This window comes from Tenrec ecaudatus, chromosome 3, assembly GCF_050624435.1.
Source record: "Tenrec ecaudatus isolate mTenEca1 chromosome 3, mTenEca1.hap1, whole genome shotgun sequence".
Lineage (NCBI taxonomy): Eukaryota > Metazoa > Chordata > Mammalia > Afrosoricida > Tenrecidae > Tenrec > Tenrec ecaudatus.
Genome location: NC_134532.1, coordinates 155,382,717 through 155,522,287, shown reverse-complemented (window position 1 = coordinate 155,522,287; position 139,571 = coordinate 155,382,717). Strand labels below are relative to the sequence as shown.

Below are 139,571 nucleotides of genomic sequence, written 5' to 3'. Positions count from 1 at the left end.
TGGTTAAATTCACTTGTTAGAAATCTTTCAAAAATATTATCATGTAATCTATGCTGTAATGTGGCGGAAATTTTCACAATTTTTTGAGAAATAAAGTAATACCATTTTTATGTTTTCCCTTGTACCTTGTGACCAACAATAGTGCTGACCACACGGTATCAAGTATTGGCATATGTATTCACCTACCAAGGAGCTCAGGGAGCGCAGTGGTAAAGCACCACCTGCTAACTAAACTGGTTACTACATGGGAGAAAGATGTGGCAGTCTGCGTCCATGATGATGTACAGCCTTAGCAACCCTATGGAGAAGTTCTACTTTATCTCTATTAGTTAGAATCAATTCGATGGTCGTGACTTTATATTCATGCATAATTAACCATGAACTCCTCAACAGACTTGACTATGTTTGATGCTCCGCTTATCACCAGGATAGGGCCATATCAGGTGCTTGATAGAGTGTGGGAATTTTATAATCCACAAAAGGCAAGAATATAGTATAACAAAGGCAGAGATAGAGAGAGAGAGAGAGAGAGAGAGAGAGAGAGACTCGTTTGCTAGAGTCAAGAAGCTTAGGAATCCAGGAACAGGAATAACAATATTGGAAGGGAAGGGGGAAGGTGGGGAGTGGATGGACACATAACCAAACACCACTCCCTCCAGGGGTATGAACAACAGAAACTGTGGGGAACGGGAGACAGCAGTTGGTGTAATATATGAAAATAATAATAATTTATCAAGGGGTTAGGAGGGGAGGAAAAAGGGGAAAGAGGGGGAAAAGGAGCTGATACCAAGGGATCAATAAAAAGTAAATGTCTGGAAAAGAATGATAGAAACATATGTACAAATATACCTGATACAATGGATGAAAAGATTGTTAGAAGAGTTGTAAGAGCTCCCAATAAAATGATCTTTTAATAAAAAAAAGAAGAAGAAGAAGCTTAGAAAGGCCAGGTCTTCTAACTCATTCTAGTGCTACTTATTTGTAATTCACCATTTTGGTAAATATTATTTATTCCTTACATTGTAGTTTATCTGTTCCTATGTTTGTGTAGAGATATATTTCATATTTCCTTCATAGGTATCAATACAATATCCCGTGCAATGTATGCTTTTAATTGAGGTGGGTTGCTTTATGTGAATTCTTAAATATGAAAATATCTATGTTTTCCAAGACACTTCAAAATAAAAACAATCACAGAAGAAAGGAAATGTGAGGGCTTTCAACTACATGTCCCTTTCATAGCACGCATAGAGAGAGTAGATGACAGGAAGGTAACGCTCCCCTGGCCAACACACTCACAGCTTCACAGTGGTACAGAAGGAACTGTGAGAGCATAAGAAGAAGAATTATTAAAGCACCTTGAAGCCCCATTTCAATTGCCAAGGTGCTTGTGATAAAAAAAATACCATTACTTGAGTCAGGTGCACTTAAGTCCTCAAAGTGATGTCTTTGCTCTCTGATACTTTAACAGTTCTTGTGCAGCACAGTTGCCCAATGCAATCCATGTTTTTGCAACAAACACCATGGAGATAGCAAATCTGACGTGGGGTTCTGGTTTCCTTGTTGTCACAAGGCAGGGGTCAGAGTTACCTCCACTCTCCAGCCTTCTTTGCCTACTCTGATGCCAACTTGTTTCACCCAAGGTACTCTACTTCTCTGCTGGCTTTGATAATTTGTTGCGATGGCCACACAGATCTCACAGACCATATTCACAATTAATGGTGTGTGTGTGTGTGTGTGTGTGTGTGTGTGTATGTGTTTGTGTTATTAGGGAGGTTACCAACAGTGAAGATCATCAAAGCAATAAGGGTGCAGCCACAGGTCCACAGCAGCACCCCTCCTCAGGCAGCAGCTAGGTCTCTCTCTGGTCTTCCGTCTCTCATTCACTTTGTCCCTTGGCTCCTGACTCCATGAGCCAAAGACGCTGCCTGTCACTCTGTCTCACTGTGTCACAGTCTTGGTGCTGCTCGTCTTGCTCTATCCTGTAGGCTCCGTGGCACAGTCTCTACCATCTCTAGTCTCAATCTCTGCCACTTCAGAAAGAGATCTGGCACGTGGTCCTCAGATGGTCCTGGGGTTTCTCTCTGTCCAAGATGGCTCTTACTTACAGAAAAATTTCATTGATGGAGGTGTGCTTTTTGTCTTTAGCTGAGCATACCCCCAAGGAAGGTGAAGGATGGTGTTTTAAATCACACCCTCTAGGAAAGCAGAGTCTAAAGATGGCCCCAGGGAAACCAAGGGTGTGCCATGGTTCACACTCTACTCAAGTCAGGACTTAACCCAATTTGAGTCCTGCCCATTAGTATAGCAGAGAGCTCCCTCCAAAATGGGATTATATCCATAAGCATATAATCCATAATTACAATACATCATGTAATGAATTATGGCTACATCATTTATTGACTACATCCCACTTTTAATTTCTTGATTGTTGCTTCCATGAACTTGGATTATGTATTTAAGCACAATGAAATCCTTTCCAACTTTAATCCTTTATACATTTATCATTGTCTAGCTATGAAGATATTTTTTTAACACTGAGTTGCAATCCATATTGAAGACTTCAGTCTTTGACATTCACTAGCAAGTCTTTCAAGTCTTCCCTACTTTCAGCAAGGTAAGTTCTATCAGCTACATATCAAAGGTTGTTAATAAGTTTTCCTCTAATCCTAATGTTACATTCCTCCTCTTGTAGTATGTTTTCACAAATTATTTATTCATGACACACTCTCTTCCTGGTTTTAAACCACTCAACATTCTCTTGTTCTGTTCACTGCCTCTTGGTCTATGTACAAGTTCCACATGAGCACAATGATGTGTTCAGGAATTTTCATTCTTCAAAAATGTACCCATAGTTTCTTATGATCCTCACAATTTTAAGCCTTGGCATCATCAACAAAACACAGACAGACATCTCTCTGGGGTTCTCAGATTTCAGTTAAGTTCCACCTGCCATTAGCTTATTTTATGTCCTTTTGTGAATCCTGTTTGAATTTCAGCCTGCTGTAAGAGTTGTTGAATGAACTTTAGTAAAGTTTTACATGCATATGACATTAATGATATTCCTAAATAATGTACTCATTCTGTTAATTCACCTTTCATTGGACTGGGTGGAAATATAGATCTCTTCTTGTCAGTTGATCAGGTAGCTTTCAATTTTTTAGCTACATTGGTGAGTTATTCAAGTATTTCATAAACTTATCAAAACATTTCTCTTAATATTCTGTCAATTTTTGGAGTTTTGTTTTTTCTCATACCTTCAGGACAGCTTGCACTTCTTCCTTTAATACCACTGGTTCTTTATCATTCACTACTTTTGAAATGGTTGAATGTCGACCAATTTTGTTACAGTGTCTCTGTATATTCCTTCCAGCATACTTTGATGTTTTCTGCCTTCTTCAGAATTTTCCCATCACTGCCATCAAGTCGATTACAACTTACTCTATACTACAGAGTAGAACTTACCCTTTGGGCTTCTGAAACAATAAATCTCTACACAAGAATATTTAGTTCTTACATCATAGCCCTGATCAATACCTTCAGGAAGGTACAAATATGGGCGCTGTTGCATAGTGTGGTGAAGATATTAGATGGTACCCAGCTATCAGATAGAATGTTATCTGGGCTCTTAAAAACTTGTTGCCAAAAAACCAGCCATCAAAGTGAGATGTCAACTAGATCCACATGGAAGAAGCACACCAACATCAGTGATCCAAAAATTGTAAGCATACAATCTGAAGCCGAAGGAGGTAATAATATCAGAACTTAAATTGTGAGATTCTGGTTTGCAGAACACTCTAGATGACAGTGGAAGCCCAAAATACATTTATGAGATCGCATAGGAAATAAACCTATGGTGATTTCCGTCTAACCATAATGGAGGGATGGGGATAAACTGTTTACCAAATAGTGTGCATTGGCGAATTGACTATAGAAGATCAAAACGATAAATCTGACTGAACTGTTAAAACCTTGTCACCTGATTCACCCTACTGATACACATTGAGCTTGATCTGGTTTTTAACATTTTCTGGGGTTTTTTGGGTTTTGTTTTCTTCTCATATTGGGGTTTATCTCTGATGCATTTTGTCATTGGGTAGCCATCTTGAATTTTCATTCCATGTTTTTCTGGGTTTGGGTATATGAAATTCAGGATTGATGCACCTATAGAGACCATAAGCAGAATGATGGTTCCTGAGTAACTAGGGAAGGAAGGTAAAGAGAAGGTTACATCAAGAAGTTCAACACATGTACACGTGTGCTTGATACAACTGATTTATGGATTGTTATAAGAGCTGGAATAGCCCCCCATGAAATGATTTATTTAAAGAAAGAAAGAAGATGGTTAAGAAGGAAGGGAATGTTTTGAAACTGTGTTGACAATTGTACAATGCCTCCTGATGTGATTGAACTATGGAATGATCGGATTATGTGTTAACGCCCAATAAAATGATTTTGAAAAAAAATCTGTACAGGAGCAGAAAGCCTCATCTTTCTCCCACAGAAGGTCTGTGGAACATGGGGTTAGCAGCACAATGCATAACCCACTACACCACCAGGGTTCCTGTATTGTAGAATTATTATGAGAATTTAATAAGCTAATATGGCATATGGCACATGATGAATTTGTTGAAAATTAACCAAAAGTGATATATAACTGATAACTCATACAAGGCTTTATGCTCAGTATCTAGTAGACATCATTTTTGCTAATTTGATTTTAACAGTGATACACTTTGTGAATATATTTGGGAATCACTTGACAAATCAATAAATTGTTTGGAACAAGTCCAAATTGAAAATAAAATGTAAAATGCAAAAGTTTGAAAAAAAACTTGAAAAGACTACCTTTTGCTTCTAAGCATGATAATTTAAGAGAAAAGTCTAATTTTCGCATTCAATAAGCAATGCTGAAAATTATGAGCCACAGGAAAATGGATAGTCCAGATTTCAGGTTAACATTTTCAGTAAATAATCTTAGATGAAGAAGTCATTTAATCTGTTATAGGGAGAATAATCAGCCAAATACTAAATATATAAGATAAACTAAAATTATCAAAATGAAAGCATATGACTACCAAAAGAAATTGCAAATGGATTTTCACAGCGATTGCAGAATGCTAGAAACATTTCTGAAATGTAGAGAAGAGGATTGTGAAACTCCAAAGGTACTGAAGGTTTGTTAAGCAGAAACAAAAAAGCTATGGAAGAATAATAAAGGCACAGTAATGATAAAAAATGACTGTGGAATATATTGTGGAATTAATGTCAGTGAGGCATAAGGTGTCATAATAATTTATAATCATTTCCTTTGCCTCTATCATTAATCACGTCTGTTAGGGTGACCTGACCCCACCAGAAAACTCTTCAAATTCTGGATTAATGTTCCATAAATTTAGTTAAAAGAAACCATCATTTTTCATATTTCCCCCTGAATCTTCTGTGTTCTCTTCACCAAGTGATATGATGAATATCCAAAACAATAGCATTGGCCCCAGTATTACTTCTATATTTTACATTTCTTAAATTTAAACACTTCCATAAATATAGATATGTTTATTAGTAAAAGAGAGGTTTAGTGTCTATAATTATGAGACTTGGCATTTTGAGAAGAATCATTTTGAGAATGTGATATATGAAAGGTTGAAATCATTGCTTTTAAATATTATAATTTCCTTAATCAGTTCTTTTGAAAATCATAGCCATGTGCATTTTCAAGTGTAATGAGTTTTAACTAGTAGAAGATTAATGCTAGATATTTTAAAAATTTCATTCATTTGTTCATTGAGTTTTAGGGTGTGTCAAGAATGTGTGAAGCATAGCAACAATTCTGTCTGAGGCTCTCAAAAGAAATAGTTCAGGTTCTCGCAAAACAACGGACAAACATTTCTTTTATGAGTGGGGGAGAAAACTCAGGTTCACCAACACAGAGGCAGTTTTAATATAACAGTCCACCACCAAAATTCCTGGTTGTCATATTTGTTACGTAGAGAGACTATAGTAGTTCAGTTGACAAGCTGGACTCTCATTGGTTGTGGATTACAGCTAGGATTCTGCCATCTGACCCGTCTGTAGACCCAGACAAATTCCTTAGATTCTCTTTCCCTTAATTCCTCACGTCAAAAGGGGGCCTAATGATATCAGTTTTACTGAACTCACAAGGTTGTCTTGACTATCAAATAACATGTGAAAATGACACAAATCTAAACAATGGTGAATTATTCTTCACATAAAACCACAATTTTAATGTGTAAAAATAAATGCCCCAATTTTAGTTCATCTGTTCTTGATAAATCCCATTTTGAGAAGAAAAATCTTGAAATCATTTCCCCCAATATTTACAAGGAACTCTTTCAGCAGGTACTAATGTTTTGTAACGTTTAATCTCCTGTTTCCCCTTCCTTTCGTCTTCCACCAAATCGTGGATTGTTTAAAGTGATGACAGGTGTCTCTTCTGTTACTGAGCCCCCAAACTGCGTTAGCCCATGACTATAAGGTACAACAAACAAGCAGAAATATAGGATGGCCGAAAGAAAGTTTGTCTTATACACAGGACTACCACCATGACCACCCCAAACATTAAAGAAGCACATTAGAATCCACCAGAACAGAACACAGGCTTTCATTAACTTCTAATATTCCCACTACTCAATGTGACATGATGACTTTTATATAAAACCTTAACACTAAATGGAGATTAATTCATTCAATTTGCTCTAATAACTTCAGACTTCTCACAAGAGCCTATGCAGATTGATTCTGTTAAGGACACCTCATCAGATGTCCCCCGACACATCAAGAATCTAGCCACTAACAGTCAATACATTAAAGAAGCCATTACAAACAAAACTGAACTTACCGATACATTCTCTCCTGGAGGAAGAAATGGTTTTGTGGGTCTGTACCCACTGAACTAAACTTTCTAATCAACTACATGGCATCTCTGGACAGCTATATGGCATGAAATAAGGAAACTAACTATAAGTGGTTGGAACTAGTTTGACAAGTCTGGACAGAGAAGTCTCAACTCATTGAATAGCTCGAAGGGGGAAAAACAAAAGCCAAAAGACAGCATAATCCCAACAAGAAGTACTTTTTTCAGTATTGACCTTTTTCTTTAAAGAACTAATTGGTTTCAGGAATTTAAATGAGTAATAACTTTAGGAATGTAATAAGATTAAGTTTAAAGAAGATTATTGATAGAAATAAATATTCTTTTAAAGAAGCCATTACATACATTTTCTAGTAAAAAATATTCTTAAAATGCCGATTCACAAAAACAAAAACAAAATACTTCTTATTTTTTCAAAAATGACTATCTCCACAGATTATATATTGAATTTATTAAAATATGGCTTTAATTTTTAAAATACCGAGAGTATATTATATACATGAAATCCTAGTGGACCCTGGGGGCGGAATGCTTATGTGTTTGGCTGTGATATGTGTGGCTGGCAGTGTGAAGCCATGGGAGACAGACTGGGCTTTCTACTCAAATAAGCACTTACGAGTCTCAGAAACCCACAGAGGGTTCACTAAGCGTCAGAGTTGACTCTATGGCAGTGAATTGGGTTTGACTTGGCAATGTTTTGTATAGTTAATCTTTGTAATGTAGGAGTCTTGGTGCTGTAGTAGGTTAAGTGGTGGAATACCAACATCAAGGTCAGTAATTTGAAGACCCCAGCCACTCCTGAGGAGACCGGTGAAATTTTCCACTTTCTTTAGGATTTATAGTCTCAGAACCCCCCAGGGCAGTTTCAATCTCATCTCCAGGGTTGCTTTGACTTGGAATTGACTAAGTGGCAGTGAGATTTGGGGTTTGGATGAGTAGAAGTCGACTAAGAGCACACACAACGTATAGAGGCATACATATACATCTGTACACACAGAAGCTGTCTTTCTATGTACCTGTCATACATGTATGACACAGGTATTCATCAGAATAAGACCTCTTGGTATGGTGAGTTACACTTTGGCTGCTAACTTCAACACCACAAGACTGTAGAGAGTTACAGTCACAAAAACCCACGGAGGCAGTGTACCTTGTCCTATGGGGCCCCTCAGGGTGGTTATGGGTTGCAATTGACTTTATGGCACAGGGTTTGGAGAGCTTTTGGAGAATAATAGAGAAAAATAAGGCTAACAATTAGAAAATCAGTATATGACTATAGGCTTTTTGTGAATATTGAAACATTAGAAATGAAGCTAAAGCCTTGTTTAAATAAAGCTCCATTATCTTCTTCTCAGAAGATGATTGGTGTCCATTTGTCTTCAAATGTTCTAAATATGATAAACACAACCATAAACATATATGCAGATTAATTAATTAACCATGTGAAGAAATGGCATGGAAGCCACATCTCACTTCTTCTATCTACAAAATGTGGAACTAGCCATTGCTGAACAAACAGTGAAGAAGTATCTTTTTCATTTGAAGGAGCGTCCAGCTTCATATCTTCCCAATGATGATTCCTATGAGGCAGAAGGCAGGCATGCTTTTCCCGCCGTCCTTCTTTATCCTATTCTGATAACAACTTTCCCTTCCATGGCATTCTCTGCTGGGTTCCAAAATTAATTACCATTGCCAGGCAGAACTCATAAACAGTGCGCACAATAGTGGGTTTATTAGGTATGCTAGCAAGTTACCTCAAGTCAGGGTCAAAGGAATGTAAAGATACAGTCCTATGGTCCAAAGTCAAGCCAGTAGGCATGTCTCTCTCTGACCCGCGTCCTCTCAACTGTACAGTTCCTTGGCCTCTTCCCTGCTCAGACTGAAGCTCCTCTTAAAGACCACCCTGTAAGACAGGGTAAAACTGCCCCTGTTCCTCCCAGGACTAGAACTCTTTCCAGGATTGGGAAACTGGTGCTTTCTAACTGCTGACCTTGTGGTTTGCAGCCCAGTCCATTATGCCACCAGGACATCTCCGTGCTGATAAATGTTCAAAGGTCCCCCTGCTCTGCAAGCCTGCCTCCTACCTGAAGACAAGCAGCTTTACTCATTCTGTGTGCTGAGAAACTGCCGTTTTGTCTTCTCTGGGGAATAGCTTCTGGTGTCTTTGTTGCTAATGTCACTTCACACAGGAACCTCGATTGTGCTCCCCTGGTGGTTCTTCTCTCTCTCTCTTTTAAAATTTATTTAATTGGGGTCTCTTACAACTCTTCTCACAGTCCATTGTGTCAAAAACATCTGTACATATGTTGTCAACATCTTTTTCAAAACATTTTCTTTCTCCTTGAGCCCCTGGCATCAGCTCCTCATTTTCCCTCCCTCCTTTACCTTCCCTCCCCCACTTCCCTTGATAATTTATAAATTCTTCTTGTTTGCCCTCCCCGCCATGTCTTACACTGACCACTGTCTCATTTCACCCACTTTTTACTGTCCGTCCCCCTGGGAAGGGGTCCATATGTCAATTATTGTGATTGGCTCCCCCTCACTCCCTCCCCGCTTCCCTTCCCCTCCTGGTATCGCTGCTCCCCTTGTTGGTCCTGCGGGGTTTATCTGTTCTGGATTCCCTGTGTTGCGAGCTCTTATCTGGACCAGTGTACATGTCCTGGTCTAGCCAGATTTGTGAGATAGAACTGGGCTCATGATAGTGGGGTGGAGGGGCATGAAAGAACTAGAGGAAGGTTGTGTGTTTCATTGGTGCCATTCTGCACCCTGATTAGTTTGTCTCTTTCTTGTGGCCCTTCTGACAGGGGGTATCCAATTGACTACTGATGGGCTTTGTGTCTCCACTCTGCCCTACTCCTCAGTCCCAGTGTATGATTTTGTTTGTTTGTTTGTTTTCTTTGGGGTCTTTGATGCTTGATACCTGGTTGATGTCACCACAGTTTGAGTTCATTGCACAGATAATGCAATTATGGGATTTATGATGGAAGCTAAATGCTTACAAAATGTTACTTTGCTCACAGAGCCTCTTCTCAACCATGCTGGCAGGCATAGCTCTCTCTGGTCCTTGGCCTCTCAGTGACATGGAACCTTTATCTCTACCTCATTCGGTTCTGCCAGGAAGCCTGCCCACCATTCTACCTCATGACCTTGGTGCTGCTCCTCTGCTTTACCCTCTGTGGTCAGAAGGACCTGTTTCTTGTGGTCACTAAGAATTCCTCCTGCTGTCCAACAACTAGCTAACATGTTGGGTTGCTAACCACAAGCTCAGCATTTCAAACCCGCCAATGGTTCAATGAGAGGAAAGAGGTATCCTGATCCTACAAAGATTTATAGCCTTTTAAACTCCTTTAAACTTCCTGCTCCTTCTAAACTTCCTGCTCCTAAAAGATTTATAGCCTTCTAAACTCAAAGTGACAGTTCTACCCTGCCCTTTAGGGTCTCTATAAGTTGAAGTTCACTCAGTGGCAGTGAGTGTTTCTGAGGCCCGAGTACAGATTCCCACTTTAGATGAGGAACTCTGACAGTCCAGTGCTCTGCTGGTAGTCCAAAAGTTGGTGGTTCGAACTCATCTACCACTGCATGAGAGAAAGATGTGGCACTCTGCTCTCTAAGAATTATGGGAAACTCTATGGGGCATTCTACTTTGTCTTGTAGGGTCCTGTATGCTGGGATTGACTGAATGGCAATAGGGTTGATTTGAGTATTTTATCACTTATCAATAACCCTATTGGAGAGATCCCAGGAGACATCTTGGCTTTTCTGATCGCTCGACCAACATCCAATCCTTAGAAAGTACACATCTAAGACTAGCAGTGTGTTTCTGGCCTTGATGACTCATAGAGGGTCCATGTATCTCCCTCCCTAGCACAGGAGTTAGACTTGGGGTATGGTACTGGCAGGCTTTCCAAATCAGGTGTTAAATATAACCATAGGTGTCCCTCAACTTCCAGGAACTCAATCATATGTCATAGATCTCTGAGGAAATTCCTTGGAGTCCTAGGCACAGAATTAGAAGGTTGTGGTCTCATCCAGCCTTTCCAGAGACAAGGCATATCAACTTGCATATAAGACAATAGAAAAGAGCAGGGTCAGGTGCACCTTACTCTTCACAGTGACATCAACACTTTTTAACAGTTTAAAGAAGTCTTGTGCAGAAGATTTGCCCAATGCAATACATCTTTTGATTTCTTAAATGTTGCTTCTATGAACATTGACTGCAAATCAAAGTAAAGTTAAATACTTGACAGCTACAATCTTTTATCTGTTTTTCAACGTGTCGTCTATTGTGCCAGATGTGAGGATTTGGGTTGTCTTTACATTGAGTTGCAGCCCATACTGAAGGCTATAGTCCTTGTTCTTCATCAATAAGTGATTTAAGTCCTCTTTAGTTCATCTTGAAAGTTGACATCATCTACATATCACAGCCACCACTCAACTGCCAGTTTACTGTTCTTTGGGGGCTGGTGTGTTTCTGGGATGCTAGAAGGTGTGTCACTGTTATTTTAAATGCCAGCAGGATCACCCAAAGTGAACAGGTTTCAGCTGAACTTTCAGACTAAGAATAGACTATGAAGAGGAAATAGGTTGCCTACTGTCAAGGAAGGAGCCATGAAAGCTTCACGTATCACTTTGAAACACTGTCAGATAATGAGGGGCAAATGAATGGAAGCAGAGTATTGTGATAGAGTTTCAGGGAATGGGCCCTCAGTCGGAAGGCACTGGAAATGTGACTGAAGAGGAGCTGATTTCTCAAAGTAGGGTCGACCGTGGTAGTCACTAAAATGAAATAAAGCATGTAGGAATAAAGCCTTTGAAATCTTTATATACTGATGGGCACAACTGAAGATGAGAAGAAACAGCTGTAAACATCTACTACTAATAAGGAGTTGGACTATGTGAAGGAGGAGTCTAGGAAAAATAGAAGTTATTGAAACTAAAATGGAAAGCAGAAAGCTCAATATCCTGGGTATTAGTGTGCTGAAATGGACTAATATTGGTCATCAGAATCAGAAAATCATATGGTTTACTATGCCAACAACAGCATAAAGAGGAAGGGAATTTCATTCATTTTCAAAAAGGACACTTCACGATGTATCTTAAAGTACAATGTGTCTATGATAGAATTATATCTATCTGCCTTCATGGAAATCCAATTGATAAAATTATAATTGACATTCATACACAAAAGCAAGTGATATAGAAATTAAAGAATTGTGCTGATGTCTTCAGTTGTAAATTGCAAACATGTAATCAAGATGCACTGATAATTATTAGAGATTAGAATGCAAAAATTGGAAATAAAATGGAAAAAGCAGTAGTTGGAAAATAAGGTATTAATGATAGAACAAAGCTGGAGATACACAAGAGAATATTGCTAGACCAACAACTTGTTCATAGCAGATAACCTTCCTCAACAACATAAAAAGCGGCTGTCCACATGGACTTCTTCAGTTGAAATACACAGAAACCCAATTCATCTCTGGGAAGATACAATGGAGAAACTTAGTATCACCAGCTCAAACCAGGCCATGGGCTGAGGGTGGGACAGACCATCAAATGCAAGTTCAGGATAAAGCTGAAGAAAATTAAAACAAGTCCTTGAAGCTATCTCAACTGAATTTTGAGAACATCTCAAGAACAGATAGAACACATTGAACGCTAATGACAGAAGACTTGATGATCTGTGGGAGGATGTCAAGCTCATCTTCATGAAGAAAGCAACAGGTCATTAAAATGACAGGAGGGAAAGAAAACATCAGAGTGGAGGTGAGAAGAGACTGAAACTTGTTCTTGATTCTATTCTTTTTCTGAACAGAAAATTTCAAAGGGCAATATGAGAAGATAAAAAGTAAAATATTAGAATCAAATGTTCACAGTCCTAGAGTTAGAAAAACCAAAAAGGAAGAGCTCTCTTAATATGTCTGAAGCTGAAAAAACTCAAAAAAAAATTCAAGCCTTGAATAAAAATAGTAGTAGATTCTATGGGCAAAATATTGGATATTGTACTAAGCTATGAAAGAGATGGGAAGCACCAGATAGGGCAAGATTTGACAAAATAATAATTTATAAATTATCAAGGGCTCATGAGGGAGGGGGAGCGGGGAGTGAGGGGAAAAAAAGAGGAGTTGATACAAAGGGCTTAAGTGGAGAGCAAATGCTTTGAAAATGATGAGGGCAAAGAATGTACAGATGTGCTTTATACAATTGATGTATGTATGGATTGTGTTAAGAGTTGTATGAGTCCCTAATAAAATGTTAAAAAAGAAAAGATGGGAAGAGCACATAGAGTCATTGTAACAAAAAGAACTAGTAAACATCCCACCATTTCGGGAGGTAGTACATAAGCAAAAACCAGTGTTTGGTACTGAAGGAAGAAGTTTAAGCTGCACTGAAAACATTAAGCAAATACAAGACTCCAGGAATTGATGGACTACCAATTGAAATGTTTCAACAAGCTGAGGAAGGACTGTAAAGATTTACTCATCTATGCCAGGAATTTGGAAGACAGCTACTTGGCCAACTGACTGGAAAAGATCATTTAAAGACCTTGTTTTTTGTATTGACCTTTCAATTTTTCCTTTCTTATTTAGGTCTGTTGTTAACTCTTGTGTTCGGCAGGGTTCTCTAGAGAAAGAAAACCAGGACACTTGACACACACACACACACACACACACAGACACACACACACACTCACAGTGAGAAGGAATATAACAGATAATTAGTCCACACGGTTGTACAGAGGGTTCAGTTCAACTCACTTCTGTGGAACAGTTAATGTACTGGAAGTCCTTCAGCTCATGTGGGCTGTCGGATCCAAAGTCGAGGAAGCAGACAGCAGAGTCGTCCTTCAGTCAAGGCCAGCAGAGTCTGCCCACAGGTAGCAAACCGCAGGGTGGGTCAGCAACAGTCAGTAGCCTGGGAGCTTAGCAAAGCAGGCCCAGATGGGATATTGAATGCAAGCGGCACAAGACAACAAGATCCACCAGTCTCAAGTTCAAGGGTATACACCCAAGCAGTATGTCAAAGCAGGTCTCAAAGGAGCCTCAAACCCTAGCAACAGGATCCATGTGTTGGCTTGGCCCACAGGTGGTGCAGCTCCCAACTTGAGGCAGAGAACTAGCTAAATCAGCAGCATGCTCCAGTACACTCCAATCACCAGAGAGCAAGAGAGAAGTAGGCGAGCCTTGAAGAGCCATTTATCTCTTTGCCCTCCAATAGAACTGTGATCTGATTAATCCCACATGCCCCTATTGGCCAGGTTGGCACAATAAACCTAACAATCAAGCTTCTGGAATCTGCCTTTCTGTGTAGTTTATGCAGGGGTCTGTGGTGGTGGTGGCTGCCGAAGTGGACCTGCAGATCTCTTGCTATTGACATTCAATTCACAACTGGCCCTAGCTGATATTCTCTAAATCCATCACTATATTCACATACTATCCTTTCCGTATGCTTCTCCCAGCTTCTGACTAAACTCAGAAGAGGTGTTAAGGTAGGCCAGTACCTGAAAGCTATTAAGGAAAGACTGCTGCTTGTCTTGAGGACTATACTACCAGGTGAGACTTTCCACCTTCAGTTATTCTTCGTATCCCTCTATGACACAGGTGTCAGAGCTGCACTTCAGAGTATGAAGGCTACCCCTGATTCCTCCAGCTAACATTGCAGATCCCTCCAGAAATTAGGGCTGATAAATCCCTGCATCTCACACCCTGTCTGCAGGTTTCTGTAGAGTGTTCTTTAAGCAGTCTGAAGAAATTTAGGACTGAGTAACTCACTTCATTGCCTGTTGAGCTAAGAAGATGCCAACCCAGCTAGTATGTGGGCACAGATAATCTATGTCATAAAGTGGCAGCTGAATAGCTGAAGATGTCTCTAGTGGAAATCTTCCAATAAGGAAAGCTTATTGGTTGAGGCAACACCGCTACAGGTGTGATGCATCATGTATTTGAAAGACAACCTAGGAACTACCTGTAAAGACAGTGGCATTGTGTGGTTACTGCTACACTGGATTGCTGTCCACATAGAGAGGAGAAACAGGGGTTCATCATCTTTGGTAAAAGCCGAAGTAGGAAAGTCAGTAATAATGAGGACCTTATTCCACACAGAGGAAAGGTAGAACTAGTTAAGCACAAGGTTAAAATTCTAATGGGTTGATTAACAGTTCCCTGGATGTTTGAATGCTGACCAGATATTTGAACATTGCTTTGAATGAATCAGGGAAATTCTGGAAAGCTACTGAGCCATGTTTGGGAACTGGGATGTTGGTGCATAAGGTGAAGGGGAATTCATGGGTGCCTTTAATGATGTTGGCTCTGGAGCCCTCCCTGAGATTTCAGAGTTTGTGGAAATTGACCTCCTCTCATTGTACGAGCCAGGTCTTCTGTTGTGCTGAATAATGCTTCAATTTCCCTGTATGTCACAAAGGCCCTGTATATTTTCATCTTCTCAACCATCATGCAGGTCAATGAAACCAAAAGGAATGTGTTAGCCTATCTAGGAGAGAGGGAACCTGTGTACGAATTAACCAATGCACATTGCTAGAGGAATCCTCCTCTCTCTAAAATTGGTGGTCTGAAGCTTGTTAATCAAGCGTCTGAAATGCAAGATCAGCTAAGGAAGAATCCACTGACTCCGGAGCACTTGGAATTCAACACCTTAGCAATGAATCATAGAAATAAAGAAAACTTGCTTCTAGAATGGTGTTTGGAAGCCTGCAGGAAATTATAGCCAAAGTTTAATGAAATGGAAATGCCAATTTCTCTGGAAGACAGTGAAGGAAGAAATGAAGTGCCTGAGTAAAGTGAGTATCTTGGAATGGCTATATTGAATTTGGCCTGAATAGTCACCAGAAGAGTATATTCAATATTAGGGCCCCAGAAGGCCCAACTTTCACCAAAGTCATTACAAATGAATTGATGAAAGGGCTTGAACATCATTAAAATATTTCATAGTGACTCTTCTCTGAAGGTCGTGTCTTACAATAAGAGAAGCAGTCACAGATACCATTGAGGTTTGATCATAAGGTTGATGGAAGCATGGACTACTAGATGTGAAAGGACCACAATAACTGGTAAGGACTACTTCCGCTGGCGACATTCCGCCAGTCAACTTCTCTAAAGGGAGTCTCACCAATAGACCTTACGGTGAAGCAGCACTGGAAGGAAGTACGAAAGCATCAAAATATTAAACTTACAGCTTTTCTCCCACCCATTTCCTCATTCCACATTACCTGCCGACTTTTCCTACACTCAAACCACCCCTGCCTCCCAGTCTCTTGTTCTTTATTGTATGTTTCTGCCCTGAAGTCCAAGTTTTCCTTTCTTCTACAGCGTATTTAGGATTGATATGAAGGCGGGAGCCAGTAGTCTGCGCTGGTTCAGCATCTTCGTGGAAACTAAAAGCATATTCGGGTGTTGTTCCAAAGCACTGCTTCTCTGCCCGTGAGAAGGAGCCAGGGAAGTCGCACCGAGGGCCATTTCTCCACGTCACAGCAATGCCCCTGCTCCTCCTTGAGGGTGGCAATGGCTGAAGCACAACCCTACTGCCCTGATCTTGCCCCTTCAACTTTGCTTCCCAAACCTGAAGAACAGGAAACGTGAACGATTTGAGTCTCTTGAGGATTTCAAACTGCCTTTTGACATCCAACCAAACTCACTGCCATCAGGTCGCTGTGCACTTATAACAACCTCACAGGACAGGGTAGAATAACCCCTGTGAGTTTCTGAGACTGTAACTCTTTAGGAGAGCAGGCATGTTTCTCCCTTGGAGGAGTTGGTAGTTCAAAACTGCTGCCTTTATATGCAGTTAGCAGCTCAATGTAGAACCACTGTGCCACCAGGTCTCCTTTTTTGACAGTATAAATCAAATAACAGAGATTCTTCAGAGAAGAGACCATTAGAGAGATAAACCACCACCTTCAGAAGTGTATAGGGCCAGATGAAGGCTATGCAGGGAAAGAATAACATCACATTGAACAGTTTTGTTTATTAATGTTTGTATGATTGTTGTACCAATGCTTTTTTACGTGTCCTCATGTTTGTTTGGTAAAGCGGAGTGTCAGGAAGAAAGAAGACCCTCAATGCGATGGCTTGGCAGCAAGTACAAAGATGGGCTCAGACATAGCAACAATAATGGGGATGGCGTAGAACCGAGCAGCATTTTGTTCTGTTGTAAAGGGTTTCTATGATTTACAACTGACTCAATGTCATCTAACAGTAACATGTATATGTTTTAGATTAAATTGTCTCTTGGGGATAGGTGCTACTCGGCTATGTATGTGTGTGAATATTTAATGATGCATTTTTAATAGAGATATTTTTTTACAAGTGAATAGATACTGGCTTATGTTTGCATGGACAAAGAGTACAATGTGAAGGTATATACAAAGCGTTATACTTAGATTAGCTTAGAAAACAATTTGGGGTGAACTTCAAGGTTTTTTTGCACTATTCTGTGCTAGACTAGAGGTGCCTGGTGGCATAGTAAGCTTCGTGATTGTCTGCTAATTGTTAGGTCAGCAGTTTAAATCCACCAGCTTCACCATGGGAAGAAAAAAAGTGGTTTTCTACTTCCGGAAAGAATTAAAGGCTTGGAAATTCACAGAGAAATTTTCTACTCTACCTTATAGGGTTGCTATGAGTCAGAGTTCACTTACTGCAGTGAGGTTTTATGTGGATAGTGTTTGTGCAAGTAATTAAGAAATGGTAGTCAAATAGATATGTAAAATAACTTAGACCAGGAGATGGCAGTACAGTAACACATTTGGTTCTTTGTTTCTTACTCTCAGTGTTTTAATGAACATGGATGTGAGCAACAGTAACCTGTTGCTTTCACATTTCTGAGATTAAATTGGCAATAAATAGACATTGCCATATTGCACAATTCAACACTTGTTTTATTTTTTGTTGACTGCTTGTTTAAAATGTCATCTGATATTTTTAATTGGAGACTAAATCATTCCGATGCACCTCCATTAGTTGGTACTGCTTTGCCTAGTCATACATTTTTTCTCACTGATATGAAATTCTCTTTTAATTAGAAGAAGAAAACTACAACACTTAACAAAAAATGTTTATTTAGGGTTTCCTTAAGAGTTCCTTCTTGAACATGGCAACCTGGTACAATCACCTGCGGGGGTGCTCCTGTTGTTGGAGCAGAAAATTAAGAGGTAAGGAGGACAATATTGGGAGGCTGGGTGCTAAAAATAGATTCAATGTGCTAGGTTCTGGTTCACACACTCCCACCCCCACCCCTTGAAAGTTTTATCCATGGAACAATCCAAAAACTTGCTGAAATGCTCCAAATTCAGCGTGTTTTCCATGGGCTCTGGTAATCCCTCATCAGATCGCCAGATACGGTAGGACGGTGTCTGCCATCCCTTCTTATGCTCAAGATACAAGACTCACAGGATGCACTAATTTCCACAGGCTGCTGTCTAAAGGTGGTCATAATCCTAGTCTCATGGGGAACCTCCAAGCATCAGCCTTAAGACCGCACACCGGACTACCCCTCTTTGCTATCCCCTCAGCTCGTGCATTCTCAGGCTTTGCTTCCTCCCTCCCCAGCCAGGAACACAGTAACGACTTAAGTCAACTGCTTTCACTGTCTCCCAAGACCCTTGCCTGCCAGCATGGGTAATGATAGATAGTTAGACACAAATTTGCAGCCATTGAAGCCCCTGGGATACTTACCTTTGAAGTGGCTGTGCAAGAAGGAGCCGGGAGTGACATAGGAATGGAGCTGGCAGAGAATTCAGATCCAGTCAGCCCCCAAACCACTTGGCTAAGCTTGTCTCCCATCCCTGGGGGACAGTGGATGATAGTCAGATTATCCAAATCAAGGAAATAGAGAAAATGTTAAGAGCAGCAAGAGAAATGCGGTCACATACAATGGTGCTCATGTAAGAATGAAACAATGAAGAGAAAGAGAGAGTGGAGTAACAATTTCAAAAAACAGAAAGATTAAAACTACCAACTAGAGAATGCTCTACCTGGCCAAACTAGCTATTAAGAAAGATGGTGAGGTAAGACTCTTCTTGGGCAAGGAAGAACACAAAGAATATGCCATAATACAACCAACCTTGTGGAAAATCCTTGCAGACTGACTGTGGTCAGAATACCAACACCCACCCAGTACAAACAGGAGACCATCATATAAAGAAACTCCATCCAGAAGTCTTTGAGCCCAAAACAATGACCAAGATAACATTACCGAAGAGAAAACAGAATGCAAGAATGAAACCCCACACATAAACACAGGACACTGATATGAAGGGGGATAGGAAAACACCAGACACACCAGTTACTAGATGACAGCAATGAATCCACAGATGGCGGTAATAACTCTGAATGTCAACAGCATCAGCTCACCTATTAAAAGATAACCGTTAGCAGACTAGTTCAGAAAACATAACCCATCAGTCTGTTGCCTGAAAGAGACATATATTAAGCTTGGAGACACAAATAGACTAAGAATACAAGGCAGGTGGGAAATACACCAGGCAAATGGCAATTTAAATAAAGCAGGGATTGCAATCCGAATCTCCGACAAAATTGACCCCAAGGTGCAATCCAGAATAAGAGGCAAGGATGGGCACATGCCTAATGAAAACCCATGAAATTCATCAAGAGTGAAACTCATAGACTCAACAATCAGAGTAGGTAACTTTAATACACCTCTATCAGAGAAAGATAGATCACTGGGAAAGAAGCTCAGAAAGGAGGTTACAGAGCTAAACACTGCCATTAGATCACTGGATCTGATAGACATTTATAGAACACTCCATCCAACTGCAAAAAAAAAAATTCACATTCTTTTCAAATGCACATAGCTCATTTTCAAAAATAGGCCACATGTTGGGACACAAGTCGAGCCTGAATAAATTCGACACATAGAGATCACTGAGATGTCCCTCTCGGACCACTATGCCATAAAAGCTGGAGATCAACAAAAGATGACCAGAAGAACAAGGGCAAATGACTGGAGGATGAATAACGATCTTCTGCAACACAAATGGGCACTTTCCCAGATTGGAGTGGAAATTAGGAAGTTTCTAGAAACGAATGAGAATGAGACTACAATATACCAAAATCTATGGGATACAGCAAAAGCAGTGATCAGAGGAAGTTTGATAGCAATTAATGCATATATGAAAAAGGAAGAGCGACTTATGACTAATACACTATCACAAATCCTCCAGCAGCTATAACAGAGTCAAGAGAACAACCCCTCCAATATCAAAAGAAATAATAAAAATCAGAGCAGAGTTGAACGAGTGGGAAGACAAGAGTAAAATACAAAAACAAACAACCAAAAACAAAAACCAATCACCAAAAAGCTGGTTCTCTGAAAGAACCAACAGAATCAGCAGACTGCTGGTAAACCTAACCAAGGAAAGGAAGGCGCAAACACCAATAGCCAGGAATGAGGGATGAAACTTGGGAAATCAACAGACACCAAAAAGATTAAAAGGATAATCACAAATTACTATAGAAGTCTGTATTCTCATGAATTCAACAACATGGAAGACATGGACAAATACCTGGAAAAACAATCCCTCCTTAGATTGCCTCACCTAGAGGTCAAGAATCTCTACAGACCCATAGAAAAAGAAGAAATAGATATGGTTATCAAGAAACTATCAATGAAAAGAGCTCCTGGGCCAGATAGCGTCACAGGAAAATTCTACCAAGCGTTCAGGGAAGAGCTGACACCAATCCTCTACAAATTATTCTAGAGCACAGAAGAAGATGACAAACTTCAAAACTCTTTCTACAAAGCCAGTATAACTCTGATATCCAAACAGGGCAAAGATCCCACAGAAAGAGAGAACTATCGACAGATATCTTTAATGAACATAGATGGAAAAATCCTTAACAAAATATTGGCCAATGGAATACAAAACTATATAAAACATATCATTCATTATGATCAGGTAGGATCCATTCCAGGGATGCAGAGATAGTTTAACATCCAAAAATCCATCAAAGTTTTTTGCCACATTGATAAGAAAAAGGATAAGAATCACATGATATCGATGGATGCAATAAAAGCATGTGACAACATCCAACACACATTCCTAATGAAGACATTCAAGAAGATAGAAATGGAATAAAAATTCCATAAGTTAATACAAGCTATTTATGGAAATCCAACAGCCAGCATCAAAGTCAACAGAGAAATGATGAAAACAATCCTACTGAAAAAGGGGACCAGACAAGGATGGCCCTTGTCCCCATTTCTTTTCAATATTGTACTGGAGGTCCTAGCTAACAATGTAAGGCAGTGGAAGGACATTAAATGTACCTGTCTGGGAGAGGAAGAGGTGAAACTATTGCTATTTTCCGACAACATGATTCTATACACTGAACACTCAAATAGCTCCACAACAGTAGTACTCGCAGTGATAGAGAAATACAGAAGAGTGGCAGGAGGCAATATCAACAGTGTCTATTGGTTTGATATATACATTGGACAAGACCACGGGCAAGGAGATCAAGAAGCAGTAACCTTCACAATAACCATGAACAAACTGAAATATCTAGGGATATATCTAACCAAAAAACTAAAAGATTTATACAAGGAAAATTATAGGACCTTACTACAGGAAACCAAAAGCTACCTCCACAAATGAAAGAATATCTCATGCTAATGGATCAGAAGACTCAATATAGTAAAGATGTAAATCTTACACAAGGGTAAATTTAATGCTATCCCAATACAAATATCAACAACTTCTTCAAAGAATTGGAAAAACTGACCACTGGTTTCATATGGAGAGGGAAGAAGCACAGAATTAGCAAAGAACACCTCCAGAAGAAGGACAGAGTGGGAGGGCTTGCCTTACCTGACTTTAACATCTACTATACAGCCACAGTGGTCAAAACGGCATGGTACTGGAATAATGACAGATAATTAAACCAACAGAAAAGAACAGAAAACGTAGAAATAAAAGCATCAGTATATAGACAACTGATCTTTGACAAAAGCCCCAAAAGCATCAAGTGGGAGGTGGATGCCCTCTTTAACTAGTGGAGCTGAAAACAATGGATATCCACCTATAGAAAAATTAAATAAGACCCTTACCTTACCCCATGTATAAGAACATACTCAAGGTGGATCCTAGACCTAGAAGTAAAACCCCCAAACTATTAGGACCATCAAAGAGGGAATTAGGACAAACTTAAGAACCATGTATCAGGAATACATAGGATAGCTGTAATAGAAAAGGGTACCAAAACAGATGAATCTGAAATCAACAAATGGGATATACTAAGAAAAAAACACCTGTGTGCATGAAAAGACTTCAGCAAGAGAGTAACAAGAGATCTCACAGACTGGGAGAAGATTTTTAGCAATGACACAACAGACAGAGGCTTATTACTAAAATCTACAATACCCTCATAGTCTGCAAAACATAAGAAAACAGTTAACCCCCTGAGGAAGTGGGCTACCTTTGAAGGTAGCCCAAATCAGAAAATAACAAATGTTGGAGGGGATGTGGTGAGATAGGAACTCTCCTCCACTGCTGGCGGTGTAGACACATCCATTTGCTTTAAAAATCACCAGATGGCTTTTGCCAGTGGCTGTATGTGTTAGGTGGAATCTCATAGTTATTTTAATTTGCATTTCTCTGATGGCTAAAGATCGGAAGCATTTTATCATATGTTTATTGGCCATTCGGGTCCTTTCCTCTCTCCTAGTGAAGCTTCTGTTCACATCTTTTGCCCACTTCTACAGGGGTGGCCCCCATCAGAGCCAAACTGATCCCCCGCCACCCCAGAAGTATGTGCTACAGAGGACAACACCAAACCTACAGGTTGGGGAGAGGGCTGTCCTGCCATGCCCACACAGAAGCAAACCAAGGAAAAAGAGACAGTGAGGGATTAGACCCCATTCTGGCTCACCAAGCCCTGAGGATGACGTTCCTGCATGGAGCTGCTAAGGCACAGAGAGGACGGAAGGGCCAACAACAGCTCAAGTCATGATGTCCCCTCGTTGGAGCATTTGGAGATAGAGGACAATACTGGGGACACATGACTGGAGTGAGTCCAGTCTGACCACCCCACAGTGGCGTTATGCTAGTCTGGGTAGACTAGAGAATAAAGTGACCAGATGTCCTGCTTTTGGCAGGACAGTCCAGATTTTTAACAATATTTCCCGCTTCCTGTGGCATTTTTAAAAAGTTCCGATTTTTGGAAAGAATGCACGACAAGCTAGGGTATATGGTTTTCGGCTGCCATGTGGCTTTTTCGCGAGGATATGAGTTTTATCAATGGTGTCCCGCTGGTGTCCCACTTTACCAATGTTAAAATCTGGTCACCTTACTAGAGAATCAAATCCAGGATAATTCATATGTGTATAAGAAAGAGGTTTATATCTAAGAGCAGTTGAATATTGAAGAAACATCCCAGCCCAGTCCAGTCTAAGCCCGAGTCTGATACTAATCTATAAAGTCCTCTTCAGACTCATGAAACACATGCAATGACGCCAAATGCAGGACAATCACAGGCCAGTGGGTGGAAAGTCTGGATCCAGTGGCTGTTGTCAGCATCTCAGCACTGGCAGGGGTCTCTATATGGCTTCTCCAGTTTCCAGGACTGCATTCGGGTAGGTCCATGAGGCTTCTCCTCAGGGATGTCTCGCAGGGAGTCAGCCTTCTCAAAAGAGTGTTTCCAAGGAGTGAACAGAGAGAGAGAAGTGTCTCCCACCTCCACGGAGGAAAACAGGAACTCCCAGGATCCTTAGGGGAAGGCCATGCCCACACAAAAGCCTCATTGGCTGTATCCTGATTGACATTCTAGACTCCACCCCTACACTCTTCATCCTTAAATTGAAAAATGATTATATAACCACTACAGGATATAACAGATCAGCAAATGGAGCAAAGCCAAGCCACAAACCCCCCAAAATAGACTTCCGAGTAGGATGGGCAGTTCCTGGAACCCTCTCAAGACCAGTGAGGAGATAGTCAAAAAGGTCAGCCAACAGACCTGGAAATATGTATGCTTTTTCGAGGTTTTTTTTACTAGTTTCTTTTTATTTTTTTATTCTATGTTCTGTTTTCTTTTTGTTTTGTCTCTGTTATTGTTGTTTTGCTTACCTATATAAGATAGGCATGGGAAGCAAGCCTGAGGAGAAAGCAAGGAGACCAACAGTTTTGGAGGAACTTGGGGTGGAGAAGGTGTGGGGTGGCGGGAGGAGCAATGAGCAGAGAACACTATAGATAGGGTAACAACTAGGGAATTAAAATCAACAAGGAGGATGTAGAGATTGTGGTGGTGTTGGAGTAACAGCAATCTAGAATCATGCAAAGACTGTAGTAGAGGGTTGAGAAATGTTTGTTAGATGAATAAGTGACCATGTAAGAGACTACATAAAATGCCCCAGTCAATGATGATCAATAATGTCCAATAGAACTGTTTGTTCTACATCTGGGTTGCTTGCCCAGAATGTCCATCACAGGCCATATCTGGCTATTTTATACTTTGAGTTTGGCTACTATGATTGAGAAAAGGAAACTTAAATTTAATTAACATAAATCTAAGTAGCTTTGTCTGGCTAAAGTCTGCCAAATTGGATGGGTAACTTTTAGTGATTAGCGATGCTATCCAATTTTCTATATTCCATGATAGGAGATTTTGTCTCACATGCTTTGGATGTGTTATCAGGAGAAATCAATCCCTGGGACAGGAAGTCATGCGTTGGATAAGAGAGGGTCACTTAGAAAGAAGTCCTTCAACACAATGGATTGACATAGTGGTAGAAATAAGGGTAAGGATGGCGGGGCGGGAGTGAGTGGTGTTTTGTTCTGTGGTACTATGGTTGCTGAGTTGGAATTCACTTAACAGCTGCTAACAACAACTGTTAGTGGGTGAGAGATTGGGCTATTCTGCCTCCACCAAAGATAGAAACACCTTCTAAGATAATAAATGCAATGTATTCTAAGGATATTAATGTATGTGGTAAAATTATTTAGGATTTAGATATTTGAACAATAACTCATTTGTGTGTATGTGTGAGTGTGTATGAATTATTTGCCCAGGGTAGCTTTGCCTTCAAACCCTCTCCTCCTTCCAACTGAGTCCAGTCCCCAAAGATCTTAATGTGATTAGCATTGTGTAGTTATAAATGTGGTCCTAATAGATAAGATTTTTGGTAAATCAGCATTATAAAAATGAGAAAAAAAGGTATTTTAAAATGCATGTAAGAAAAATGACGAGTTGATTAATTTTTAACAGTGAACGATTTCCCCCCTGCAACTATTGATCCCATTGCAGTGGTTCTCAGTTGTGGTTATGTTACCTCACACTCCCACACTAGGGATATTTGGCAATGATGACAGATGATTCCAGTTGTCTAATTTGACATTCAATATGTCGAGGAAAGGCCATGTTGTTGAATGTTATACAATGTACAGTAGAACCCGGTACTCAACAGCACCAGTACTTGACATAATCAGATTTTGGTGTGAAATGTCAAGAAAATTTTGCATCAGGGAGCTCGAATAAAACATCAGAATCTGACCCCATGCATGTGATTTGTGTAAACAAAAGCTGTTTGTGTTTTGGAAACTCGGCGTTGGCGTTGTTAGTGTGCATTGTTTAAACCTTTTGTGGCTGTGTTCCAAGCGCTTTGCTATAATTTTGCTATTTTTGTGATTTTTGCTACTGTTTTTAGATAAAAAACCTGGATACTAAGAAAGAGCTTTTGAAAAGAATCATCATAAGGAACTGGTTAACTGTGTTATGGATATTGTTGGTGATAATTTAGTAAACCCTTTTAGAAAGCGGTTACGGAAACGCCAACAGCAGACCACATTAGACAGACTTTTTTTTTAAGAGAAAACCAGCCAGGTTCTAGTGATATAAAGGCAAAGAAGGAAAAAAAAAACAACTCCTGACAAGTAGCTGCCAGTTGATTTTATGGGAATTCCCCTTCCAAACAATGACTCTCTCTCCATCCCTCCTCTCCACATCCGTGCCACAGATCCAGATCTCATCCATCTCAAGGTATGGGCCTTACTATAGTTGTTAAAAACTTTTAATGTTGTGTTTCTTATTTAAATTATATTATTTAACTCTGAACTTAGTTACTTTGAAATTTCTGTGTAATGTTTTGTATAAAAAGGCAAGGTTAGGGTAAAAACTTGGTGATCGAGAATGGATTAATGATTTTCGTTATTTCTTATGGGAACAATTGATTCGGAACTTGACTGAATTGCATCTCGACACTCTTCTAGAATGGATTAGCATTGAGGTCTGGGATTCTAATGCATTTGAAAGACCCTGTACAGCAAATAAATCCTGTACCAAAATGTCCACAGTGCCCAGGATGAGAAATTCTGTATTTTGTGATGATTCATAAGGATGAATTTTGGTTTATTAGCATAAGCATATTTTAGTGTATTTAATATAATATTATATGGAGCAAGGAAGAACTTGATATAAAACATGAAACAATATCTTATTGCAATGGTTATTCCATTAACTAAATGGGAGGGGGTGCAGCAAATAAAGGCTAATATACATAGAATCAGACAGAACAAGTTTGGTCCTTGTTGATTGGTAGTCCACAGTCAATGTAAGTTCCACAAAATATACATTTAAATACAGATAAAAATGACCATTTTATCACAATGATTATGCCATTCCAAATATGAGGACATTTGTAGAATTTAGTGGTAGAATTAATGTTATTTTTTTTTTGGTGGTGGGGAGACCTGGGGTCAATTCTAAGAGAGTGACCTTCATACATAGCCATCACACATCTGTCACTGAATTTCCTGATGCCAATACGTTGCGCAGGTTTCAGCAGAGCTTTTAGATTGAGCTGCGTTAACTGGTGACCTGCTTCTGAAAATCAACCTGTGAAAATCCTATTAATGGAAATGGTATGCTGGTCCCTCGTCAGGAAGATGGCAGTGGACCGGACAGCATTTCACTCTGTTGTATACAGGTTTACCACAAGTTAGGTGCAGAATGACAACAGCTAACGACAACAAAAGGAAACCCTTACAAAAATGCTTTCATGGCTATCTAAAAATTTTGTATAAGCACTATTGTGGATAAATACCTGGTATTCATTTACATTAAATCTACATAGTTACAGTATGTCTTTGCCAGTTATGTAAATTGTTTATCAGACACTTCTACCAAATGTTCATTAATGTCTAATTTATATTAAGCTGTGTTGAATATATAATTTATATGAGCTTCCCATTCTTTGGATCTCTTCAGTGTTCTAAGATTTGTTGAAAATAACTGCTTAGAAAATAAAATGTGTTCAAACAAACCTGTACCTTTCAATGGAGTCTCTGGGTGGTTCAAATGGTTAACAAGCTCAATTGCAACAAAAAGGATGGAGATTTGAATCCACCCAGAGACACTTTACAAAAAGGCCGAGATGTACTTGAGATATACCTGCCACTGGAAACTTCGTATATTTCTACTCTCACACAGATGTGCTCACGATCAACTTGATGGCAAGGGATATTGCTTTCAAAATTCACTTATGATGAAACAAATGAAAGGCAATTTACTTATGCACCAGAATGAAGTTTCTCCCACTTTTAAAGCTGATGCCGAAAGAGCTCCTTACCGCTGGGTCCTTGACCTTTCTCACTTCCTCTTAATGAAAAATCCAAGGAATCTTGCCTTTAATTTCTAATTATTAAAAGGCATTTTTCCATAGTGTAGAGCTGACTCTTATGGTAAGTACTCTATCTGGTTTCCTGATGACTGATACAGAGATTTAGTCATTTCCCTGGAATAAACATCACTATCATTGTTTTAAAAGCTTAATTCTGAACAATTGAGTATAAATATAAATGTCAACTATTTTCAAGTTTCAAGTGGAGAACACACCTAAAGGCGGAGGGGGTAATACTCTCAGTCGTGTCTCTTTGATGTCGTAGCTTCATGCCTAGTGTCCACGGTCATTTGCATGACCACTGGATGAAACGAATGACCATGGTTTGTCGCATAGTGTATCTTTTCATTTTTAACAAAGATTATTTGACGAGGAATACAGAAACCAGAAAGCCACCCATGTAAAGCAGTAGACTGTGTCAGGGAAAGTACAGAGATTGCTTAACCAGTTGATGCTCGTGAACCTGTGGGACTGTGCTAAATCGAGTAGTGGATGGTAGGGACAGAAAGATGAGCAAGCAAGTAACCAGAGACACCCATCAGCAGTAGCTGATCTTTTCAGTTAAGGCATTCACTTTTTTTATTTTTTAGAATATAGTCTACATCTGTGATTAAAAAAGTTTTAAATAAACTTAAGACATTTAGAAAAACAGTGGAACCCTTCATCATTCTCCGCAGATTCCGGATAGAAGCTCAGTTGGTTCCATTCTGAGGCCTTTGTGGATTTGACAGTCCCTCCTCTGTTCACAGCAAGCAAAGTCCTTCAGACAAGAGGAAAGAACTTTTGCCTTCTTCGTGTTTAAGGGCAGAGGTGGCAGTGGACACGTATTTGCATCTTGAACGTGACAATAATAATAAACAAGGCAACAATAGAAAACAATGTTTTAGGTCCCCACACACGAGGGTTGCATTAGATGTTTGTTTGATATTTAATCCAGTCCCGGTAGCTAGTCACCTTCGTATAAAGCCCAGGCTTGTTTGGCTTTCCACAGTCTATCCCCCAGCTCACTATTCCAATAAGATACCAGATGTTTCTATCACGTGCCGTAACAAGAGGTCCTCCAGAATCACCCTGTGGGGGGAAATAGATAGTCAATGTGATTAGAGTAACTTGCAGCCAGTGAGTCAGTACTAGCTCATCGTGACCCTCGGACAGAGCAGAACTGTCCCCTGTGAGTTTCCAAGACTGGCTGCTTATGGGAATAGAAAACCCCATCTTCAACCAAGTTGCTGCTGGTGGTTTCAAACTGGGAGGCTTCAGGGTTTCAGCTCAGTGTGTGACCACTATGCCACTGGGGCTCCTCGTGATAACAATAGAGGGTCAGAAATGAACATTAATCGGCTGAAAGTTTATTAAGTTAATACTTTGTATTGAAATATGCTTTCATGTTATTATTTCACTTTGCATTAGTGTTATTGTTGTTAGGTGCCGTCAAGTTGGTTCTGACTCGTAGTGACTCTCTATACAGCATCACCCGGTCCTCACCATCTGCAGGAATTTTCTTATGTTTGAGCCCCTTTTTGCAGCCACGTAGTTTTTCTTCCACGATCTTATAGTCATATTTTCATGTCTTTTCCTGGTTTTAATACCACGGTTAAGCTTGCTTCATTGAATGAATTTAAGAGTATTCTATCTTTTTATGTGTTTTGGAATAGTTTGAGTAATGGTTTCCTTCTTTCTCTGAATGTGTAGTAGAACTGTTTCTAGTGAAGCAGCCTGGGTTAGAGATTTTAGAGAGTGAGCTGGGATGAGGAGCAGTTCTCTTTTTATAACACTATTTTCCTACATTTTAATTTCACAGAGTCACATGAAGTAACTTTGGACTATGTTCATTAAGGCAGGTCTACCTAGCGGAGTCATTTGTGTGTGTGTGGAGTTGAGTCTATTCTTACCTCACAGGCATCTTGTCCTCCAGCCAAGTATCCAGCACATATCATTCCTGATGATACAGCACCGCCATAAACAGAAACACGGTTACATACATCATTGCTTATAATCTCTACTTGAGCTTCTCGCAAAGTATTTGGAAAGTGACCTAACGAAGGAAAAAAATGAGTAGACTAAGAATTTCCAGATTATAAGAATTAATTGTTGAGTCTTGCATATTTTAAACTAGTGAGAAAACATTCATCATGAAATCTCAGAACTCTGGCTGAATCATTATACTCAGATTCATTTTGTGCAGATTTAATTTACAGTTCTTGGGTGCCTTACATATATTCAGGGCCATGTTTAGTAATTTTACTCTCACCATCTTATTTAGTTCTTATAGCAATTTCTGAAAAATGGATCTGAATGTTCTTTTCCAGATGAGAATCACCTGAAAGCATCTATCTATTTTACTCACCTATCAAAAAAGAAAATAATACATATCTCATATGTGCTTCTAAGGTTTGAAAAAGAATCTATCTAACTACGTATGACAGTACTTCACCCCTTATGACATGCTTCACCTTACATTCTTAATAAATGGAGGGGATAACAATGAACCATAGGATTCCATATTTAAAACTCACATGTACCAGTTGATGCCCAGTATCTGAAAGCTGCCGTTCAATGTTGTGAAGGAACGGTGAGAATGTTCAAGCTTTTAGAAGACAGTTAGTTTGGTGAGATTTTATCATTCAGTGTAAACTTAATTCTCTGAGTTAAAACTAGTATATTAACTTACTCAAGGTTAACCATTTTGCTGAAAACAAATTGTCTCTTCTCTCTATCCATAATTCTGTACCCAGTCAATTTTTCTATACAAATTTTTGCTTCCTTGAATATTCTGATAGTGAGTCTAACAATATCTGATTATAAAACTTGCTACCAGACAACTTGAAATCCACAATTTTACTCCCTCATAAATTATCCTCTGAATAAATAAAATAGCTCCATATGGCGTTAAGTAGTTAAATTAGGCTTTCTGTTGTTGAAATTAAAGAATTGTAGCATTTAAGATTACAACTAATCATCCTCGACAAAGTACCTAAAATGACTGGACGACTGACAACAGCACGCGTCATGTTGTCCCTTTACTGGAGCAGACTGAGACAGAGGACATCGCTGGGGTCACATGGTGGGGAGGCAGTGCGGTCCGAACTCCCCAAAGTGGAGTGAACCAAGAAGGGAGCAGAGCAGACCCGCAGCTGGAGCAAAGCAGAGCTACGAAGCCTCTGAGGAGCCCCCAAGGTGGGGCTCCAGGCCCAGAGGGGCAGCTCCTGGACAGTCTTGAAGGCCGGTGAACAGACTCAGGATTTTTGTATATTTCTTCTCTCTCTCTTTTGAATTTTTATTTTTTTCTTATTTATTTACTATTTTCATTTAAAAAAATCAGTTTGGGCTATATCATAGTCAGTGTGCCTACCTATATAGGATAGGCACAGGAGGCATGATCAAGGAGAGAGCAGTGGGAAAAACCTGGGGTGTAGGAGTCAATAACGAGGAGGAGATAAGGATCTGAGGCAGGTGTGGGGTGGGGAGGGTATGTCAGAACAACAGCAAACTAGCTCAGAGGAAGTACCCAGAGGCAGAAATAAAGGGAAAGAGAGAGTGGAAAGGAAGGAAGGTAAAAGGAAACAGAGGAAAGACCAAGGAAGCAAAGCAATGGATAGAGGTATAAACATAGCGGTGTACATTTGTAAATACATTAATCCACAAAAAATAGAGATATTGGCCCATGTACATATATTTACATGGTAATACACTGAGGTAGGGGATGGACTTTGGGTCTCTGCTCAGACCCTCCCTCAATACAAGAACACTTTGTTCTAACAAATCGGCAGGCTGAGATGTTTCCCCTCCCAACACAATGGCTGAAGACAAAACTGGTGCATAAGCAAATGTATTGAAGAAGATGGATGGTGTCCAGCTATTAAAATACATAGCGTCTGGTATCCACAGGGAATCCAGGACAGGTGACCCCTTCAGGACCAGTGGTGAGAGTGGCGATGCCTGGAGGGTGGAGGGAATGTGGGTTGGAAAGGGGGAACCAATTACAAGAATCTATGTATAGTCTCCTTCCTGGGGGATAGACAACAGAGAAGTGGACAAGGGGAGTGTTAGACAGTGTAACATATGACAAAATAATAATAATTTATGAATTATTAAGGGTTCATGAGAGAGGGGGAAGGGAAGAGGGGGAGGGAAAAATGAGGAGCCGATATTAAGGGCTCAAGTAGAAGGCAAATGTTTTGAGAATGATGATGGCAACACATGTACGAATACGCATGACACAATGGATATTATGTATGGATTGTTATAAGTTGTACGAGCCCCCAATAAAATGATTAATATAAAAAATAGGCTTGAAGTTACTCAAGCTGCCATTCAGCTGTGAAGCAACAAGTCCGTATGGAAAAAGCACACCGTGATCATGAGGAGTCATAGGGACTGGGTAACAGGCATCAGCAGACACATAACAAACAAAAACATATTGTTGAGAATGAGGGTGGCTGGAGCAGAGATCCAAGGGCCATCTGTACACAGTGGGACAATCTCCCCACAGAGGGGCCACAGGGAAGGGATAGGTTACGAGGGTGCAGTAAAGGATCAATGAAACACACTATAGTCCTCTGGTTCCTTGAGGCTTCCTCACCCACATTACCATGATCCTAGTGCTGCTTCTCAGTTCAGACTAGACCGGTACATGTCCACAGGTAGAGATAAGAGATGGGAGCTCATGACACACAGAATCCAGGGACAGTAGTGGGGATAGTGATACCAGAAAGGTAGGGGGAAGAGGGGGAGAGGAAGGGAGAAAGGGGAACCGATCGCAATGGCACATAACCATACACCCCTCTCCAGGGGGAAGAACAACAGAAAACATTGGGGGAAGGGAGACAGCGGTCAGTGTGAGAGATGAAAATAACAACAATGTACAATCTATCAGTGGGTTATGAGGGTGGGGGAGAGAATGGGGAGTAAAAAAGAGCTGATACCAAGGGCCCAATAGAAACTAAATGTCAAGAAAAGAATAAAGGCAACATATGTAAAAACATGCCTGATTCAGTTGCTGAATGGATTGTGCTAAAAGTTGTATGAGCCCCCAATAAAATGATTTAAAAAATGAAATTACTTGATATTGACTTAGTGGATAAAAGCTATACTATGGAGAAGCACATAAAGATCAACTGCTAGAATCAGGGACCAAGTCAAGACGCAGAGTTGGGAAAATATTACCTTAGGTAAAATCTTCATCTAAAATACATACTTCGGGCAGAACTGGACCTTCATATTATGACAAAAAGATCCGTATATATATATTTATTGTGTATTATTGTGGTTGTGGGTGTCCTTGATTTGATTCTGAATGATAGCGACTCGTGTGACACAATAGGGGTCCCCATAATGTGCTCTAGGACTCGATACCTGTGGGTGCACTCAGCCTTTCTCCTGCGTTGCTGCAGAGGGGGTTGAATGGCCAACCATTCGTTTAGCAGATGAGAACTTTATTATTGTGTGTCCAGTGCTCCTTGTATATTAGTTCCATGTGGTAAAATGTCAAATTTGTCCCTCATAAATCCACAGGCTAAACTATACCACAGACACTCTTTAATTGTCAGCAATATGCATAATCAGAATATTCATTACATAATTGTATGAATAGTATTGAGTATCAGGTAAGAAATAGCCCCTTCGTATTGTTTGCTTGTGGCTATTTCTGTTGAATTTTCTTTTTTTTTTTTTTTGAATTTTCATAATTCATTACATCTGACTCTCTTCTTTGTTGTTTTGGTCATATGTGTCAGGGACTATGTTGGTTGAATCTGTTATTTTGATTTATATCTTATTGCCTAGCTCTTCTCCAATGAAGAGCGCATCTGCTTTGCTCTGTGTGATCGTTTGTGCTGAGATACTCACCATCCTTCGTCAAGGCTCCCCATCCAGTCACGAATGCTGGAGTCTTGGGCACGATGGGAAAGTCGGCATCAGGGAGGCACACTCTGTGCACATCATCAGAAAAGATGACGGGCGCTGAAAGCTTCAGCACCGCGATGTCGTCTTCATGCTTATGGGCAGCATAGTTCTCATGAACGACGATTGACTGTACGTTTCTTTGCATCAGCGAAGGGCTCAGGGTTGTTCCAAAACTAACCATCCACAGTTTGGGGTTTTTGTAGCTGATCATAGATTAAAAGGATTATAGTTGGTTCATTTCTGATCTAAAGTTGCCGGGAATTCTACACGAGCACAGGGCATAAGGGTGGGAGAAGGGCAAATTTTGAAGTCATGATTAATGGGGACCCTCCCACAATATTCGAAACTTCCCTTAAGACAGTTTTGCTTTCTTCGAGCTAATAACAAAACTTTTTGCTAAAAGAGCTTAAATTCCTCTCTCTGGCAGGCCAGTTGGCAATTTAAAAAAAAAATGTGTTATATAAAAGTAATGTAGCTCAGTTAAAGAAAATATTCAGAAATAAATTTGCTATGTATACTCATCTATTTATGCAGGCCCTATATGCACTCATACCATGCACTTCTTTAGATGCACATATTGCTTTGTAGGCAGATGGTAGATAGAATAAGTGAAGGAAAGATAGATACACTGGAGCTATATTTCATATGTCACTTTCTTCCTATTTTACTTAGAATTTTATCTAGAATAGTTTCCCATTTTAAATAAATATCAATATTATTGTAACATTTTATTATTTCTGAATGGCTTATATGTTAAATCTTTGAAAAGTATATGCTACCTCCAAAAAGCACAATGCCCAAAACATTCATGTTAGATAGCCAGGTACATTTTTTATAAGTAGGAATAGTATTCACAGAGTTACAAAAATGTGCAATATATCTCAAGATAATTAGTGAGTATGTTCAAATTTTGATAGTGGTGGCTTATTTTAATGTAAAATTTAGAAGGTTTGGGAATATAGTTTTGGTTAGAACTGAAGATACTCTAATTCTTTCTACTACTGCTCATTAACTGTTGCTTCCTCCTAAGCCTACTGAGGAGTCAGAAATGATTGGGGAGGCTTAAGACGTTCTTGAAGACCCCTGGAAGCACAAGGGTAAAAGACTTTGGCTACTAACTGAAAGATTTGATATTTTGAACTCACCTAGCAGCTCTGGAGGAGAAAAGACTTGCCCATCTGCTTCCATACAGTTGGGTGATTCTACTCTGTCACATGGATCAATATGAACTGTAATCTACTAAAGGGCACACAGAAAACAGCAAGAAGCTACACGTGGGAGTCCCTGAGTGGTGCAATAGTTAACATGCAAGGTTGCTAAAACTGTGCTTAGTTGCTAAATACAAGCCCACACAGAGATGCCTCAGAATAAAGACCTGGTGATCTACTTCTAACCACTAACAACCCTGGGGAGCAAAGTTCTACTCTGATACACAGAATCAACTCTACAGTACCCGGTTCAGACATTTATGAAGGAAATAAAGAGAAGGCAAGAATGACAGGATGTGAAGCTGAAAGACAGGAGTGGAATCAGCAGTCTTTTTAGTGGACTTACGTGTCAAAGCAATGAGCGGCAGATAGGAGCCACTCCTTGCTGATCAAAGTTGCTCCACAGATATGAATCCCACCTATTTGCAGGCTGGCCTGCCATGGCCAGGCGGCCTTGTCTGCTTCATACCCAGGGTAAATCCTCTCCATGGAGGAGGATGGGGACTCCCTCCCAACACCGCAGCCTGTCAGGAGGTAGAATGGCCAGTTTTAGAGACATCTCATGAGGGGTGTATCGATAAGCTTGGGATGAAATTAGGAACACAGCCTCGAGAAAGGTTAATTTCCTGGATTGTTAATTTTGGTGAACTACAGCAATGGCTATTTACACTGAAAAAGACAAACATTATTTTAAGACACAAATGTTTATTAAGCATCTTCCCTGATGATGCATTTAATGCAATTTCATGTGAACTTCCCCACCCCCATATTTTTCTGGGACAGCATTTATGTCCATTTTGCAAATATTAAAGTTGGTGGGCATATGTTAATTTTAAGAACAATTTTCTAAGTTCAGAAATAAGAAAAAGAAATTGTGAAAGAAGTCATCTGCAATGCTTTAAGGGAAATTATTAAGAATTTCCAACAAATCCTTAAACATACTGCCAATTATTAGTATAATTTATTTCCCTTGAGAAGAATTAAATCACTCATTTATTTAGCGATATTATGTACTTTTGAAAAATATTAAATGTGAGGATAAAGTCTAAAAAGAGCGTGCTTTGCTGATGGTGCCCGACTATAAAAAGGGATAGTTACTGGGGTCTTAAAGGCTTGAAGATAAACAAGCGGCCATCTAGCTCAGAAGCAACAAAGTCCACATGGAAGAACACACCAGCCTGTGTGATCGAGTGGTCCCAAAGGGATCAGTTACCAGGCATCAAAGAACAAAAAATCATATCATTGACTGCACACCTCCATGATAGGATCGCTGAAGACAAATGGGTGCATAAGCAAATGTGGTGAAGAAAGCTGATGGTGCCCGGCTATCAAAAGAGATAGTGTCTGGGGTCTTAAAGGCTTGAAGGTGAACAAGCGGCCATGTAGCTCAGAAGCAAAAAAGCCCACATGGAAGAAGCACACCGGCCAGTGCGATCACGAGGTGCCAAGGGACCAGGTATAAGGCATCATGCAAAAAAAAAAAAGATATAAGTGTGTGTATGTATGTGTATATGTGTGTATATGTATATATGTATATATATATACCATATTAAATGAAGGGGGAAGTGCAGAGTGGAGACCCAAGGCTCAAGTGTCGGCCAATGGAGATCCCCTCATAGAGGGGTTTAGGAGAGGAGATGGGTTAATTAGGGTGCGAGGTAGTACCGATGAAGAACACAGCTTTCCCCCAGATCCTGGATGCTTCCTCCCCCCAACTACCATGATCCGAATTCTACCTTGCAGGGCTGGATAGGGCAGAGGCTGTACACTGGTACATATGAGGGCTGGAGACACAGGGAATCCAGGGTGGATGATACCTTCAGGACCAAGGGTGTGAGGGACGATGCTGGGAGAGTGGAGGGTGAGTAGGTTGGAAAGGGGGAACTGATTACAAGGATCCACATGTGACCTCTTCCCTGGGAGAGGGACAGCAGAGAAGGGGGGAAGGGAGACTCCGGATAGGGCAAGATATGACAAAATAACGATGTATAAATTACCAAGGGCACATGAGGGAGGGGGGAAAGGGGAGGGAGGGGAAAAAAAAAGAGGACCTGATGCAAGGGGATTAAGTGGAGAGCAAATGCCTTGAGAATGATTGGGGCAGAGAATGTATGGATGTGCTTTATACAATTGATGTATGTATATGTATGAACTGTGATAAGAATTGTATGAGCCCCAATAAATTGTTAAAAAAAGAACATTTCTAAACACATATTTAGGTTCTTAATAATAACTTTTGTAATTCCACTTAAAAAAAAAGAGCGTGCTTTGAATTTTCTTCTTGATTTCTAAGCATCTCAGTAATATTCTTAGACTTACCGCTGTTCAGAACGTGCTCTGCTTGGACTTTATTCATCTCTAGGGGAAAAAATATGATTTTTCAGCAAAGAAACGTCTGATTTAAAATGTTATACATACATTGATGCTTCTTATTGGGGGGAATTGAACTCATCAGGAAAATCTTACTTTAAAGACAGAATAAACTTCTACATACAAGATAGCCATCCATCTAAAGCAAACTCTTCTTTCAAATGGTTTTTGGACTCGACGGGGATCCTGGTTCATGATGAGAAAAGCATTGACCCAGAGACTGGCTTTGCTTGCATTGGGGGAGAACTGTATCTAGTCATTGAAGTGCCACATTACTCGATGGGAATATAACTTAAAACAGAGGGACATGTAGGACCAGTTTTACATAAGAGCTCGTATATATTTGGAGATGGTTTACTTTTGACTTCATTTTTACAGTGTTGCTATGACAATGACTTCGAAGAAAATCTTGAAATCCTGGCTTCTAGACTTGGTCGCCACGTGGTCCCTGTGGAACGGAATGGAAGACCACTACTGGAATTGACATTCTCAAGCTGTGCTACCCTTGGCCGTGTCTCTATAGTTAAAGTCAGGAAAGCGTGCTCAGTGGTTGTTCCTCAAAATCATTCGAATCTTGCCTAAGGGTAGATAATATATTCAGCAATCTACATGCAAATGTGTTAACATGAAAGTGTTGGATATTTTCCAATCCTGCAAATTAAATAATTACTTAATTTAAGTCATACTCTATGTTTCGGGTGTAAGAGAATATATTCTTTAGAATTAGGCTTCACCAATAAGAATAGAAATCTTCTAATGGCTTCCTTGACTTTTGAAACAATGCAAAATTTTTTTCTAGTTCTAGTGACCTGGTTTTATTTATGTCTTTGATGTATTTGAAACTTCTCTTCTTATCTAGTACTTGATAGTCACTAGGTTTGTGGTCTTTGCCATAGCTCAGCCCTCTGCCAGCACTGTTCCTCCACTGGTCTTTGCAAGGTTGGTCATTCAGAGCTCAGTTTTAAACCTCTTTGCTCAGAGAGGCCGTCTCTGTCAACTTAATTAAATTAGCCCCGCTATCCATTCTCCTCCTTGATCTCATAGTGTCTCCACAAGACCCTTTGTCTAGCCTCATACTCAACGATGAAGTGGGAGGGCTCTCCCCTCCGATCAAGAACATGGCAAGAAGGTCCACTGTCGCCACTCAAGTTTAAAATAGGACTGCAAGATCCAGTCAGCGCAATAAGACAGGGAAAAATAAATAAAATGCCTATAGATCAAAAAGAAAGAAGTAAAATGGTCTCTATTTACAGAGATAATTGTCTACATAGAAAACAAGGAATCTATGACACCAACACACAATAATTAATCCATTTTCTATATATTAGTATTATACATGCGGAAGCCAAGACTTAACAAACTGAACTGATCATCATAATCGCTCCCAATGAGATTAATTATATAAATTAATGCTATAAAATGTACAGGTTTTGTACCCTGAAAATTTAAAAATGTTGATAAAAGAAATCAAGGAATCATAAGTGATGAAAGAAATCATAAGTAAGTGAAGATACATATTAGGTTTGTGGCTTGAAAAATTCAATATTGTAAAGATGCCGATTATCTCCAAACTGATCTACAGGTTTATGGCAATCCCAATAAAGAATAAAAAGGAATGTTAAGGATTATGCTATAGCTGCAGAAAGATAATGTGTTACTACAAGAGAGACATACATCAATGGAATAGAACAGAAAGATCATAAGTAGACCCTCAACAGCATGTTAAACCATTTTTTATCAAGCACATGAGTAATATAATAGTACTGGATCCATTGAACATTCACTCAAAAAAAAATTCTAAACTCCCTGCCATCAATGTCCACTCACAGTGACGGCTAACTTCATAGCGTGGAAATCTTTTCTCCCATAGAACTGCTGGTGGTTTGGAATTGCGGACCTTGCAGTTAACAGCTCAAAGCATAACCACTCTGCTACCAGGGCTCCTTGAACATCACTATTTTGGCAGCAGGGTGGAGGAAAGAGGGGAGCAAGGCTTGAATCATCTACCCAATTCTCACGCTTTATATAAAAATTAACTCAAAGTGAATCACAGGCCCAAATGTTGTCATTAGGTACCATTGAGTCAGTTCAGACCCATTGTGGCCCTAGGCACAGCAGAAGGAAACACTTCTCCTTCCTGCACCAACCTCACAATTGTTCCTATGCTTGAGCCCATTGTTGCAGCCACTGTGTCCATCCGTCCCCTTGGGGGCCTTCCTCTTTTTCATGCTTCCTCTGCCGTACCAAGCATGATGTTCTGCTACAGGGGCTGGTCTCTTCTGACATGTCCAAAGTATATTACAAAGTCTCCCAATCTTTGCCTCTAAGGAACATTCTGGTTGTATTTCCTCCAAGACAGAATTTTTATTTTTGACCTTTTAGTAGTCCATGTTTTTAAAATATATATTCTACATCAACACCACAGTTCAAATGCATCAATTCTTCTTCTGTCTTATTTGTTCAATGTCCAATGTCAGATGAGGAAGTTGAAAATACCTTGTGTCAGGCACACCTTAGTTCTCCAAGTAACATCCTGATTTTCCATACTCTAAAGAGGTCTTGTGATTTACCCAATGCAACAGGTCTTTTGATCTCTTGACTGATGCTTCTATGAGCATTGAGTGTGGAGGGTAACTGTGAACCCAAGCAAGATGAAATCCCCGACAACTTCAATCTTTTCTCCATTTAACATGGAACGCCGCTGCAACCTGTTCACTCTGCATGACTGTGCTGGATTTTGAAATTCCAATGACATAACCTCCAGCGTCAGATCAGCACAAGGCCTCCACATTAGGTCAGACCGAAGGACAAGTAATGGGTGCTCTTAAATGTACAGACTTAAGTGATATGACTAGTGGAGTATATGTGAGGGAATAATGGAGACCTAGCATGGGACAAAGACTTCTACGCACCCCAAAACATACTGTAACAGAAAATATTGCTTAGTTGGGTCTCATCACATTCAGCTCTCCTGGTAAAGACATTCAAAACTCTTACTTGCATGTTATAGGAAGTCGGTTGTAAAATTAGCGTGTTGTGTTGGGTCACCTTTCTTTGCAGAAGTATGGATCGCTCCAGTCCGTCAGGTAGCTATGATTCTATTTTCTAGGCATAGAAGGGTGAGTGACTTCAGTGCTTCATCAACTTGTTGAAATACTTCACTTAGTATTCTGTCAATTCCTCATAGTAAGTAGTGGAAAATGCCAGGTCTCTTTCTACGTGACCCGGAATCATATTTGTGTCCCATGTATTGTGCGTCTTATGTCAATCGTCTTTCCACATTTTGAATTCAGACTGGGACACTTTGATAGGAAAGAAGGAAATGTTTGGTAAAGCAAGGAAAAAATGAGTGTGTTCTGGAATGAAATTAATAAATGTATAAATTGTAACACTGTACTCAAGCATACTAATGATCACATTGCTGGCATGAGACGGGGCAATGTTTTAGTGTTATAACTAAGACTGCTGTGAGCTGGTGACAACTCTACAGCGGTTAACAACATTGCAGGATGAAGATGGGAGTCAGTCCCAGCCCACAGTGACCGCACGCACAAGAGAACAAAATACTGCCCCGTCTTACCCCACGTTCACAGTACTTCCTATGCTTGAACCCAGTGTTGCAGCCACCGTGTCAGTCCGTCTCATTGGGGGCCTTCCTATTTTGCTCTGCCACTGTACTTGCAAGCATAATGTCCTTCTCCATGAATTTGAAAGCATAATGTCCTTCTCCATGAACTCCATCCTTCCTTCGAAGGATCTTACTGGCTATCCTTCTTCCAAGACAGATTTGTTTGTTCATTTGTCAGTCCATGGTACTTTCAATATTTTTCACCAGAATCATAATTCAAATGTGTCAATTCTTCTTCAATCTCCAATCTTTAATCAATGTCCAACTTTCCCATGCACATAAGGCGATTGGAAATCCTATAGTTTGGGTTAGGTAAACATTTGTCCTCAAAGGAAACTCCAAGGTTTTCAACACTCTAAAGAAGTTTTGTGTAGCAGATTTACCCAATGCATTTTGATCTCTTGACTGGAACTTCCATGAACATTGATTGCAGATAGAAGCATAACAAATTCCTTGACTACTTTCATCTTTCCTCCATTTATCATGATGCTAGCTATGGTCCAGGTTTGAGAATTTGGTCTTTTTTTTTACACTGAATTTCAATCCATAATGAAGGCTACAACCATTGATCTTCCTCAGCAAATGACTCAAGTCCCTCTCATTGTCAACAAGCCAGACTGTGTCATCCGCATATTGCAGGTTTTTAATAAGCCTTCCTCAAATCCTGATACCACATTATTCCTATTCACATAACTCACTTCTTTGATTATTTGCTTAGCATACATATTGAATAAGTATGGTGAGAAGACATAATCCTGATGCACACCTTTCTTGATCTTAAATCATGCAGTATTCCCTGGTTCTGTTGGAAGAACTGCCTCTTGATCCATCTACAGGTTCCACATGAGCACAATGAAGAATTCTCTAAGTCCTATTCTCGTAGTTTGTTGTGATCCACGCTATCAAATCCCTGCATAGTCAATAAACCACAAGTAAACAACTCTATGGCATTTTCGGCTTGTAGCTGAACTTGTGGTTAGCAGCTTAATACTTAACTCACTATAACACCAGAACCCCTTAAAAATGTAACAATGGAGAAAAATAATATGTCTTGCCTCTCAAATATGGTAACGAAGTATCTATCTTTAAGAAGCTTTCATCTGATTTCATCTTCTGATCCAAAATATAACCAACTTGCTCTTTTATTGTGCCTGGATTATTAGAAGGAAACTGAAATTTAAGCAATACATCTGTTTTTAAACCATCATTGCTTGACCTGAAAAACAAAATATGAGTGTCAATGAGTTCATAGCTTCAGTAATTATAATTTTAGTTATAGAAGGTATTGCTCAAATATGAGTTATATCTTGAAGAACTGTAACAAAAATGGTTCATAAACTTTAATATAATGATATTCCCCTTCATATATTTAGCAAGAAGCAACTGAAAATTTAAAAAAATTTTACAGGGGTTAAAGGGATAGAGTGTTCAGTGGTAGCTGCTAACCAAAAGGTCTGTACAGGTTTACACACTTGGGAACCCTATGGGGAAATTTTACCGTGTCATATACACTCTGTATGTATTAGAATCAACTAGGCAGGGAGTGAATTGATTCATGAGTTTTTAAATCATATGAATGTAAGTAAAAGTATGCTGCTACACAAGAGGAATTACCGAAACCCAAATGAAGGCCGCACATGATAGTGTGACAAGAGGAAAGTGAAAGGAACTGGAGGAAAGAACTAGGAGGCAAAGGACATTTATAGAGGTCTAAACACAGGCATGTGCATATGTAAATATATTTATATATAACGACAGGAAATAGATCTATGTGCTTTTAATATTATGTTAAGTATTAAGGCAGCAGATAGACATTGGGCCTCCACTCAATGCAAGAACACTTTGTTCTAATAACCCAGCATTCTGTGACCCAGCATTGTTCTAATAACCCAGCATTCACCTGCCCTGACAGATTCACTGAAGACAAAATGGGTGCATAAGCAAATGTGGTGAAGAAAGCTGATGGTGCCAGGCTGTCCTAAGATATAATGACTGGGGTCTTAAAAGCTTGAAGATAAACTAGCAGCCATCTAGCTGAGAAGCAACAAAGACCACATGGAAGAAGCACACTAGCCTATGTGATCATGAAGTGTTGATGGGATCAGGTCTCAGCATCAAAGACCCAGAACAAAAAATTGTACTGATATGAATTGATGGAGAGGGCAGAGTGGAGACCTACAGCCTATCTGTAGACAATTGGACATCCCCTTACAAATGGGTCACAAGGAAGAGACGAGCCAGTCAGTGTGTAGTATAGCACTGAAGAAACATACAAATTTCTTCTAGTTCTTTAATGCTTCTCACACCCCCACCCTCCAACTATCATGATCCCAATTCTACCTTACAAATCCAGCTAGACCAGAGCTTGTACACTGGTACAGATAAGAGCCCACAACACAGGGAATCCAGGACAGATAACCCCCTCAGGAGCAATTATGAGCGTAGCGAAAGTGTGGGTAGAAAGGGGGAACCGATCCCAAGTGGGTGAAGGGAGACAGTCGTCGATATAAGACATGAGCAAAACAATAATTAAAAAATTATCAAGTGTTCATGAGGGAGGGTATGGGGGATGAGCTGATACCAAGGACTCAAGTAGAAAGAAAATATTTTGAAAATGATGATGACAACATATGTACAAATCTGTTTGACACAGTGGATGTGTATATCGATTATGATAAGATCTGTAAGAGCCCCCAATAAAATGATGTAAAATGTATTGCAAAAGAAAAGATGTATTGCTACAAAGTCATAGAAACCTTTACTTAAAAAATATATCAAATATGACACTATTATTTTTTAAGAGCTACCTATACATCAACATCACTTTTTATCAGTTTGTTGAACCGTGTGTAGCTTGTGTGTTGCTGTTATGCAGGAAGCTATGGCAGGAGGGTCACACATAGTAAACAGATTTCAGCAGGGCCTCCAGACCAAGAATAGCCTATGAAGAGGGGATTGCCTGACTCGGACCATTTTAGAGGAAGCAGTAGCTGAAAACCTTAATCCTAGCCTGGAAACATTGTCAAGCAGTGAAGGCCTAATAACTGGAAGTGGATCATTGTCCCAGTGAGTGCTGGAGGATAGGCCTCTAGGGTCTGAAGGGACCAGTAATGTGACTGAGGAATACAGTTCACTGTGGTGACTTGACTTGATTAGGCTATGCTAGTGCAGGCTTTGGGATCATCAAATGCTGATGAAGGGCATGACTCAATGAGAAAAACAGCTGCAAAACTCTACAAATAATCTGACATGTATATAGGAAGTATGAATCTAAGAAAATTAGAAGTCATCAAAAATGAAATGAAAAACATAAAGCCTGATATCATTAAAATGGACTAGCACTGGCCATTTTGAATCAGAAAATCACATGGCTTACTATACAAGGGATGACACAATCAAGCGGAATTCATATTTTTGCATTCATCATCAAAAAGGACATTTCAAGATCTGTCTTGAAATATAATACTATTTGTGTTCGGATTATGTCTATCCACCTTCAAGGAAATTCAATCAATACAATAATTACTCAAATGTGTATACCAACCACGAAAGCTAGTGATGAAAAAAAAGCTGAAGAATTCTACTAGCATTTTCAGTCTGAAATTGATTTAACATGCATGCAGATGCATTGATAATTATTGACAATTGGAATGGAAAAGTTGGAAACAAAGAGGAAGAGACATAGTTGGAAATTATGATTTGGGTGGTAATGATGCGTCATGGGGAACTTGTATAGGAATCAAAAGGCAGTTGCACAAACCATAAAAACATATAAGGTAATATTGCATGGCTAAAACTCAAGACAGGCTGAGCCAATGTCGTATCCTCTCATCATGCTTATTCAATCTGCATGAAAAGCAGCTAATCAGAGAAACCAGATTATATGAAGAAAAATGAAGAATCTGCATTGGAGGAAGGCTTGCTATTAATTCTACTGCCATGGGATTCAGTTGAAAATCATTGTAACTGTCTGGTTTCTGGCAAAAATCTTTATGGGAACTGATAGTTTAAATTTCCACTGCAGAGTGTGGGTTTGAACCATAGACCTTGTGGATAGCAGTCCAACACTTACCAACAACTCCACCATGACTTCTTAATATTTAAAAAGGTGCTTATTATAAGGCATACATAAGTAAAAAAATACAAAGATTCTTAATGGTTGTAAGAATCTTTAACTGAAATGCAAAAGTCTTAAAAAGCAACCAACAAATATACTTCATCTCCATCCCAGTTAAGCAATACTCCCTATAGGTGCTTTATAAAGAAGTAATAGCAATTGAATGTAATTATTTTAAATGATATTTTCTCTTAGTATATATAAGATTTTTAGAGCTGTTCCAAAAATAAATAATTGTTGAATAACTAAATAACATAAACTTGCCTTTTTAGCATACAAATTAAGTAGTTGTGATTACCTAAGGTTGACAACTTGAGACTTGATGTAGTGATGACTTAAACTGGATCTTTGAAATATACTGTCTATCTGAGAAAAGAAAAAAGAATAGGAATTTAAAAAATATTAACTTCACATCTTAAACGAATAAATAAATAAATCACAATAAAAAGATTTTTAAAAAGTTTTCTTACATAAAACTTGTGATTTGAATATCAATTATGATATTTGATTTTTAATCTTAGAAGCACATTTGGGCATAATCTTGTTTCCATAAAGATTATTTCTGTAATTTGTTGTTGAACAAGTCACATAGTCAAAATGATTGATATAAAAGTGACATGAATCAGAGATTTCAAATAGCCATGCGAGCTTGCACACCCTGCTTGATGTCACTTGGCTACTGAGCATTTTGAAAGCTCAGTAGGAACGGGTTGAGCACTCACTTGTCAGCCACTTTCATTCTAGTTCCACATTTTCATCCTCATGGAGGTGATTGTCTAATCAGATTTTTAGACTTTAAGTAAAACTTTTAAGCCAAATTTTGATACCAGTGTAAATGTGGGAGAGAAAGAGAATATATTGTTTTAGCACTTCTTCAAAGAATACTCATTTCAAAAATATATATGAAATGATTACTTATCATAGGCTAGGATTATGAATTCCACTTGCTTGTCATTTTAAACTTTCTGAGTAGATAATTTCTCTGTGGGATAAATTCCTAGGACAAATTATTTCTTATTAATACTGCAGTTGTTTTCAGAATCTGTCAGGTCTGCTTTTGATCACTGACTCATCACACTGGCTTGTCAAGAGAAAGGAATGAATCCTATGTGAGCCTGAGTCTCAGCTTAGTCCCCTAATTCAGAAGAGATGAGCTGCCAAATTCAGAAACTGGGCTAGGCTGCTTAAGTGCTTGTAACTGCATTGATTACATTTATGAAGTTTCCTTTGGTGAAATGTCCTGTAATAATACATTACGTAGGTTGCTGAGTAGAAGTTCATTGAGAAATAACTTGTTACTATTCAAAATGCCCATACTTTACCCTTTATTAAAAAAACATTTTAATAGGGGCTCATACAGCTCTTATCACAATCCATACATACATCAATTGTGTAAATGACATTTGTACATTCATTGCCCTCATCATTCTCAAAACATTTGCTCTCCACCTAAGGCCCTGGCATCAGCTCCTCATTTTTTCCTTCCCTCCCTGCTCCCTCTCCCCTCATTTACCCTTTAAATCAGAAGAGTAAATTTTAAAAAATGCTATGTGATATTTACATATGATAATATGATGGTATAATAATGAATACATATTCATTGCAAAAAAACCCAAAATATCCTAACACTATTAAAATCATTCCTAAATCACTGTCTAGAAAAAATTACTATTAAGATTTTTAGTACATATACTTCTAGATTTTAGAGTCTAGAATTGGCATGCTTCTTCCAATACCTTTTTAATTCCACGACTATTGCTCATATTTCCCTGTAAATTACAGCTTGTGAACAATATACTTTCCATGGTAAGTGAGCACATAAATGTGGATAAAGAAATTCTATAGGTAATCTCAACTCCATTACAGAAATGTTGCTGCAATTGTAATAGATAGCCTAAATAGGGGTGAGAAAATGAGGACCCATGGGGCAAATCTGGCCTGATGCTTGTTCTTTAGTTCACAGTCTTAAGAATTATTTTTACATTTTAAATAGTTGACAAAAGGAACCATATTTTTGTCACATGAAAGTCATATGAACTTCAAATTTCAGTGACCATAAATAAAGCTTTATTGGAATACAGTGGCCCTTGTTTATATTTCTCTAAGATTGCTTTGGGTTAACAATGACAAATAGGAGTAATTACACATTAAATATATGGCCCAAAAATACACAAATTATTTGGTATCTGTCCCTTTCTTGAAAACAAATGGTTTATCCCTAATTCAATATTTGTATCTTCTCTCTTTTGTTTTTGCTGTCTACGCTTGTTCTCAAGGGCACAGGACTGATACTAGGAAAATGGTCATTAATAGGGATACACCAGTTTTTTTAAGCACATACAACCCTAAGCATCCAATAATTCACCAATCAAGAATATATGTGGACATAGAAAAGCAATGTAACAGGCTGGTAAATGTCAAGGAGGTATGGAAAAAGTTCTCTGAGAACACAGAGAAACGAAGGTTAACATTTAATCAAACACTAATTTTTCATACCCTGTCTTCACTCCATCAATTGCATTGCAGAATAACTCTGGAAGGTGAATAAAATTGCTCCTATGTTGTAGTTGAAACAAGCAAATCAGCTTTGGAAGAAGTCTGGCCAGAGAGGTCATCACCAGCAAGGCTGGCTACTCTTCCTCCGAAGCCCCGCAGGGGGATGAGGGGCGCAGTGACTGCGTCAATGGACTCCGTCAGGGAACAATTGCAGGGCTGGCGCTGTGCAGAGCAGTGCTTCCTGCGGCCCTGCTTAGGGTCACTATGCGTCAGAACTGAGTCGATGGCCTGTTGACCTGTTGCTATGTGCCATCGAGTCTGTTCCGACCCATAGTGGCCCTACGCAGAGCAGAACACAACAGCGTTCCTAGGCCTAACCAAGTGCCGTCTTTGTCTTGGTTCTTTGGAAAGGAAGGTTCAGGGATTTCCCCTCCAAGCCCAGTGAGGTTGTCTTTGCCTAAATTTTCTGTCCCAGAGGAGGTTTAACTATTGAGTTGACATTTCCTCGGTCTGGTCCTGGAAACCCTGTATGCACTTACAGGTTCGTTCAATTACCTATGCACATCAGGTGAGTACTAGCTTACTATGAAAAAGAAGTGCCTATGGCTCACTGTGATGGAATTGGTCAGCTAGAGGCCCCACAGGGAGAGGGTGCTTCTTGAAATTGACAGGGAGGTAGTGTGTGTGTGTGTGTGTGTGTGTGTGTGTGTGTGTGTGTGTGTGTGTGTAAAGAGAGAGAGAGAATACATATACATGTATACGTTTATATTTTATGTTAACTTGATGCTCCTGTGTGACGGAATGGGTAGAGTCCAATCTCTCAATCAGGGCACAGCTTATTGACATCTCAGGGGTGCGGCTTATTTTATGAGATTTTCTGTAGAAAACTCTTTCTTGTGCTCCTGTTGGTCTTCCTGCTTGCCTGAGTGCTATGTTCTATGTCTGGGGTTTGACCCATGTGGCCTCTGTACCCTGGGAGCTGGGGCATTCTGTCATGTTCCTTATGATTTTATACTACCTGACTGCACTCAGCAGCCCATGATGTCCTCAACTCCCTTTGCCTTCAGCTTCATCAGCTTGCAGTGTGAGACGGATCAAGCTAGCATCTGACATTTAGACCTGAATTGGACTAGGCTAGGCTACTACCTTGGTATAAATTTCTTCTTGATAAAAAGTTATTTCTTATACATATATGAATGCACTTGTTCTTGTTTCTTTAGCGAATCCAGTCTAATACAAAAACACAAGGAGATTTCAAAAAGTTTATAGGAATAGAATAAAAAGATAATGAAAACTTTATTTTAAAAATGTTTAGAAATCCAAGATAGATGAACTCTTCAGGGCCAGTGGTGAGAGTGGCGATGCCTGGAGGGTGGAGGGAATGTGGGGTGGAAAGGGGGAACCGATTACAAGAATCTACATATAATCTCCTCCCTGGGGGATGGACAACAGAGAAGTGGGTGAGGGGAGATGTCAGACAGTGTAAGAAATGGCAAAATAATTTATGAATTATGAAATGTTAATGAGGGAGGGGGATGAAGAGGAAGGGAGGGGATGAGGAGCTGATATCAAGGGCTCAAGTAGAAGGCAAATGTTTTGAGAATGATGATGGCAACAAATGTAAAAATGTGCTGACACAGTGGGTGTATGTGTGGATTGTGATAAGAATTGTACGAGCCCCCAATAAAATGATTTTTTTAAAAAAGAAAAGAATTATACCTTATAGGGATCAGTTTGGGGCTAATCTTTGTCATTAACTCTCCTAAATTTAGACAAGCTCAGACAATGCTATTATCACAACCAACGTTTCACAAGTAACTTGCAATTTTATTAGCTGACAGAAGATAGAATTAGGATATGAATATAAATATTTCTAACTTAAAAGTGTAGCTACTCTGTAATTATATTTTTTTAACTAAAATTTCTTTGTTGTGTTTTGTTTACATTTTGATCAATTTGGAGGTAACACAATATTGTCCATTTCTGTCATATGCAATGTACAATTCACTAATATTAATTTTGCTTTTCATGTATTTCAGCCATCATAAAAATTCCAATTAGTCTGTTGAATCCTTCAACAGACTTTATCACCTACAGTTTTCCCTGCTTTGGCTGAAGAAACACTTCTCATCCTGACAGGAATAATCTGATATTTTTGACTTATAAATGCTGGGTTCAATTGAGGCTGTATACAAACATTTAACAGCCCTCAGACCATTATAACCTATCCTGACAAAATAACTAAATCCTGAGTATTTCTTACCTGAATTATAACTTGTCAACTTCCATGATAAACCCTGTAGTCATGAGCATTGTCTGTGGGTTCAATGTGGTCTTTGCAATGAATTAAAGCCCCCAGAATATTAAAAGTAGAGTGTTGCAGAAGGCAGAACACCAGTTAGATCTTGATTTCACATAAACATAAGTATTGCTTTTGTATAATCATATGTCACTCTTGTTTAAGGCATATTTTAAAAATAATGGAAAATTCAAATTGAACTGAGCAGAGTGTACTGTACCTGGGAACTCTGATGTGAATGCACTTAGAAATGTACTCACCTTGCCTTTAGCACCCACTTAACCCTCACAATAGCGTTGTCAGTGTCGTGACGATGCCCAGAAAGCGCAGACTTACCTCACTAGTGATTTTTTGTTTCAGGTCAAGCTCACTTTTCGAGTGTTCTACTGAAAAATCAGGATTGTATTCAATACTGGGGATTTGGAAGGAAGCCTGGTAATAGTAAAACTTCTGATCTGGATTGGAGAACACAAGGAGATGGTTGCGTTTAGTGATAAGTTTAGGGGATGAGACACTCTGAAAATGTTACAGACGCGGCAAACTCTGGGAATTAAACAGTCAATAGCTTCTGGTTGATACATCCTTCTAGCCATTTCTTGAGACCACACATAGTCACTGTTGTCATCAGTTATGTCTTCAGACAATGACCACCTGTTAGTGGTAACTGGTTATTTTAAGACAGTAATTGAATAGTGATGGAATGAAACATATTCTCAAATGTTGGCCTCAAAGTTACAATTGCTTCTACACTAATTTTATTCAGTTTACTAAATATTGTTAAACCACAAAATAGTATGTTATGTGAATCTATTAATTGATATAAGAACTTATAATGCTTAAGAGATATTATAGTGAACTAATCCAAATTTGTAATGCTGGAAGTAATTTTTATTTATAAAGAATAATTTTCAAAAAAAAAGGAAGAATTTTCCAAATGTACCAAAATTTACTTGAATAAAAATTGCATTTGAATATACTAGAATATATCATGGTGTTGAAATAAATTGAGTAGGCTTTCAAATTCTCAATAAAATATAGTGAACTAGAAACTTACTATATGCCAAGAAATAAACAAGGAGACCGATGATTATTGACAGAACCAACACAACGGCTGCAATGATAAGGGCAATCATCCAGGGTCTGAGAGAGCTTGTTCTTCTGCCCAAGATTGCTGGCCTTTGGAGAGAGTTGAATATTAAAAAGAGATAGGGCTTTAACATCATAATCAATATATCATGCTTTTGTGTGTGTGTGTGTGTGTGTGTGTGTGTGAGGTGGTGGTGGTTATAGATCAATGGTTTTAGAATTCCTGTTCAACTTCTCTTGTTTTTGATAATATTTTAACATATTTCCCTATAACGATAAAACCAATAATAGAAATAACAATATATTTGATAAAAGAAAGAAAATGTACTGAACATGATGATGGCAGCAATTTTGCAATATAGTTGATCTAATAGAAATTGGTTTGTAATATTATCTGTAAGAGCTCCTAATAAAATAAAGGGAAAAAACCAAAACAATATATTAGATATCTAACATTTTTATTTTGATTAGAAAGTATGTGTGATACTACAATTGACTAGTGAACATGCAGGTTCATGTATTTCCAGTCCATTAAGTCCTCAAGTGTTCTTTTTTCTTTCTAAATGAACTAATACCATATATTAACTCATTTGGTTAAAATTACAATAAGCCTCAGAAAACTGGGGGATTTGGTTGCTCTTCCCATTCAAGGGTGAAAATAAAGAGTCACATATGCTTAGTGGAGCCTCAAAGTTGGATACCGGAAGAATCTGATGCAGCCTTTAGTCTGTTGGGGCCTTTTCACATCTCTCTACTTAAATACATCACCCACATTTACAGGCCAAGTAAATTGTAAAGGATATGAAAGACAGCTAAAATGTGGTGCGCTGAAAAATAATTTTTTGTGCATCAGAAATGTGGAAAAAAACGTGGTGAACTGAAAAAAAAAAGGAATGGGAAAAAAAGAATCATAAGGAAAGAGTGGCTAGCCAAGACCAAAGAGATCATTAATGAACAAATAAAAACGGACAATTAAGGACAATGAACTTCGGGATTCTGTGGCATGAGACCCTCTGGTGGTATATGATGAGTATCTATTTCATAGGTTATAAGAGTTTCAAATTCAAAGTTTTTTTTAATTTATAAACTTGCATAGGATGAGCCTATATTTATTGAGAAGTGAGTTAATTAAAGAAAAATATTAAAATAATAGTTGAGGCGATATGCAGATGTAGCAAAGGGCATGAAGTGGCATGTAGGGAGGAAAATATAAAAATCATCCCATTGTGGATGCAAGGACATATGTCATCGCTCTGTCCCCATCTCAGGGGCAATGCCCACACTCTCAGCATCACATCTGAGCATTTATAGTGCTGAGGTAGGATAGAATGAGATTAAATTGCCACTGTTTTGGGGGGAAGTAATCATTTTAGTTATTTTAAGCTAAAGAAAAACCGTCCTTACTAAAGTGCTAAGTGAGCAAAAGGTCAGAAGGATGCCTGGCATGGGCTCCACACAAGCTCCTGCACCAAGTCCTGCATGTGATCACATGCTCTTTCTCAGGGATCAGGTCTCTCCCCAAAACACGCCTTCAGTGCCTCTTGGGCTTCATCCTTCAGAAATCTCAGTTCTTGATCATATACCACCTCTTGAAATAGTGAAATGTTGACTAGCTATTTTGGGTACAGTAATTTTGTTTATTCTTTTCAACCATTTTGATACTTCTAGCATTGTTTAATCTTTCCCCCACAGAATCTCTCCATATTGCAGCTCGAGGCCTGACCTTTTCTGAATTTTTTTCGTTGTGTAATAGACCGAGGTTGTTCTTGTTTGGTTTTCTAATTATGGGTCTTTGCACATTAATTACCACACTTGCTCTTCTCAGGCTGCCCTTGAAAATTTTCTGTTCACCTCTTTTACTTCATCATTTATTACATTTTTGTTAGCTACTCCAGGGTGAAGCTCAAGTCTCAAAGTCTCTTCTGACATCCTCTTTAGTCTTTTCTTACTTTCCTGTCTTTCTAATGACCCTTTGCTGTGCTGTCACCCCACAGCTCATCAGAGGAAGAACTAGGGTGGGCTGGCTCCATTTTCAAGCACAGTGCAGACCTATGTAAGAGGCCAACTTTCAAAAACCAAAACTCACTGCCATTGAGTCGATTCTCACTCACAGAGAGCCCATGGGACAGGGTGGAACTGCCCTTGTGAGTTTCTGAGACAGTCACTGTTAACAGGAGTAGAAAGCCTCGGCCTACTCTGGAGGAAGAGCTTGTGGTTTCTGCCCTTATGGTTTCATCCCAATGCATTGGGGCTCCATTTAAGAGGTTATGAGCCCTTAAAATCAGAAATTTCTGTATTATTCATCAGGCATTCATATTGAATATCAAAAACAGATGGTCCACTAAGAAATTCGAAAGGCCCCAGGAAAGTGGATCGATGCACAGCTGAGGGAGCTACACAGAGAGAAAGGCCCTGAAGAGGAAGGTTAAAGGTGGTGATGTTGAAGGCAGATGGCAGATGACACGACCACAAGAAGAGGAGCTCTTATCATCCAGCTTGTTTATTTTTTTAAGGAATTAGCTCCTTGTGAGACAGACTGAATGATGAGCTACTTGGATTTTAAAAGAAGGTCAGGGAGGTATAAAAAATGATACTTTCAACAAATGTTTTGACTCTTCGTGGAAGGTGTTTTAGACTGGCCAGTTTCAGCAATAACTGCAGTCACTGCCCATCTTGGCAGGAGTAGCTCGGGGATGAAGCTGCGCAGACTCTCCGTTTGCTTGAATACCAGTGGTTTCTCTGTGGCTGGATGTTCCAGCACTACAATGAGCCTGTTTAGATGTCTCACTGGCATGGTCTAATCAAAGTTAAATTCTTTATATTAAAAGATGAAGTGGAGAAGAGAAGGGAAAAAGGAGAGGGATGAAGAAGAGAATTGTCCTTCAGTGATATTGGACTATAAAATTCATAATTATACTTTGATTCCCAATGAATGTTTCACTTCTCCTCTTGCCATAAGTGATTATCTCTAGCAAAATCCTCACGGACATAGTTTTTGTGTTGTAAATGGTTTGGCTTGTCTATTCCCGTGCGCCCCCATATCTTCTTTCATCAACAAATATTCATCAAGTACCTGTGAGATGAACTTGAGAAAAAATTCAAGATCCAAGTTCTAAAATTGAAGCTTCAATCAGCGAAACATGGAATGACCCAGGAAGCATCCAAAGTAGAGAGAGGGAAAATACGGCCACTATCCCTCTCCCCACTCGGTAAAAAAACACTAAACCAGATCCGCAGGTAGTATATGATGAAGAACGGATAATATTGAAGAAGTCCAAGATGCACCGAGGGCACTGATGTAGGGACACCAACCGCTGCTTCCAAATGGCTGTACTTCAGCGAAGTAGGCATTTCCACTGTTTTTCCTGGCCCAACCAGAGTACACCTTCCCCACAGATGGCCAGAGAAGACCCAAACCAGGTTCCTTCACCCTCCCCTTATCAAAATGATATACAATAGTAGCAACCTAACAATCAGTCTCAGGTAGCTTACGTCATGGTGCTAATAGTTTTGTAGTCAACATCAGGCAAAGTTGTTAATTAACTTGTATAAAAGGATCATCACATCCCTGTAGTAGATCCTTTCCTGTACAGCTGTCCCCCCTGGAGGCAGTCCTGCTGTCTTGATCTAGAAGCCACCAAATATAAATAAACTTTGTCTCTCAGATTGATTCCAGATCAGTTTATTGTTGTCTTGGTCTTGACCTACAGAGAGTCTCTCCCTCTTTTGGGCTTAAGCCTGAAGGGTTGGAAATAAACAAGGATCTAGTGAATACCAACCGAAAAGTTTTTTAAAAAAAACGGATGCAGTCCTGGAATCATTAACTAACCCAGGCCAAGAAATTTTGAAGACAGCTTTCTGCTCAAATCACTGGAAGATATCAATTCCAAATAAAGGTGATCCAACGTAATTGAGGAATTATTGAACAAGCTCATTGATGAGAGGAAGGCTGTCCAGGGGTGGATGACAAAGCAACTGCAATAACAGGCTCGGATATAGCAATTGTGAGCATGGCACAGGCCAGGACGTGCTTCATCCTGTTGTACACAGTCACTACAAGTTGGAAGCAACTTGGCAACAACAACAACAGTAACATTAGTAAATTCATATGTAACATTTTATTCAAGATTATTAAAACATGGCTGTAGTATTTACAGGGAACTGCAAGAAATTCAAGCTAGATTCACGAGAAGAATAAAGTATCTGATTGCTTCTCTCAGGTGAACCTTGGCTGAGAGTCTTGAATATCAGAAATATATTTGCCTGTCTTGTACTAGCTCACAAAGGCATTTTCCTGTGTGGATCATAATAAATTCTGGATATTGTGAAAAACAGGATTTCCAAAACACTTAAATATGCTCATAAGGAAAGTGTACATATGGAGAGGTGGCTGGGATATGGCGTGATTTACAATCAGTAATGATGTGATCAAGGTTGTATTCATTACCATATTTATTTACTCTGTTTGCAGTAAGAAATCTAAGAAGCTACATCAAGGACACATAATCAGGCTTATAGGAAGACTCATTAACCCCCTGTGATAAGCAGATGACACAATCTTAATGAAAGCAAAAAGGATGAGGAGCATATTTGGCCATACTTCTAGTAGTTTTGTGTAATTATTGCTACAACTCTTTTTGAATAATATTCAAGAAAATGTTACATGTTTATATTGTTAATATTATTATAGCTGTTGCTGAGTTGCTTCTGTCTGATAGTAACGAGACATATAACAACACGCAAACCATAGTCTTCAATATAGATCATAGCTCAACATAAAGAAAACAAAGCATACAACTGGACCAAGAGACAACATCATGATAGATTGAGAGGAGATTGAAGTTGTCAGGGATTTCACTGTACATACATAATACATGCATACATAATCAATACTCATGGAAGCAGTATTTAGGCAGTCATATGATGTATAGCCTACGGCAAATACACTGCAAAAAAACCTTTTAAAAATACTCAGAAGTTAAGATGTCATGTTGACGACTAAGGTGCACCTGAACACAAGCCATGATATTTTCAATCGTCTCATCTGCATGTGAAATATGAAGACTAAAATAAAGAAGACCAGTAAAGACTATATGCTTTTGAATTATGGTGTTGACGAAGAATATTGAATATATCATGGATTGGTAGAAGAACAAACACATCTTCCTTGAAGAAATACAGCCAGAATGCTCCTAGGAAACGATGATAGTGAAAGACTGTCTCATGTACTTTGGACATGATACCAGGAGGAATCAGTCCCTGAAAAATGACATCACACTTGGTATAGCAGAGGGTTAGTTAAAGAGAGGCCCTCCTTGAGATAGATTGGCAAAATGACTGCAACAATAGGCTCAAAAGTAGCAAGGACTGTTAAAAGGATGCAGGATTGGGCATTGTTTGGTTAGGTTCTCCATGGGGTTCTCTATGGGTAGGAACTGACTTAAAACCTGACAGCAATGGCAATGCATAAACAAGTTTGCTTTCACAAGGCCTCTTTGAATAGTTAAAAAGCAAGAATGCCCTTGAGGACTAAAGCGCTCCTGAGGTAAGCCACAGTATATCCAGTCACCTTCTACATATGCAAAAACAGGGAAATAAATAAGGAAGACTGTCGAAGAAGAGATCCATTTGAATTATGGTTTTGGCAAAGAATATTGAAAATGTATCATGGGCTGCCAGAGGAAGGAAGAAATCAGTCTTTTAAGAAGTACATCCAAATGCTACTTAGAAGCAAGGATGTACCACGTTAAACATGGGAAGGATATAATATAATTTAGTGGAGTCCTGTATTTTCTGAGTCTAACCTACCTTTAAAATCATAAATACAATATTTTCCTTCATATGCACTATCGCATTGCCTACATTCACCCTCCCCTGTATTTCCCTCAGTTTTTTCTGCCTAAAATGCCCTCTCTTTATCTGTATTTCTGTTTTTTTAATCACCCATTCTTCTAGTTCACTGCCCTAATGTATTATTATCTAAGACTATTATAACCTTATCTCTGTAATGTTTGCCATCTCTCCTAACATCCTCACGGTCTGCCCCCAGCTAGCGTACCTCCAATGGTTCTTTATTCGTTTGATTTCCCAGTACACATCATCAACTTTGTGATCCTGGCATTTTGTCATAGTCACCTAGAAAAACTCGTGTTGGCTAAACAGGCAAAATTCATCCACAAATGTGCCTGCCTAGGATAAAATGTGCTAATGGATATCATTTGAATTTCAGGACTACTAATTTCAAGTAAGATATTAGCATTTCTTGTTTTTGTTGTCGTTAAGTGCAGTGTGTTGGTGCTGATTCAGCAACATCAGGTACAACAGAATGAAAGGCTGTCCTGTCCTGTACCACTCTGAACATCTTTGTTTTGTTTAAGCCCATCATTGCAACCAATGTGCCAGCTCGCCTTCTTGGTATTTTTCCTTTTGCATTGGCCTCTACTTACAAAGAAAATGGTCTTTTTCCAGGGACTGGTCAATGATGATGTAGAGTCCAAGTACATGATAAAGTCTCACCATCCTTCCTTCCAAGGGGCAGTCTGGCTGCTCTTCTTCAAAGGTCTATTTCCTCTGTTGGCAGTACATGGCACTTTCAGCATTACTCACCAACACATAATTCTGATGAATCAATTCTCCTTCTGTCGTCTGTATTGATTGCTTCACTTTCACATGCATATGAAGCGATTGAAATGCCATGTCTTCTACCAGATGCACCTTGGACCTCAAAGTGGCATCCTTGAACTTCACCACTTTGAAGATATCTCGTGCAGCAGATTAGTCCAACAGAAGAAGTGGCTTCCTTTCTTGACTGCTGCTTCCATAAGCATTGCTGGTGGGTCTAAAGCAAAATGAAATCCCTGGAAACTTCAAACTAGTCTCTCTTTATCGGGATGCTATCAGTTGGTCCAGTTGTGAGGATTTGGGCCTTCTTTATACCGAGTTGTAATTCGCACTGAAGGCTGATGTCCTTGATGCTCATCCGCAAGTGCTTCAAATCATCCTCACTTTGATCAAGCAAGGTTGTGTCAGCTGCCTGTCATATGTTGTTAATAAACCTTCCTTCAATTCTCATACCATGTTCTTCATAAAGTCCGTCTTCTCATTTATTTGCTCAGTATGCATAATAAATAAGTGTGAGAAAAGGATACAACCCCGACACACGCTTTCTTAATTTTAAAACATTCAGTTTACCCTTGTTCTGTTCATATGACTACCTCTTGTTTGATGTCCTGGTTCTGCATGAGCACAATGAAGTGTTCTAGAATCCCATTCTTCTCAGTGCTACCCACAGTGTGTTATCACCTGTACAGTTAATGCCTTTTCACAGTCAATAAAATACAAATCTACATTTTTTGGTATTCTCACCTTTCTGCCAGATCTATCTGATGGCAGCAATGATATCCCTTGTTCTTTTCCGAATCTGCCCTGAACCTCTGACAGCTCCCCGTGAAGGTACTGCTACCAGCATTGTTGGATGTTCTTCAGAAAAATTTTACTTTTGTGTGATAACAATCATATTGTTTAATAATTTCCACATTCTTTGGGTCTCCTTTCTTTAGAATGAGCACAAATATGGATCTCTCCAAATTGGTTGGCCAAGCAGCTGTCTTCGAAATGTCTTGGCATAGATCAGTGGTTCTCAATGCCATGATCCTTTAATATAGTTTCTCATGTTGTGATGACCCCAACCATAAAATTATTTTTGCTGCTATTTCATAACTGTAATTTTGCTACTGTTATGAATCATCATGTAAATATCTGATATTCAGGATGTATTTTCATTGTAAAAATTGAACATAATTAAAGAATAGTAATTAATCAAAAAATATGTAATTGTATATTGTGAAATATAGATTTCTAATTAAAAATAAATAAAACCTTGTCTTAAAGCATGGTGTAGCATGGATAACAAGTGTTCACACTGGGTACTCAGCGTGTCTGCAGGTTGGTGGACCTATCTGGAGGAGTAGTGTTTTGGTTTCTAAGACCATCAGAAATATGTTTTCCAGTGGTCTTAGGAGACCCCTGTGAAAGGGTCGTTTGACCCCCAAAGAGGTCATGACCCACAGGTTGAAAACCACTGGCATAGATAAATGAATGCTTCCAGTAGTTTATCAGCTTGCTGAAACATTTCAGTTGGCATTCTATTCATTTGAGTCTTTTTTTAATCACTAAAGCCTTCAATGTAGCTTCAGCTTCTTCCTTCAGTATCACTTGTCCTTGAAATGTACTCCCTAGACATCATAATTTGTATTTTTTGTATTTTTCCTAGTGTAAGGAGTAGAAAAATATCTTATTATCTCTAATACACCCTCTTCCATCTTTAACCTCAGTTGAAAGCCTTTAGTTGATTTTACAGAGGAAAATATAAATAATCAGAAGACAACAGCCACAAGTTGTCATTAAAACACATGCCAATCAGGGTGCAGCACAGCATCGATGAAACACACAACTTCCTCTAGTTCTTTGGTCCTTCCTTCACCCCACTATCATGACCTCAATTCCACCTTGCAGATCAAATTAGACCAGAGCGTACACCCTCCTACAGATAAGAACCCACAACATAGGGAATCCAGGATAGATAAACCCCTCAGGGTCAACAAGGAGAGTAGAGAAAACAGGAGGATTAGGGGAGGGTGGAGGGAGAAAGGGGGAATCATCGCAAGAATCAGCCTAGAACTCCCTCCCAAGGGGGTGAATAGTGGAAAAGTGGGTGATGGGCAACAGAGGACAATGTAAAACATGGAAAAAATAATCTATAACTTATCAAGGGTTCGTGAGGGAGGGAGTGGGAAGAAATGGGGAGCTGATATCAGGGGCTCAAGGGGGAAGAGAATGCTTTGAAAATGAAGATGGCGGCATATGTGTAAATGTGCTTAACACATTGGAGGAATGTAAGGAATGTATGGATTGTGATAAGAGATTAAGAGTCCCCAATAAAAGTACTTAAAACAAAAATAAATCACCTGCTACCTGTGATGCGTTTTTCTTACATTTTACATCTGTGCCCATGTTCTCTATCTTTCTCCTTGTTACTATTGTTTAAGTACTCGCCCCAATAAAATCAAGTTGACCCAGAGTTAGAAAACCAGAAAGGAAGAAACATACTCAGCGTATCTTAAAATGAAAAAGCTATCTAAAAGATTTCAGTCTCAAGTTGCAATATTGAGAGATTCTACAGGCAAAATAGTGAAAGTTGTAGGAATCATCAAAATATGGAAAGCATATAAGACCACTCTACCAGAAATAACTAGCTCATATCCAGTTCTTTCAGGTGGTAGCATATGTGAAGAGCCAATGGTACTGTAGGAAGTAGTGCAGGCTTCAATTAAAGAGTTGGCCAAAAACAAGGCTCTCAGAGTTGATGACATACCAATTGAATGCTTCGACAGACGTATAAAGTACCTGAAACACTTATTCATCTATGCCAGGAAAGTTGGAAGACCACTACCTGGGCAACCGATATAGAGAGATCCATTTTTGTGCTCATTCAAAGGAAAGGAGACCCAGTAGAATTTAGAAAGTAGTGAACAATACCCTTGCTATCACATGGAAGTAAAATTTTGCTGAAGAAAATTCAATAATGCTTGCAGAAATACATCCATGGGGCTGCCATAGGTTCAGGCCAGATTCAGAAGATAATGTGGAACAAGGGATACCCTTACTGACATGAAATAAATCTTGATAGAAAGGCGAGAACACATGAAATAGGTTTATTTAGGTTTTATTGACTAGGCCAAGGCATTTGACCATGCAGATCATAACAAACGATGGATAGACTTGAGAAGAATGGGAATTCCGAAACACTTCATTGTGATCATATGTAACTTGTTCATGGATCTAGAGGGAGTTTTACAAACAAAACCAGAACATACTGCATGGTTTAAAATCAGAAAAAGTGCATCAGACGTGTATCCTCTCACCATATTATTAATCTGAAGCAAATAATCAGAGAAATGGATTATATGAAGAAGGTTGTGCATCAAGATTGTAAGGAGATTTATTAACCAGCCACATGCGTATGGCACAAAGTTGCTTGCTGAAAGTAAGGGAGACTTGAAGCACTATTTATGAAGATCACGGATTGTAGCCTTCAGTAAGAGTTACAACTAATTCAATGTAGAGAAGATCAAAATCCTCACAACTGGACCAAAAGGTAACATCATGATAAATGGAGAAAAGGTTGAAGTTGTAAAGGATTTTGTCTTGCTTGGAGCCACAATTAATGTTCTTGGAAGTAGTAGCCAAGGAATCAAAAGATGAATTGCAAATCTCCTGTATGAAGCCTCTTCAGAGATTGAAAAGAAAGGACTTGACTTTGAGGACTAAGGTGTGCCTAATCCTGGCCGTAGTGTTTTCAATCGCCTCATATGCATGTGACAGCTGGACATTGAATAAGGAAGGTCAAAGAAGAACGGATACCTGTGAATTGTAGTGTGGGAAGATAGTATTGAAAGTACCATGGACTCCCCAAAAGACAAAAACAATCTGATTTGAAAGAAGTATTCTCCTTACAGGCAAGGATGGGAAGACTTTGTCTCACATACCAAGGACATGGTGTCAGGAGAGACTAGTTTCTTGAGGACATCAGACTTGGTCCGTTGGAAAGAGAGCCAAAAAGAGGCAAGCCTTCCAGGAGATGAGTTGACACAGTGGCTGCAGCAGTGGGCTCAAGGGTAGGCACAATGGTGGGACTGGCCCAGGACGGGACAGTGCTTTCTTCTCCTGTGCTTGGGGTTGCTGTGAGTGCAAAAATCTCATTGCCTCCAAGCAACCACCACAATCTACTAAACTGACGTCGCTCTGTTTTCTGTAGTGATAATACATTTTAACTGAAGACAGATGGGTAGGGTGTAAAAAGATGTATTATTTCACAATTGATAAAGACAATATTTATATAATTAACGGAAAAATCGCTCTTATTTTCTGAATTATCCAGATATTTTCTTCAATATCCCATCGGAGTCTACTTTTATATGGTATGTGTGTGACTGTTGAGAAAACTCTCCAGGTTAATGTCTCATGAACTAAAAGGAGGCTGATAAGTGCCCATTTTCTGTGTCTGATGGTATCTCAATGCAACTATTGAGACCTACTGTGAGCATGACACTTCTGCAGATGCTTGAAGACAATGCAGTGATGTATGATGGATTTAAAGGATTCAATTGGTTTAAAGGAAAACAAGCTGGTTTTTTTTTAAATTATGACATTCTACTTCTTTTAACCAATTCTATGAACCACACTTAATCCTAAAAAATAAGCAGTTTCTCCCTAATACTTTCTTCTGAAGAGAATATGTTGGTCACTGTGTCATCACTAGTCTCTGAAGAGAGGTTATATAGGGGATGGAAAGAGTCTGAGTCGTTTTTCAGAAAGAATGTCTTGGCACTCTCTCATCATATGACCTATGGCAAGTTATTTCACAAATTGGAGACTGACTTTATCTGTAAATTGGGGAAAATCTCTATAAAAGTATAATGGAAAGAGATAGCAAGTGCTTAGACGAAGTTAGCTATCATCGACTTGATTAAAGAAGTAGTTGTCACTCGTTATCTATTCTGAAAAGATTAGATGGTTTTAAAAGTGTCAAAAGTTCATAAGTGCTCAGATCAAGGGAGTTAAGTCACTGTGTAGAAACCACTCTCATGTGGGGAATTCCTGTCAACATGATAATGAAGGGCTCTCTATCTCTACAGATGTCTCTTCCCTATTATTTTTATTGTGGTGGTAGAATATTTGTCAGAGGGTAAACATATTACTTCAGTTAAGTACACATGGCACACATATATATCCCCTAAGATATTCCTACTGGCTGGTGATCATTTTATGTTGATAAATATACAAAGTAGAAACATAGATCCATAAGGATACGTTTAGAGAGTTTACAGTAACCTCTGAAGAATTAGGGAGTAGTCTTTCACTGAACATTGCCCCACCTTATTCTAAACAGGTTTGGGAGAACAAAGGGTGAGGTGTAAGGTGAGGCACAGTTCACTCTAGCAATAATAATAACTATGATAATTAGTGCCTTTCGTTTATATGGAAACTTACAGTTTGTGAATGGCTTGAACATACCCTGTCACACTTGATCCACCCAGCGTCAATATACGGTTCATAGGACAAAAAGCATTACATCCATTTTTTAATGGAAAATCCTAAGGCTAAGAGGATTTCTCCAAGATTACCAAAGTACCAATTAGTTTAACCCACCTCAATCCCCTGCCTGCTACTTCTGAGTATTTCCCACCGTACAACAGAGATCCTAATCCAAATTGGCCATAGCAATGACCAATGCACCATAAATGGCGAGGGCAACGAATGTATAAGGGCGCTTTGCTCAATTGATGTATGTATGGATTGTGATAAGAGTTGTATGAGCCCCAATAAAAAGATTTATTAATTAAACAACAACAAAAACACAGATGCTGGAGAACAGAGAGATATGTTTGTTCTTGTTATCTGCTGTCAAGTTGGTTCTAACTCATAGTGATCCTATGAATTTGGACACGGAATGAAACACTGCCTGGTCCCGTGCCATTTTCGCGATAGTTGTCCTGTTTGAGCCATTGTTACGGCCACTGTGTCAGTCCATCTCACTGAGGGTCTTCCTCTTTTCACTAACCCTCTGCTAAACATGATGTCCTTTAGCAAAGACTGGCATCTCCTGATCAGAGTATGGGAGCTGATCCTTGCCATTCTTGCTTCTACAGATATGTGTTTGAGAAGAATTGCACTAAAAAAGAAATTTATTGTTTTACTCAAGATCCAGGGAGTCTGGAAGGGCTCCCCAAACTCACAGGGTAAAGGACAGTGGTGGTCAAGGGTTTCTCACACTATGTGGAGTCATTATGACACCAAAGCCTTCAAGAAATGCTAGCATACCACAAAGGAGAGGTATGCCTGCATCACATAATGTGTTTTTTTTTTTTGTTTCAGAAAACGACATAAGAAGCTAGCTGGGCTGCGACTTTTAGGATACTTCCTAAAAGGTTGAAGCCAGGAAATTATTATTCTTATTGAAGAGATCTAAACTCATTTGATAAGTGATGCTAACTATTTAGCTTACAAGAATGTATGTCATTTCTGTCTTTTCTATGAATAAGGATCCCTTTTGGGCTGCTAACCACAAGGTCATCAGATCAAATCCACCAGCCACCCAATGGGAGAAAGATGAGGCTTTCTGCTCTTATAAAGATTGACAGCCTTGGAAACGGATAAGGCTAGTTTTGTTGCCCTACAGAGTCACTATGAGTCAGTATTGACTTAATGGCACTGAGTTGGATATTTTTCATTTTCTTGGAATTGTTAGGAACACAAATCAAATATAATAAAACCCTAGAATGCAACCTTGGATGTATTAAAATTAAGCTAAATGAGATCATGTCAGTCACAAAAGGACAAATATATGATCCTACTTACAGGAAACCTATTGAATTGTCAAATGTATAGGGACCACAAATTATTATTGGTAACCAAGATCTGGCACAAAGGAGAGAGACAGGTCGACCAGGTAACACAAATGGTAACATTCTTAACTGCGAGTCAAACAGTTGGCAGTTAGAACCACCCAGGAAGACAGGTCTTGGGATGTTCTATAAAGTTACATCTTTGAAAATCCGGCAGAGCAATTCTATTTTGCACACAGGCAGTTTCCATAAGAGTGAGTCAACTCAACAGCATCTGACATCATAGCTTCAGGCACACTAAGCTTCAATTTGGAATACTCATTATTGTCATTCAATTGTATATGGAAAAATGTCAACATGGCAAATGTTTTGTTATGCATCAAAAACCTGGGAAAAAGAAAATCTAGCAATAAACGATATTAATTAAAAAAAAAACCTGGGAAAAACACGTGGCTATTTGTTCCAGAAGTGTCTTTGGCACATGGCTCATGATAACATCCTCTTTTAATATGTTAACCTTCATTCGCATGCCCTTAGGGAACTTCATTGGATACAATAGTAATGAAAACGGCCTACATGGGGAATTCTTTGTAGTCTCCATGATGTTTAGTTAAGGCATCATGAACGGATACAGTAACAGGCTAATGACGTCTGGAATGTGCCGCGTGGACTCACGGCTTAAAACCAGGTGGCCTACTTCCAAAGCCAGTGTATCTGTCATGCTGTTTGCTTTTATGGGGCACTTATAATATAATAAGAGCTAATAGGCAATTAAGACTTCAATATTAATTTGTTATAAAAATAGAGAACTTTTAGAGGAATATGAGTGTGCTGACAGAAATTTGGTATTTGAGGTTGAATTGAAGGACTTATAAAGGATTCCGTTTGTAAAGATACCAGAGAGACTTGGAAATTCAGATAAAAGCCAAACCTAACTTGTCATCAAGTACATTCTGACGCACAGTGAGCCTGTAGAACAGTCGAATTGCCTCCTGTGTGGTTCTGAGGGTTTCCACCAGTATTCCCCAAATGGGCGATACCACCCCCTGGGGAAGCTGGGATGATCCAAGGGGCTGCAAAAGCAGATCCCTACAATTGACCCTGGATTATGGAAAAAGTACACGTGTCTACAATAGGCAATAACTGTTTTATAAATATCTTTCTAGATTTTATATCCATCAGGGTGACCCTGAGCAATTATTTTTTAATGACTAGGTGACAGTCGATCAAATAAGTTTGGAAGCCTATGCGAGCTTTGCAGTCATAGAAACCGCCCTCTCTCTCCCGAGGAGCAGCTGGTCAGGTAGAACCCTGACCTTGCATTTAACAGTCCAAATAATAACCCACTAGACCACCAGGGCTCCAATGACTCGGACAGTCACTGTTCCAATAACTCAGAAATACAGTATTTAATTGTCGTAATTTTATATACAAAGTAAGCCTTCTCCCTTCCCTGTGGGTGACATGTACTTGTACAAATGCATCAAAAAAGAGGGAGACCTTCAACGAGGTAGATGCGCATGGTGGATGCACAAATGGGGTCACGATCCCAATTCCAGGGATGGGCAGGACCAAGCAGTTTCATTTCATTGTACAGTGGGTTGCCATGAGTAGGAACTGACTTGATAGCATCTAACGATATCATATTTATGAATAAAAAACTGATCTCCGAAAGATAAAAGATAGAAGTAACAATAAGGAGAATATGAAATAATTTGACTACTTAAAAAAATCGTGACAATTTCAACCTACTGTTTATCACATTTAAAAAAATTTTTTGTTTATCACATTTTTATAAATCAAGTGAAATCAAATGGGAAGCTGAAAGTTTAGCGTTACTGGAAGTTTCGCAGCGTGAACAAAATGCTCTGAAATATCAGTTCCATTTATTTTATTTGACATTTCAGAAAATGATTACTGCGTTTGTAGTAATGGCTGATACTGCTAGCTACTAAATACAGTATCAAATTAATCCCTGAGTTTTGAGTACCTGAAATAAAGTAGATGCTCCTCAGCTGCTAAGAGGCACGTGGTTTGAGTCAAAGTGTGTGGCAGTCGGCTTCCCTAAGGATTTACAGCCCATGACTACTCTGGCCTCTAGAATTTTTATAAGATGCAGTGGGTTTCGTCTTGTTTTTGTTTTGACAGGGTATGTTAAGTGGTTGAAAAAGACACGGTTTACTATTCAGGGAATGGACATCCCAGAAATTGTGAGAGGGTTCATGCAGAAGAGGAATTATCCTTTATTATTTTATTATTAGGGAGTTAATCCATATATAATATCATTCCATAGTTCAATCAAGGAAGAAAGTGTCAAGGGATCTGTGTCAAAAAAAAGTTTGGAAACTGATTGTGACAGCAACTGTACATTCTCCTTGATGTGACTGAAACTTAGAATGATATGATATGTGTATTAAATCCCAATTAATAGTTTTAAAAGATTTTCACTTTATTTGTATGCACAATAAACACTCAAAAGAACAGCAGTCATTGGGCAAATATCCAAGAGGAGACCTCCTCCAAGTGTTGAAGAGCAAAGGGGTCAGTTTGCGGGCTAAGGTGGCCCTTAGCCACGCCCAGGGTCTTTTCAGTCACCTCATATGCATTTGAAAGCTGGGCACTGAATAAGGAAATGCTCAGAAGAATTCGTGCATTTGCACGATGGTGTCGTGGAGACCATTGAAAGTACCATGGACTGCCAGAAGAACAAACAAATATGCTTGGAAGAATTACAACCGATGCTCCTTAGAATCAAAGCGGAACAGACTGTGTTGCACATACTTTGAACATGCTATCAGGAGACATCAGTGCCTGGGAAAGAACAGCCTATTTGGTAAAGGACAGGTCAGCAAAGAAAAAGGCCATCAGAGAGACGGCTGACAAGACGGCTGCAGCAATGGATTCAAGGATAGCAAGGTGTGTGAGGATGGAGCAGGACCAGGTAGGGTTCTGTTTTGTATGAGGTTGGATTACCTGATGGCCTCCAACGCCACAACATCTATCTATATCATCTATACCTGTCTCTCTCTAGATCTCTATACACACTATGAATATAATAAATGAATTAGTAATTAAATTTTGTCAGGAAGTATATATGTAGCAGTTTGGAACCAGTAACTGGCCCAGGGGACACAGGTGGGGCTGTCTACTCCCATCCAGTTACAGTCTCAGCAACACCCTGGGGGCAGTACCGCTCTGTCCTATATGGGCGCTGTGAGGCAGCATTCTCACTAATGGCAGTGAGTTTTGTTTGTTGGTTTCTGAATGTATGTATACATATGTACAAGTATTAGATAGATATATAGAAAGTACAAGTTTAAATTAATTTTTAAAAATATTCTGAGATTACAATACTTCAGAAATCTTAGTTTCTCTTATTCAGTTTACTGTCTTCTCTCAATTTTTTCATCTAGTCCTGGTCTTTTATTGAAAGAGTTGAACTTGTGAGTTTCAGACACTATCATAGAAAATAAGGATGTTTTGAGAATGATGAGGGCAATGAATGTACAAATGTGCTTTACACAATTGATGTATGTATGGATTGTGATAAGTGTTGTATGAGCCCCTAATAAAATGATTAAAAACAAGCAAAAAGAATTAATTTGGTTTTCAAATTATATGCTAGACCTTGCTCTCTACATGTATATACTTTCACTTGACAAAATCTCCTAATCCCGACTGGACTCTACAACGGATGCAGGCGATATCCTAAAGATCCCTTGATGGGTTTTCCTACATAAAAATGGACTTAGGTCTTCCTGTGTGACGCAAAGAACATGTATAGCTATTGAGAACATCAGAGTAGCAAAGAGATACTCCAAATATTCCATTGTCACTATATTTTAGGAAAGAAAGCATCGATTAATATTTTAATTTTATTCACATCTGTATGCACATCACATATGGCCTACTAGAAAAGTAAGCAAAATATCTCTGTACCAAAAGTCCTTCAAATGCTATAAAGTCCAGGTGAGTCCAGCAGCACTCAATGAATTTTAGGTTGGATATGAGTTGATGACAAATAAATGTGAAGAGCGATTAAATAGTTAAATAGGCATTCAATTGGGTATTAGCATGTATTACACAGAATAAGATCAGTGTTCTATTCACGTTACTCAGAAGTACCTAAGACTTATAGAAGTCTGCTTTGAGTATTCTAAGTGAGGAAACATTTGATAGTTCATAAGATATTGATTATCAATGGGAATAGCAGGGATGGCTGGTCAACAACACCTCGGCACCAACTGTCCTTATGAGAAAAAAAAAAAAGCCCAATTCAGCAAAAATATATAAATAAGCAGAATGGCTCATCTGAAAAGATAAATAGATTATAAATAGACTATGAACTTTCAAGGTGTTTGGATCTGAAAGGGATAAACTGAAACCCTTATAAATGGAAAGAAACAAAATTGGCTGAGGTACATACCCTCCTGACCACACGTAGATGCTGCCTTTCCCAAGCTTTAATTTCGCTCTGTTCCTCCTGCCTCTCTCCTTTTGTCACTTTCATTCTGTTTGCCTTTCTGATGGATTTATTTTGCCTTTGTCTTTAACCACAAATAAGACAGAATTGACATTTATATAATATTTGAAATGAAGTTAATAAAAGTGTATGTTTGTTTACTACTGCCCCTGACACCAAAATTGTACCTGGTGCATAGTAATTTTTGAAAATATTCTTGAGGATTATGCATATCTACAAAGAAGAAGAACAACAGCAATTAAGAAATAAGTAAATTGAATTATTTTAGTGGCATGTCTACAGATTGGGATAGTTTTAAATTAAATCATATAATAGTAATTAATGGTGTTTCTTTTACAGCCTGTTTCAAAATAAATCAACGTATGACTACCAGTTTTACAACTATTATGAAACAAGTGTAAAAAGTTTGCTTTTGTTTTGCTTTATTTTTTAACAACTTAACCCTGAATTTGGCCCTCTAAAGTTAGGAGACGGAAAGGGGCATATTTTGAATGTGTGTAAGGAAATGATTTAGTTAGGGCAGTTGTGGTCTTGAACCTATTGAATTTAGTTTTATATATAAGTATCCAAATACAACCAGAGAAGAAAAAGCTTAACTCTGGACAAAACACCATTAGAAAATACATTTATAATTTTCTCATGAACTTTAGTAATTTGTATTAATTATCATCATCTTTATACAGGAAGGATTAATGTTCAAAAGTGACTCGCTGCTCTCATTTGCAATAAGCTAGAAAATTATAGAAAGGATCAGAAAGGGAGCTAAAAAGCTGGCTAATTTTCTACCAAGTTGAAGTATTCTCAAATATTAGGACCATTTGTTTGCTTCTTACATTTAATATTCTTATGTATAGATTGTTATGTTATTCTTTACTTTTTATTTTAAAAGACAATCATAGGATATTAAAAATCCTTACTATTAGAGGAAAATATGTTTATATTTATCAATTTCACAATGGATTTAAGATCTAATATTCTACACAACATAGTTATCTCCTTTGCCAATGTAGCAATTAAAAGTCATAATTTAGAAAGTTCACAGTATATTCTGAACTGAGGGTGAGAAACACTCTCTTCCACGCTCTATTCTTCCACCTCAACGAATTGACTCAAACAATTTCTCCTCAGGCTCTTTGTTTTTCCCTCTTCTCTGCAATTATGCCAGTCACACATTATGAATATACCTTTCAATTAAAATCCAAAGATTTACACTTTTCCATTTCTTAATATAAAATCCACATCCCTGTTTTCTGAGTGTACTAGCATGACTGTTATTATTTTCTTAAACAAAAATAGAGAAAGGAAAACTCTTAAACTCACACTTCAGAATAACTTTCTGAATTGGAATCCACAGCTCTGAAACAAATTTTTCAAAGATGAAAATAAAATTAAACTTACTGATACATCGTTCCTTGCTGAGAACACAAATCCCTTAGGCTCTGGGCTGCTTTGTGACTTTGAGTAAAGTGATTGCATCTTGGCCCTTCTTTCGGCTTTGTAAGCTGACTGCAGTCAGAATACTTAGGGACTTAGAATAAACTTGTTTTGCAAGTTGGGATGGGTAAACTTGAGCCAATAGTATGGTTTGAGGTGAAGAATCACTTGATATGTCTTGTTTCAGGAAGTAAGAATTTCCTCGTTCTGGTTAACTAACATTAAGTGAGAAACAGTATCAGCCCCAAACCTAAGCAACGCCCTTTGATGTTCTGGGATGTTTTTTATTTGTTTTTCTGGAAGTGGCAGTTTGTTCTGAGTCAGTACAAATCTGTTCTTCTGTCCTGTCATTCATGTTTTTCAGAGGCAAACCTGAAAGCCAATCATAAGTCTTCATAAAACTCTTAACAGCCCCGAACTTGTTTTTCTTAATGCAAATGGCTGGTCCACTAATTGCTTTGTGTCCACTCTGAAGATAGATCTGGGTTTCACATGGAGAAATAAAAGAGGAAATTCTTTTCGCATCAACTTCTGTTTTCTCTAGCGGCTCTTCTCTCTATTATATGCACTTCTTCTCGGCGGTAGGGTGGTCACATGCTGTGACTTGGGTAAACCTCCTTTTCTGTCAATCCAAGTATTCTTTCCCCACGGACTCTGCCACACATTCCTAAAATATATTTCCTTTCTTTATATTGCTTCACTAAATTAAAAACTGGCTTCGATTTTAAGATAAAGCTCCTTTCAAAGAAACATGAACAAGACCCCAGACTTAAAGTCTATAAAGTAAGCTAACAAACTAACTAAGAGTGACCGGAGAGGTAGTTCTTAGCCGTGAGGGTTGGTGTTTGGTTTGGTTTCATGTAACAACGAACCGCAAACTAAGTGGCTTAAAACAATACGCATTATTTCCCAGTTCAGTGTGTGAGACCTGTGGCAAGCTTGGTTAGATGCTCTACATGGGAAGGACAGATTCTTCCCCAGAGCCTGAGGAAAAAATCCTTTCTAAGCTCAGTACCCCTTGACTGTAGGACTGAGGTTCCCCTTTACTGCTTGTCTGTCAGCCAGGGTCCAGCTCAGCTTCTAGATCTAGAGACTACCCACATTTTTGACATGGGGCCCCTTCTATTGTCAATAAGAGTACCCGAAATCTCACAATTGAATCTCTCTGACTTCTGTTGCTGCCGTAACTCACTACTAGCTAGTCTATTCTGACTCACAGAAGCCTGTGGGCAGGCTAGAACAGCCCCTGTGGGTTTCTGAGACCATACCTCTTTAAGGGAGGAAAAACCGTTCTTTCTCGCACAGACCGGCTGACTTGGAAGAAACAGCCCAACCTGCAACCACTGGGTATCCAGGGCTCCCTTTCAATGGCAGAGGAAAGTCTACGCTGTCAAAGAGCTCCTGTGAGTAGCCTCAGAGAGTTTTCCTTTCGATTATCTCAAAATCACCTAATGAGTAACCGTAATTACACCTTCAAAATCCCTTTTGTCACCTAAAGTAACATAATCATGGGCATGATAACCCCCTGATACAGTTTGGGAATTAGGGCAGGAAATGAGTCAGTGGATCATTTTAGAAGCCCATAACACGAAAGCAAGATACTATTTCCTGTCGTTTATGCTTCATGACTTACTAAGTTGGTGGCTTTAGAAAACAAACTTGCTAAAGGCAGTAAGGAGTGAAGAGAATCTATGCTAAGGGGTGGAATTATATTTTAGACATCAAGCTGCATTAAGAACACCAAGCATACTTTTTTAAAAACTGGAAGCCAGAATAATAACAAAGATCTCCTATAGGAAGCAATGGGGCTCTGCCTTACCCTGAAAGTTAACGGGTGCTGCTCTCTTCCGATGGCAGGCCCATGGGCATCTTTGGCAGCCTGGTGGACATACGGGCCTGTTTGCCCAGTAAGAGTTTCAGAGGAATAAAGTAGGATACAGAAAATTGCAAAGACTGCATCAATATGTATAAATACTGATCAAAATAGTTTCAAATTTGTGTACTAATGTACAAAATAACATTACTACTAAACAAGCATGTACTAACATGCACTCGTAAACAAGCTGCTTCTGGTGGCACCGCAGGGCGAGCATTGGACTGCTCTCACCTCATGGTGGTGGATCGAACCGACCAGCCACTCCTCGGGAGGAAAAGAAAGGCCTACAACCTCAGATAGCCAATATAAGGTCTTAATGAGTCAGATCGACTTGATGGCAGTGGTTTGGGGTGGACTAGCTATGAACACATTAAATAAAAGGTCTAGAAGTGGTAAAAAGCAGTGGGGAGAAAGGTGCAAGTTCAGGGAATATTTCATTCTGCTGTGTATAGTGTCAATATGCATCAAAACCTCTGGACATGCCAAACAAGGGTGGTGTATTAAAAATTGTAAATATGTTACAATGTATCTATAACAACCATTAAATTAAATGGAAATATCTGTAATCTCTCAGTGACAAGTTATTGGTATCACTTATATGCCTGGGTTCTTTTCACCTATAACACAAGGAAATACAAAATTTTTGTTAAAAGTAATGGAAAATGAAGATGAAATAATCTTACTTATCCCAGTTGCTGGTCTCTAGATTAAGCAGGAGATGGGAAAAAAATGAAGAGGTTTGAAAGAGTGGTACAGAAGAGTGGCTTGAAGGGTAGTGAGAAGAAGAGATAGAAGATAGATTTTAGAAAGTTCCAACAGCAAAGGGCTCATTACTAAAATCTACAACACCATCTTGACCTGCAAAAAGAGGAAAACAACCCCCTAAGGAAGTGGGCAAAAGAACTGAAAAGAACTTTCACTAAGGAGGGGATTCATAAGGCCAATAAGCATATGAGAAAGTGTTCCAGGTCCTTTAGTCATAAGAGAAATGCAAATCAAAACAACCATGAGATACCACCTCACACCCCTGAGGCTAGCCCAGATCAGCAAATCAGAGGGCAACAACTGTAGGAGGGGCTGTGGTGAAATAGGAACCCTCCTACACTGCTGGTGGTCGTGTAGATTTGTACAGCCACTGTGGAAAGCAATCTGGAGATACTTAAAGAAAATGGAAATTGATCTACCTTATGACCCAGCCATCCCTCTACTGGGCATATACCTGCTAGAAGCAGCAAATAAAACACGGCCAGTCATCTGCGCTCCAGTGTTTATTGCAGCACAATTCACAATCACAAAGACTTGGAAACAGCCTAAGTTTCCATCAAGAGATGAGTGGACTAGTAAACTCTGGCACATACACACAATGTGTACTATGCAGCACTGAAAAGCACGGACAATCACATGAAACACATTGTTTCGTGGGAAGAGCTGGAAGGAATCATGTTAAGCGAGGTAAGCCAAACTCAACAGGACAGGTATAACATGAGTCCCGTGAGGTAAGTACAATCAGCATGCCAGGGATAGAATAAACATCCATCTCGCAATAAATGGGTGGAAGCACAGATAGTTGGAGGGAGGGCAGGCCACACCTAGGGAGGTCCATGAGAGTCTAACATAAAGAAGGGGAAGGGAGGCAGGTGGAGGGAGAAGCGGGGCAGGAGAAACTGAGTTGATGGCACGGCGGGGAGGTGGGGGTAACAGGACACTAACCCACCCAGGGGGAGAGTATTGGTTGTGTCCCACAGAACTGGAACATGCTTACGGATCCCACCATGACACACCAAACCAGGAGGGCAACGTTAAGTGCGGAGGAATCCACAAAGAGACTGGACCATATACCGGCCCCAACCAGAATTAGCCCGACCCCCACCATCGAAGGAAGGACCACAGAAAATGAAAAGGAACTGACCTACCACACCACACCCAGAAGGAAGCTGAAGCAAAGGAAGGAGGAAGAACGGAGCAGAGCACACCTGGGCCACCAAGCTCAGAGGACGATAGCCCGGCTCGAAGGGCCCAATGTACAAAGAGGACCATATAGCCTTCCCCACGGCGAGATGCGACATCTGAACTGACCCATGGACCTACAGAGGACAACACCTGAGACACAGTGGGGGATGTGTGACTGAGCTGACCCCACCACAATGAAGCAAAACACTGGGGGTTTGCAATGGAGCAGCAGGAGAAGCAGAACAAGGAGGTCCCGAAGGAGTATAAAGAATGGACTCTGGGGCCAGGATGTAGCACCCCATCAGACTCGTCCAGAAAACACTCCTAAAGATCAACAAACAGACCTTGAATTCCTAAAAAGCTTTTTTAAAATTTTTGCTGTCCTTTTTTTTAACTTTTTTTCTCTTCTTTTACATTTTGTATGTCAGTGGCTTTTTTGTTTGTCAGCGTGTGGGTGTTGCTGCTGTCGACGCCATGTTCTTATGTGCCACTTTGGTGCTGTCAAAGCTATCCGTGTTTTTATGCACATATTAATATATCTCCAGGTCCACCTAGATAAGATAGGCTGGACAAACAATATTAGAAGAAAATAATGGGACCAACGGTTCCAGAGGGACATGAGAGTGTGGGAGGTAGGGGAAGGGAGGAAGAATTGGCCAACCCAGGGACAAGGGAACAACGCGTCATTCAAAACCAATGGCGGGGGGGGGGGGGGGATGGGAGGACTTGTAGGGAGTGACCAAGGGCAAGGTAACTGAGAGGAATTACTGAAACCAGAATGAAGGCTGATCATGGTAGTGGGACAGGAGGAAAGCATAGGAAATAGAGGAAAGGAGTAGGAGGCAAAGGGTATACATAAAAGCCTAAATACAGACATATACATATGTAAATACATTTATGATTAAGGGGGAAATATACCTATGTGCATATATTTATAGGTTCAGTAGTAGGGTAGCAGGTGGACATTGGGCCTCCTCATGTGCATTCCCTCAATACAAGAGCATGTTGCTGAGCTAAACGGTCATTTTATGATACCCACCTTCCCGACATGATCGCTGAAGACAGATGTGTGCATAAGCAAACGTGGTGAAGAAAGGTGATGGTGCCCAACTATCTAAAGATATAGTGACTGGGGTCTTAAAGGCTTGAAGGCAAACAAGTGGCCATCTAGCTCAGAAGCAACAAAGCCCACAGAGAAGAAGCACACAAGCCTGTGTGAACACGAGGTGTTGAAGGGATCACGTAGCAGACTCTAAAGAACAAAAACCATCATTGTGTGATCACACAATAAACACTGAAGGCTAATTGTGCATAAGTAAGTGCAGTGAAGAAGTCTGATGGTGCCCAGCTATCGAGAGATATAGTGTCTGGGGACTTAAAGGCTTGAAAGTAAACAAGCAGCCATCTAGCCCAGAAGCAACAAAGCCCACATGGAAGCAGCACACCAACATGTGTGCTCATGAAGGGCCGAGGGGACCAGGTTTTAAGCAACAAAGGTGGGGAGGGGGCGGGAATCATATCATCGTGAATGAGGGGAGTGCATGATGGGGACCCAATGCCCATCTGTAGACAACTGGACATCCCTTGCAGAGTGGTAGTGAGGAAGTGATGAGTCACTCAGGGTTCAGTGTAGAAATCATGAAACTCAACCTTCCTCTAGTTCTTAAATGCTTCCTCCCCTCAACTATCATGATCCCAATTCTACCTTGCAAACCTGGTTAGACCAGAGGTTTCACAGTGGTACAGATGGGATCTGGATACACAGGGAGTCTAGGACAGATAAACCCCTCAGGACCAAGGGTGAGAGTGGCGATACTGGGAGGGAAAGGCGGGGGGGGGGCGGTAGAAAGGGGGAACTGATCTCAGGGATTTACATATAACCTCTCTGGGGGATGGGCAACAGGAATGTGGGAAGGGAGATGCCAGATAGTGTAAGATAAGATAAAATAATAATTTATAAATTATTAAGGGTTCATGAGGGAGCGGGGAGCAAAAAGGAAAATGAGGAGCTGATTCCAGGAACCCAAGTGGAAGGCGAATTTTGAGAATGATGAGGGCAATGAATGTATGTGTTCTTTACACAATTGGTGTATTTATGGATTGTGATAAGAGTTGTATGAGCCCCAATAAAATGACTTAAATAATAAAAAAAGAAAGTTCCAACAGTCCAATGAAGATGATCAGAGTCTAAAGAGGACAGTAACAGCAGAGAGAGATCAGAGGGAAATGTGCAAGAAGGGTTAATAACAGAATATAGTTGCTGTTGTCAGGTGCCATGGAGTTGCTTCCGATCATAGCGACCCTATGCACCACAGAATGAAAATGCACAGGACTACACAATCCTCAAAATTGCTCCTATGCCTGAACCCATGTTGTAGCCACTTTGTGAACCCATCTTGTTGAGGGCCTTCCTTTATTCTCTGCCCCTCTACTTTACCAATGATTGTGCATTCTCCAGACTCGTCTTTCCTGACAACATGTCCAAAGAATGTAAAGTGAAGTTTTACTATTCTTGCCTCCAAGGTGCATGGTAACTGTCCTTCTTCCAAGACAGATCAGTCCATGGTACTTTCAATATTCTTCTCCAGCACCACAATTCCAATGCGCCGAGTGCTCTTCCATGTTACTTATTCAATGTCAATTTTTCACATGCAGATGAGGTGATGGAAAATACCATGACTTGGGTCAGGTCCACCTTAGTCCTCAAAATAACATCCTTATTTTTCAGTATTCTAAAGAGGTCTTCTGCAGCAAATTTACCTAAGCAATATGTCTTTTGAGTCCTTGACTGCTACTTTCGAGAGCATTGTGGATCCAGGCAAGAAAAAAAATCCTTCAAATCTTCAGTCTGTTCTCCATGTATTATGATGTTACCTATTGGTCCAGTTGTGAAGATTTTAGTCTTCTGAGCATTGAGTTGTAATTCATATTGAAGGCTGAAGCCCTCGAGTAATATAATAGCAATCTAGACTAACTTAAATTTCATAGTGTGCTGTTTAAAGGGACAGATTCTTAAAATACTATCTTCTTCCCTCCCTCTTGTGTAGCTTCCTCCAGCCTGTCTTTCCTTCCTTTGATTTTTTCCTCCTCCCTCACTTCCTTCCTTATTTTCTCTTATAGAATATTTAGAACCTGACTGGAAGCAACTAGCATAGATGGCAAGAAACTACTAGGTAGATAGGAGACTGGTGAATCAGGATCTAGGGCCAAATGGGCCAAATACAAGAAAATAATTATAACAAGTTGGATAAAATGGAGATTCTGATCATAACTGTCATTATCATCTCCTGATAAGACAGAAAAGAAGGAACCAAATGATTATCAAAATATTCATTAATGCTGATGTGACTCTAGGAATTTTAGGTGTCTTCCGGGTTCATTTGTTTGTTTGCTTATTGTTTTGATAAGGTTTTAACAAAGGAAAATAGGAAGAACCTCAAATAACTTTAGGTCATAAGGGAATTTTCACATGTTGGAACAACTACTGAAGAGCTGAGAAGAGAATGTTTCTCAAAAGAGAAGTAAAAGAATTGTCAAGTAGTATTAGTGATACAATTATGACAAGAAAGCACAAATTTCTAGTGGTATTAATATATATGGTTGAGTAAAATTCCAGTCATGGGAGAAGAACCACTGATCTAGGCTTTGGAGTTTGGTCACTTGATAGGCTGCAAGCTAAAGACTAACTAGAAACTATCAATAAGGAGAAATCAGTTTACACTGTCTACAACAAAGTCAAATCAGTGTGTATTGAAAGAACTGTGGTCTTTATAGGGTTAATATGCTGTGATAATTTGGAGACTTGGAGAAATTTAATAAAACAGACCATCATATTTTAGGGTGCAATGCATGTTCAGATCATTTAGACAAACAAGTTCAAAAGAATTGAGGTAACAAACACTGTGGGTTATCCACTTGGATGTTGAAATTAACCATAATTAAGACAAGAGTTGGGTGGAGATGTCTGTTCTGAGCCAAGTGCCTAGTAGCTCAATAAATGTGGGGAGTGATCAAGAGGTTGGTAGTAATTAGGAGGGGCAAAGGGTGGCATAGCCCAAGAAATGAGCCTCAAATAAACATATTTTTATATTAGTGAGCAAAAGTAATTATTAATAGAGTACACACATATTTGCAATGTTTTACTTGAGAGTTGAAAGAATCCTGGGAAGTATTAAAGCTAGAGAAAAAGAGGAATAACTGGAGCGAACTGCAAGTATGTTTTAGATAGCAGCATCCACCTTTTAATAAGATATTGAAGGAGAATTCCATGAAGAAGTTGAAGGCATAAGGACATTTCAGATAAAGAGAAGAAAACGGATTCAGTGCAAATAGTCGGAAAAGAAGGAAGCAGAGACATGCCAAATCAGTATGGAAGAGGGAAGAAATCACATACATCTTCATTTAATCCCGCGCTAGAGGATTCATGGAGTAAGGGACAGGAGAATGCCATCATTTTTAGTTCCTAATCCTGGAATAAAGTTTAGTTGATAGATTAATATTGTAGGCATCATATCTGTGGTGTAACTGTTTGACATTACTTGATGAATGGACTCAGTGGTAGCCATTAAAAATAAAAACTATGCCCACCACAGGGTCATGCAAGGATTAAATTTAGAAGATATATAATTTAGTTGTATTAAGGGAGTAAAATTGTATGTTTCCACCCCATCGCCTATCGCCCGCCCCTGCATTCCATAACACCTTGTATTAGTTTTGATCATTAGACCTCCACTCCCCCTGCGGTTCACAGCTGAGAAACCTTACAGAAAAAACAAATCACACCAGGGTAGTAAGGATGAGATCATATTAGAGTGCTGCTTCCATAAGCATTGCTCAAATATTAAGTCCATATAGAATCGCTCACCACTAACTGTTACTTTGGCAGATTGCGATGGCTTGTGTGTTATTGTGATGATGGGGGCTAGGTTACTGGTGTTTGAAATGTGAACAGGATCCCCCCCAATGAATAGGTTTCGGCCGAACTTCCAGACTAAGAACAGACTATGAAGACGACTGGCTGCCCACTTCAGAGGAAGTATCCATGGACAACCGTATGCGTAGCTGTGAACATTGTCAGATACTGAACAGCTATTGAATTGAAGTGGAACATTATGGGCGACAGAGCCAGAAGTTTCTCCCCACAGTCTGGAAGGCACTCAAATATGACTGAGGTGGAGTCGCTTCCCAAAATGGAGCTCTTGGATCATGGTGAGGTGAATCAATTGAAGTGCATGGGAGTGAAGTCTTCTAAATCTTCATTTTCTTTTGAGGCACAACTCAAAATGTGAAGAAACAGCTTCAAAACGGGCTAATATTCAGAACATTGAATCGATGAAATTTGAATCTAGGAAAATTGAAAATGGAAAATCGAAACAAAACAGAACTCATAAAAATACCTATTCTTGATGTTAGTGAGCTGAAATGGACTGGTATTGGCCATTTGGAATCAGAAATGCATATGCCTTACTAGCTTGGGAATGGTGTTATCAAGAATGATATTTCATTCATTATCAAAAAGAACATTTGAAAATATATCTTGAAGTACCATGCTGTCTGTGATAGGATAATATCTATCCACCTTCAAGGAAGTTCGATCAATACAACTATTATCCAAATTTATGCACCAAACTAGCAAGCTAGTGATAAACAATTCTACCAGTATCTTTATTCTGAAATTTATCAAACATGCAATCAAGATACATTGATAATTATTGGTGATTGGAATACAAAAGTTGGAAACAAAGAAGGAATGGTGATTGGAAAATATAGACTTGGAGCTAGAAATGAAGCTGGAGATGACATGATGGAATTTTCTAAGTCTAAACTTGTTCATAGAAAATACCTGAACGAGTTGGTGATGAAGATAAAGGATTACAGCCTTCAGTTTGAATTACAATCAATTAAAGAATACCCAAATACTCTTCACAGGTTACATTGTGATAAATGGAGAAAAATTTGGAAATGGTATCTTAAGTTTTCTCATATGCATGTGAAATTTTGGCATTAAATAAAAAACTGAAGAAGAATTGACACACTTAAGTTGTGATACTGGCAAAGAATGCGAAAAGGACTGTGGACTGCCAAAAGAGCAAACAAATCTATATTGGAAAAGTAAAACCAGACTGCTCCTTTGAGGCAAGGACGGTGAGAATGTGTGGTAAAGGACATGATACTTAGTAAAGGAGGGGCAGCGAAAAAGAGGAAAGCCCTCAAGGAGATGGGTTGCCACGGTGCCTGCATCAATGGGCAAAGCACAAGAACAATCGTGAGGATGGTGCAGGACTGGGTAAGGTTTCTTTCTTTTGTTCATAGGCTTGCTATGGGTCAAAACCAACTTGATGGCACTGAACAACCAACTACAAAGAAACTGAGTTAAATGAAATCCTTCACAGCGTCAATTTTTCTCCATTTATAATAATGTTATCTATTGGTTCCAAAATTATGATTTTGTTAACATAGAGTTACCATTCATACTGAGAACTTCAGTCTTTGATTTTTTTCAACAAATGCTTCAAGTCCTCTGGGTTTACAGCAAGTTTGTACCATCTGCATATTGCAGATTGTTAATAAGCTTCCTTAAATCCTGATGTCACATTCTTCTTCATCTAGTTCAGTTTCTCAGATGATTTTCTCAGAATACAGATTGAATAAGTATGGTGAGAAGATACAAGTTTACAATAACAAGAAGCTGGAAACAGCTCAAGTGTCCATCAGTAGAAGAATGGATAAAGAAACTCTGGTACATACACACAACGAAATAAAAACCAGTGATGGCACCAGCCTGCCCTGACACGATCGCTGAAGATAAAGCAGGTGCATAAGCAAATGTGGTGATGAAAGCTAATGGTGCCTGGCTATCCAAAGATATAGTGTCTGGGGTCTCAAAGGCTTGAAGATAAACAGACGGACATCTAGCTCAGAAACAACAAAGCCCACATGGAAGAAGCACAGCCGCCTGTGAGATCACCAGGCATCGAAGGTATCAGGAATCAGGCACTGAAGACCAAAAAAATCATAGCTTTGTGAATGAGAGGGAGTGCAGAGTGGGGACCCAGGGCCCATTTGTGGGCAATTGGAATTCCCCTTGCAGAAGGGTCACGGGAAGATGAGCCAGCCACGGTGCCGTGTAGCAATGATGAAACATACAGTTTTCCTCTAGTTTTTGAATGCTTCCTCCCCCACAGTATCATGATCCCAATTCTACCTAACAAAAGAATTGAGATCATGACAGTTGGGGAGAGGAAGCTTTTAAGAACTAGAGGAAAGTTGTATGTTTCATCATTGCTACTTATATAGATTCCAATGGGAGAATATTCCTGTTATTATGTGTTCTTAATCGGACACTTAATATTTTTAATTTTTATTTAATTTAATTTTTTTCCTTTAAAAATCATTTTATTGGGGGGCTCGAACAGCTATTATCACAATCCATGCATCCATCTATTGGGTCAAGCACATTTGTACATTTGTTGCCATCATCATTCTCAAAACATTTGCTTTCTTCTTGAGCCTTTGGTATCAGCTCCTCATTTTTTCACCTCCCTCCCCGCATCCTCTTCCTCATGAACCCTTGATAATTTATAAATTATTCTTATTTGTCATGTCTTATAGGGTCCAATGTCTCCCTTCACCCACTTTTCTGCTCTCCCTCACCCAGGGAGGGGGTTATATGTAGATTCTTGTGATTGGTTCCCCCTTTCTACCTTCCTTTCCCTCCACCCTCCGGTATTGCCACTCTTAGCATTGGTCCTGAATGGATTATCTGTCCTAAATTCCCTGTGCTTCCAGTTCCTATCTGTACCAGTTTTGTAAAATAGAATTGGGATCATGATAATGTTGGCGGGTGGTGGTGGTTGAGGAAGCATTTAAGAACTAGAAGAAAATTGTATGTTTCATCATTGCTACACTGCACCCTGACTGGCTCATCTTCTCCCCACGACCCTTCTGTAAGGGGATGTCCAATTACCTACAGATGGCCTTTGGGTCCCCACACCTCACTCCCCCTCATTCCCAATGATATGCTTTTTGTTCTTTGATGCCTGATACATGATGCCTTTGACACCTCATGATCACACAGGCTGCTGTGCTTCTTCCATGTGGGCTTCATTGCTTCTGAGCTAGATGGCCGCTTGTTTATCTTCAAGCCTTTTAGACCCCAGATGCTATATCTTTTGATAGCCGAGCACCATCAGCTTTCTTCACCACATTTGCTTATGCACCCATTTGTCTTCAGCAATTGTGCTGGGAAGGTAGGCATCATGGAATGCCAGTTTAATAAAACAAAGTGTCCTTGCATTGAGGGAATACTTTAGTGGAGGCCCAAAGTTAATCAGACACTTTTGACAAAGATTCTATTGAACGCTTTGTGACCAAGGCTGAGTGCTCTAGACAAGCAGGATTTAGATGTTATCCTAGGAGACACCAGAAGGAACCAATCTGGAAACATCAGTAAGCCAAATGACTTTAGTTTAAACATATCTGTAGAAGATTAAAGGAATTTAAATATTCCCTTGGACTTAGGGCTGAGACACCTAGTTTGAGAAGAAGCAAATGACTACTATCCAAAGGTTATGGATCTTCACGTCTGGACTTTGGTTCAAATCTTCTTGGTTGCAGTTGCCTGATAAATGGTAACTTTAGTCTAGGAGGCATAGTTCTGCCTTTTCAAATGAGCATCATTGATATTTGTGTCCTGTCTCCAACCCTCATTTCTTGTATAAATAGTGTCTTCTCACTACGTTTTAAATCTGTATGATTCCATTAGTCTAAAAGGTTATCGTAGACATTTATACGTCTTTTTCACAACAATATTTAAATTTATATACTATTTGCTTTTAGACATTCCACCCATGGTGATGAAGGCAGAAATTCAAACTGCACTGAAAGCATTTGTCAAAAACAAGGCTCCAGGAATTGATGGAATACCAACTGAAATGTTACAGAAAGTTGGAAGCACTTACCTGTCTAAGCCAGTAAATCTAGTACACAGCTACTTGGTCAACTTACCCTAAGAGATTCATATTTGTACCCATTCCTAAGAAAGGTAACCCAACAGATGCTCAAAATATAGAACAATATCATTGATATCACATGCAAGTAAAATTTTGCTGAAGATCCTCCAACAGTTTCAGCAATACATTGACAGGGAGCTGCCAGAGGTTCAGGCTGGATTCAGAAGGGGATGTGGAGCAAGGATTATATGTGCTGATGTCTGATGGGTATTGACTGAAAGTAGAGAATACCAGAAAGATGTTTACTTGTGGTATGCTTACTATGCAAAGGGATTCACCAATGTGGATCATAACAAACTATGGATAGCCTTGAGAAGAATGGGAATTCCCAAACACCTCATTGTGTTAAACATTACCCACCTGCATGTGGATCAAGAGGCAATTGTGAGAACAGAACAAGGGTATCCTGCATGGTTTAAAATCAGGATAGATGTGCGTTAGAATTGGATCCTCTCCACCATATTTATACAACCTGTATCCTCAGAAAATAGTCAGATGAACTGACTTATATAAATAAAAATAAGGCATCAGGATTGGAGGAGGGCTTATTAACAACCTTCACTATAGGCAAATGACAGAACATTGCTTACAGAAAATAAGAAGGAATTGAAACACTTGCTTTTGAAGATTATTGCAGTCTTTGATAAGGATTACAACTCAATGTAAAGAAGAACGAAAACCTCACAACTGGATCAATTATAATGAATAGAGGAAAGATTGAAGCTGTGAAGGATTTTTCTTACTTGGATCCACAATCAATTCTCATGGAAGCAGCAGTCAAGAGATCAAAAGACATTTTGCACATTTCTTTGAAGAATAAAGTGCACCTCACCAAAGCCATCGCATTTTCAAATGCTCCAGATGGGAGTGGAAGTTGGACAGGGAGTAAGGAAGAAAGAAGAAGAATGGATACATTTGAACTGTAGAGCTAGAGAAGAACATTGAAAGTACCATGGGCTGCTAAAAGGACAAACTGATTTGTCTTGGAAGAAGTATGGCCAGACTGCTCCTTAGAGGATAGGCTGGTGAGGCCTCATTTTACATACTTTGCGCATATACTGTCAAGAGAGACCAATCCCTGGAGAATGGCATCATGTTTGCAAAATAGAGGATCCAAAGAGAAGGGGAAGATCGTCAACGGGATTGACACAGTAGTTGCAACAATGGGCTCAAGAGTAGCAACAATTTTGAGGATGGTGCAGGGTGTGTGTACCATTTTGCTGTGCATAGAATCACTATGGGCATGAACCGACTTGATAGCATCCAACAACAACAACATACATTGGCTAAATTAATAATATGATGAGAAACCCTGGTGGCATAGTGGTTGCAAATGGGCTTTGAACCTCAAGGTCAGCAGTTAAACCACCAGCTGCTCTACAGGAGAAAGACAAGATTTTCTTTATAAGTGTTTCAGTCTAAGAAACTCACAGAGGCATTTCTGTCCTATCCTATAGGGTCTCTATGAATCAGAATTGTCGCAATATCAGTGAGTTTTGAATTCAATAAAATTATTTTATGCCCCATGGGGATGATTTATAATGTTCTTCAATAAAATTGTAATGGTGTCTCTAAACTTGAATATGGGCATAGATATGTCAATGAATTTTAAATCCAAATTTAATCACAGCCTTAATCTAAGAAAAATTAGTTTTCATGATGTGACCTTCATTGCTACTTGCCCTCATAAAAAGGTCACTGAAGATATGGTGCTACAGCAAAGTGTGGTGAAGAAATTGGATGGTGCACCGCCATCAGAAAGAATAGGGCCTGGGGCCTTAAAGGCTAGTCTCAAAACAAGCAGCCATCTAAATGAGGTTTCAGCTAAGTCCACACAATAGAAGCACACCAGTCTGGGGGGCCAAGGACTGTAAATAGCAAAATATAAGATCAGAGCGGGGAATTCTATTAGAGCTTTCATTCAGAGCATCCAGTATGCAGAAAGATATGCATGACAGTGAAAGCCCAAAATCCATTTATGAGGTTTGCATATAGAGTAAGCCTCTTGATAATCTCTAACCATTGAGCAGGGATGTGAATAGCCATGCCCAATGACAGAATACCTTGGAAAGGGGATCAATGAGCATGTAGTTCAGCTTAATATTTGAGACCTTACCATTTGTTCTCCCTTTTGACCTACTTAAATTTTTCTCCTGATTTTTATTTATTTTCTACTCTTCTGGATTGAAGTTTTTTTCCCCCTCTATTTTCTTTTTGTCTGTGTGTGTATATGTGGTTTTATTTATATGAAATTCAAAAGAGGCCAATACTTAGAGAAAATAACTGGATTAAGAGACTTTTTAGGGCTATGAAAGAGGAAGTTCATGGAAAATTTGAAGTATAATTTTATGAGTATAAAATGAAGAAAATTTTCTAAAATTGATTCTGTTGGTGATTGTACTGCTCTATAAATTTGTAAACCATTGAATTGTATAAGTGAATTGATAAGTGAATGTATAAGTGAATTGATAAATGGATTATATGTCAATCACACAGTTATAATTAAACAGTTATAATTAAAAACCTAATACTTAAATTTATAATTAAATTTACATCAAATTCTGAGATATGAAAATTTAAAAATAAAGATTGTTGGAAACATTCAAATGACAAGATACAAGATTAACATGCAAAAATCAATCAGATTCCTTTATATTTTATTTCTTATTTTATCAATTTTAGACTGAAAAGTTGATAGAATTCATAATTTTTTCATCACTTTAGTGGCTGGTATGTAAATTTGAGTAATAATTCATTAACTAGATTTCCTTGTAGGCATACAGATATTACCCTATCGTCGATAAAATCACTGTTTAAGAGTGATCTTAAGATATTATTTTTGATGATGAATGAGATACCATCCCCTCAAAATATGAAATTTCCAGCATTGTTACACATATGGCTGTAAACCTCAAAATGGCCAATCTTAGTACAAATCAGCTCACTAATACCTAGGAGATTGATCTTTATGTGTTCCATTTCATTTTTTATAATTTCCAAGTTTCTTAAATCCATGCTTCAGTACATTCTACCTCATTCATAAATGCTTTCATTTGTTTCTTCTCAATGTAAGTCATTCCCCATCAGCAAATGAAGGTTCAAAAAGCTTTGCTCTATTCATGACATTGTTGACTACTTTGAAGAGGCAGCTCTTCCTGAGTTGTATTTTGAGCGCCTGCCTTCCAAGCTAAGAGGATAAGCTCCCTGCACCATATCTCACAGTGCTCTGTTGTTATTCGTAAGGTTTTCAGGAGTTAATCCTTCAGAAGTGGACAGTTTACTCCTTCTTCCCGTCTGTTTTCAGTCTGTAAACTCTACTAAGACATTCCCCTTGATTGACCCTGCTAGTGTGTGAAAGACAAGTGGGATAGCGTCAGCATCACAGCAACACATAAGCCACCATATTATGACAAATTTGCCGATGTATGGATAATCTTGTGGTTTCTTCTCAGTGAGATAAGGCTTTGAGGCATAGAAAACATCAAAATATATAAAAGAGTATTTATTGGAACATTTACAAAAGCGGGTGTTTATTTATAAAAATATTTTTGCTAATGAGTAATCAAAAAGCAAAGAGAAATAAACAAACATTTGATGTTTTAACAGGCTTGCTACTTCTTATTTTAATGATGATATGTATCTATCTTTATATCGTGTCAATGAGTACTAAGTTGCATAATTATAAACCCCAGGTGATAGGTGAGAAAATATGTGAAATGCTGGTGGTAGTCTCACCTGGAATATTCTGACCTTTCACGTTAACTAGCTTAGCAGCTATACTTCACGTTAAAATCATCCTGCATTGCCTTAGGTTTAGCTGGTCAGAGTTTCAAATGATATTTCGATACTAAATTTGAAACTGGCTTTGTTCAATGACACATTTTGTGAAATATCAGGTAAACTTAATTTACCTCACTTTTTTTGTCAATCAAAAATCCTTTTGGTCATAATTGTTTAATTCCAGTGATGCACAGACTCACAATGTTCCTGACTACTGAGGTTGCACAGTTGAGACAAGGGTAGTAAAAAGGACTAGACACGAGTCAAGGGCTTCTGAGTTCCGTTAAGGCACTGGCCATCGCTGTTGCCTCAGCCACAGCCTTGGGAAACCTCCTCTTTGCCGCGATTTCATGCCAGTTTTAAAAGGAGGCCGGTGTCAACAATCTCTTCACTTTCTCCTGAATGTGACTTTGATTTCAATTATTATAAGGTTATTTTTCATTTCAACAATTGTATGAAGGATTGTCTGCATATACCCCCTCTCTATCAATAAATATATTAAAAAGCAATAGGTATGCAGAGTTGAAAAGGGTAGATTGCTAATAGTAACAACCATTGTTATCTTTCTTGAAGCATGAAGTTTTCATGAGGAGATGGTTAAACACTGGCAAGAATTATGGTCCATTATTGTTCTAGTATAACTAACACTTTAGTTCTCACAGAACTCAAAATCTATCAAGATTTACATCAGGATTGTGTGCTATATGGCGAACTAACAGCTGAATAAGTTTGACCTGTCTCTTAAAACAATGAATCAGGCAAGTTGTAGGCTTCTTCTGCGAAGCGATGTAAACATTAAAATAACATTTACAATATGCAGCAGATCTCATATTTTAATCACAAATATCTTTTTCACAACACACAAAGTAATACTACTGTTAAATAAAAATGCTAACAGTGTAAAAAAACAACAACAAAACAAACAACTTCATTGCAATCAATGCATGTACAGCATCACTTTGAACTGATAATCAGTTTACAATACACTTTTCACCTCTGGTGAGTCCAATAATGCATTTTGATGAGCTTTGTGGAGCTGATGATGAAGAAGAGGAAGTAACCAGGAAATGGCATGTGAGAAGGAACTGTGTTCAAGGAGAGAGAAGATCTCTGGCCGGGGCACCTGCCAACGAGGCCGATGGGCAGCAGAGCACAGGAATGAGTGTGCACATGTGGGTGTGATGACGTTGGAGAAATGCGGAGAGGTAGTACCTGTGGACCTCAGTGGGCTGTGTGTAGATTTTGTGTTTTGTAAAAGTCCTGTATAAAAATCTCTTGAATATTCTTCTTGGCCTTGATTCCATGCCAGTCAAAAAAAAAAGTTTGTTACAAATAATTTTTTAAGTTTCCGCAACGATTCTAATGTTAACTTCACTAAATTATCAAAAGGGTATTTCTCATTTCAATAGTTACATGAAGGACTGTCTCCCATACATCGTCTCTGCCAATAAACTTATTTAAAAGCCATTGGTTTAGTCAGTTGTCTATGGAGCCGCGCTGCTCTGTACACACGGTGTCATCCTGCGTCTGAATCGACTCCGTGGCAACCAAGTGGAGACACGGAGCGCCTATTTTGTACACATACTCATCAAAGTGCTTTACTTCTGGTCATGCAGATAATCCTTGGAACAGTCACAGGAGGTAGATAATATCGTTTATCTCCATTGCAGAGACAAAGAGCTAATACATAGGGAGATTAAGTACTTGAGGGCAAGGACACGTAGTTTATAGGTGGCAGAGGCAAATTTCAAACTCAGACAGGTCTGTATTTCCACCACTACAATCATCATTCTTTAGACTCCATGCTGTATTTGGGCTCCAAAATCGTGAACTTATTTGACAAAATGATAGTTCATTTATCATTTTAGACAAAGCTTACGTCTTATCATTAAAAAGGATCTTCCTTTCCAATATATTAACATGTATAAATGCCAAGCATTGTCATAAATGCTTTTTAAATATCAGTTATTTCAATCTGATATTCTGACATATATCTGGCCTATAACGAACTAGTTACTATCCACCAATGTAATGTGTTTAAATAATAATTGGATACCTAGTTCCACCAAAAGTCTAGAAAGGGAGAGTCTGTCCTGTTAAAACCATTTCTCTCCTAGCTTTGGTCCCATCCAATCATCATTATATTCATGGAAAATTGCCCCCCAATGTTTTTTTTCTTGTTTTCTGGCCTGAACTCCAATTTACGTATGTTCTAAAAGCACAAGATGCTGTTGAATAAATTAGAAATACTTCTAACAATGAACTTCCTGAAGTTAGTGCTTGTATGTATAGCCCAATGTGAAAAGCAAGTTCACACACATTGAAAAACACGTTTTAAAAGAGTGCCTTGTGTACCGCAATGATTGTGTTCTGCTTCATCAGGGAGTTACCCAGGTTAGAGATCGAGCTATAGAGAAAAACCTTTGTTTCTCCATTCTAGCCCTGGGAAGGTTCAGTAAAGCACCAGCCCTAGAACCTCGAAGGCCAGGATCTCCAGTCAAGATTTCGATGTGGTTTTTCGCTAGAAGAATCCCAGGTGCTCCAGATGCTAGATGAGGTAAAGTTTTGACAACACAGGTAGCTCTTCATCTCTGTTTGATGATGATGTTCCCCCACTTCCACTGAGGGGAAGCCATAGCAGTATCAGGAACAAGTTTTTCTCTGTGCGAGAATGAAGAGTCAGCGCTATCGGTCATTCACTGTGTTTGCTTCCCTGGTGGTAAGAGACAGCTGGGTCATATAAACATAAAGGCCATCACGTCATGATTTCACATTGTTTTGAGTCAGAAGAGCTTCTTGATGCCCAGCAGAGGCACTGATGGTAACCCCATGAACATCAATAGCACATGGAGGAGTTTCAGCATGGTGTGGCATGGTTGTACGTCATAGAAACTCCACACTAGATGCCAGTCTTTGAGGCAATCCAATCTCGATACTTAGTCACTCTTGTGTAGACTCCAGGTTTTTTGGGAAGAGCACATGATTGTCCCCAACTTACTATACCAACAAGGTACCAGATGTCACGTTTATCAGGATAAACCAGAGGTCCTCCAGAATCTCCCTGTAGAAAAACAAATATGTATTTGAAATATTAACTTGGATTTAATTAATTTCTTTTCCACAGAAAAAAAAGGAAATTAGCACATAGATTATAAAGTCAGATGGTGGATCTTTTCTTGGTTGAGTTAAAATTTCGTGCTAAGCTTTAAAGTGCTTTGCTTTTTAATAAGCCATTAATATAAGATAGTTACATTATTTCTGGCTTATAATCCTTACATTTTTTCTTGTTTGAGTAAATATACTATGCATGATTTAGTAAGCATTCAGTTTATCAATGATAAATATGTCATTAGTATTTATGGATCTAAAGTGTAGAGTTCAATGATTTCTTTTGAATGTTACTGTTAGCTTGGTTGCAGTTCAGATGTCATTTTCCTTCTCTGTTAGGTAACATCTATGGTAGAAATAGTTCAAGGAAACGGACATGAAAATTTTCTGTAAGAGTATTGACATTTACTTTGGACCTACCTTACAAGCATCTATTTTTCCTTCCATGAACCCTGCACACAACATGCCTGGAGTTATCATCCCATCATACACATCCTTTCTGTTACACACTTCAGTGCTTATGGTTTCTACTCTGGCTTGTCGAAGTTTATTTTGTGTAGGTCCTGTTTAAAAAAAAGTTTTTCAAATAAAACTGCATATAAGACATACATTCCTACGAGCAAAAACAAAGTTGATTTTATGAACATTAAATGATAATTACCAGAAATTTACTCTCCATGTCATAAATGTCTCTGTGCAAGGAAAGATAAGCCTATATGCGCCAGCATTGACTCATATGTCTAGATCTTCATAGGACATTGGATTCCATAAAACTACATGCAAAATTTCATGTGAATACATATGCATGAACTTTTTTATGAGGAGAGAGTTCTATTAAATTCACAAGCAAACTATTCACTAGATCTTATTTTGTTCAACTGCAATGTTTTTATATAAAGAAATTACTGAGGATGGTTCATTCATTACCCAACAGGTATTTGAGTATAAATCAGGACACAAGCCCATGCAAACTAAAGTGTAATCTGCTATTTGGAGGTATTTCATAGGGAAACAGATACTAGATATATACCAGCCATCTAATGACGTATAGGGCCAAAAAGGGAGAAGATGAATCCAGCATATGGGAGATTTGATAAGGAAAGAAAGTTAGATACAGAGCACAAGGAAGGAGGCGGCTAACGTTTCCGTCTCGTTGCTACCTGCAAACCTGAAGTCAAGGGGTAGGAAAAGAAAGTCAAATTGCGATTCAGGGAGTATTTGGAATTTTTAAATTGTAAGACTGTTCTCTTAAACAAAAAACATGATTAAGGAATATTGGAATTTATCTTCGAATTGATGAAACCAAAAAAAATTATTTCTCACCTTAAATTTTCAAACATACTATTTATCTTTTGAAGTGAACTCATATCTAGAAATCTAAAGTTGCTAAATTTCATATAATTGATATTTTTAACACCCTTGGGAGATAAGATGAAGGAAACAAATACAGATTCTATTAACAAACCAAAATAAAAATTCACAAAATATTCACAAAGCCTTTTCATATTATGACCCTCACATATCCTTACTAATATTAGAAAGAATTTAAGTAAAACAAACAAAATAACTGTTATTATGATTATGGCTTAAAATATATGCTAACCAATTATATTCATATCTCAGAGTATATAATTTTAAATTATTTACTCCCTTGTTTTGCCATAGATTTATATCCGTCCTTATACCACCTTGCCCAATCAATTCTTTTCTTCTATATTAGTTTCTTTCATTTCTCACACTTGCTCCAATTAACTATGAACAGTTCCTTTTATATTTTAATCCATAGCCCCGATCCTGTCCTGCCTCATATACACTGGAAATATAAACATCATCTTTTTAAAAGTATCAACTACTTTGTAAGACATCTTGTTAGATCTCAAGATTAAATTGTGTTAAGTAAGTGAAATTGCAAGTACTCACCATCATCTACAATGGATCCAAATCCTGTAACGAATACACTTGATTTAGCTGGTAACTTGATAGTTGATTCTGGAAGACAAACTCTCTGGACTATATTGGAAAACTCAACTCTAGTAGCAAGCTGGGCCAAGGCAATGTCATTTTCGTTTGTTTCTTTGTGGTAATTTTCGTGAATGATAATTTTTTTCACATTCCGTTTAACTTCAGGTGGTGTTATAGTTATACCAAATGTAACAACCCATTGACTTGGGTCTTTATTTCTGCAATAAATAATTAAATGAATATAATTTTTCATGATTAATTTTATGTTATAAAAATAATTGAGACTGTATTTATTCCCAGCTAGTGTAGGGAGCCTAGGTGGCATTGTCAAGTAAGTGTTAGAGTCAGTGGTTTTCAACCTTCCTGATGCCTCAACCCTATAATACAGCTCTTCTTGTTGTGGGGAACCCCAAACCATAAAATTATTTATGTTGCTATTTCATCATTGTAATTTTGCTACTGTTATGAATCAGGCAACCCCTGTGAAAGTGTCATTCGGCCCCAAAGGGGTCATGACCCACAGTTTGAGAACCACTGTGCTAGATGCTTGATCAAAAAAGACTGGTAGTTCAAACCTAATAGCAGCTCCTTGTGAAAAAGTTGAGGCTCCCTTCCCGATTAGAGATGTACAGCTTTTGAAATCCTATATAAAATTGAAATGAGTCACAATTGAGTCAATGGCCTCACAATCGAGTCAATGGTCTACCGGCTTGGGCTTTCAAGGTGGATAAATAAAACACAAGTAAAAGTCCTCACAACAGAGCCAGTTAACAACATCCTGATAAACAGAGAAAATACTAAAGTTGCCAAAGCTTTTATTTTACTTGATCCATAATCAACAGTCATGGAACCAGCAGATAAGAAGTCAAAAGATGTATTACATTGGGCAAATCTACTGTAAAAGACTTTTAAATTGATAATGAGCAAGTATATCACTCTGAGGACTAAACTATAGTATTTCCAATGGTTTCATATGCATGTGGAAGCTAGACAATGGATAAGAAAGGCAGAATAAATTATGTATCTGAATTATGGTGTTACAGAAGAATATTGAAATTAGCACAGACTGTCAGAAGAACAAACTAATCTGTCTTGGAAGAAGTGCAGTCAGAACGCTCCTTAGAAGAGAGAATAGTGACTTTGTCTCACATACTTAGGACATGTTATCAGGAGAGAGAAACCCCTTAAAAAGGACATCATGCTTGGTAGAGTGGAGAGTTAGCAAGAAAACTAATATATAAAATGGAAGACCATGCAAGAGATGATTGACATAGTGACCAACGCAACGACCTCAGCACAACAATCGTGAGAATGGGGTAGGTCCATCTCCCGTCCCCTTTGACGTAGGGCCACTGTGAATTGGAGCCTATGGTGGGGCACGTGCTATTGGATAGTCATAGAATGACAAATCACATGGATGGTGATTCTAACCCACCAGCTGTTCTTTGTGAGAAATAGGGAGGTGTCTGCTCCAGTAAAAAATTGCAGGCTGGGAAACCGTGTATAAACTCCCTATCCTTTGGAATCAACTCAATAGCAGGGGGTTTTAATACTGTTGTGGATATGCTCCTCAGAAATCCCTGTGGTGAGATCATTTGCAGCTAATGACCTTTGAGAAAAAGATAAAAAACAATGATAAGGCAAATGAGCATGTAAAGGACCTCCAAAATTCTCCGAAGTTAATAAAACAGCTGGCCACGAAATGGAATCTTAGGTCTTTATTTATTTGGGGTAATGGTCATAGTAGGTACTACACAATTTCCAGAGTTCGTATTCCTTGAATGTTAGAAACTCCATCTTCTTTTATTCCTATAACTCAGTGAAACGTGCAGAACTTCATGTTTACTTCTTTTGCATAATCTGCACTCTGATAGGCATTTTCCTTCTGTGTCACATCTTTGAGTCATTATCCTTTTATGATTCACTCATTGGCTGTTTACTAGATAGGCCTTACTGCGTGTGCATTTTGTCTACTCCAGGGCCACTTCTGTGTACTCAGGGTTGCTTCTCCACCCTACACACCCTTCCCTCTCTGATACACAACTCTAAGATGACATCATGCTCTTAGAGCTTTGACCGCCCTTTCATCTCATCTGGTTGGTTTCTTATTAGACTGCTGACTTTTCCTTTACACAGATTTTTTTCTCCTTCACAAAGTTGTATCACAGCTAAGTATATCAAGTCCTGACATCTCTTTACTTCTCTTTCTTCCCCGGTGACCAATTCTTTCTTTTCATAACTCTCCCTATTTAAAAAGTGATTTAAAATATAAAGAAACTTGAATTTCTCTGTGTGCAATGAAATTACGTAGAAGGAAATTAGACAGAGAATAATCCCAAAAAGGGGATTTCCTCTTACATGAGGGATTACTGTGGCAGTGAATCATGTCCTTTTAAGAGCAATAAGAACCTGAAAGATTGGTAGTATTCCACTGTAGGTCCATCTGCACAGAGAAGCTACAGTGGGGGTGCTGAAACAGGTATTTCAACTATCATTGGTGACATTCTACAGTAATAATTGGCAGTCTGTTGTTGATCTCAATCTACATAAACAGAGATGTTGTAAACTAAAGTGGATGATGTTTTCACCAAAACAGTGATACACCAAAACAAAGGATTGTTTGAACGCCTCTAAGGAATGGGGTGTTATTTTGGGATTGTAAATATATATAGAGAGAGAAAGAGGCCATGGGGGTTCATTCAGCTGCTAACTGAAAGAAAAACAAACAAGTAGAAACAACTAAAGTTTCTCCTTGAGTTGAGGGAAGAGATTCAACTTGTTATGCGGATGACAGTAGGTCTTTACACAAACATAACTCATGCTGCAGTCAGAAACATAAGAGCACAGTAAGATCCTGAAAATGCCAAGAAATAGAGGTGATAACCACGAGAGACATATATACCAAGAACGATAGCCATTGAGAAGGAGGCCAGAAGAATGTGATCAGAAATATATTAAAAGCATAACCTACTTAGGGGACCGGGGGAGGTGAACTTACTTTCGGAAGCAATGGGCGGCAGTGAGGAGCCAGGTGTTACTGATGAGGCTGGCCCCACACTGATGGCCTGCCCCAATGAGCTGGAGGCTGGCTTGCCACGGCCACTCCCCGTCGATGGCCGTTTCTCTGCCATGAACAATTCTTTCCGTAGAAGAGGACGATGGTATTGGCATGTGCAAGTTTGTCATCCTTATCCCACAGCCTGTCAGAGAAATTCATGTGAGCTTGTTTTTGTAAAGAAGGGAGAAGAAAGCATATCTTGAATTGCCTGGGTGGAGATACTTAGGGTTTCCAACCATTGCCACTGCTAATCTTGAACACATGTCTGGCTCTTATTATGAGTAACCCTTGTTCCCAAACTCACTGCAATTGAATCCATTCTGACTCAGGTGACTCTGGTAAGTGTCAGGGAAAAAAAATGTTTACTAACATTTCAAGGAAGCCAATCCAAGTAGTAACGTCTTCCTTTTTTTAGGAAACATATATAGGCAGATATTTATTAGGCATCAAAACTACCTAGATTATCTGAGAAATTGATAGGTAATTTTCCCTAGCAAAATATTTTTCAGATTAGAAAACTAAACTTTGGATAACCAAAAACCAAACCTACTCCCATTGAGTTGATGTCAACTCATAACAACCTTATTCAAAGTTTCTGCGGTTTTCTAAATCTGAATGGAGGCAGACAGCTTCATCTTCCATAAGAACAGTTGGTGGGTCTGAAAGACTGAATTTGCAGTTAGCAGCTCACACTGGCCAGGCAACACCATAACAGCAGATAAATTGATGGAAATCACCCACTGGTATTTGGCAAAGTAAAATATAAAATTAAGAGAATTTGACTAAACAAACCTGTGTTCATACTACCAAATAATCTAAATACTAAATCTAAGTACTGTGTATAGGCCACAATTCACCCTTGGCATGACTATAGGTAGCCTATAAATTATACTGCAATGCCTTACACTTTAATAATCTTAAAGAATAATATCCTTTTTTTAGTTCTTCTAAAATTTGAAAGATTAGTTAACAAAGACTAATAATGACAAATCATATCTCCTGGTAGCAAATCCTTCATTGATTAGAGACTAAAAACCAACTTTAAATAAGATTTGAAAGGAAATTAGTCTAGTTTATTGAGGTACTTTTTACTTATTATATTTGTTAGAAACGTAGGTAGTTGTTTTGGGTTTTTGGTTCTGCAAAATGGGAATAAGTGTTGTTACTGTTGTCATGAGTTGATTCTGACCCATAGCAACCACATGTAAATAGAGTAAAACAACTCCATAGTGTTTTCAAGAGCTAAATTTTCAGAAGTAGGTCCTTAGGCCATTGTTGAAGTACCTCTGGGTGAATTTGAACCTTTCAGTTGACAGCTGAACCTTTTAACTATTTGCACTGTCCAAGGGCATATTGCAGGTTTGTAATGCCCACTACTTCATGTCTCAGCACTTCCTTAAAATATGCAGGAATATAATGCTAATATAAATAAAATAGCTGCTGCTTATGAGTTAAGGTATCCTGGGGGCACAATGGGTTAAACCTTGGCTGCTACTTCAGAAGTTGGCTGTTCAAAACCATAGGTGGAGGCTATCTGCTTACATAAAGATTTATATTCTCACAGACCCTATGGAGAAGCTCTGCTTTGTCTTACAGGTCAATATGAGTCATAATTGACTTGATGGTGGTAGAGCTTTTTGGGTTAGTTAAGAGCCAGGCCTTGGGCATGATATTATATGTATTTTTTCTAGTTTCCAGAACAACCTAAATGTTAGGCATTATTGTCTCTATATTACAGAAAAAATGAGTGTATGGTTTTGCATATGCACAAAAGGAAAAAATACCCCCCAAATTAGAGAGAGGTAAAAATAGAAATATAAAAAATTCAGTAACTGCAATGTCCAATGGGTTGAGTTGGAAAGCATGTTGTTGAAAAGACCAAGCTTCAGCCTCTGAACGAGAACTGTGTGGTGAGCGCCCAGAAGGATGGAAAAGCCATGGCTCTGCACTCCTGTCATCTCCCAGTTCAGAACAGACACCTTTACTCCAGCGCCTAGCCAAGCAGAAAGCATATTCTGAAGCATTCCATTACGTGATACTTCATCGTCTCTTCTCTTCAATTGTAAAATCTGAATCCATCATTCCCAGACCACTCTATTGGGGGACAGAGGGGAGGTGAGAAGTACTAGGAGAAATGCAGTTACGTAACAAAAAGCTGCCTAAACAAGGCCAGGAAGAGCACTGCCATCAGTGAGTGCGGGAATCGCAAAGTGGGGATTGATGTCGTTTCCATGGCTGCGCTTGTACGATGAGAGCACACGTCTGTGTCTAACACATAGCATAGTCCACTCCTCAAGAAATAGATTTCTTACGGATCCATTAATAAATATTGACTAAACGTCTTATGAGTGATAGTGACCAATCTGGGTTATAGAGTCACCAGTAACAAGTAGTACTTATGCTCTTTAAATCTAAATTTCCAATGAAATAAAATAAAGTACTGTGCATTCTGAGCCTCGTAAATGGGAAAAGAATGGAATAAATTAATCAAAGTTTCAATTCTTGATTGCAGAGGTGGACCTGTCAGCCCTCAAGAGAGAGGGGCTACAAAGACTTCACACGTGGTCTATTGGGAAAAGCTAACTCTGTATTTATATTTTCAAATCCAAAAATAAATACCTCAGTAAAACTCAACACTTTAGCCAGATGTTTATGAAAGGGTGCCTGGGAGGAAAATATATTCCTAAAGATTATTTTTTTACAGAACAGCAATTTTAGAAAACATGTACAAATATGTGCATGAAAATATATGCAATATATATATATGGCCTCAATATAATAAAAACAGAAAACTACAACCTAAAAATGCTACGATAGGAATGCATACAACAGTGGTTTATGATATTACACTAAATTGGAATGTGAAAAGATAAAAATAACGCACTTCTACTGAGTCTATGATAACCCAGTGACCATACAGGACAAATTTGAACCGCTCTCGAGGGTTCCTAGACTGGGAATCTTCGCCAGACCTTTCTTCCATGAGCTATGAGTGGATTCAAACCTCGGACCCTTCACTTAGCAGCTGATCACGTAAGCACTGTATCACCAGAACGCCTTATGGAATGCTACATTGTTGTTATTAGGTGCCCTCCAGCCAGAACTTAGGCAGCCACCCTAAGTAAAAAAGAACAAAATAATCCCCAGTTGTACACCATCCTCGCAGTATCTTGAGCCCCTTGTTGGCGGCGACTGTGTCAACCCGTCTCCTGGAAGGGCTTTTGTTGTTGCTTTTGTGGATCCTTTGCTGTACCAAACCAGGGGCTTCTCTTTCCTGACAACACATCCGAAGGATGTGAAACAAATTCACGCCACCCCGCTTTTTAAGAAGCATCTGGCTATACTTCTTCCAAGACATTTGTCTGTTCTTCCGGCAGTCCATGGTAGTTTCAATATTGTTTGATACCATCATACTTCAAACACATGAATTCTTTTTGGGCCTTCCTTATTTGTTTCCTGGTTTTCACACACACACACACACACACACACACACACACACACACACACACACACACACACACGAGGCTACTGAAAACACCATGGCTTGGGTTGGGTGCACCTCAGTCCTGAAAGTAGCAGTTTAGCCTCGTTTGCATTTTAAAGAGGTCTTTTTAAGCTGATTTACCCACTGCAGTAAGCCATGTGTTTTCTTGTCTGCTGTTTCCATGAACTTTGACGGTGGATCAAAGTAGAATGAAATCCTTGGCAACTTCAATCTTTTCTCCATTTCTCATAATGGTATCTGCTGGACTAGTTGCCGAATGTCAGGTTGCTAGACGTCATCAAGGCAATGGTAACTCATAGCGACCCTGAGTGGAGCCGAATGAAAGGTCTCCTTGGCCCTGCACTACCCTCACAACTGTTGCTGTCTTTGGGTCCACTGTTGCAGCCACTGTCAATCTGTCTCATCAAGAGTCTTCCTCTTTGTCACTGCCCTTTGACTTTCCCAAGCATCCCGTCCTTCTCCAGGGATTAATCTGTCCTGATAATGTGTCCAAAATACCCGAGACACCTTCTTATGACCTCTCTTCTAAGGAGCACCCTGGCTGTCCTTCCTCCACAATAAATCTGTCCGTCCTTTCGGCAGTCCACAGAACTCTCAATATTCCTCATCAAATGACCATTAAATGTATAGACTCTTCCTTTCTTCCTTATTCAATGTCCAACTTTCACAGGCAAATGAACTCACAATACTATTGCTTGGGGCAGATCCACCTTAATCTGCAAAGTGACGTCCTTGATCTTAAACACTCTAACAAAATCTTGTGCAAACTGCACCTTTCCTCGGCAATGATTATACATCCAAACAAGATAAAATCCTTGACAGCTTCATTTTTTTCTCCACTTATCATGATGTGACCTATTTGCTCATTGGTGAGGATTTTGGTTTCCTTTACAATGAGTTGTTGACCCTCATCAGCAACTGCTTCAACTCCTTCTCAAGCAAGGTGGTGTCATATGCATAGCTCAGATTATTAATAAGCCTTCCTCCAATCTTGAAGCCAACTTCTTCCTCATACAGTCCAGCTTCTTTGCTCAGTATACAGATTGAATAAGTATGGTGAAAAATAATCTCTGATACACATCTTTCATGATTTTAAATCATGTAGCAGTCCCTTGCTCTGTTTAAATGACTGCCTCTTGATCCATGTACAGATTCCACATGAGTACAATTAAGTGTTCTGGAATTGATTCTTCTCAAAGCTGTCCATAGTTTGATATGATCCACACAGTTGAATTGCTTTGCCTAGTCAATAAAACATAAGTATTCTCCTGTTCTAATTCCTCTTCTGAATCCAGCCTGAATGTCTGTCAGCTCCTTGTCAATGTACTGCCACAAATGCTGTCAAATGATCTCAAAATTTTGCTTGCATGTGAAATTAATGATATAATAAAGACACCACCTTTCTTTTGAATAGTTACAAATATGAATCTTTTCCAATCAGTTGACCAAGTAGATTACATCTAGATTTCTTGCAATTGTTGTTGGATGATCTTCAGAAAAGTTTTACTTGCATGTGATATCAATGATGCTGTTCTATAATTGGAGAATTCTGTTGGGTTACCTTTCTTTGGAAAGGGCACAAATATGGATCACTTCCAATGAGTTGGCCAATTACTTGTCTTCCAAATTTCCTGGAATAGACAAGTGGGTGCTTCCAGTGCTTCATCAGCTTGCTGAAACATTTCAATTGGTGTTCCATCACATCCTGGAGCCTTGTTTTTGGCTAATTATTTTAGTCCAGCTTGAAATTCTTCCTTGAGCAGCATTGGTTCTCGAAAGGATTGAATGTTGACTAGCCCTTTTTAGTATGATGAGTCTGTGTATTCTTTCCATCTAGTGATGCTGCCTGCATCATTCGATATGTTTGCCACAGAATCTTTCAATATCACAATTAGAGGCCTAAATTTGTTCTTTAATTCTTTCCCTTTAAGATAAGCTGAGTGTGTGCTTCATTTTTGATTTCCTAACTCTAGGTCTTTGGACATTCCATTGTATTACTTGACTTTGTCTTCTCAAGCTTCCTTTTGAAATTCTACATTCAACACTTTGTCAGCATCATTTCTTCCATTTTTTATTACATGTTGGGCTGCTAGCCACAAAGTCAGCAGTTTGAAACCACCAGCCACTCCAAGGGAAAAAGATTAGGTTTTCTACTTCTGTAAAGCGTTACAGTCTCAGAAACCCATGGGGTGGGGGGTGGGAGGGATTCTATTATATCATGTAGGGTCAGTAGGAGTCTTGATGATAGGGGGTTGGATTTTGTGTCAATTTACAATTAAGGGTAAGTTTCTGAGTCTCTTTTGACATCCACCATGATCTAGTCTATCTTTCCTGTCTTTTCAATGGCTTTTTGCTTTCTTCGTGTAGGACGTTCTTGATGTTACCCCTCAGCCCATCATGCTTCGGTCATTTCTTTTGTGAACTTGTTTTAATGTTCTTCTGCTTCAATCTGAACTTACATAGGAGTAATTGATGGGCTATTCCACCGCTGGTCTTTGGCTTCCTTTTAGCCAAGTTTCTCCATTGTCTTTTCCCACAGCTTCAGTCAATTTGATTTCTGGCTATCCCATACACAGAGAAGTCCATGTATACTCATAATATGCTACAGAAAAACATATTTGCAATGAAGCCATTAGATTTGTAAACTTTTATTAAATTGTATCCATCTTCATTTCAGTCACCAAGGCCTTATTTTCCAACTAGAGTTCCTTCCTCTTTGTTTCCAACTTTGGTATTCCAATAGCCAATAATTATCAATGCATCTTGATTACATGTGTGATCAATTTCAGACTGAAGATGTTGGCAAAATTCTTCAGTTTCTTCATCACTACCTGTAGTGATTGGAGTTTAAATTTGAGTAACATTGACTGGATTTTCTTGTCACAGACAAGATTGTACTTCAAGATAGAGATTGAAATGTCCTTTTAATGATTAATGTGATATTTCTCTTGAATTTGTTATTCCCTGTAGAGTTAGCCATATGATTTATCTGACTCACAATGACCAACGATGTGCATTTCGGTTACTAATTCCTAGAATTGTTATGCTTCCCATTTCATTTTAGATTATTTCCAATTTTTTATATTCAAACTTTGTAAATTCCAAGTTTTAATTTTCATATGGGTTTATAGCTATTTCTTCTCCTTTTAAATTGTGTTCCATTAGCAAATGAATTCTGAGTAATTCTGAAAGCTTTGTTCCATCCACATCATTTAGGCTGACTCTATTTTTGAGAGGGCAGCCCTTTCTGTTATATTTTAAGTGCTGAGCAGTCTGAGGGGATTATCTTGCAGCACTATATCTACTAGTGCTGTCCTTGGAGTTTTAGTGGCTAGTTCCTCAAAATTGGACAACCTATTCTCTCTTTGTTGTCAGTTCTTAGTCTAGAAGTTCTGCTAAAACATTCCCCTTGAGTGGACTTGCTGGCATTTAAAATACCAGTGACACAGCATCCAGCCTCATAGCAACCTTCAAGCACAGTGAAAGAAGTTGACTGGCTAGTGGTCCACAGAATGCCGTCATGGATCTAAAATCCACATGGAAGTACGAAATAGCAAAAGTGATATGTCACAGAATAGAGATCAGTGTTCTGGACAGTGTAAGATATGAAAAAATAATAATCATTTATAAATTATCAAGGGTTCATGAGAGAAGTGGGGCAGGGAGAGAAGGGAAAAAATGAGGCGCTGATACCAAGGGCTCAAGTAGAAAGAAAATGTTTTGGGAATGATGATGGCAGCAAATGTACAAATGTGCTTGACACAATGAATGAATATATGGATTGTGATAAGAGTTGTACAAATCTCAAATAAAATTATTTTAAAAAATAAATAAATAAAAGGGGATGATTTTGACAAAAATTGGAAAATGTATTGAGGTTGAGAAGAATATTCTATAATGTTTTAAAATCCTCAGTATCCTTAATTATAGATTTATTCTTAACTCCAATAATTAAAAATGAAGATGTAGATATTTATTTACCAAAGCATAAAGGTGAGTACTAGTGAATTTGTAACAACTTCCATATTTGAACTCAGGAAGATAACAAAAAGTTTACATAGACAACAACACAATGGAGGAAATTTTATATAAAGTGTGAAACAAAAAATAATATGTCTAGGACTAATGGAAATAGTTGGGAATATGTTAAATTTTTCATGTTACACACATATATGTAGAAAATTCTGATATTTTGTATCTTTATAACATTTTGAATGGATATGTATTTGTCCACAAAGAAAATATGTGCCCAAGGTAAGCAGAGAATGTAGATGTCCACCATTTTGGCAAAATGCAAGGAAACAACAAAATTCTAACATGAGACTATTTAAATAATTACCATTTTGAAGTGTACTGCTAAAGTGGGAGATTATTTTAAAAGAAATTTAAAAATACTTAAAATACTATTATGAAACAACATTAAATATATAGCCACATCATAAGATAATTGCTTGAACATGGAGTAATGTATTATAGGTTAGGTCACAAACTGTAAGGTCAGCAGTTTGAAAGCCCCAGCAGCTCCAAGGGAGAAAAGTGAGGCTCTGTCCTTCGGTGAAGGTTTACCGTCTTGGGAAGCCTCCGTGTCAGCTCTGTCCTATAGGGGGCGCTATGAGTCAGCATTGACTCAATGACAGTGAGTTTGGTTCAGTGAGTTCTTTTTACCATGACCCACAAATTATACAATTATATTTAGCATAAACATATATCCTTACATAGTTTAAGTATTAGATATAATAAATAATAATAATGATTGTACACCTGATTTATAAAAATGCAAAATTTTCAATTCTCTGGTTTTTATTCATTATTTTTATTTTAAAATGATAAATGAATTTGGTGTTTTGCAACTTACGACTGTTGAGAAGATGTATCATCTTTTCACTGTCAATAGCTGGAACAAACAATACATGCATTAGTTAGCAGTATAATATGTCTTATTTTATGGTATTTATAAAGATAATCCACTGTTATAAATTCTTATTAACTGAAGCAGCAACAGTTCAAGAAGGTATGCGATTTTCTTGTAACCAATTAATGTATACGAGTAAATAACTCTACTCTGAATTGACTTTTTGTCCAAACTGCGTAATTTTACTTTAAAAGAAAGCCCACAGAGAAGAAGCACACAAGCCTAAGTGAACAGGAGGTGTTGAAGGGATCAGGTAGCAAACACCAAAGACCAAAAACCATCAATGTGTGATCACCTTCCCCACATAAATGCTGAAGACGAAGGTGTGCATAAGTAAATGTGGTGAAGAAGGCTGATGGTGCCCGGCTATTGAGAGATATAGAGTCTGGGGACTTAAAGACTTGAAAGTAAACAAGCAGCCATCTAAAGCAGCCACCTAGCCTAGAAGCAACAAAGCCCACATGGAAGCAGCACACCAACATGTGTGATCACGAAGGGCCGAGTGGACCAGGATTCAAGAAACAAAGGCGGGAGGAAAAAAATCATATCATCGTGAGTGAGGGGAGTGCATGATGGGGACCCAATGCCCATCTGTAGACAACTGGACATCCCTTGCAGAGGGGTAGTGTGGAGGAGATGAGTCACTCAGGGTTCAGTGTAGCAACAATGAAATGCAAAACCTTCTTCTAGTTCCTGAATGCTTCCTTCCCTCCAATTATCATGATCCTAATTCTACCTTGCAAACCGGGTTGACCAGAGGATGCACAGCAGTACAGTTGGGATCTGGAAACACAGGGAATCTAGGACAGATGAACCCCTCAGAACCAACAGTGAGAGTGATGATAACGGGAGGGAAAGGGGTGTAGAAAGGGGGAACCGATCTTGGGGATCTACATATGACCTCCTCTCTGGGGGATGGGCAACAGGATAGTGGGTGAAGGAGACACGAGGCAGCGTAAGATAAGATAAAATAATAATTTATAAATTATTAAGGGTTCATGAGGGAGGGGGGAACGGGAAGGGAGGGGGAGGGGAAAAAAGGAAAGGGAACTGATTCCAGGAACCCAAGTGTAAGGCAAATTTTGAGAATGATGAGGGCAATGAATGTATAAGTGTGCTTTACACAATTGATGTATGTATGGGTTGTGATAAGAGTGGTATGAGCCCCAATAAAATGATTTATTAAAAAAAAGAAAAACAAAGAACATTTTTTATTTTCTAGCTTTTTCTTAGTAAGCAGAAAAATCAATGATATAATTGGAAAAGAATAAATGAAGACAAATGCTGTGGATTTCTTTCTTTGGAAGCTCTAGTATAATTCAAGAAATCAATCACCAGTTCTCATCACAATCGGTGTTAACAGTAGCAGATGTACCAGCCTACGTCAAGGTGCAATATGCCTAGTGACCAGTGTTCAAACGACAGCTCCAGGGAGCTAAAGAGCATCACAGACCTTTCAAGACTTTGATCCACAGGGCAGAAATTCTATTAATGCAAGTTAATGATCTTCTCTGGGTGGGGTTTCTTTCTTCATGGTGAATGTATTAGAAGGTGATGTCTTAGGCAGCAAACAGTGAAGGTGTGATGCTCTTTCACAGAATAAAACCCTACCAATACCACAAGGTTACTCTATGATTCCCTTCTGTAACATTTATCCCCTTCCAATGAGAGAATACATGGATCTATATTTTAATGAAACGTATAGATGTTTGACAGCAGAAGAGATCACAAAGATGACAAAAATGAAGACTTACGCGTGAGTCTAAATGATGGTTTGTCTATAGTAAAAGGCAAGGTTTGGGTCTTCAAACTTTGATACAGAATATTTTCAATTCTTTTCTTGATTCTTCCCACACTGTCGGTAGATGGGTACCGGAACATGAGCACCGAAAGAACGCTCACGCCATCTTCATGGGGGCTGGAAGGGAGAAGAGCAAGTGATTGCCACTGCTTCTCAAATCGTTGTTTTACCTCTTAGACTTCACATCAAATTTAAAGAAACGCAGTGATGGCCTATGTATACAACCAGATTTTCACATTATGTCTGGGTACAGGGGATTGGACTGGGTATTGAAATTTAGAACCTTGTATCACCTTTATAAAGCGATCAGGAAGTATCCAGAAAGCATTGAAGGGAGACAAAGGAAAGCATCAGACACACAATGGAAATAGTTATTTGTCCTTAATTATTAAAGGAGCTTGTAGAAGAAGGAGATGGTCAGAAAATCATACTTGACGTACACTGGAAAGATTTTATTTTATGGCATTTTGAATAAAAGTTATAACTAATATATTTATTCATCAGTACCAGTATAAGAGAGACAATGTTTTATCTTCAACAAATACAATATTTTGTGTTTTCATTGCTTCCTGGGCACAGAGCTTATTAAATTAGAGTTCCCACCCTCACTCAAAGTTTACCAAAATGTCCAGTGAATCTAGTGGTTGCGCTGTGGCAGAAATGAAGTCCTCACTCCTAGACCTCCCTCCTCCACATAATCTCCCATGTTTTCCCTTTTCCTTATGTGCCGGACATTTGAAGCAGATCCAGTGGGCAATTCCATTCCACAAGCCTCAATAATAGTACCTTAACTTTCAGTCCTCACCTTTGACTATATTTGGGTTATATCATGAAAATGAAATAAACGTGTGTGTTAAACCACTCTGAGGGTCACAGTGAGCAGTTAGGCCTGGGGTTTGATGCGCAGTTGATATCATATATACTTGAGTATAAGCCAACCTGAATATCAGTCGAGGCACCTAATTTTACTACAAAACTTGCATTAAAAATGTGCTGAAACTGGGAGAGTGAAGGGAGGGTGGGGTGAAAAGGGGAAACTGGTTAAAAGGATCTACATATAACCTCCTCTCTGGGGGACGGACAACAGAAAAGTGGGTGAAGGGAGACGTCGGACAGGGCAAGATAGGACAAAATAGCAATTTATAAATTATCAAGGATTCATGAGGGAGGGGGAGTGCAGGGGAGGGGAAAATGAGGAGCTGATGCCAGGGGCTTAAGTGGAGAGCAAATGTTTTGAGAATGATGAGGGCAAGGAATGTACAGATGTGCTTTACACGAATGATGTATGTATGTATTGTGATAAGAGTTGTATGAGCCCCTAATACAATGATTAAAAAATGTGCTGAAGAACTTGGCTTATACACAAGTATATACAGTAAGTATATAACAAATGAAGATAGATTTTTTTCAACTAAATCATTTGATATGATGTTATATGCATATATAACTAATACTATTTCTTTCCCTCTCTACTTCGTTTCTTTCTTATCTCTTTCAAGTAAATGTGTTCTTAAAACCTATTTGAGGCTTTTTAGTCCTATAAATCACTTTGTAAATCTGTATATTTTAACAATATATCAGACGATTTACTTTAAAGTACTATTATTGATCTCCCTCTAACCATATTTGAGGGATGGGAATAATCTGCTTATCAGACAGAGTATTGGAGAGAGGACGCTAGTGGTTTAGATTGACACATATGAATTGAATGGTTAAAACCGTGTCACCAGATCTCCCCTCTGATACACTTTGGGATTGATCTGGTTTTTATTATCTTTGTGGGTTTTTTCATATTAGGGTGTATCTTTATTGTATTTTGTCATTGTGGATAGCCTTCTTGAGTATTTGCTATGTGTTTTTTCTATATTTTTCAGTATATGTAGCCAAGGATAGATGAATCTGTAAAGACTACAACTAGAATAAAGGTGTCTGGGGAGTACAGTGGAGAAGGTGGGGGAGGGATAGGGGATTGCTGATAATAAGTATTTCAGGAAGGAAGAAAATGGTTTGAAACTGATTTTGGCACCAATTGTACAATAGGACTTAATGTCTCCTTGAACTATGTAAAAAATGTAATTAGGAAATGCTAAAGTACACACAGGCAAATATTAGAATTACCCTATGCAATGTAGAATTACCCTAACCAATGCAACTTTTTTTTTGAGCTTAGCAAAACCAATTTAAAAATAGAGTAACATTTCTTTTAAGGTTGGCATGGTCTTTTATCAATTAACATATGTGATTTAGTTAATCTCTTTTTATTCATAATATAATGTTTGTGATGTGTGACTAGTATATATTCTTGTTAAGAATGTGTATACATTTCTATATATTTATGTTTATAAGAACTTTAATAAAATAAAGCTGGAAGCTTTTTAAAAACATTTTATTGTTGGGTAATCTTACAAATATTGTAATCAAATGGAACTGACGTCATTTCTGCTCAGCTCCTCGTTTGAGGGGTAGTGGGCATGGTAGAAAATCCCTACTTTCCTTGTGTTATTTCTCTCTCAGTAAGCACATCCCCTCTTCACTCACCTACCTGGATGGTAACTGGGATTCTCATTTCTCATCAATCACTTTTCTCTTTATGACTGGGGGCTGGTTAGATGGTATAAACTGGGCTGCTCAGGATGTATGAGTGGAAGTGAGTGATCAGCTCTCTTAGTCAAGCATCTCATGCGATGGTTATTGGTCGGATGTTGAAAACCAAGTATACAGACCTTAGCTTGATGACATGAGTTCTGATGAACCGGCTTTCTCCAGAACGCCGAAATATCCTGGCCATCTGATGAACAAGAAAATATATTAGTTTTAAGAAAAATTGACTCCCTGTCTTACAGAAAGACTTGAGGCAAAGACAAGGATTTCAGTTTATGTTTCTTTGAAGATGTGTACATGGTTTATTCATAATGGTAAGGCAAAATCTATTCGCCAGTCCTCTGTAAGGAATAACAAATATATTTACCACATAGTTATTTAAGGATTCATGAAATAATGTATGTGACACATTTAACACTTTGCAAGGCACACAGTAAACTCCTGATAATTTTTTACACTCTCAAAAGGAATAAAGAATCTGCTGTTTTTAAAAGCAGTATCTTTATCTTTAAGGAGTGCCACTAAGTTTGTGCATTCGTGTCTGGCTTTAGCATCTCCTCTACTATTGGCTTGTGGATTCCTAAATGACTATTCTATTACTAGATCAGCTGACATAAAGCATAACAAAATCTGTCCCGTGGCTCCCATGCCCTCGCATGTTAGTCATCTCTCTATGACACACTGGCATTCACGACTGGCACTAGCTTCAGGAACAAGTTTCACTGTACACCATACCTTCAGCATTTTCTTACTCAGCATTTCCTGTGTGAGCCATTGAAGAGTTTTAGCTGTTTAGTGAATTTATTCCCTAAAAGGAAGTCCAATTAACAGCTGAGGCCTTGGCGTAATTATAGGTCCATATAATGTTAGGAAAGGTCTGTCTCCAGAATAATTCTCCTCTTATCCAACTACTACATCCCATGGGGAGACAGACTACTGTCACACTAACAACACCAATAGAATCTTCCCTTTCCCTAACTCCACTAAATTAATAATAACACCTTATAGATTGTCCCTCCTCAATATCTCATTTAACCCATATCTAGTCTTTCCATTCTGTTGGCATAGTTGAAAATAAACTCCCTTGGCCTTTGCGGCAGCCTCCTAACTATCTCTCAAAAGTAAACCCAAGTCATTTTATGCACCAGTTTGAGAATATTCATTGCTTATAATTAATGCTTGATGTGCCCCTTCCTTGGCCTGCATTCCCTCGTCCAAAGACTTTTTCCCCAACTGAATTACTTGCTCGTTCATAATCATACTAGGGCAATTCACACTTCTGTGATTTAGCATATTGCAGTCCCTCTGCATAGAATACAGCTCCCTGTCTCCAATAAATTTCTTTAATTAAAACCCTGTTATTCTTGAGAAACTTCAATAACAACTTAAGAGTTGCCATTGCCAACCTATCCAATGACAAATGATCTTTGCCTGCTTTCCTCAAAGGAAGATGAACATGCCAGTCTGTGGGTCACTCAGGGAACTTGCACACGACTCCTTTATAGTGATTATCACACTGTTTGCAGTGGTGTCTCTCCAGGACTAGACGGAGCTGTAGGAGAGCAGAGTGTGCCACGTCATTGTGCATTTCCAGTGCTGAGTATTCCCTGGTGAGCTAGGTGCAGGCCCTCAGTTCATGTTTGATGAACAAACGCATATGTAAATGAGTAAATAAATTAATAATACAGTAGCAGAAAAAGAGATTATAGTACGTCATTTGGTGTTATCTACAAATCATGTCCCAAAGTAGAAGTGTTAACTCCCTGGGAATCTGAAACAAAGTGGATCCAGAAGTTCCTGTGGTCACCCAATATGCACAGCCATTGTAGAGTTAGGGTCCCATTGGCGTCATGTTATTTTGGATTGCACTAAACTTCGCCTAGTTTATTTCATTTGTTTTTTTCTTGAGGAATAGGGAGAACAGTTTATTTGAAGGTCTCTAGGGAGTCCTGGTGGTATAATGGTTACGGGTTGGACTGCTGCCCACAAGGTCACCAGCCATTCCTACGGAGAAAGAGGAGACCTTCAGCTCTGTGCAGATTCACAGTCTCGGACACTAACAGGGCCGCTCCACCCTGTGCTATGGGGTTGCTAGGCATCAGTATCGACTCTATGGCAATGAGTTTGTTTTCTTATGGTGCCGCGTGGATAAGCCGCATTGATCCTCATCTATGTCAAGACAGATATTCAGTGTTAGCCTAAAGAAAGTCTTAGAGATAGGAGTTTCTTAAAGAAGGGCCCAAATATAGGTTCTATTGATTAAATTGAAATCTTATAACCAATAACCTCTTGGGAGTTGGTTTTCCTTTTCTCGCTCAGATTTAACTGGGCTCAGAAAACAGTCTTCCCTCAGATATCTAGTCATTGTGGTGACAAATTTCTGGGGAAGTTTTACACACTTTATATTTCTCCACCCTAAATTCAGTAATATAATCCAAAAAACCCACTGCCATTGAATTGATTCTGGGCCATAATGAATGAATATAGGAATTCCTCGGCTTCTAGGGTGACTTCTGTAATTAAAATACATAGTCCAAACGAAAAAAAATCACTTTTATCTTTCTCTTTGTACAGTTAAAACCTCAGCCTGGTTATTATTCCACTTAAACAAAGATAGTGTCTAATCATCAGTGGTTGTTAAGGAAGCAGGCAACGATAAATAAAGAAAAAGCACCACGAAACGAGACATGGTTCGTCCTTAGTGTGAACTCCAGTATCAGAAGCAGAACAAACAAAGTGGTGTGTTTGAAAGAGTGCGCGTGGCTCGGATCGAAGAAGCTGCTACCCGCTTAGTTGCTGTCATCAGCAAGCAGGAGCTTGTATCTTCCCTGTGGCTGAGAACAGCAAGTGTATTACATAATCAAGGAAGATCAGTACTTACTGGAAAACGTCTAAGGAATCCCTTCCGAGTTCCACCCACCAGAAGAAACCAGGCAGGTTCTGCAGCTTTCCTGCTGCTCTCAAAGATATTACCCCAGAAGCAAACACTGCACCAACAAAGACAGGCATTCCCCTCTCCTTTCCAGAAAGGCTTGCTACTAGTCCGAAGAGCTCTTTCTTTCTGTGGACAAATAAAATACTGATTGCATGAGTCACAATTTCATAATTATATGCTGCACTATAGCATCTCTTACTCATCCTATCACCTGGTCAGCTGAGTTGTCAGATTGTGTTGTTAGTATTGTTAAGGAAGACCCTTAAGGCAGAATGAGACTGCGACTGTAACCAAGGGCTCGAACATGACCACCCAGGGTCGCGGTGACTCAGAAACAACTGGGTGGTATGTAAAACCTTGCTTTCTGTGCATCAATGCCCATCCTTAAGCCGTATAAATAACACCTCTAATGACTGATTCTCCAGCTAGAGTTCATTGTAAACATTGTGAAGAGAACAACATTGTACAGGAAAAAATGCTGATTTTTGTACCCTATAATGACACTTTCAGTATACTCAGTCTCCTTTTGCTATTTATTTTTTCATTCAACACAATTGAATAAGAATCTCCTGTATTTCAAAAACTGTGACAGATAGAGATAAGGCAAGGAACAAAAAGATATGGTCCTGTCCTCACAGGATAGACGGTAAAAAATTACAAAAATCATCTAGTATCATAGACAATTTCAGATAATAGCAACTGTTATTGTTATCCTTGTGTTGCATAGGTTCTGAATCACAGTGACCGTGTAAACAAAACAAAACCTGGTGTGGCGCCACCATCTCAATCATTGCTATATTTGGAGGTATTATTGTCTTTTTTTTTAAGATTGTCTGGTTGCAATGTAAACTAAATATGAAAGATAGCTAAACTGGAAGCAGAGTTCTTGGGTAGCACACACACTAACATGTCGACTTTTAACAGAAAGGTTGGTGGTTCAAACACACCTAGAATAAGAACCTTCTGTAACAGTTCTACTCTGTCCACATGGAGTTACCATGAATCAGAATTGAGTTGGAAGTAACAAATAAAAAGTGGAATTATTAAAAAATTATGAGTTCTCCATATGAGAAATGATAGTAGCTAAATATAAAGAGACATAGTGAGCTGGAGGTAGACACACGACCTGATAATAAACTTGACGTGGAAAAAAAGGTATGTAAAACTAGGGGAATGGCTATGTCATTTGTTGCATGAGGAAAACAGAAAATAAGAAAGAGAAGATTTTGCACTAATTTGATTTGGATATAACTGAGATTCTTGTAAGAGATACAAATGGAGATGTCAAGTAGACCACTGAATGCACAAGTAAGGAGTTTAGAGAAACTGCTAATTTCCAGCTCGACTCTGAAAGTTTCTAGTTAAAAATGATCTTATATCTATCCACTCAGAGTCCCTTAGTGGTGCAAATCGCTGCTACCCTCGATTGCTAACGAGAAGGTTGGAGGTTAGAGTCTGCTCACAGGTGTCTTGAAGGGAGGGTTTAGTGAGCTACATCCGAAAGGCCGGCCAGAGAGAGTCCTGTGGAGCACAAATCTATTTGGACACATATTGGTCTTTGTGCACCAGAGCCGAATAATATATATATATATATATTCCCTATTTTTCTTCTCAGGAATCCAAATTTCCTATATAGAACTCTTTCTACACAGTTTAAATGGAAATAAGCATTTACCTTTTCCTCACATCATAGACAGCACACATAGTTTCATTTTTTTTAATCACAATTTTTAGTATAAGAGTGAGCAGGTGTTCCAAAGTGGACCAGACTGTTTCTCCAAGCTTTCATCCAAGTACTATTTTTTAAAATTGCCCTTTCCTGCTTTAGGTAATAGTTTAGGAAACTGTGAATCTACAGTAGCTTCTAGCTCTTTTATTGGCCACATCAAGAATAAAGGAGAGGAAAAAAATAGTCTGAAGAAATTGTTGGAGTTCTTAATTCAACTATAATTTCCGTCAGAGGAATCTCTAGATTTTCCCACAGTCTTACTTATTTACATACTGACTCATTCATTCATTCATTTCTTTATTCTTTCATCCATCCAGCCAGCCAGTCATCAATCTATATATTTATCTTTATTTTGGCTATTAATTGGACTTTCCCTACTCGCTAGCCAAAATGCCATCTCCATCATCTTACTGGATGAGATGAATCACAGAACGGCAGAAAGAGGAGTAAAGTGCAGGAGGATGCCCTGGATAACTTACTGGGCGGGTCCAGCTCCTGCTACTGTGCACTAATAACAGCCCACACTTGCACCGCTCTGACATCTTGTCCACGTTTGACCTAAGCATCTCACCCAGTTATATCTAGGAGATGATGCGCCACCTTCTCGTGACTGCCCTTGATGGTAGTTCAGCGCTCTGGCCTGTAAGTGGCGCCACCACTGTGCTATAATGCAGTCCCCGGAATTCCCAGAGACATGGAGTCTGCTCTTCTCTATCTGCCTTTTCCTGCTGCACTGTACCCTTAGAAGTTTCACCTGACAGCTGAATTATAAAATGAATAAATCTCTTAACCAAGACATGCTCTCTCAGACTCTGCTTCTTGGACCCAACCTACATAAGAATAAATTGGTTGGCACTTAAAAGTGCTCTGTCACAATGTACTTATTCTTCCTCTGGAATCAGAACTATGACTGCCTACCCCCAATGTTCAGATATATTTTTAAGCTTGTACCAGTAAAATGTTTATTAAATGTAAAGAAAATGATACAAGTTATAACTTAACAACATTCAAAATAGTGATTTTTACCTCTGAGGAGGAGAGGAGACACATACAAAAGTATGTGAAGCAAATTGAGTGCTGAGTATTTGGGTATTTATTTTATAATTGCTCATTAAAATGTTTTACATATCTTTAAAGCATTATATGATACCCCAATAAAAAATGAATGAAATAAAAATGATCAAGAAACATCCTTGTGAAGGTTCAGAAAGCTAGGGAAACAAAAAAGCATAAAAGTGTTTAAGAACAAGTGGGTCATGTTAAATTAAATTCACAAATTTTCATCTGCTATATTACTTGATAGATTAATAAACCTAGAACACATCCTTCAGTTTTCTTAGTAGAGATGTTTTATATGAAAATTCTCAATTGAATGTAATACAGAATAAAGGTTCCCCCCATCCAGTATTAAATATTACAGAACTGTCACTTTCTGTTCACTTTTTTAAGAAGTTACTATGTTCATATTAAGGAAATCATGGGACATAAGGAGTAATGACTCCCACACACTAGAGCAGTCCTATCTTAACCCAGTTTACATCTGTGAAGAGTGCCTAGACAGCAGTCCAAATTAAAATAAGGAGCATGGAGGTTTTAAAAAGAAGACTAGCGGATATGAAAACTGAGGTCTTGGGATATTTGAAAGTAGAGAAAAATTACAGAAGTTAAACAACAGGAGGAGAACCTATTCCAACTAGACTCTAGAAACATTTTTCTTTGAACAGCATAAAAATTGTTGTACTATATTTGTCAAAAACCAAAGTCTTCTCTGATTCATAAAGATATATATCATATAACTCACACACACATATATGTACATATGTATCTCACTGCTATTGAGTTTATTCCAACTCATAGCCACTGTATAGGGTTTAAAAAGTTGCACATCCTTATGGGAGCAGATGGCCTCGGCCTTCTTCCTTGGTGCGCTTGGCAGGTTTGAGCCGGCCACCTTATGGTTAGCAGTCCCCAGCTTACCCGACGGAGTATTTATTTGTTGCCAACATTCACCCGACTGAGTATTTATTTGTTGCCAACATTCAGATTTAGCCTACATAAAAATAAACAACAGAATAAAGCATAAATATTCCTCCATATTGTTAATATTACAGAGAAGGGAGAAAATAGTAAATCAAGGGTGGGTTACACCCTTTCTAAAGAGTATATAGGCCTATAGAGTAGAAAGGTCTCACCTCAGGTCTGCAACTTAAAGCCACCAGCCAGGAGATGTTTTATATGCAAAATTGAATAAAATAAAAATTATCCAGAAACATCCTTCTGAATGCTCATGAATGTAAAGAAACAAAAAGCATAAAAGTGTCTAAGAAAAATTGAGTCATGTTAAAATTAAATACAAAATTTCTTATCAGCTATATTACCTGAAAGATTAATAAACCTTGATGAGGCTATTTGCTCCCAGCAGCTTTAATAATCACTATGCATTGGGATTGACACTGGCAGTGAGCCTGGTTTGGCTATGTTGGCGTGTAATGGTGTGTAACAGTAGTCTAAGGGTTTTACATAATTAGATGTATTGATCCCCATGATCCTGTGACTTGAGACTATAAGTGCGGTATCACCGCTTTACTAAGGTATAGCAAGGGATCATTGCTAAAGTGGAAACTTTTAAAATGAGGTAGAAAAACTCATTCATAAACATTTAAAATTGCTACAGAGTTTACCATTCTCTCAATCTGATGACTCCTTTCTATAAAATCTCTTGAGGTTTTCATTGCATAGTTTTCTTTGTATTTGATATTTGTGACTTTAAAAGAGGCAAGGTAATAGAATGACTTATCATCTGGAAGAGAAAATAAATGAAAGTTTCATGGTTAAATATAATCAGTACCTTGGCCTTCACACCTCCAATATGCCTTACTATATGTAGTTTTAAATTATTTAGAACAAAAAATATAATGAACATAAAATAGAACATAGAGAACTCAGAATATTTCATTTAGAGATAGCAAAATTTGCATAAAATTGGACATGTCATATACAATGGAAAGTAAGTATAAAAAACAATTGCCCACATGAGATATCACTCCAGACTCAGTAATATAGCTATGGTTTAAAACAAACAAATAAAACTCTCGGAAAACAAGTGGGTGTGTTGAAGCCCTCACTCATTGCTGGTAATATTATGGAATAATAAAGACATTGCCATAAAATAGTGTGCTGCTCTTCAAATAGATAAATGTACAATGATATAATCCCCAAATTCCACTCTTAGGTATGTAACCAAAATGGTCGAAACCAGGAGTGCAAACAGACAGTGAAGACACTCTTAGGATGCGGCAAACCAAAATTTAAAGCAATAAAAGTTAAATTATTAAAATACACATTAATATGATGTGAACGTAATTCTTCTATCTAGATGGCGGGGAATTTAAAGATAGTAAGCCATGGATTCCCGAGCCAGTAGACATATGATCTGGACACTTACCCTCAACCACGAAATGAGTGACTATTCCAATTGCAATTCCTATGATGGCCGCAATGACCAGTGTGAAAATCGCTAGCCTTATGGGATCCCAAAACTGCTGTCTTCTTTGATATTCTACCTGTGGGTATTCAGGTTCTGAAAGTTCAAGCGGTCTGTGGAAATAGAAAGGAAGGGACCATTGTCAGGTTGCCGGTAGGTTCTGTGAAGTCTGTTCGACTCGTAGCAACCCCGTGCACCGCAGAACGAGCACCAGGCACCAGGCACCAGGCACCGTCCTCCGCCTCGTCTCCACGCTTACTGCGGGAATTCCTTTAAGAAAACCGTTTACAACACTCACGGCGGAACACTGAGATCTTAAAAGATCACAAGGTTTTCCTTTGCCTCCCTTTTAAAGACCATAATCACAGGATAAGTTGAAGTTAAGCCGCTACCAATTCTGAAATTCAAGTACGGTTACCTTCCAACTACATTTTGTTTCTGAAGTATTGCTTAACTTGGAAATTAGATGCAGAAACACCAAAGTTCTGTTAATAAAAAGTTAATTTATAAATAACATTCTCTTGTCATTTAAATAAGAGAATTCTTACAGAAAAGTAAGTTAATAGTCTTCTGAGTTATACTTCTTTAAGGATTTTAATGTATCTACTTTTTAATGTCATTAAACATTTTAATGGTTTAAGAATAGCAACATTGCATTTTGAAGAACTGCTCTAATTAGTTTGGAGTTATTGTTTTTACTAGCACCTTCCAGTGAAATAATGAATTACGCATTGTGCTTGATAAGACTACACCTGCTATTCCTCATGACTGCTTCATTTCCACTTGTCTCCCATACGCCTCCACGCATGCATGCATTACTTACCCTACCTAAAATATCTTACATCAGTGAATTTATCTTTAGCCTTTCTATCTGAAATTTCTATTTCCTTAATCTCCAAGTAGGATTTATACTTTGGTATCTTGAAAGCAAAACATTTCTGTAAATATATTTTTGTTTTAAGTTGTATTTAATAAATATCTATAATAAACGTTATTTAATTAAATGCATAAAGTTCTAAAAATTGTGCTTAGTGCATATTAGCAATGTTTCATTAACATTTTTGTGTCTCTAGGAGTTCTGGTGGCATAGTGGTTATACACCGGCCTACTAATCACTGGGTCAGCAGTTTGAATCCACCAGCCACTCCACAGGAGAATGATGAGGCTTTTTCCTCCTGTAAAGAGTTATAATCTCTGCCCGATCCTAAAGGGTTGCTGTGAATCTGAATCTACTCATTGGCAGCGAGATTTTGGAAATCCCTAGTGGTTTGGTGAGGTTTGCCTTGAACTGCTAACCCAAGAATCAGCAGTTCGAAACCGCCAGACCTTTCTATTTTCACAGAGTTACCATGTCAGAGACCCTTGGGGGCAGTTCCACTCGATCTCATGGGGTTGCTATGAGCCAAAATTGACATGATGAGTGGGAGGGTGTTTTTTTAATTTTTGTTGGTTTGAGACCCCTAAAGTATTTTAAATTACCTCAGATGCATGTGAATTTGGACATTAAATAAGGAAAACTGAAAAAGATTGATGCATTTGAAAATATGGTGATATCATAGAACATTTAATGTACCATGAGAACAGAGACTACTCACGTACTTTGACATATTAGGAGAGACCAGTCCCTGGAAAGGCACATCGTGCCTGGTAAAGCAGAAGAACAGCAAGAAAGAGGGAGACCCTTGACAAGATGCATGGACACAGTGGCTGCAATAATTGCAAAAATCTGACGACTGTGAAGGTCTAGACTTTGTTTCTTTCTGTTGTGCGTGGGTCACTATGAGACTGAGCTGACTTAACCACACCTAACAACAGATCCCTAAGAGCATAAAGATATTGAGAGACAAAATATACCTTTAGGATGGTCACACTTCAAAAGGGAAAACAGACAGGGACTCAAGCAATAAATAGAGTCTATAAAGACTCAAATTAAGTCTGTACACAAAGAAAAAGCAAATTATTTTTGAGGGATTATGAAAAACAAAATATTTTACGGAGAACACAAGATGATTAAAACTTTGAAGACTGAAAATTCTTCAGGTAGTAAAAAGAGGATAAGAGAAATAGTATGTACAACAACATAAAAGCTAGACTTTTGAAATAGAATGAATAATAATTAATGCGGGGGGAAAAAGTCTAAGGAAAACAGGACTTCTGCCCTTAAAGAATGGCTGGTTCACAGCCCTGCCAGACGGGGAAAGGGATGTGCCTAGACTGCCTGGACTAGGGCCAATGCATTAGGAGTCTCCTAACCCTGCCCTGCAGGAGATGGGGAGCCAATGAGAGTTTAATCAGATTGTAATCATCACAGTGGTGTGGTTGAGGTTGAGGATTAGGGCAAAAGTGCAGACAGGTATACTAGGTTAGAGGTCATTGTGAGTTTATACCTCATTATGAACCTACAGGAGAGACATAGCGAGTGCTTTAATATTATGATACTTGAATGGAGAAAAGAAGTAGGCCATGTTATTTCAAGTAGTTGATTAACTCTGGAACAAGCAACAGATTGATTGTAATTCCATGTAAATGGTGTGTCTTCAGGAAAGCTGATTATTATAACAGAAAGAAAACTTGTTGGTAATAGATACAGACACCAAAGGAGTTGACAGAACAATTTCTTGACCTTAGGCCTGTATCTGAGCCAAATGAAGTGTCTTTGAGTTATTTTGTTTGGGCCATAATGCTAATATCTGGTTGCAGAATTCTGGTACAAGCAATTGGTATGGTTGGACCCACACACCCAGGAAAAACCTCAAAGGGTACTAATGTCTCCAGGTGTATGCCTTTGTCTTCATCCATAGCTGCCAGCTTTGCCCCCAACTTGATAGCAATAAATATTCTTGATTAGTTTGTGGGGGTCTTTGTTGTTATAATTTTTTAGAATTCTCACCTCCTAATCAGGAAGACCAAAGAAGAATCAATGCATTTGAATGATGGCGCTGGCAAAGACTATTAAAAGTACTGCGGACTGCCAAAACACCGTAACCAACTCGATGGCACCTAACAGCAACATTTGGTAGGTTCTGTCCATTGAATTGCTGTACACTGAGGCCTTCAATATGAAAAAAATGATGAAAGTAAAATCTTGTCAAATTTCTGGGATGATAACCAAGTCTCATGTCACCAAACTGACTTTTTCTTTCATTCTGGACATACAATTAGTTTCTCTTGCTGATTATCAGCTATTTTCTGTCTGAGAGAACTGGGTTGGTAACTTCTCTCTTGTGATATTTAAAGTTAGTTTACTAAATACTCGTTTACTAAATACTCATTTCCATGTTCTAAAGTATGTCTTGTGCACACACCAGCTAGTTGATAAAATTTGTGAATCTTTATAAGATACTCTAATTGTGGGAAATAATTTATTTTTTTTCTACAAAACAAAATAATAGACAATTTAAAAGAAATCTTTTGGCCAGGGTGTTATGAAATACTGTAGTGAACTAATAACATAACAAAATGTGGTGAAAACACTTAAGTATAAATACTGTTTAAGAATTTGACTATAGTAAATAGTGAATGAAGGGGGAAGTGCAGAGTGGAGACCCAAAGCCCATTTGTCGGCCACTGGAGATCCCCTCACAGAGGGGTTTAGGGGAGGAGATGAGTCAGTCAGGGTGCAATGTAGTACTGATGAAAAATACAGCTTTCCCCCAGATCCTGATGCTTCCTCCCCCAACTACCATGATCCGAATTCTACCTTGCAGGACTGGATAGGACAGAGGTTGTACACTGGTGCACATGGGAGCTGGGGGCACAGGGAATCCAGGGTGGATGATACCTTCAGGACCAGGGGTGTGAGGGGTGATACTGGGAGAGTAGAGGGTGAGTGGGTTGGAAAGGGGAAACTGGTTACAAGGATCTACATGTGACCTCCTCCCTGGGAGACGGACAACAGAGAAGGGGGTGAAAGGAGACTCCGGAGAGGGCAAGATATGACAAAATAATAATCTATAAATTATCAAGGGCTCATAGGGAGAGGGGAGCGGGGAGGGAGGGGAAAAAAGAGGAACTGATGCAAAGGGCTTAAGTGGAGAGCAAATGCTTTGAAAATGATTAGGGCAAAGAATGTACAGATGTGCTTTATGAAAATGATGTATGTGTATGTATGGATTGTGATAAGAGTTGTATGAGTCCCTAATAAAATGTTACCAAAAAAAAAGAAGAAACAACAAAGCCCACATGGAAGAAGCACACCAGCCTACCCTGACATGATTGCTGAAGACAAAGCGGGTGCATAAGCAAATGCGGGCATGTTTTCTTGATGTGCACTCACCCTTTACATAAAACTCTCTGTTATACATTAAAAAAAGAATTTGACTATGGTAAATTAGCTTATCAAAAGTTTTTTATTTTGCAGACACTTGAAACTCCTAATGCTTTTAAATATTCTTGGTTTTTCCTGATTTTCATGTAATGGGTTCTACATTTAAAATTGAATATATTTTACATATATTTCTTCTTATAACCTGAGAGTTACCATGTTTCTATATTGCACACAGAATTATCTTCAGTTCAACGTACTCTCACATGTTATTCTTCTTTATAATTTATCAAAATATGTTTCTGGATTTGTAAAACAATTAATGAAATACTTCTGATATCTATAAGCATCAACACTAAGAGTATAAAGCTATTATTTCTTTAGTGGAAAGTACTCGGACTAGTTTGCTGGTTCTACTACCAAACACTAAGCAGAATGAAAACAAAATTCATGGTCCTCCATCTGAAAGTTGAAAACCCAGAAAATTTAAAATGAAACGTATAGCTTTATTCTAATAACATTCTGAAATACTATCCTTTAATAGCCCAATATGGATATCAAATAGCATTACTGTGACATCACATTATTATCATGAGAATATATAAAACAGCTATTAGTTTTTGAAATGTACCATATTTAAAATCCATTAAAAGAAGGGAAATATAAGAACTAAAGTCTTTTTAAAATGTGCATGTCTATCATCATGAAGTACATATGGAAACAGTATTGCAAAGAACATGGAATTCAACATTGTTGTGGTTGTTAGCTTCTGTCAGGCAGATTCCAGCTCAGCCACCTTATGTACTACGGAATGAAACACTGCCCAGCCCTGTGCCATTAGCACAACGTTTCTTATGAGCTGGCCCACTGTTGCAGTCACTGCGCCAATCCATCTCGTTGAGTCTTCCTCTGTTTTGCTGACTCTCTATTTACCGAACATGAGATCCTTCTCTAAGGATTTGTATCTCCTGATGACACGTCCAAAGTATGTGCGATGAAGTCCTTTCATCCTTCCTTCTAAGGATTATTCTGTTTGCACTTCTTCCAAAATAGATTTGTTTGTTCATTGGGCAGTCCATGGTGCTTCCAAAATTCTTCACCAGTTCCATAATTCCAGCACACCGATTCTCCGTTAGTCTTTTCTATGCAGTGTCCAGCTTTCACATACAAATGAGGTGATTGAAAACACCATGGGGTGCACCAGAGGCAGGCATTGTATTCCTCATGGGAACCATCACTTATCAAGACTTTGGAGAGGTTTTGAGCAGCAGATTTCCCCCAGGCAATGTATCCTTTGCTCTCTTGACTTGCTTCCATGAGCTCTGAATGTAGATTCAAGCAAGACAAAATCCTAGACAACTTCAATCTCTTCTCCTTTTATCTTGCTTCCTATTGGTCCAGTTGTGAGCACTCTTGTTTTCTTTACATTGAGTTGTAATCCACACTGAAGGCTGCGATGCTCGATCTTCATCTGCAAGGGCTACAAGTCCTCTTCAATTTCATCAAGCAAGGTTTTTCCATCTGAATATTGCAAGTTGTTAATAAGCCTTCCTCCAATTTGTTTACTGCATTCTTCTTCATATAATTCAACTTTTCTGATTATTTGCTCACATTAGAAGATCTATGTTACAACTGTGTTTGGTTGCAATTGCCCTGTTCCCTTTGGCATGTCTCTTGATGTCTCTCTCATATTATAAGAATCCCTAGTTTATTAAATTAAATTAGGCTGATAATATTATTCAAAGTCTTTGTGAGTATTAAACAAAAAGTTAGATAGTCAATCATTGCATAATATCTAAAACATTCTATTACTAGGACTTGAAAGAAACTATAATTGTCTTTGAGAAAAAGAATAGTTTATTGAACTATTTTGTACTGACTTTCACACATCATTTGAAGGAACACATGATAAAAGAAAGAAATTAAGTCTATATCTAGGTCTAGAAAAAAGGCTAGCAGAAATTCTGACATTTTTTAAAAAATCAAAACTTTTTATTCATTATTTAACAATTATTGCATAAATTCCCTCTATTTTTGACACTAGCATATACTGGATATATAGTAAATAAACTACAACTACATGTCCCTTGCTTTTTAAGTGCTTATAATCTAGAGGAAAAAAGTCATAAAATTAATATGCATAGAGATTCTTACAAGTTATAAAGGGATATATGAAGAAAATGAAGATATATTAAGTTAAAATAAGGGGTATGGACTGGATAGAAAGAGACCACTTGAAAAGCATGAATAAGACAGTGTCTGGGCCACGACGTGAAGTGTGAGAAGAATCCTGCCATGTCTTGAGTGGTTGGGCTGTGTTACTGTCAGTAGTAAGTGTGTGAAGGACCAGCTTTGGAAAATTACTGGCCAGCTGGATGAACTGGCCATTGAATAAACGACCAATGAAAAGTAGTTGTAAATCCATGACCGTTTTCCCACTTAAACTTTGTTACGAAGAAAAGTAGCTCAATTGCGTTAGTATAAAGAATGTACTTGAAAAAAAAAAAAAAGAATGTACTTGATGGTCCCTGGAACCTGTTCTTTCTTATATTTTTCTTGAGTCTAAGTATATACTATTTCATGTTTATGACTTCACTCAGCTATTGAAACTAATTACATTATCACAGTCATACAAAACAGATTACATTTTAAAAGAGTAGTACTACATCATCCTTTCTAGATATTTTCATGATTATTTTGATCCAGAGACTAAATTCACTTTATAATTTCCTCCCTACATACAGTAAATTGGCAATTGAACCTGACAACTACATCCTTTTCTAGAGGCAGGTTCTTGATGATAAGCAAGTTAATCATACCTAAGTAGGAAGGTGAGAAAGCCTGTCTCCTCTCAATAACTGGTTATGATGAAGTTTATGATTATTTATTTTAAAGATGGCTTACAGGATATATGACAATGTTCATTAGGGGGCAACTAGAACAAGGTCAGGTCTCTGTGTGATACAGACAGTATGGTTTCGGTAAGGCCTGATAATCTAATTCCATAAAGATTACAGCTAAGAAAACCCCAGGTAGCAGCTCTATTCTGTAATGCATGAGGTTATTTTAAATCAGAATTGACTCAATGATCGTGTTATGTGTTTATATTAAGCTACTTTAGATGTAAACTATTAGTAAGCTATATTATTAAGAATTGAAGCAATCAATCAAAGTAGGGTTCTTTTCTAGTTTCCTTCATTGACCTTTCTTAAAACGTAGGGTTTTACATCAATTTAAGTGGAGCTATAACTACTATGAAGTTCAAGTAGAGCTATATAGTAGTTGGCCACTTCCATTATAGATTAATGCATCAATCGTATGAGTACCTATTATGTTCTCAGCTAAACACAATAGGGGAATTGTTACTAAAATTAAGACATTGTGTCTTTCTGACCCAAGTTAAGTATATCTTTCAGATTATTTATCCTTAGGTAAGAACCTGTGGAACTCAGTTTTCCAAAATCCAGTGAAATGTGGGTTTATTGCAGTATAAATGCATATGAAAAATCACAGTATATTTGAACAAGACAAAAATAATTAATTGCAAAATATTATGATCAATATATATCAGATTGTCTGCTGTTGTCCAAATTATTTTGAAATTCTATAAATTAATTTATTTGTATCATTTTAAGATGGTAAACATGAGTCTTAAGCATATATGGTTTAAGTAAATTATAGCAATGTCTAAAATAATTACACAGTAGGAGACATGTCTTCAGACTTGAGTAAACTTCCTTAATACCAAACCAATTTACTAAATTTTCTTTAGGCAATATTATTACTAGATGAAATCAGTGAAAAGGCTAAATCAAAATTCACATTCAGGCATGTTTCTTTCTGACAACCTTTTGTTTAACATGATAACAAAAACAGAAACAAACTCACTGGGATCGAGGCAATTCTGTGTAATACCAACCATATAGGGCAGACAAAACATGCTCTCTGGCATTTCTGAGGCTGGAAATCTTTACAGGAGCATGAAGCTCATCTTTCTACAGTAGAGTTCTGAGTTTCTTCAGTGGATTTGAACTCCTGCCCAGGTGTTAGTAACCTAACATGTAACCCACTACACCACCAGGGCTCCTTCTTGATGTGATATCACCCTAATAATGTTGTTTTAGGTGCCATTGAATCAATTCCAACTCATCGTGGCCCTGCATACAGTAGAACAAAACACTCCCAGGTCCTGTGCTGCCCTCACAATAGTTGCAAGCTCTGTGTCAAACCACTCCTTTGAAAGTAATCCCCTTTTTATCCAGCCTCTATTCCAGGAAGCATGAGGTCCTTCTCTAGGGAGAGGTCTTTCCGGACAAGCTCAACATAAGTGAGACTTAGTGTCGCCATACTCACTTCTAGGACCATTTTGGCTGTACTTCTTCCAAGACAGATTTATTCATTCTTCTGGGAACACAGGTTATATTTGCCATTCTTTGCCAACACCATCATTCAAAGCTATAAATTCTATGTCAGGCTTCCCTGTTCATTGTTCAGCTTTCATGTGCATATGAAACAATTTATCATGGCTTGGGTCAGGCACATCTTAATCTTTAAAGTGGCATCTTTGCTTTATAACACTTTAAAGAGGTTATTTACAACTAATTTGCCGAGTAAAAATGGTGGATCCAAGTAAAATAACGACTTTGAAATTTTCATAAAATTTCATAAATTTCTTCATTTATCAAAATGTTGTTTTCAGTGCAATTGTGGGAATTTTTGTTTCCTTTATGTTGACTTTAGGTTTCCTTTATGTTTCCTTTAGGTTGACTTTCATCAGAAAGTGTTTCAAGTCCTCTTCATTTGTAGCAAACAGTGTTGTGCCATCTTAACCTGTGTCTCACAGGTTAACAAGTCCTTGTCTGGTCTTGATGCTGTGTTCTTCTTCATCTAGTCCCGTCTATCGGATTATTTATTGAGCTAACTAGGTTAAATATATGGTAAAAGGGGACAATGACCCTGACTCACACTATCCTGATTTTAAACAATATAGTATCCTTTTGTTCTGTTCCAATAACTCTCTTAGTCTATGCTCAGGTTCCCCCAAAGCACAATTAAATGTTCTTGAATCCCCATACTTTGCAATGTTTTTCAGAGTTCATGGTCCAAACAGTTGAAGCCTTTCCATAGTCAATAACATACAGGTAGACCTCCTCCTGGTGTTCTCTGCTTTCAGCCAAGAACCATGACAGCCCATGAAATACTATCAGTCCCTGTCAGTGTATTGAGACAGGCACATTTGAATTATCAAGGAAAAAGATTTATGTATGTGTGTGTGGTGAATTGAAATTAATTGCTCATGACTCTTCTATTTCTCAATAACTCCCATAAACAATTGGGTGAGGCCATGAAAAGAAGGTGGTTTTGTTCTTGTGGGGTGCCCTTGAGTTGGCTCCAACTCTTACTGACCCTGTGTACAACAGAACAAAACGGTGCTCTGTCGGCTGTCATCGTCACAATATTTTTTAATTTTTGAGCTCATCGATGCAGCCACTATGTTCACCCAGCTTGTTGGGAACCTCTCTCTTTTTTGCTGCCCTTCTAATTTACCAAGAATGATAACCTTTGCCAGAGCTAGGCTTTTCTGACATGTCCCAGGTATGTGAGGCAAAGGATCGCCTCCCTTGCCTCTAAGCAGCATTCTGGCTGTGCTTCTTCCAAGGCAAATTTGTTTGCCTATTTTGAAAGCCTATGGTCTTCACTTTAATACTTGTGGTCGTTTCATCATCTCCTGTCAATTTGAGTGAAAGGGTGGAGTCTAGTCTGTCAAGCAGGTCATAGCCAATGATGCTTCTGTGTGGGCATGGCCTTCTGAGGATTCTGGGAATTTTCTGTCTTCCTTCCTGGAGGTGGGATGTACAGACTCTCTCTGCTCCAAATTCCTGTTGACCACCCACATGGAGCCACACTGAGGGCAACCAGAGCCCTGGAGATGTGTCCACTGCCATTGAACCCACAGGACTTTCCACCCACCGGCTTGTGATCTTTCTTCATTCTGCCTCATTGCATGTGTTGTGTGAGTCTGAAGAAGAATTTATAGACTGGTATTGGACATATGGGCTAATATCGGACTTATAGACTTGATCTGGATGGGGTTGGGATGTTTTCTTAAGATTCAATTACTCTTTGATATAAAACTCTCTCTTACACACCTATGAGTGTCTCTGGATTTGTTTGTCTACTCAACCCGGACTAACACAATAGTCTTCAGAACCATAATTCCTTCTTCAGTGTTCAATTTTCACATGCCTATTAGGTGATTGACAATACCCTGGTCAGGCATGCCTTAGTCCTAAAGTGACCTCCCTGCTTTTCAATATCTCAGAGGTCTTGTGAAGTAGGTTTATCCGATGCAATACTTTGTCTGGTCTCTTGGCTCTGCTTCCATTAGCACTGATTGTGGATCCAAGTAAGACAAAATCCTGGACAACTTCAACCTTTTCTCGGTGTATCACAATATCACCTATTAGTACAGTGGTGAAGATTTTGATTATTTTTACATTGAGTTGAAATCCATACGAAAGCCTTCAACACTTGATTTTTATCAGCAAGTACTTCATGTCCTTCTCACTTATGACCAGCAAATCATCGCAGATGTAAAATAAGCCTTCCTCCAATAAGGAGTAGAGGATGCCAGTGGAAGGATTAGTCAGTTTTGCCATTCCTCTGTCTACAAGAAAGTCATCTGAGAAACAGCGAGAAAGATTCCTGGGACCATCAAGAATGACGATCCACCAGCTGAGCATGTCTGCGATCAGTGCCTGAAGAGAGCCATGTCATACTGAGATCCCAAGTACCAGACCACAAGCCTCAAGCTCTCTGTAGCGGTGAGGCCAGAGACCTTGAGAGTGTGAGGTATAGTAGTGAGTGGTCACAGAAAAGGACAGAGGTCAAGTGATCATGTGGCTGAGAGGCTATGGACAAAAGAGAGACTTGGCTGAAGGGAAGCATCAGTGTGGACCAAACCGTATCCTTTCTGCTTCTTATCCTGACGTGACACCTTCCCTAGTATCTTCATGAGTATTGTCTGTGACTTCTGTGCAGCCATTGCAATAGAATCCCAGCAGAGAAGACAAATGCCCTTGGGGATGATTGGTGTCTGAATGGGGAAAAGAAGGGTGAAGGGTGGAGCTATGTCTGCTTTGTAGCAATGGACCTTGGATTACTATAGAGATGGATTCTCCTCCCTATTATAGCCAGATGAGGTCAGAAGTGGCCCCCATGCCATTTCCTCGGTGTGGAAATAAGGATATTCTTCACATCCTCTGAATAACCTTTCTTTGAAATGGGCACAGCATGGATCCCATCCAGTCAATTGACTTCCAACGTTCTGGGGCAGAGACAAGTGAGCGCTTCCAGCCCTTGGGTCCGTGGTTGAAAGTCTCAAGTAAGACTCCATCACTTCCTGGAGCCTTATTTTCTACCAAGGCCTTCAGTGCCTCTGGTTTTCTTTTTTCTTTCAGTATGATTGACTCAATCATATATTTTCTACTTGATTAACATTTTGCCCCTAGAAACCTTCAATATGGTAACTTGAGGCGTCATCCCCCCCCCCAGTTTCGATTTTGCTTTTATTCCTTCCTGACTTCCATTCGCTTTAGATACCCTACATTCAAGAGCAAGTTTCCAAGTCGCTTCTAAAACCCATTTTTGTCTTATTTCTCCCCCATTTTAAAATTGAGCCTTTTCTTTCTTTGTGTATCGTGTTCTTGATGTCATCTTACAACTTCTCTGGTCTTTAGTCATTCATTTCAATGTATCCGCTCTGTTCCTGGAATTGTCTCTAAACCATGAAATATACTCAAAGTCATTGTTGGGTTCTCCTCGATTTGTTTCAGCTTTTTTCAGCCTTGACTGGAACTTGCATATGTGCAATTGATTATTTGTCCCATAGTGAGCTCCAGGCCTTGTTCTGACTGATGATATTGATCACCACCTCTTTCCACAATTTGGTATAAATACATTGCCGTTGTGCATGTGTGTACAAAGCATTTGCAATGAAATCATCATTGGTCTTACAAAATCCAATTGTTCCATCTCCTGCACTGTTTATCACCAATTGCACTTTTCAAATTATATTGATGCTGCTTCTTTATTTCTGAATTTAAAATTCTACTTACTAGTAATTATTCATATTTTAAAATGCTTTGAAGCTATGCATAAGGTTTTCAGCAGCCTGTTCCTTCTAGGTAGGGATCTGAGTCCTTCTGTGCTGTCTGTACTTAGTCTGGAAGCTCAGCTGAAACCGGCTCACTTTGGGTGACCCTGTTGGCATTGAAATACAAGCAATATAGCTTCCCATATTACAGCACCACTCAAGCCACCACAGCATGACAAACTGACAGCCAAGTGGAGGTAACGTATGAGGGAACATATAGGCAAGAACCAATGGTGCTGAAGGAAGAAATTCACACTCCACTGAATGCCTTAGCCAAAAACAAGGCTCCATTCATTTTGGAATGAATACCCATTGAAACGTTTCAGAAGGCTTGAAGAAGGACTGCAAGGACTTACTGGTCTATGCCAGGAAATATGGAAGACAGCTACCTGGCCAACTGACAGGGAGAGATGCATATTTGTGCCCATTCCAAGGAAAGGTGATCCAACAGGATGCTCAGAGTACAGAATGATATCATTGATATTGTACACAAGTAAATGATCACGTAAGTTCATTCAACAACAGTTGCAACAAAATATTGACGGGAAACTGCCAGAAGTTGAGGCCAGATTCAGAAAAAGATATGGAACAGGGCTGTCATTACTGATGCCAGATCTATCTTGGCTCAAAGCAGAGAATACCAGAAAAACGTTTACTTGTGTTTCATTGGTTATGCATAAACATTCGATTGTGTGGGTCATAATAAACTGTGAACACTGTTGAGAAGAATGGAAATTCCAGAACACTTCACTGTGCTCATTTGGAACCTGTACATGGATCAAAAGGCAGGTGTGAGAACAAACTAAGGGAATACTGCATTTTTTTTTAAATCTGGAAAGGTGTGCATCAGGGTTGAGTTCTCTCACCAGACTTGTTCACTCTGTATGTTGACCAAATCATCAGAGACAGGATTAAATGAAGAGTAGTGTGGCGTCAAGATTGGAGGAAGGCTTATTAACACCCTGTGCTATGCAGATGCACAACCTTACTTGCTGAAAGCGAGGAGGACGTGAAGTACTTGCTAATGAAGGTCAAAGAAGATTAAGGCAAAAACCTGACTTGAACAATTAAAACTTTGTTAGTTGACACACCCTTTGTCGCATGCTGGATCTGATCTGGTTTTCAACATTGTCTGTAGTTTTTATTTGTTCTGTTTTGTTTATGTTTGTTCATATTAGGGTGTATCGCAGAAGTGTTATGTCTTTGGAGGTTACCCTCGTGATGTTCTGTTATATGTTTCTCTGTGTTTCAGTATACGAAACCCAGAATTGATGAACCTATGGGTACAGCAAGTAGAACAAGGGTTTTGGGGTGGGGGGGCACAGAGTAGGGGAGGGGTAAAAAGGAGACAATGTCCAGGAGCTCAGGAAGAAAATGAATGTTCGGAAACTGTGCTAGCAATTTTACAATTCTGCTTGATGTGATTAAACTATGGAATTACATATGTATTAACTCCCAAATAATAATTTTTAAAAGGATTTTAGCCATCAGTGTGGATCACAACTCAATGTAAGGATGACTAAAATTCTCACAACTAGACCAATAGGGAACTCCATGATTATGGAGAGAAGGTGGAAGTTGTCAAGGATTTTTGTCTTACTTGGATCCACAATCAATGCTCATGGAAGCAGAGATCAAAGACAAGTTAAATTAGGTAAATCTTCTGCACAGGACTTCTTTAGAATTTTGAAGAGCAAGAATGTTACTTTGAGAACTAGGTGTGCCTAGTCCAGGCCTTGGGTATTCCCCATTGCATCATATGAATGTGAGAGTTGGACATTGACTAAGGAGGACCATAGAAGAATCAGCGTATTTGATATTTGAATACTGAATATTGAAAGCACCATGTGATTTCCAAAAACATAGACCCCTGTGTATTGTTAGATGTACAGCCAGAGTGCTCCTTAGAGGCAAGGATGGCGCAACTTGATCTTACACACTTTGGCATATTAACCGGAAAGACCAGTCCCTGGAGAAGAACATCATGTTTGGTCCAGTGGAGGAGCAGCACAAAAGAGGAAGGTCCTTGAAGAGCGGCACTGGCAAAGGTTCTGCAACAATGGATTCCATTGCAGGAACAGTTGTGCTGATCCAGGGATCTGTCCGTGTTGTTCTGTTGTACATAGAGCCGTTATGGTTCAGAGCCAACTCAACAACAGCAACAACAGGAATTATCACTGCACCTGTACTGCGTGTTTGGTCATTTTCAGACTGTTGAAGCTAGTAAAAAAATCCCCAGTTACTTCATCTTTTCATTCATGTTTGGTGTATACACTTTAATAAAAGTCATATTAACAGGTTTTCCTTGTCAGTATATGGAAATTATCGTATCACTGACAGTGTTATACTTCAGGATAGAATATGAAATGTTCCTTTGGATGACAAATGTGATGTTATTCCTCTTAACTTCTCATTTCCAGCAGAAAAGACTACATCAGTTTCCGATTTAAAATGGTCACTAGCAGTCCATGTAAGGTGACTAATGCCTAGGTTGTTAGTATTGAAGCATCCCATTTCATTTTTCATATTCAAATATTCCTCAATCAATACTTCATTCATTGTACATTTTGACACAAATGTTAAGTTTGCAGCTGTTTCTTTCCATTTTGAATAATGCGTCACCAGCAAATGAAGGTATCAAGACCTTTACTACCTCTGTGTCATTAAAGTCAACCCTACTTAACGGAAGCAGATCTTTCCAGTTTTATGTCGCGTGCCTTTCGACCAGAGAGGCAATGCATCAGGCAATGTGCTGTTACATTTACTTACAAGGCAGAAAACCCGGACCTTCTTAGTCTGTCTTAGCTTTAGTTCTCCTGAAATTCTGGTTTACCATAAATTGGCTAATTCTGTTTCTGTAAGCTGATTAACTAGCTTTCATACATGTAAGTGTTGGTTTTTAAATCATATTAGGTTGTTCTTCTAAAACTGCCAAATATCTGATTTTCAAACCACAAATATCACCAGTTTCTTTCAGTGTCCTGGTGTCAGTTCTGGCTTGTGGCAGCCTCATGCGCTGCAGAGGAGAAATGCATTGTTTGCTAAAGGTTGGTTTTGTTTTTACAGAAGTAGATTGAAAGGTGGTACTGGGTGGTGTGACACCAGGAGTTACCAAGCTAGGTGACACCAACCCTAGAGTAACATGGAGTACAATGTAGAGCCCTATGACCCATGGTCTGGTCAGCAGAAAAATTGCTATGCATTTGTTATACCCAGTTCAAAACTATGTAAGAACCAGTTCTTGTGTGTCTATCATATGACAAACATAAAGTCTATTTTAAAATATTTAAAATACATGAGGTGTCATTCAATAAGCTCATATGTATAAAATAAAGGTATAAAGGATAAAATGAATATAGTGTCATTGGGGAAAATAATAAAAATACCAAGCACAGTAATAGGAAAACATGGAAAATTTCCATGATAAAAGCTCTTGGGGAAAAGGTCAAAGTGAGTACAGGAAATATTTCTAAGATATTATAGTCAGACTGGCCCTTAAAGGCTAAACAAGGTTCTCTGGTCACATAACACTGGCTAAAAATTTTCCACATCTTTGGTTCTGACTTAGAGTAGAACTTCTTATTTATGTAAGCATCTTGCTAAGTTTATATTTGCAAGTCAAAGAGATCTCCACTGATGAACAGTAGTTTTCACTACCATTTGAAAAAGGTGATAAAATTTCCCAAATAAATTAAATTTCACATTTTGTATAGAAAATGAGCATACTTTAGGAGGATTTGGGGGAGATTTTAATGATATAAATAGTTGAATTTCATTTAATTTAGTCTGACCTTCAAAAAATTCCTTTGGAAAGATTTGGCAATACTCGAAAGCATGAGTCAGAGAAGACTGGCAATGGTGGGTAGTAAAAGGGAGTAGCTGATGGTGTGGCATGTAAAATGATGCAGTCAAGCAAGCTGTGATGACACTTGTATTTTCATGATGAAGCAAAATTCACTTTGGCCTTCCTTAGAGTTTCAAAGACATGAACAAAAAGAATTGTAACCGAATAGCCTTAGCTTTGTCCAAAAGGTCTTAAGAATAGACCTCGTGAAGGTCATGATGTTAAGTGACTTCACACGTATTAAAAATTGGTAATATGATAGGGTACTGGGAGAATTTTAAGTATGAATTAGTCAGATGACTCGGCATCCTATCAGCTATCAATGACTGGTTTGGCAGGTGAAAGACAAGGAAGAGCAAAGTTACACTGTGTGGGCAGAAATTGCCTGGTATCCTTCACCTTAACTGGAATGTGCAAGAGGGTAGAAGGGCATGATGATGCTACTCAATCCTATTTACATAATTGAATATCATTTAAAATCACATACAACATTTATGTAATAATAATTTCAAAAATGTCCTTAGTATATTTTTCTCACACCTATGAGTTTAGATCCAGCATAAGATTTGTCCCTGTATAGGCAGTGAAATCTTTATCATTGGCCTCAAAATCATGACTGCCATCCTGTTAACAATCAGAATCAACCACCTCCCATACTGTACTCGCTACCAAGGAAGATAATTAGACCTACTCCTTACAGCGGTTACATGAGGAGCAATATGATAAAATTCTTATTTTTAAATACTAGAAGTATTTCTAAGCCTGTTTGTATTCTTCAAAAATATCAGAAACATGGGCAAGAAGTGGAACAACTGATTAAGTGATGTTGCATTGTGGGATTGAAATCAATGATATGAGGCAAAAATGTGTGAATTGTTCAATGGAAAACTAATCTGCTCTGGAAACTTTGGGTTTAGGTCATATCATATTGTGCCACTAAAACTACCAAATATATAATTTTCAAAACCCAGTTATACCCAGTTTTTTTCTAAGTGCAAGGGAGTTAGTTCTAACTCATGAGAACCCCATGCATGTATGAGTAGAAATGTACTGTTTTTCAAAGGTTTGTTTAAACTTTTATAGAAGTCACAATAAAAAGTTTAAAATACATATAGCCCTGGGTCTTCTTTGTTATATAGATGACTAACTAAAATATAGATTTCATTTAATGCCAGTAAGAATGGCGGTTGAAATGACTGCCAATGTCTTTTAACAAGAAGAGTCCCTTTGATTTCATTAATTCAACACTTATTTATTGAATATTTCCTGAGTGCCAGACACTATTTCAGAGATCTTGCACTGGTAAGGATATAGTCCAGCGGTTCTCAACCTGTGGGTCACAAACCCTTTGGGGGTTGACTGACCCTTTCACAGGGGTTGCCCGATTTAATACAGTATGAAAATTACAGTTATGAAGTAGCAACAGAAATAATTTGATGGTTGGGGTGGTCACCACAACATGAGGACCTGTACTAAAGGGCCGTGGCATTAGGAAGGTTGAGAGTCACTGATATAGTCTCTTCTTATGGAGATTATCTCCTGGTAGAGAAGATAGGTGTGAGAAATAAAATATCTATATATACACACACACATAAATACTTAGATAGCCAAAAGGCTTGACTATATATGTGACTTGGAAGAAATATCGCCAGAATGCTTGTTAGAGGCAAGAAAGGTGAGACTTCGTCTGAAGTACTTTGGACATGTTGTCAGGAGAGACTAGTCCTTAGAGAAGGACATTGCATTATGCTTAGTAAAGTAGAGAGGCAGTGAAACAGAAGGTTGTGGACAGGATGGCTTGGCACAGTGGCTAAAGCAAAGGGCTCAAACTGAAGCATAATTGTGAGACTGCCACACAACCAGGCAGTGCCGCCCTCTGTTGTTCATAGAGTCGCTAGGAGTCTGAGCTGATGCAGCAGCAACTGACAACCACCACGGGGGCTGCAGAAGAAAAGCCTGGAGAGAGGACCGCCCCAAAGCATTTCACTTACTACATGAGCTCTGCAAGAGTTGGAGTCAACTTGTCTCTCTCTCTCTCTTTTCAGGAATAAACATAAATGGTCTGGTAAGAAGATAGAGAGCCAAGAGAAGGGTGGTGAGATGCTAATTAAATAAGGTGATCTATGAGACCTCTCTGCAGAGGTGACATAAAAGCAGAGATGGGAACAAAATGAAGGACTGAGCCATGCCGATACCGGAGGGAAAACTGGTGTGAGTATAATGGAGAGTACGTGTAAGGGCCTTACTATATTTGCAGAAAAGCAAACGGATCCGCTGTCCAGTGTGGCCAGGGTGGCAAGCAGAGCGGCCAGAAGTTGAGGCCAGAGGACTAGTCAAAGACCAGTTCCTAATTGAGCAGACCATGACCAGGACTGCTGACGTCTAACCTGATTAAGACAGGAGGTCAATATAGATAAACTCTGTCCCTGTGGAGAAGATTCTGGAGTGAAAGAGGGCTGTCCAGGGGGCCATGAAAACAGGTGAGACATGATGGTGACTTGAACCAGGATGTTAGGAGAGAGGGAATCATAAATAATTGTACTCAAAATACATGAATATGGTATGTTTAAGGCTGACAGAATCTCATGTAAAAAAAAGAGAACAAAAATGTTAGCCAAAGCAGGGTGAGGAGTGAGAAGGTCCGTTGTTTGGAAACATTTTTAAGGTGGTTATAGATTATTTTTGACAAATTAATTCTTATGTGATATTATATATAGCTATAGATATAGACGCTATAAACAGATGTAGATGTAAATGTATAAAGAGCTAGAGTTGGAGCTATATAGATATACAAGAGCAAATATAGATGCAGATTAAATATAGATTAGAGGTAAATAAAGATCAGACCGGTTCTGGATGGAATATACTTGGAAACTTTGCTAGCTTGCTATTGCATCACTTTGGTGATTTCTAATACACTCATTTTCAAAAATCACTACTTACTTTCACCTTGAAGAACAAACTCCTTAGCATAAGCCTGAGCATCCTCCAGGGCAGAACTCTCTGCAGTCCTCTCTGTCATCTAGCCCCTTTGTTCACCTCCCACATTCCTAATTCCTTTCTTGATTTCACCGAGAACTCTTGTATTGTCAGAGGAAAACTGTGTGCCATGGGAATTTCAGTGGCTGATTTTTTGGAAGTAGTTTGCCAGACCTTTCTTCTGAAGTGCTCGAACCTGCAACCTTTCAGTTAACAGCAAATGCTTTAATGTTCTGCTCCACCCAGGAATTCCAGTAAACTAAATAGAATCACAGATACAAAGTTAAATGTACCTTTATAGTTACATCTACTTTAATCACTGAAATCTCCTGTACCATTTTCTGGGCAGAGCTTCGTCCAGTCCGTTCCCTACAATCTTCCCCAGTCCTCTCCTGTCCCCTTGCAGTAGCTCTAATGGTGTTTTTAGGGGTGCATTCCTAAAATGCACATCTGTGACACTGCTTGCATTGCTTTAGGGGCATATAAAATGATCTGATCCTTCTTTCACATGTGATTCATTCACCAATTCTTCTTTTCACATCTGTTCGTTTATTTCATATGTGAGACTATACAGTATTTGTCTTTTTTATTTTGTTGTGGTTAACTCTTATTTTCTCTTAAAAATCATTATCATTTTATTAGACTATAATCTAGACATCCTGCCATTCAATAGTTCAGTCATATCAAGCAGCAGTGTTCTACAATCATCTTCACGATCATTTTCAAAACATTTTCTTTCTTTTTGTACTCCTTGATATCAGCTCCTGATTAACTCCCCTCCCTGATGTATCCCCCAGGAACCCCTTATCCTAACTACTGTCCCTATAGATTCACCCAGCCTTAGTTTCATATACTAAAAAACATAGAAAGATCCATAACAGAGAGTCAATGACTCTAACAATAACACTATTCAATCTTTTAGTCGTATATAAGTCCCAATTTAAAACAAACAATAGAAGATATTAAAAATCAGATCTATCTCAAAATTTATCAGAAAGAAGACAAAGTCTTTACCATTCGAGTCAGGATTATCATTTAAATCCACTCTAATCATCTCTCCAATACTCTGTCTGATAATCAGATTATTTCCATCCCTCAGTTATAGTCAGAGGGGAACCACCAGAGACATATTCCACGTACAGATTCTGGGAATGTATTGGGGTTTCCACTGCCAACCATAGACTTTTGCAAAACCAAAACCTCAAATTTTAAGCAATCCCTAATTTGGATTTTGATTATATCATTTACAATCCTTGGATCACAGATGTTGGTGTGGTTCTCCCATGTGGGCTTAGTTGACTTCTTACTTAGATGGCTGCTTGTTTGAAGACAAGCCTTTAAGACTCCAGATACTATTCTTTCTGCTAGCTTGGCACCATCTAATTTTTCACCACATTTTGCTATAGTGCCTATAAGTTCCATGTTTCCTTCATGAGGGCAAATATTTAGCAGGACCATATCATGAGAATTAATTCTTCTTAGATTGAAGCTAGGATTAAGTATGAGCCCAAATCCATTCCGATATTCTATCTGCCACTGGCTCACCTTAGTGACAGTCATGTCATTTTATGGGAGAGAGTCTTATCTGTCATCTCCCTGTCGCATAAAGGTCCTTCCGTTTGTAGTGTCATTGATTTAGTTCACGATAATGCATTAGAACACAATTGAGAAAGGGAGATTAGATGAGTGTAGGCTATCTACAAATTATAATACATGGATTATTGACTGGAACATATTCTTTATGTGATAGGACGCTATTTAGGCACAAAAAAATGGGAGCTTGGATCAAACAAAATTTACAATAATATCTACTGACAATTTCAGACATGGGTCTGACAGAATACTACATATTGTACTAAAGCAAGGAGGGCATTGAAGCAGTAAGCACGTATTAGTTCACCTGCTGACAGATCAAGGCCATTGATAAGCTGTCCTCTGCTTCTTTGGGCTCCATGTGATTTGGGCCTTAAATTCTTGGGTTACAGGCACTAACTACTTTTAATGAGCATATACTAAGAACCCTGCACTGCTCTGAGCACTAGGTACTAGCCATTCAGTCAAGGGCTGTGTCTCACATAAATTAAAGTCAGATGAGCTTTTCCAAGTCCCACCACCAGTGTTCCAAATTTGAGAATTAAATCTCCTTACTGTCTTAGAAGGGGGGGGTCTTCCCAAAGTATGTATTGAGGAAGCACTTTCTATAGATCTTTCATGAATGGAAAAATGTTTATAGGAATTCTATCTAAATGTAAATATAAATTATAAATACAAAACTTTGTTAGTCTACTTTTCTCATTTAGAATTTAGGACTCTAGTTTTATTTTAAAATCAACCAACTTGACTCATAAAATTAACCAAATCAAAATGAAGTCAAGCCTTTCAAAGTTATAAACAGAGATTCAAGAATTTATGGGCTGTTAGCTTAACTCAGTAAGACCAAAGGAAGGAGGGATGAGCTAGTCAAGTGTTGAAGTACAAAAGAAAACTTATTTTACAAAACTGGATAAACATTCACTCATAAAGTGTGTATGATTTTATTTAAATCTTTCTGGTCAGTCTGACATGACTTTCTTTTGGGGCATATTTCTATTTATTCATAATGTTATCAAATGTGATAAGGAAATATCATGCAATTAATTTTAAAAGGGTAAAGTTAATATATTAGCATCAAGATGAGGATTTAAATATCTGACTCTACTTGGAGGAAAGACATGTAAATAACGAAACATAAGGTACCTCCAGTACACTGTACTTGCTCACAGTTGTCCTCGGGGGAAATTCTTTTATGACTTACACTGTGTTACCTTAATTTGTATTCAAACTAGAACATAGATTCACATTGGATATTCTGTTTGAACATATGCCTCCCTTCCTCTTGCCCAAATCCTCCAGTTTGGGGAATGGCTATTGTTAGTAATAAGTCATAAGTAATGACATGGTCTAACTAGGATTAATAGTCTTCATTAAAACACATGCATATAATGATATGCGCATGTCAATGGAGAGAAACTGCAACAGAGAACCAATACAATCATTTCAAATGCAGTTGTTCATGCACAAAAGAACCTGTGGATTCCAGGAATATTCAGATTCAAACTCTTCTTTCCCAGTATTTAGCAGCAGAAATGTAGTGGAATTCTATTACTAGAATGAGCTGTCTTCCATTATGGTTGCCTTTTCATTAAAAACAAATGTTGCTTTAAGATATGTGAGTTCTAAAAAATTATCATATTGGCTGCACACCTCCATGATAGGATCGCTGAAGACAAATGGGTGCATAAGCAAATGTGGTGAAGAAAGCTGATGGTGCCCGGCTATCAAAAGAGATAGTGTCTGGGGTCTTAAAGGCTTGAAGGTGAACAAGCGGCCATCTAGCTCAGAAGCAAAAAAGCCCACATGGAAGAAGCACATCAGTCAGTGAGATCACGAGGTGCCAAAGGGACCAGGTATAAGGCATCATGCAAAAAAAAAAAAAAAGAATATGTGTGTGTGTGTGTGTGTATATACCACATTGAATGAAGGGGGGAGTGCAGAGTGGAGACCCAAGGCCCAAGTGTAGGCCACTGGAGATCCCCTCATAGAGGGGTTTAGGAGAGTAGATGGGTCAGTCAGGGTGCAAGGTAGTACCGACGAAGAGCACAGCTTTCCCCCAGATCCTGGATGCTTCCTCCCCCCAACTACCATGATCCGAATTCTACCTTGCAGGGCTGGATAGGGCAGAGGTTGTACACTGGTATATATGAGGGCTTGAGGCACAGGGAATCCAGGGTGGATGATACCTTCAGGACCAAGGGTGTGAGGGCGATGCTGGGAGAGTGTAGGGTGAGTGGGTTGGAAAGGGGAATTGATTACAGGGATCCACATGTTACCTCCTCCCTGGGAGAGGGACGGCAGAGAAGGGGGGGAAGGGAGACTCCGGATAGAGCAAGATATGACAAAATAACGATGTATAAATTACAAAGGGCACATGAGGGAGGGGGGAGCGAGGTGGGAGGGGGAAAAAAAAAGAGGACCTGATGCAAAGGGCTTAAGTGGAGAGCAAATGCTTTGAGAATGATTGGGGCAGGGAATGTATGGATGTGCTTTATACAATTGATGTATGTATATGTATGGATTGTGATAAGAGTTGTATGAGTCCCTAATAAAATGTAAAAAAAGAAAAGGGAAAAAAAAGAAAGAAAGAAAAGAAAATAATTAGGGCAAAGAATGTACAGATGTGCTTTATACAATTGATGTATGTATATGTATGGACTGTGATAAGAGTTGTATGAGCCCCTAATAAAACATTTAAAACAAACAAACAACAACAAAAAAAGATATGTGAGTTCTAACGACATGGTAGGGAGAAGAATAAACTCTGCAGCCCAACTATTCCATTTTAAATTCCAGCAGATGCTAATCATGTTTTTTCCGAGGCAGGTAGAGATAATTCTAATTCATAAGTTTTTGTGAAAATAATATAAGACAGTGTAGGTGGAGTGTAACAAGTATGCATTTTTTACTATTATTAAAATGCTACTAAACTGATGGGTCTTCATCAAAACCCACTGGATTTCTACAAATAATCATATCTCAATAACTCTCCTCAGCCTCCAGTTAAATATTTGCTGTAATTTTACCTGAATTTCTTGCTTTGAAAAAATAAAAT

At 38.7% G+C, this 139,571-nt stretch overlaps 2 protein-coding genes across 2 annotated transcripts; both read right to left on the bottom strand.

Annotated features, from left to right (window-relative positions):
* Positions 1–28,447: 28,447 nt before the first annotated feature.
* LOC142442427 (transmembrane protease serine 11G-like) lies at positions 28,448–50,780 on the bottom strand. The gene is made up of 9 exons (XM_075543570.1): positions 50,615–50,780; positions 49,897–50,015; positions 45,064–45,131; positions 41,704–41,864; positions 36,970–37,008; positions 34,997–35,174; positions 33,386–33,645; positions 29,431–29,573; positions 28,448–28,609 (listed from the first exon to the last, which is right to left on the bottom strand). Exons 1-9 carry the CDS (start codon positions 50,778–50,780, stop codon positions 28,448–28,450), a joined length of 1,296 nt encoding a protein of 431 aa, XP_075399685.1.
* Positions 50,781–89,485: 38,705 nt separating this feature from the next.
* LOC142442426 (transmembrane protease serine 11F-like) lies at positions 89,486–126,688 on the bottom strand. Its single transcript, XM_075543568.1, has 10 exons — positions 126,498–126,688; positions 115,643–115,794; positions 114,879–114,997; positions 107,656–107,720; positions 104,886–105,049; positions 103,075–103,113; positions 94,655–94,856; positions 91,615–91,874; positions 90,115–90,257; positions 89,486–89,647 (listed from the first exon to the last, which is right to left on the bottom strand). The coding sequence occupies exons 1-10, from the start codon at positions 126,686–126,688 to the stop codon at positions 89,486–89,488; spliced, it is 1,497 nt and encodes a 498-aa protein (XP_075399683.1).
* Positions 126,689–139,571: the final 12,883 nt, after the last annotated feature.

Excerpts from the sequence above, each read along its gene's own strand:
- LOC142442427 (XM_075543570.1), bottom strand. The coding sequence starts at position 50,780 with ATGTTAAAGCCCTATCTCTTTTTAATATTCAACTCTCTCCAAAGGCCA. Across the intron at positions 50,016-50,614 it reads TGTTTATTTCTTGGCATATA|ATCAGAAGTTTTACTATTAC; the intron begins GTAAGTTTCTAG and ends TCTCCAATCCAG. Across the intron at positions 29,574-33,385 it reads GGGAGCCTTGACGAAGGATG|GTCACTTTCCAAATACTTTG; the intron begins GTGAGTATCTCA and ends TTCCTTCGTTAG.
- LOC142442426 (XM_075543568.1), bottom strand. The coding sequence starts at position 126,688 with ATGCTCAGCTGGTGGATCGTCATTCTTGATGGTCCCAGGAATCTTTCT. Across the intron at positions 103,114-104,885 it reads ACCATCATTTAGACTCACGC|CTATTGACAGTGAAAAGATG; the intron begins GTAAGTCTTCAT and ends TGTTTGTTCCAG. Across the intron at positions 89,648-90,114 it reads GAAAAATAGATGCTTGTAAG|GGAGATTCTGGAGGACCTCT; the intron begins GTAGGTCCAAAG and ends GTTTTTCTACAG.